This window comes from Phocoena sinus, chromosome 7 (genome assembly GCF_008692025.1).
Source record: "Phocoena sinus isolate mPhoSin1 chromosome 7, mPhoSin1.pri, whole genome shotgun sequence".
NCBI classification, from domain to species: Eukaryota; Metazoa; Chordata; class Mammalia; order Artiodactyla; family Phocoenidae; genus Phocoena; species Phocoena sinus.
In genome coordinates this window covers 33,268,473-33,388,484 of record NC_045769.1, presented here as the reverse complement: position 1 = coordinate 33,388,484, position 120,012 = coordinate 33,268,473, and the positions used below count along the sequence as shown (strand labels likewise).

General features: G+C 38.4%; 1 protein-coding gene across 1 annotated transcript; it reads left to right on the top strand.

Moving 5' to 3' along the window:
* Positions 1 to 22,881: 22,881 nt before the first annotated feature.
* Positions 22,882 to 119,803, top strand: FAM117B (family with sequence similarity 117 member B). The gene is made up of 8 exons (XM_032638023.1): positions 22,882 to 23,613; positions 72,478 to 72,629; positions 81,644 to 81,736; positions 82,853 to 82,966; positions 97,237 to 97,380; positions 98,971 to 99,196; positions 101,808 to 101,928; positions 115,856 to 119,803. Exons 1-8 carry the CDS (start codon positions 23,016 to 23,018, stop codon positions 116,172 to 116,174), a joined length of 1,767 nt encoding a protein of 588 aa, XP_032493914.1. The 5' UTR covers positions 22,882 to 23,015; the 3' UTR covers positions 116,175 to 119,803.
* The last annotated feature ends 209 nt before the right edge of the window (positions 119,804 to 120,012 follow it).

Here is a 120,012-nt window from a genome sequence, read left to right as displayed (position 1 = left end):
GCAATATTTTAAAAGAACTCCCCTCCTGCCATCCCCCCACATGTCATAACACAAACACTCCAAAAAAAGAAAAAAAAAAAAGAAAGAACAGGAGGAAATCTACCATGTATATAAAGCAGGTTTCAGAGAACAGTTCTCTACTTAGGTAGTTTTCCTTTAGCCATTTCTTCTCTCCTGCTGCTAAGGTGAGTTTCAGTGAGTTATGAAAGCTTACTCCATGCTCTTGACTGGTTCTCTTCACCTCTATAGTGTAATGGCCTACTCATTTAAAGTGCAATGAAGTGCTCAGTGTATTCTTATTCTTTTTGGGAGGCTGTTTGGAAAGGTTTTTGTTTAATCATAAGACATTGCTGAGGCCAGTGACATTATGACTGAATGATTCATCTTGGCTTAGGGCTTATGATCAGACAGGCTCTGAAATCTATTTTCAAACTTGTAGAGAAAAAAAATTTTTAATGGGGTGGGTTCCCAAGAAGAGAGCAGCGTGGATGTGTTCAGAGTCCTGATCATATGATTTCTAGCTTAGGAAGCAGTAGGTGCCTATTCATATCTCATTTATGGGAGAATTGACTACAGGCATTTTTCTTCTAAAGTCTGTTATTTCTTAGAGGCTGGGCCTACCACTCTAATCATTTTCTTCTAGGCCTGTCTCTCTTCCCCTTTCCCCCACTTCTGTAGCTTGGATAATTTATGCACAACATAGATATTATTTGAATAAAAGGACAACACCTAAGTTAAGACATCATAGAGTGATTCGAGGTTACTGGTGCACACAACCCACCATGTTAAGCTTTCACTTTGTATAATATACCTCCATGGCCATTGAAATGCAGCTACTCCCCGGTTGTTACATGGAGTAGTGACGGATTTAGCATCACTATACCTGTATAAGTAGGCCATGTACGACACTGGCAGAACTTAAAAATTTAGTCTTGCAATAAAGAGGGCATCTTGTACTAAGCACCTTGCTTACACTTCTGACAAATCTTGAGACTACCTCTAGAATTAAGAATCCTCTGCAGAGGCACATATTTCATAGACCCTTTCTTGACCTTGATTTCTCAAACAGGTGCTTATACGAATTTGTTCATTTTCAGAGCAAAGTAATGGGCATGCCCTCCAGGTTCCTAGCATTTTTCTTTGACCCATGGTAAAATTTGAGTTAATGGCTATTTACATCTATTATGTACAGTACTCTCAGTGAACAGCTTTGATATTATAGCGTCTGACCTACCATGCTCCTGGCCAGTAAGTGTGAGTTAGGAATGCTCATCAGGTGTGTTCTTGCAGTGATCAGGCAGCCCCTTCTGCTTGCAGTACTTGGAAATCAGTGGAGACGTAAGGAGAGAAAAGAAACCTGGAAGTTGCCTACCAAGGTGGCTCTGGAAAAACCTTCCTGAACAGACTGGGTCTTGTTTGATCTTTCGTCAGACCTAGCTAGTATTTAGACAAAAGATTATCTGTGAATACAGAGTCTTATAGGTATTTCCTCTAGGCTGACAACTCCTCAAAAGCAGTAGGCCACATCTTCTTTGTCCTGAGAGTGCAGGCCTGGCACAGAGCAAGCAGATAAGAGATTAAAGAGATAATAATTATCTCATTGGTTGAAGTCACAATCAACTACCACCTTCATTACATATATATTTTTCTGTTACTAATCTGGGATATGATAAAATTCTATTAGTGTCATGAGGCTTGAATACTGTCCTAATATTATTTTAAAGTATTAGAGATGAAATAGACCTTAGAAATAATTTACTGTAGAGTACCTTCATTTTGCAGATGGGAAACTGACACCCAGAGAAGTTAAATGACTTTTCAAAGCTACTTAGTGACAGACATAGAAGCAGGAGAATCCAGGTCCTCCTGGCTCCCAGTTTGCTACTAAACACCCCAAAGTGACTAAGAAGACTGCTTCCACTTTAGGTTATATTTTGTTTTGGTTTTTTTCTTTTTCTTCTTTCTCTCTCTCTTCACATGCTTTTATCTCCCTACTTGGACATGAGATCAACAAGCAAATCAGAGAACTTAGAACTTTTTAGAAAAGCCAGGGCTGTTGTGTTGTGACCCAGTATGGTGGGGGTGGAACTTTATCTTTCTGGAAAGGTTTTACGTTTACTCATGTTCTCTGGGCCATAGTTGAATGTGAGAGCCTTGCCCAGGTGTAGGCATCTTTACTGCTGATTGGATGTGCCTTGCTCTGGAATGTCAGGAGACCTGAGCTCTCATCTTGGCTCTGTCACACTCCTGTGACCTTGGGAAAGTTAATTTTCCTCTCTAGGCCTCAGTTCCTCCTTTATAAAACATGAAACTTGGACTACATAAGCTCAAAAATCCTATGAGTCTACCTGTTTCCACTTCTGAATTATGAGGAATTAAAACTTTTTTCTATCTTTAAAGTAAAAACCACACCTAATCCTCAAGCAATTTGATCACCCTTACATTTTTCTGTGAGTGTTAACAGGCCTTCTCTGCTCTACTTGGTAATAACTGGAATGATTTAGTTTTCATTTCAATGGTTTCAACTATTAGCTTCCATTTGTCATTCTACCAAAGAAGTAATTGGCACAATGGTTAAAGGTGATATATGACTCAGTTCTTTTGGGTCCTGTTTCAAGTGTTACTTTGAAAGTCTCTAGACTTCCTCCCCTCTATCTGTCACTCATCCGGAGTTGGATGGTATCCATGGATCCTATCTTTTTTTGCCTCTTGTGGAATTGGTAGAGAGGGCATAGGGTCTCCTCAAGATCAGGGACCCAGGGAGGTGCCTGGAAGGGGGAACATTTTCTCTAAGTAGAGGGAGGGAAAGCTGCCAGGTTGCTGACTCTTGCTGTAGCAGGTGATAAGGAGTTAGTTGCAACCTGACTCCTCTCCCCACTGTGGGGTTACTGGCTTTGTGTTGTCTCGGCAAAGTCCCCTAGACATGTCATGGCAGCCTATCCCTTGCCTTCCTCCGCTTACATGCCTACACGCCCAGGAATGGAGAATCAAGAGATCAGCTTTCTGGCTGCTCTTGAAAGGATGCCCTGTTTGTTAGAGGCAAGTGGCCTGCCTTACACTGAAAATCACCCTGATGTGCAGAGCTGCAGAATGCATAGTTATGTTACCTGCACTTAAAGGAACATAAGACCCAGTGTCGCATTACTTTGTTTGCCTCTAACAGACCCTTCTCTTTTGCATCGACTGTTTCACACCATTAATCACTCAACAGCATTTATGAAACACTTGCCTTAAGCCTGAAGGAAAGGTTGAAAAGGAAGAAAAACCATGATCTCTGGCCTTGAGGGCTAAAAAGTTGCTGAGAGGAGACTTGAAAATGCATAAAAACACAAAGTACTACACAAACAAGTCCAAATTAACATAATGCAGAGTATTTCCAGACATGTTTAGGAGTTAATTGGCAAGATCAAGCTTGGGTGGAGTTAATCAGAGAAGGCTTCTTAGAAGAATTGTCACTGCTAATTTGACTATATTAACATTCTTACCTAGAGAACCCAGGGACAAGTATACAAAAGGTTTAAATGATTAAAGAAAGTGCCACTGAGTCATATTCCAGAAAACACAAAAGATGCAAACTAAAAAATGATATGGGAAGCTGAGTGAAAAGGCTTGAGTAGAGAGAGAATGAGGAAACTAAGCAGGGAATTTGTAGAAATTTGCGTGAAGGCTCAGTTGAAGAATTTGGATCTGATAAAATTTGTGATAGGGAGCCTCTGGAGATTCTTGAGCATGGGAATGGTATGTGAAATTGTCTGAGAACGATTACTCTTCCTGCTATGTATAAGCTAATATGGAAAAGTTAGTGGCGGGGCTCAGGTTAGAGCTGCAGCTGTAGAAATGAAGTGGAGGTACACTGGAGGGATAAGATGGAACCAGTGAGCAGAGCTTGACCAATGCTTAGACAATCATCATGACCACCCTTCACTGAGTGCTTTCTATGTGCCAGTCACAGAGCTAAGAGCTTGTCACATGAATTAATGCATTCAAACCTCAACAGAACTGTATGAGAGGAAATTAAATAACTTGCTCCAGATCATGCAACTCTAAGTGAGGAATTAGAATTTGTACCCAGGCACTCTGGCTCCGAAGCCACTTAACTACTACTATCCAAGACTACATCTCTGAAGTCTAAAAGTAAGGAAGAAAATTACCTTACTGCTGTGGTTGAGAGTATGACCTCTAGATTCAGACTCTCTGGGATGTCTGCCTATGGCACTGACTAACTATACACTCCTAAACAAACCACTTAAAATTCTACCCCTCCTTTTCCTTATCCATAAAAATAGGGATAACTCTACCTGTGTATAGGGTTGCTATAAAGTATAAATGTGTTATATTGTGTACTGTACTCAGCCCAGCACCTGACACACAGTAACTGTTCAATAAATGTTAACTATCAATGAAATTGTTATTATCATCCCATGTTTTAGAACCTGGCAGGATAGCACTGTAATTGCCAGAATAAGAAAAGGGGGACATTTCGTTTAAGGTTATTTACCACTCACAAGTCCTTTGCTCTTGAGTTACAGAATATTTAGGGATCAGTAGAAATTGTACTGAGGGAAGTGAAGAGAAATTGGGGGATGTTCCAAAGAGAAGAGTTAACTGAAAATGCCAGTTATTCAGAGCACTGGAGAAAAATCATGTTAGAAGTGGAGGAAAGGGAGGGAGGCTAAGAATTTGGTTAGTGTTGGACCTGCTTTGTGGGTAGGGAGGACTGGGATTGCCACTTTATTAACTTATATATTGAGCATGAATTTAACTTCCCTTTTGGTTTCTGCTTTTTCATCCTCACTATTAATAGACTATGCACATATTAAGAAGTAATCTATGCTGCAACTTTTCCTCAGAACTGTGTCTACTTAAAGAGGAGTTAGGAGAGAGTTTTAAAGGACATTGTTTTAAAAAATGTATACAAAAACAACGAGGAGAACATGATAGGTGATTGTCATTGTTCATAGGTCAGAGCGGCTGGTTCTCTGAAGTCCTTTTCTCCCTAGAGAGATCTCCAAGGAGAGATCTTTGTGCCCCATGGAATGACTACTTAGGAGCTGAGTCAAACAAGCAGTCTTATTTTAGTTTTCTAAAGACCAAGTCTGGGCAGGCCTATGCTTTCACTACATGGGAGGGGTAAGTGGTTAAGTTTATTCACATGTGACCTGCCTAAGTCATCTCACAGGTTACCATGGCTCAGTTAGCTCTCCCAACTGACAGAAGACACATACATGGGGGAATAAGCTACTCCCCACTGAATGTAACAGGAAGCAGTGATTTGGCACTCTGCCATTTGAATTCACTCTGTATTCTGGCATGGCTAAATGACACTGAGAAAAGATAGCAGTAATCATTGGTGAAATTATTAGTGCCCTTAAAATTACTCATCCACAGGTATTTATTGACAATGGTGAATATCTGTATAGAACACAGTACTGGTACCTAGTAAAAGCTCACATTTTGTTGATTCTGGCTTGGACTGTACATTTGCCAATATACAGCATTTAACTGCATTTCTTTCAGGAAAATTCAACTATATCTATAGAGTAAAAGAATAAGTAAGAATTGCCAGGGTCCCGTGATCCAGAAACAACTTCCCTGGGAGAACACACGGCGCTCCTCAGGCTGTTGCAGCATCATGCCGGCCTCTGCCGCTGCAGGCTCGCCCCGCATTCCATACCCCTCCCTCCGTCCCCCCGACCTGAGTGAGCCAGAGCCCCTAATCAGCTGCTACTTTAACCCCGTACTGTCTGAGTGAAGAACAGACACCTCAGGCGACCTACACACAGAGGTGGGGCCAAATCCAAAGCTGAACCCCGGGAGCTGTGCAAACAAAGAGAAAGGGAAGCTTCTCCCAGCAGCCTCAGGAGCAGGGGATTAAATCTCCACAATCACCTTGATGTACCTGCATCTCTGGAATACCTGAAGAGACAATGAATCATCCCAAATTGAGGCGGTGCACTTTGGGACCAACTGAAGACTTGGAGTTTGCTGTCTGCATCTAATTTGTTTCTGGTTTTATCTTAGTTTAGTATTTAGACTTTATTATCATTGGTAGATTTGTTTATTGATTTGGTTGCTCTCTTCCTTTTTTTTTTAATATAGATTTTTTTCTTCCTTTTCTCTTTTTGTGAGTGTGTATGTGTATGCTTCCTTGTGTGATTTTGTCTGTATAGCTTTGCTTTTACCATTTGTCCTAGGGTCCTGTCTGTCTGTTTTTGTTTTTTTTCTTTTCGGATAGTTTTTAGGCTTGCTATCATTGGTGGTTTGGTTGCTCTCTTCTTTCTTTCTTACTTTTTTTATGACTTTTAAATTTTTTTATTTTTAATAATTTTTAAAATTTTAATAACGATATTTTATTTTATTTTATTTTATTTCTTTTTTTCCTCCCTTTTCTTCTGAGCCGAGTGGCTGACAGGGTCTTGGTGCTCTGGCCGGGTGTCAGGCCTGTGCCTCTGAGGTGGGAGAGCTGAGTTCAGGACATTGGTCCACCAGAGACCTGGCTCCACATAATATCAAATGGTGAAAGCTCTCCCAGAGGTCTTCATCTCAACACTAAGACCCAGCTCGACTCAATGACCAGAAAGATACAGTGCTGGACACGCTATGCCAAACAACTAGCAAGACAGGAACACAACCCTACCCAGTAGCAGAGAGGCTGCCTAAAATCATAACAAGGTCACAGACACCCCAAAACACACCACCAGACACGGTCCTGCCCATCAGAAAGACAATTCCAGCCTCATCCACCAGAACACAGGCACCAGTCCCCTCCACCAGGAAGCCTAGACAACCCACTGAGCCTTATCCACTGGGGGCAGACAGCAAAAACAAACGGAACTATGAACCTGCAGCCTGCGAAAAGGAGACCCCAAACACAATAAGTTAAGCAAAATGAGAAGACGGAGAAATACACAGCAGATGAAGGAGCAAGGTAAAAACCCACCAGACCAAACAAATGAAGAGGAAATAGGCAATCTACCTGAAAAAGTATTCAGAGTAATGATAGTAAAGATGATCCAAAATCTTGGAAAAAGAATGGAGAAAATACAAGAAACATTTAACAAGGACCTAGAAGTACTAAAGAGCAAACAAACAGTGATAAGCAACAAAATAAATGAAATTAACAATTCTCTAGAAGGAATCAATAGCAGAATAACTGAGGCAGAAGAACGGATAAGTGACCTGAAAGATAAAGTAGTGGAAATAACTACCAGAGAGCAAAAGAAAGAAAAAAAAAAAAAAAAAGAATTGAGGACAATCTCAGAGACCTCTTGGACAACATTAAACTCATCAACATCCAAATTATAGGGTTCCCAGAAGAAGAAGAGAAAAAGAAAAGGACTGAGAAAATATTTGAAGAGATTATAGTTGAAAATTTCCCCGATACGGGAAAGAAAATAGTCAATCAAGTCCAGGAAGCACAGAGGGTCCTATACAGGATAAATCCAAGGAGAAATACGCCAAGACACACAATAATCAAACTATCAAAAATGAAATACAAAGAAAAAATATTAAAAGCAGAAAAGGAAAAACAAATAACATAGAAGGGAATCCCCATAAGGTTAACAGCTGATCTTTCAGCAGAAACTCTGCAAGCCAGAAGGGACTGGCAGGACATATTTAAAGTGATGAAGGAGAAAAACCTACAACCAAGATTACTCTACCAGGAAGGATCTCATTCAGATTCGACAGAGAAATTAAAACCTTTACAGACAAGCAAAATCTAAGAGAATTCAGCACCACCAAACCAGCTTTACAACAAATGCTAAGGAGCTTCTCTAGCAGGACTCACAAGAGAAGGAAAAGACCTACATAACAAACCCAAAACAATTAAGAAAATGGTAATAGGAACATACATATCAATAACTACCTTAAATATAAATGGATTAATGCTCCAACCAAAAGACATAGACTGGCTGAATGGATACAAAATCAAGACCCATATATATGCTGTCTACAAGAGACCCACTTCAGACCTAGGGACACATACAGACTGAAAGTGAGGGGATGGAAAAAGATATTCCATGCAAATGGAAATCAAAAGAAAGCTGGAATAACAATTCTCATATCAGAAAAAATAGACTTTAAAATAAAGACTACTACAAGAGACAAAGAAGTACACTACATAATGATCAAGGGATCAATCCAAGAAGAAGATATAACAATTGTAAATATTTATGCACCCAACATGGGAGCACCTCAATACATAAGGCAAATGCTAACAGCCATAAAAGGGGAGATCGACAGTCACACAAACATAGTAGGGGACTTTAACACCCCACTTTCACCAATGGACACATCATCCAAAATGAAAATAAATAAGAAAACACAAGCTTTAAATGATACATTAAACAAGATGGACTTAATTGATATTTATACGACATTCCATCCAAAAACAACAGAATACACTTTCTTCTCAAGTGCTCTTGGAACACTCTCCAGGATCAAGCATATCTTGGGTCACAAATCAAGCCTTGGTAAATTTAAGAAAATTGAAATCTTATCACGTACCTTTTCCAACCACAACGCTATGAGACTAGAAATCAATTACAGGAAAAAAATCGGTAAAAATTACAAACACATGGAGGTTAAACAATACACTACTAAATAGCCAAGAGATCACTGAAGAAATCAAAGAGGAGATCAAAAAATACCTAGAAACAAATTGCAATGAAAACATGACAACCCAAAACCTGTGGGATGTAGCAAAAGCAGTTCTAAGTGGGAAGTTCATAGCAATACAATCCTACCTTAAGAAACAAGAAACATCTCAAAAAAACAACCTAACCTTACACCTAAAGCAATTAGAGAAAGAAGAACAAAAAACACCAAAGTTAGCAGAAGGAAAGAAATCATAAAGATCAGATCAGAAATAAATGAAAAAGAAATGAAGGAAACAATAGCAAAGACCAATAAAACTAAAAGCTGGTTCTTCGAGAAGACAAATAAAATTGATAAAACATAAGCCAGACTAATCAAGAAAAAAAGAGAGAAGACTCAAGTCAATAGAATTAGGAATGAAAAAGGAGAAGTAACAACTGACACTGCCAAAATACAAAGGATCATGAGAGATTACTACAAGCAACTGTATGCCAATAAAATGGATAACCTGGAAGAAATGGACACATTCTTAGAAAAGCACAACCTTCCGAGACTGAACCAGGAAGATACAGAAAATGTAAACAGACCAATCTCAACCACTGAAATTGAGACTGTGATTAAAAATCTTCCAACAAACAAAAGCCCAGGACCAGATGGCTTCACAGGCAAATTCTATGAAACATTTAGAGAAGAGCTAACACCTACGCTTCTCAAAATCTTCTAAAATATAGCAGAGGGAGGAACTCTACCAAACTAATTCTACAAGGCCACCATCACCCTGATACCAAAATCAGACAAACATGTCACAAAGAAAAAAACCTACAGGTCAATATCACTGATGAACATAGATGCAAAAATCCTCAACAAAATACTAGCAAACAGAATCCAACAGCACGTTAAAAGGATCATATATCCTGATCAAGTGTGGTTTATCCCAAGAATGCAAGAATTCTTCAATATATGCAAATCAATCAATGTGATACACCATATTAACAAATTGATGGAGAAAAACCATATGATCATCTAAACAGATGCAGGGAAAGTTTTCAACAAAATTCAACACCCATTTATGATAAAAATCCCTGCAGAAAGTAGGCATAGAGGGAACTTTCCTCAACATAATAAAGGCCATATACGATAAACCCACAGCCAACATTGTTCTCAATTGTGAAAAACTGAAACCATTTCCTCTAAGATCAAGAACAAGACAGGGTTGTCCACTCTCACCACTATTATTCAAGATAGTTTTGGAAGTTTTAGCCACAGCAATCAAAGAAGAAAAAGAAATAAAAGGAATCCAAATTGGAAAACAAGAAGTAAAGCTGAAAAAAAAAAAAAAAAGAAGTAAAGCTGTCACTGTTTGCAGATGACATAGTACTATACACAGAGAATCGTAAATATGCTACCAGAAAACTAGAGCTAATCAATGAATTTGGTAAAGTAGCAGGATACAAAATTAATGCACAGAAATCTCTTGCATTCCCATACACTAATGATGAAAAATCTGAAAGAGAAATTAAGGAAACACTCCCAGTTACCACTGCAACAAAAAGAATAAAATACCTAGGGATAAACCCACCTAAGTAGACAAAAGACCTGTATGCAGAAAACTATAAGACACTGATGAAAGAAATTAAAGATGATACAAACAGATGGAGAGATATACCGTGTTCTTGGATTGGAAGAATTAACATTGTGAAGATGACTATACTACCCAAAGCAATCTACACATTGAATGCAATCCCTATCAAACTACCAATGGCATTTTTCACAGAACTAGAGCAAAAAATTTCACAATTTGTATGGAAACACAAAAGACCCCGAATAGCCAAAGCAATCTTGAGAAAGAAAAATGGAGCTGGAGGAATCAGACTCCCTCCCTTCAGACTATACTACAAAGCTACAGTAATCAAGGTAGTATGGTACTGGCACAAAAACAGAAATAGAGATCAGTGGAACAGGATAGAAAGCCCAGAGATAAACCCACACACATATGGTCACCTTATTTTTGATAAAGGAGGCAAGGATACACAATGGAGAAAAGACACCCTCTTCAATAAGTGGTTCTGGGAAAACTGGACACCTAGATGTAAAAGAATGAAATTAGAACACTCCCTAACACCATACACAAAAATAAACTGAAAATGGATTAAAGTCCTAAGTGTAAGGGCAGACACTTTAAAACTCTTAGTGGAAAACATAGGCAGAACACTTTATGACATAAATCACAGCAAGATCCTTTTTGACCCACCTCCTAGAGAAGTGGAAATAAAATCAAAAATAAACAAATGGGACCTAATGAAACTTCAAAGCTTTTGCACAGCAAAGGAAACCATAAACAAGACAAAAAGACAACCCTCAGAGTGGGAGAAAATATTTGCAAATGAAGCAACTGACAAAGGATCAATCTCCAAAATTTACAAGCAGCTCATGCAGCTCAATAACAAAAATCAAACAACCCAATCCAAAAAAGGGCAGAAGACCTAAATAGACATTTCTCCAAAGAAGATATACAGATTGCCAAGAAACACATTAAAGGATGCTCAACATCACTAATCATTAGAGAAATGCAAATCAAAACTACAATGAGATATCATCTCATACCGATCAGAATGGCCATCATCAAAAAATCTAGAAACAATAAATGCTGGAGAGGGTGTGGAGAAAAGGGAACACTCTTGCACTGTTGGTGGGAATGTAAATTGATACAGCCACTATGGAGAACAGTATGGAGGTTCCTTAAAAATCTAAAAATAGGACTACCATACGACCCAGCAATCCCACTATTGGCCATCTACCCTGAGAAAACCATAATTCAAAAAGAGTCATGTACCACAATGTTCATTGAAGCTCTATTTACAATAGCCAGGACATGGAAGCAACCTAAGTGTCTGTCGACAGATGAACGGATAAAGAAGAGGTGGCACATATATACAATGGAATATTACTCAGCCATAAAAAGAAACAAAATTGAATTATTTGTAGTGAGGTGGATGGACCTAGAGTCTGTCATACAGAGTGAAGTAAGTCAGAAAGAGAAAAACAAATACTGTATGCTAACACATATATGTGTAATCTAAAAAAAAAAAAAAGGGTTGTGAAGAACCTAGGGGCAGGACAGAAATAAAGACGCAGATGTAGAGAATGGACTTGAGGACACGGGGAGTGGGAAGGGGAAGCTGGGATGAAGTGAGAGAGTGACATGGACATATATACACTATCAAATGTAAAATAGATAGCTAGTGGGAAGCAGCTGCATGGCATCGGGAGATCAGCTCAGTGCTTTGTGACCACCTAGAGGGGTGGGATAGGGAGGGTGGGAGGAGATGCAAGAGGCAGGAGATATGGGGATATATGTACATGTATAGCTGATTCACTTTGTTATACAGCAGAAACTAACACACCATTGTAAAACAATTATACTCCAATAAAGATGTTAAAATATAGTAATAATAAGTAAGAAGAATTGATTAAGTACAATGTAGAATGAGTGTATTTTTTCTCTTCTGTTTCCCTCTGTTAAGAAATCCAGTTCATCAATGGTACAGTGACTGCTATTACACAGCAATAATTGGTGTCTGTGAGCTCATGTTGAGTGCTTGTTACGGAATTTGAAAGGGCAAGGCATATTTCGTGTACCAGTCCTCAACTATCTCCATCAGTCTGTTATCATAGAGACAGAAATCTTAAGACTTCCTACAATCCATTTGAGAAGAGAAATGTCTATTTCTGGCTGAGACTTGGCCTCTCCGGCGTAGAGTTTAACGAGGAATTTCTTTCTGCTTACTATGTAGTGTGGAATTTAGGACAAAATATGGAGCAACTTTATGGGGTAAGAGGATCAGCAATATTAAAAAAGGAAAAACCTACTTTTATTATCATAGAGCTAGATCCTACAAGTCAGTTATGACCTGGATATAATTTAGCTACTTTAGAAGTAACTTATCTTCGTGTTCTGTGGCCTGACTCTCTCTGGAGTGTGGTTGAATAGTTTCTTGCCATAATTATTCCCATAACTTACAGAGCAATCACCACCCTGAGATCAGGTCTCCCACAAACAATTAAGTCATAAACTCAAATATCAGTTACCAAAGATCATCTGGCTTAAAGAATTTTCTTAGCTGCTACTTCCTTAGGTCTTTTTTTTTTTTTTTTTTTTTTTTTTTTTTTTTTAAATTTATTTATTTTTGGCTGTGTTGGGTCTCTGTTGCTGCTTGTGGGCTTTCTCTAGTTGTGGCAAGCAGGAGCTACTCTTTTTATTTATTTATTTTTTTTTTTGCGGTATACGGGCCTCTCACTGTTGTGGCCTCTCCCGTTACAGAGCACAGGCTCCGGACGCTCAGGCTCAGCGGCCATGGCTCACGGGCCCAGCCGCTCCGCGGCATGTGGGATCTTCCCGGACCGGGGCACGAACCCGCGTCCCCTGCATCGGCAGGCGGACTCTCAACCACTGCGCCACCAGGGAAGCCCTCCTTAGGTCTTTATAGATAAATAAGACCAAGTACCTCTTTGTAAGTTTCCGTTTTTGCCTCTACTGCAATACCAATCAAATGGCCTTTTTGGAGAATCTAATTTTGTTTTCTAGAAAGATGAGAAATTCTAATCTTTCAAATAGCCTGTGTTAGCACTAATTCTGAAGCCAAGTAGGACCCATGGAAAAGAAGAATTTATTTCAGTGTATTTTACCTTTTGGAATATTAATTCCATGAGAAAACACTTTATTAAATTCTGCTGACATTTAAAGCTTATAAAATACATTTGCCTGATTCTTTTAAACCACATTAAACTTTTTTCTTTGGATACTTCCAAAATTGCATTGGAATATATCAAATTTTAAAACAGTTACCCTTGGATACCCCAATTTCACCTCAAGGAATTTCTTCCAGAAAAATATTGCCATTAAATGAAAGTCTATTCTGAACTTGAAGCTATTCAGCCTAATTCCTGCACTTGGCCCCAGGAATGCCAGAAAAGAGATTGGTGGATTCTCTTTTGAAAAAAATGTAACATCTCAAGAGAAATTATATTTGGGGCCCTACAGTGAAGCAGGTGGATTCCTGCTTGATGACCCCAAAGTAAATCCCACCAACAGACAAGCCCCATTTGAGTACTCAGAACTAACAATCAGCTATTATGTGAAAGTCACTTGACGTTTGAGGAATGTCTCCATCGTGAAAGGCAGATGCCAAGCAAAGGGATTTGGGGAAAAAAAGAGACAATGCAGGAAGATAAATTATATCCATGAAACATGAATAAACAACAATGGCATGCTATAAAAAAAGGGAATGATCAGAAAATAAAGGGAGCTTTTGGAAATGAAAAATATGGTTTCCTATGAAATAGGAAATTTGTAGAAGTGTTGGGAGATGAAGACAAGGAAATTTCCCAGGAGGTAGATCCAAGAGATGATACAGAAAGAGAAAACTGAAGAGAATGTTAGAGAGTTAGTCCAGGAAGTTCAATATTTCTTGGAAAATGGAGAGAGAGAGAGAGATTGAGAGCAGACTATATCAGTCAGAGTCCTAACAGCAAACCCAATTCACCCTACATGGTTCTGATAAAGTGATTTTTATGAAGGGACTCCTTATGGAAGTGTGAGCAGTAAGGATTAAGGGAACAAACAAGGGTGGTATAGTATCCAGAGACTAGCAACAATGAGAAGCTGTTACACTCCCAGGGCTGAAGGGGCAAGGTTGGAGGAGGTGGTATAAATGGAGCCCAGCGAGAACTGCAGCCAAGGAGGTAGAGACTCCCAGCAGGAGACATAGCTACTGCCCAAGAGATGTGGCTTTACATCAGGAATACAGCAGGGAAGAAACACTCTGACTTCTCTCTCTTCTTGTGATCTGATCTCACATTGGCCAAACCTAACCAGAAACAAGCTGATATAGTCTACTGGGGTCATTCTCTCAGAGCAGGTCAGGGCTAGTATGTGAAGGGAAATAAATTATTGTAGAATAATACAATAGCATTTTCCCATCTGAAAACCATCTATGACCATCCCAGAGAATTAAAAAAAAAAAAAAAGCCCTACATAAGCACAATATAATGAAATTTCACAACACTATTAACAAAGAAAAGATCTTAAAAGCTTCCAGAGAGGAAATAACACCATATATAATGGATCAGAAATCACAAAGGCATTGGCTTGATCAACAACACTGAATGCTATATGACAGTGGAGCAATGTTTTCAAATTTCTGAGGAAACATTCTTTCCAAGCCAAATCACTAGTTAATTGTAAGGATGGAATAAAGACATTTGCAAACATGCAATGTCGCAAAAAATTTACCCTCTAGACACCGTTTCTTAGGAAGCTATTACAAAACAAAGGAGTAAACAAGCAAACAAAAACAGAAGTCCCTGGGTTGTGAGAACATGATATATGCATAGCCAAGAAGTGAAGAGAAATCCCTGGCTGACAGCTATGCAGAAGACCTAGAATATTTCTAGTTTAAACAGAGCAGGAAAGAAGAAGTCTCCGTTAAGACGTCTTTAAGGAAAAAGACAAACCACTAATCATTTTCAGAGAGATTTAACAACTCTTTGGAGGGTTTGAGACAGGCAATGAAAGCAAATGATTATTTAAGAAAATCAGCCTTCTAAAGCTATTTGATTTCTTAATTTGTGTATACATATTGCTTTTATACATTAAATTTAAAATACTCTTACAAGAATGTAAAGTATAAGTGCAAAGATATCATTACAACATTGTGTGTTATATCAGAAAGTTGAAAATAACCTAAATGTCCATTAGTGAATGGTTAAATTATGGTGCTGCCCAATGATAGAATACTATGTATCCTTGAAAAGGAATGAAAAAGAGTCTAGATGTATACTGAGTGAAAAGATGTCCTAGATATATGTTTAAGGGAAAAAAAATAGGTTTCAAAACTTGTATCCATTATGTGACCGTTTTTAAAAGTAAAAAAAAAAATCTTCTAAATATGTATTAATTTATACATAGGAAAAACAAAAGCTTGGAGAACCGTGGATTTTTATTTTCTAATTAAACTTTTTTGGTATTGAGTTGTTGTTTATAATGAGGATGGACTTCATGTACTCAGAAAAATCAACACAGATGAATTTTTAATTTAATTAATTTATTTTTATTGAAGTATAGCTGATTTACAATGTGCCAATCTCTGCTGTACAGCAAAGTGACTCAGTTATACACATATAGACATTCTATTTTTTTGTATTCTTTTCCATTATGGTTTATCAAAGGATACTGAATACAGTTCCCTGTGCTATACAATAGGACCTTGTTGTTTATTCATCCTATATATAATAGTTTCAGATGAATTTTTAATAAGATTACTTTGGGGCCTAGAAATCAATTTTTCCATACCTTCAGTTAACAATATTCATTCATCAAACTATTGTGTTTGGTACTGGAGAGACAGAGATGAATAAAATATATTTCGTGCCTTCAATTTTTTGTTTTTTGGATTAAGCTATGGTTTTTATTTTATTTAACATCTTTATTGGGGTATAATTGCTTTACAATGTTGTGTTAGTTTCTGCTATATAACAAAGTGAATCAGCTATACGTATACATATATCCCCATATCCCCTCCCTCTTGCATCTCCCTCCCACCCTCCCTATCCCACCCCTCTAGGTGGTCACGAAGCACGGAGCTGATCTCCCTGTGCTATGCTCCTGCCTTCAATTTTATGACAGTCTAGTGGAATGTTTTTTAAACTGCCTGGTGCTTCAGGGGTGGAATAAATGTTTGATCTGAATTTCGTTTCAAAATACATTTAAAATATTAAAACACCTGTAATAAAATTAATTTAATATAATAAATTTTAATATATTGGGACCACCACTGGTTAATTTCTACTGTCAGGTAAACTAGTATTTTGTGTGTGTATCTATCAGCATTAAATTTTTCCTGTTATTTCTGAGCATATGTTTGAATTTATTGTAAACATGTCATTACTTAGAAAGTTGTAGCTTTATATTGGTCTTTAAAAAATCTAATCTGTGTAAGGTGTTTATAGAATAATGTGCATGTGACTATGCAACCACTGCATATATGTGCTAAACATGATTAAATACACAACAAAGCTCAAGTTCATCTGCTTGATGTACATTCTTATGTGCAATAACAGATAAATATATAACAGGTAGAGAGGATTTTGCAGATCCTTAAATTTAAAGCTTTATAAGATTTCATTGTTTGTCTGACTTGTATAATAAAGTGTGTGAGCAGTTTTTGGCTATTTTTGTGAACCAGTTTTTAAAACATTTTATTATTAACACTTTGAAACAGATACAAAGTAAACAATAGAATAATGAACAACTCTATACTTATCACCCAGCTTCAACAGTTGTCAATATTCTGCCATTCTTGTGTCATCCAAGAATGACACAAGGGATCTTGATTCCCTACTTGATTATTATTTTTTCCAATAAACATTTTCCATTACTTCTGTTTCAAGTTTCTGAATCTGTCCAGTTGAAGAGCAATCAAAACAACGTCGTTACCATTTGTAATTACTTATCTTTGTTGATCAGGATTTCCTCAGTGTTACTCAATCTAAACAAACTACAGAAATGTTTTGGATACGGAAGCTTATATAAGACTGCAATTATCATTTATAAATCCTAATTTCAAACTTTAGTCCTCACCAAGATAATCTGGTTTCTGATATTTTTTATGTTAAAGTTTTTTTGCTAAAACTATTACATAAACATGCTTTAAAAACTTCAAAAATAGTACAAAGAGTATGCATAAAAAAGAACATCTTCTTCCTACCCCTACCCCTCCCAGTTCCTCTTTTCAGAGGCCAGTTTCTTCAGGAGAATTTCCAGAAATACTCTCTGCATGCACATACAAGCATGTGCATAACTATAACCCTTAAAGAGAAAAGAAAAGAAAAGCCTTATTGGCAGCGTACACCGTTCTATACCATGCCTTTGTTCATTAATGTTTCTTTTAATACACAGATCAAAGAGTTTCTGAAAAGATACAAAACTGCTGGTATAGTGGGAACCACATCTCTGACAGCACAACATCAGTGAACAAAGAGAGGAGGGAGCAGCGAATACCTTGCTTTTGGGAAATGGAAAAGGCCATATGAAGTTTCAGCTGAATCTTGATGGAAAAGCTCGCATGGCAGAAAAGTATTACACTAGAAGATTGTTTTAAGTGGTAATACGCACCAATCCCAAACCTAATTTCTTGGTTTTTCTTTTTTCTCTCTTCAGCTGTGAAGAAATGTTAATTGTTAATTGGTGGGTACAATATATCTAGAGCAGCTGCTAGTCTGTTGAAAGTCATCCCTACTATGTTGAAATCATGCTGGAATTTGAGTCAAAAGACCTGGGTTCTAGTTTTAGGCAAGCCATATAACCGCTTTAGTTTCCTTATTTCTATAATGGGGATACCACGTACTTCTCTTTCTTACCAGGTTTTGAGACCATATACTGAACTAGAGTACCATCCTAATGTGAAAGCAAATTGTCTTTGGAGTCTAAGAAACATAGGTCTGAAATTACTGTTTTGAAGCTATGAATGGTATAGTTGCTAAGTACCTGCTGTTTGCCAGACACTATCCTAAGTGAGAGGATATAAGGGTGAACAGGACAGACAGGCACTTAAATTGTTTTTGAGCATTTAGTGTGTGCCAGGCTCTGTGCTAAAGCTGAGAAGTAGTGGTTAGTTCTTTGGTGGTCTTATTTGCTCACATAGCTACAAATAACAACTGTATGTGAAAACTCAAATTTATACTCCTGGACTGATATTTCTGAACTTGATTATTAAATATACAATACCTGGGCTTCCCTGGTGGCGCAGTGGTTGAGAGTCCGCCTGCCGATGCAGGGGACGCAGGTTCGTGCCCCGGTCCGGGAAGATCCCACATGCCGTGGAGCGGCTGGGCCTGTGAGCCATGGCCGCTGAGCCTGCGCGTCCGGAGCCTGTGCTCCGCAACGGGAGAGGCCACAGCAGTGAGAGGCCCACGTACCGCAAAAAAAAAAAAAAAAAAAAAAAAAGAGTGACCAAGGAGTAGTCAGAGGGGTAAAATTAACAGTGGAATGTGTGGTGCTATGGAAGGCCTTGAGGAAATGGTCTAAGACAAATGTCTCAGTGAGTTAGCAGTCCGATTTTAAGCAGAGAACATCACTCAGCAATTTAAGTTCTGATCATCCTCCCCCTTTATTAGGAAATTGTATATCAACATATCTTAGGGAAAAAACACCTCCCCAACTCACACCTTAAAATGACTATTTTATTTTCGTATCAGTATTTTAGCTTCCAGTATGTATTTATAATGCATAAACATTTTTGCATTGTTGTAGCTACAATGGATGCATAATTTTTATTTTTTCCATTTTGAAGTGAAAAGAACTTAATGACTTCATAATTATCATTTTAGTGGCTGTTTAATATTCCATTCAATGACATTTTAGAGATCTGTAAAAAGATATGGCTAAAAAAAAAAAAAAAAAGATATGGCTGATTCTACTAAAACTATAGGAAGAAGAAAAAAACTACAGGAAGATAAACTTTTTCTCACAACCCATTCTCCTTTACCATTAACAAGATCATTTAAAATAGTTAAAGAAGCACAGAAGCTAATGAGCCTATCAATCAATAATTTTGTCTTCTGGAGTTTAAATACATATAAACCAATGCCAATATGTTGCTTCTTCAACTTCATATGGTCACATTTCAACTCTGGAGAGATAACGGAAAATTTTTATTTCGTTGATCCTTGAAATACATGGACTTTCTTCTTTTTTTTTTATAGTGTTTATTTATTTTTACTTGTTGACAGTTTGCTTTATTTATTTATTTATGGCTGTGTTGGGTCTTCGTTTCTGTGCGAGGGCTTTCTCTAGTTGTGGCAAGCAGGGGCCACTCTTCATCGCGGTGTGCGGGCCTCTCACTATCACGGCCTCTCGTTGTGGAGCACAGGCTCCAGATGTGCAGGCTCAGTAATTGTGGCTCACGGGCCCAGTCGCTCCGCGGCATGTGGGATCTTCCCAGACCAGGGCTCGAACCCGTGTCCCCTGCATTGGCAGGCAGACTCTCAACCACTGCGCCACCAGGGAAGCCCGGACTTTCTTTTTAAACTAGCAAACTGAAGATCAATATATCACCTTGATGCACATTGTTCTGAATCTTCACGAACAGATAATGAAATCAAGGGCAAGAATAAATGATGCTTTTATGTATTGCCATTAAGACTTAAAAATGGACTGAAGAGTTCTAAGGTATCCAAGTGAGTTTTTTTTTTTAAGTATTCTTTGATGACTTCATACCTTCAGAGTTTCATTTATGTCATCATAAAAATCCTATAGTACAAAGGGGGCAGAAATGGCTAAGACCTGATTTAGTTGAAGTGGTCTCATTTGTTTGTTTAAAGATTAGCCCTAAACTAATGATTAAGCTATCAAACAAGACGAAAAAGAGGGATTTTCTGGAGCTGTGGCATTTGAGTTTCTGTAGGAAATATGACAGAAGCAAAACGTGAACTTGTGATTGAGCCAAGGACATTTTATTTCTTTGATCTAATGAACTTCTGTGCTGAAATCAGTACTTTAGCTCAGAAAAGCTAAACGTCTTTTGTCACCAACAAACAGGTCTCTAGTTTGGTGACATCAAAAGTAATTGATCAGCAGCACTATTTACAATAACCAAGACATGGAAACAACTTAAATGTCCATCAACAGATGAATGGATAAAGAAGATGTAGTGTATATATGTATATAGATATAGATATAGATACACACACACACACACACACATAATGGAATATTACTCAGCCATTAAAAAGAATGAAATAATGCCATTTGCAGCAACATGTATGGATCTAGAGATTATCATACTAAGTGAAGTAAGTCAGAAAGAGAAAGACAAATACCATATGATATCACGTATATGTGGAATCTAAAATACAACACAAATCAACATATCTACAAAACAGAAACAGTCACACACATAGAGAACAGACTTGTGGTTGCCAAGGGGGCATGGGTGAAAAGTATTGGGAGTTTGGGATTAGCAGATGCAAACTATTATATGTAGTATGAATAAACAACAAGGTCCTACTGTATAGCACAGGAAACTATATTCAATATCCTGTGATAGGGCTTCCCTGGTGGCGCAGTGGTTGAGAGTCCGCCTGCCGATGCAGGGGACATGGGTTCGTGCCCCGGTCCGGGAAGATCCCACATGCCGCGGAGCGGCTGGGCCCATGAGCCATGGCCGCTGAGCCTGCGCGTCCAGAGCCTGTGCTCCGCAACAGGAGAGGCCACAACAGTGAGAGGCCCGCATACCGCAAAAAAAAAAAAAAAAAAAAAAAAAAATCCCGTGATAAACCATAATGGAAGTGAATATGAACAAGAATATATATATATATTATACATATATATATATAAAACTGAGTCACTTTGCTGTACAGCAGAAATTAACACAACATTGCAAATCAACTATACTTCAACAAAATTTTTTGAAAAAGTAATCGATCAGGAAGCCTAAGACATTAGGGCTGCTGAACTCCCTCAGTTTAACTCAATAAATCTGTGTTGAGTTCCTACTTTGTGCAGGACAAAGCGGTAGACACAGCTTCTAGGACATCCTTATTTAAAGGCTTATCTTCTCTCTTACCCCTTTGTTTAAGACTAGCTTTAGCTCTCTGCATGGATCTTGTTGGCAGTTTCCTTCTTCCTGTCTGGGGAGAAGCTGCTTTTGTCTTCATTCCAGGTTGTGTGGATGGGTAATGATGTCAGGTCTATCCAGAGCACCAGCCAGCTTAAGGAAGGTCCTGGGATAAGGGCTTGCAGACTCTCTTTGTGGTAGAGGAGAGAGGAGGAATTCGTGATAAGCAGAGATGCGGGCCTCTGAATCACATGGAGCCTCAAAGTATTGAGTACTTTCTACGCACCACATTCTCATTTAACCCTTGGATGATAAACGGTTGTGTGAAGGAGGTGGTATTGTTTAACTGCATTTTACAGATAAGGAAACTGCCTAGTGACTTATCCAAGGCCACAGAATATGTGGTGGATCTGAGATAGGAATCTGTTTTCTACGTCCTCAAAGGCTCTCCACCACAGTGCATGGGGCCCACTAGAATTTCAGGTCCAGAGCAAATTATACTGGGCCCGCCACTCCCATGTTTTTACAAGACAAAATCTGTCTAGAATGTATATCTAATAAAGTAGTAAAGGGAAAACAGGTCATGGACAGGCAGTTTATAGCCTGAGAAGTGAGTATGTGGGCTATGGGCCCACCTTAAAAAAATTTTTTTTGTCTTGATAAGGAGCTTCTAAGGTTATTTTAGAACTAGTGTTACTGAGTTCTTGCCCATAGTACAAGGACCTGTTTTCTCCACTAGATAAAAATACGAATGGCTGGTCCAGTTTTGTCTCAATGATCGTGAGGATAAATTAAGGCCCTTTGAAAACTATGGCACTTAAACTTTTAGGCAGCAGCATCTTTCCAAGGTATCAGGGAACTGTGAAGTAGCTGATTAAAATAAATTCTTGATTACTTGAGATACAGGAGATACAGCAGTAGCATTTGGTAACTGGACTTCATAGATACGATCTAAAACCGCATTCAAACCAGCAATTTTAATCTTTCTGAGATTTGGCTCTTTGTAGAGCTTAAAAAACAAAAAAAAGACGAGGCGTAAAATGCCAGTAAGATTAATTAAATTTCTTTTCCTTTGAGCCCTGTCCAAACGTTGACGGAATTAGGACAGAACACAAAGATCAAGAAAAAAAAGCCAGAAAGAGACGCACGTACACGGACTGTGCCAGTCAATACTGAGGTAAGGAAGTGAGTTTTGGGGGAAAGACCTCAGACTTCCCTGGGGACCGCTTTGCTTCGGGACAATTCCCTTTGGCAATATTCCAGAATCTGAGTCCCCAAGGCTCCCCCCAGTGGGAAGGGGAAGATGCGCATGGCCAGGCGCGCGCGTACGCGTGTACACTCACGTGTACACGCACACACGCGCGCGCGCACCCTACACATACACTCAGCCTGTCTCCTCCGCTCCTCCTCCCCCCGGGGGGCGGGTCTCTTTCTCTTTAAAGAGCAGAAGGTCTCCTCGCAAACCCAAGCTCTCTAAGGCCCCGGGGGCCCGGGGCCCGAGCTGCTTGCAGCCAATGGGCGCGGTGGAGCGGCTCGAGCGCGGCTGACGCTGCACCAATGGGCGTTCGCGGGGGGCGGGGGCAGTGGAGGAGACACTATTGTTGATGAGGAGGAGCGGCAGCGGCGGCGGCGGCTGCACCACCTCGTTGCTGCCGGTCGCGGCCCGGGCGCCACCCGCACCCCGGACTCCGGCTTCGTCACCCGGTCGCGGGGACCTTCCATCCGGTCTCGAGAATCCTCCCCTTGCAACCCAACAACAACAAAACCCCACGTCTCGCCCAGTCACCGGGGAGGGGGGGGACCATGTCCCAGCGGGTGAGGCGCAATGGGTCCCCCACGCCGGCCGGCTCCCTCGGGGGCGGTGCGGTCGCCACGGCCGGGGTATCCGGGAGCCGCCTGCAGCCCATGAGGGCGACGGTTCCGTTCCAGCTGAAGCAGCAGCAGCAGCAACATGGCAGCCCCACGCGGAGCAACGGCGGCGGCGGCGGCAACAACGGCGGCTGCTGTGGTGGCGCCTCAGGCCCCTCGGGCGGCGGCGGCAGCAGCGGGGCCCCGCGCACTGCCTCGCGCAGCACAAGCCCCACGCGGGGCGGCGGGAGTGCGGCCGCGCGCACCAGCCCCACGGTGGCCACGCAGACGAGCACGTCCTCGACGTCCACGCGAGGCACCAGCCCCACGCGCGGCGCCGCGCCCGGGGCCCGCGGGAGCCCCCCACGGCCGCAGCCCCCGCCGGCGCTGCTGGGCACCGTGTCGTCGCCTTCCTCGTCGCCCACCCACCTGTGGACAGGCGAGGTGAGCGCGGCCCCACCCGCAGCCCGCGTCCGGCACCGGAGGAGGTCCCCGGAGCAGAGCCGAAGCTCCCCGGAGAGGAGAAGCCCGAGCGCCCCTCTTTGCAAAGCAGGTACGTGCTGGGGGCCGCGCGAAGAGGGGAAGGCGACGGCGGGAAGGGGTCCCGGGCGCGCGCCGCTACCGCGCAGGGACTGCGGCGCTGCCGCGGAGCCGGGGTGGCCGGGGGGCGGGGCCGGGGCGGGGCCCGGGAGGTGCGGCCCAGCCTTGTCCGGGCCATCCCCGCGCCCCCTGCGCCGCTCCCTCCCCGGCCGTCTCATTCATGTCTCAGTCGGCTGTACGTTGGTGCCCGTCCCTGGAGGTGCAGCCGCTAACATTGTGCTTGGCCTGATGTGTTAATGATAAACCTGGGTTTCTGGCCGCCCGCTGGTTACTGCTTACCCTCCCTTGGGGGTGAGGCTGAGTGGTTTGTCACTTCAGTGACATGGTTAATGTCAGTATAGCACATATCTGCTGCTAAGTATTTCTCTTTCACAGAACAGTTTCAGATTTGGGGGATTTGAGTGCACTAGCATAGCAGGTTTGGTTGGGGTCCCTGAACAGACATGGGGCTCGGAGCATGTTAGCATTTACTAAGATTTGCTAAGTGGGTAGCAAGAAGTGAGAAGTAAGTTAAGCAAGATTCCTTTGGGGGTTTTATGGGCTTTGTATGAGGCTCTGGTGTATGTCTGTTACACTGATTTTGTGTTTAGGATGAAAACCATTTTTTTTTAAAAAACAAGATCCAAGATTTGTCTCCTTGTTATTACTTTAGGGACCTAAAAATTGTTTTTCTCTAGACTTGGGAGCTTTTTTGGGGGAAAGTCCTGAATGGAGCTCTTGGGTTCCTTGGGAGTCATTCATAAAGAGGAACTCAAAAGAGGACTTCATATTGTGCAAATGGAAAGAGAAAAAATTTATCATCTGATTGTCTTCGTGTTAGAATCCACTGAAAAGAGAAATGGGTGGTTTTTAGCTTACATATTAATACTGCCAACGTATACCTTTGTCTTTCACTGTCTCGGGAATTTCTGTTAGAATCTTTAGGCAGAATGACTGGATGTTTCAGGAAACGTAGTACAGTACTTCCTAACGAAATAGAACAGATGAAGTGGCTTCAAGGGTTCATTCAAAAAATGCAGGGAGTGCGATGAGTCTTTTCTACTGTTTAGTTTATCAAAGATTTTAGACAATGGATATTTTCTGGGGAGAGAATTGCCCTGAAGAATGATCAATAGTGTTTTCTGACTAGAAAAAGAATGCTGTTTTAAACCTTCTGAAAATGCAAAATGCTTTTTTTAAACTTTGTTAAAAGAACCCCCTCCTCCTCAAATAATAGCTATTGCTTACTGAGCTCCTCCTTATGGTGGATGATTTACCTACAGGATCTCATTTTAACTCTCACAGGAGGTTTTGAGAGGTGAAGTAACAAGTGGTGGAGTGGATGTTAGGTACTCCAAAACCATGTCTTTTACATTATATCAAGGCAGTAGCTTGATGTGTAAGATAGAACCTGGGAAATACATAACATACCAAAGTGACATATGTGTTTAGGTTTTGAAGCAACTCTTAGAGGTATCTGGTGGACATAATTGCTTCAGTTTGCCTTCAACCTTCTGGAGCTGACATTGTGTGGCAGGTGGAAGGGAAGGAGAGCTACTTAAGTGGGCAGTTAAGATGGAGGAAGGAGGTGGTGACCCCAGTCTGATAACAGAATCTGGCTACCCTCTCAAGTATTTGACCTTTAAAGAAGCAGCAACCTGATGAAAGCTGGGTTAAGTATTAGCAGTGTGTGGAGGAAGGTGCTCTTTTCTTCTCAATGCTAGAAGGGCTTTATTTGCTGGGATCTCGGGCTCCTCCTGTGCCCACTCTTCATGTTTTCCAAAGCGTCTTTCCCTCCGATCTGTCATTCCATAGAGTATTCATGCTGTAAAGTTGATCCTTCTCATTAGCCCTCTCACTCCCCCCACCAAAAAAACCCCAGAAAAATAAAACCTCTTTTTTCTCCAGTGCAGCACTCTCACCTAGGTGTGAAAAGGGATACTGCCTGTTACTAAGTTATATTGAAGTGAATGTCTGATCGCTTCCTTCCCAGGAATGTGTTTTTGTTTCACTCTAGTGAACTTCCATGCAGAGTGGGACAAATGTTTTCTGATTTTGTCTTCATAGCACAAGCTAGACCATTTGCTGTTTTTCTCAGACTCAATCTGGAAGAAAAGGAGAATCTTTTAAATTATGAGACTCCCTTTTAAACATTAAAAAACATTTTTTTCCCATATTAACAAATTGAAGGAGAAAAACCATATGATCATCTCAATAGATGCAGAGAAAGCTTTCGACAAAATTCAACACCCATTTATGATAAAAACCCTCCAGAAAGTAGGCATAGAGGGAACTTTCCTAAACATAATAAAAGCCATATATGACAAGCCCACAGCAAACATCATCCTCAATGGTGAAAAACTGAAAGCATTTCCACTAAGATCAGGAACAAGACAAGGTTGCCCACTCTCACCACTCTTATTCAACATAGTTTTGGAAGTTTTAGCCACAGCAATCAGAGAAGAAAAGGAAATAAAAGGAATCCAAATCGGAAAAGAAGAAGTAAAGCTGTCACTGTTTGCCGATGACATGATACTATACATAGAGAATCCTAAAGATGCTACCAGAAAACTACTAGAGCTAATCAATGAATTTGGTAAAGTAGCAGGATACAAAATTAATGCACAGAAATCTCTGGCATTCCTATATACTAATGATGAAAAATCTGAAAGTGAAATCAAGAAAACACTCCCATTTACCATTGCAACAAAAAGAATAAAATATCTAGGAATAAACCTACCTAAGGATACGAAAGACCTGTATGCAGAAAATTATAAGACACTGATGAAAGAAATTAAAGATGATACAAATAGATGGAGAGATATACCATGTTCTTGGATGGGAAGAATCAACATTGTGAAAATGACTCTACTACCCAAAGCAATCTACAGATTCAATGCAATCCCTATCAAACTACCACTGGCATTTTTCACAGAACTAGAACAAAAAATTTCGCAATTTGTATGGAAACACAAAAGACCCCGAATAGCCAAAGCAATCTTGAGAACGAAAAAAGGAGCTGGAGGAATAAGGCTCCCTGACTTTAGACTATATTACAAAGCAACAGTAATCAAGACAGTATGGTACTGGCACAAAAACAGAAAGATAGATCAGTGGAACAGGATAGAAAGCCCAGAGATAAACCCACGCACATATGGACACCTTATCTTTGATAAAGGAGGCAGGAATGTACAGTGGAGAAAGGACAGCCTCTTCAATAAATGGTGCTGGGAAAACTGGACAGGTACATGTAAAAGTATGAGATTAGATCACTCCCTAACACCATACACAAAAATAAGCTCAAAATGGATTAAAGACCTAAATGTAAGGCCAGAAACTATCAAACTCTTAGAGGAAAACATAGGAAGAACACTCTATGACATAAATCACAGCAAGATCCTTTCTGACCCACCTCCTAGAGTAATGGAAATAAAAACAAAAATAAACAAATGGGACCTAATGAAACTTCAAAGCTTTTGCACAGCAAAGGAAACCATAACCAAGACCAAAAGACAACCCTTAGAATGGGAGAAATCATTTGCAAATGAAGCAACTGACAAAGGATTAATCTCCAAAATTTACAAGCAGCTCATGCAGCTCAATAACAAAAAAACAAACAACCCCATCCAAAAATGGGCAGAAGACCTAAATAGACATTTCTCCAAAGAAGATATACAGAATGCCAACAAACACATGAAAGAATGCTCAACATCATTAATCATTAGAGAAATGCAAATCAAAACTACAATGAGATATCATCTCACACCAGTCAGAATGGCCATCATCAAAAAATCTAGAAACAATAAATGCTGGAGAGGGTGTGGAGAAAAGGGGACACTCTTGCACTGCTGGTGGGAATGTGAATTGGTTCAGCCACTGTGGAGAACAGTATGGAGGTTCCTTAAAAAACTACAAATAGAATTACCATATGACCCAGCAATCCCACTACTTGGCATATACCCTGAGAAAACCAAAATTCAAAAAGAGTCATGTACCAAAATGTTCATTGCAGCTCTATTTACAATAGCCAGGACATGGAAACAACCTAAGCGCCCATCATCGGATGAATGGATAAAGAAGATGTGGCACATATACACAATGGAATATTACTCAGCCTTAAAAAGAAATGACATTGAGCTATTTGTAATGAGATGGATAGACCTAGAGTCTGTCATACAGAGTGAAGTAAGTCAGAAAGAAAAAGACAAATACCGTATGCTAACACATATATATGGAATTTAAGGGAAAAAAATGTCATGAAGAACCTAGGGGTAAGATAGGAATAAAGACGCAGACCTACTGGAGAACGGACTTGAGGATATGGGGAGGGGGAAGGGTGAGTTTTGACAGGGCGAGAGAGAGTCATGGACATATACACACTAACAAACGTAGTAAGGTAGATAGCTGGGGGGAAGCAGCCGCAAGGCACAGGGATATTAGCTCGGTGCTTTGTGACAGCCTGGAAGTGTGGGATGGGGAGAGTGGGAGGGAGGGAGACGCAAGAGGGAAGACATATGGGAACATATGTATATGTATAGCTGATTCACTTTGTTATAAAGCAGAAACTAACACACCATTGTAAAGCAATTATACCCCAATAAAGATGTTTAAAAAAAAAAAACAAAACATTTTTTTCTTATTTTTTAATTGAAGTACAGTTGATTTACAAAGTTTCAGGTGTACAGCAGAGACTCCCTTTTTAAAATTTAAAACATTTTTTAAAATATTTATATTAAGTATTTATTTTTGGCTGCGTTGGGTCTTCATTGCTGCACTCAGGCTTTCTCTAGTTGCAGCGAGCGGGGGCTACTCTTTGTTGCCGTGCGCGGGCTTCTTATTGTGGTGGATTCTCTTGTTTTGGAGCATGGGCTCTAGGCATGCGGGCTTCCGTAGTTGTGGCTCGCGGGCTCAGTAGTTGTGGCTCGCGGGCTCAGTAGTTGTGGCTCGCAGGCTCTAGAGCGCAGGCTCAGTAGTTGTGGTGCATGGGCTGAGTTGCTCTGTGGCATGTGGGACCTTCCCGGACCAGGGCTTGAACCTGTGTCCCCTGTATTGGCAGAAGGATTCTTAATCACTGCGCCACCAGGGAAGCTCTGAGACTCCCTTTTTGATTGAAGGAGATTACTGCCAGTTTGCAGCCTCAATGAAATGTAGACATGCTTATTGGTAGAGAGCAAGGGCCTACCTTATGAAGTAAACCTCATGTAACTCAGATTCCAGGGTCCATCTGGATCAGGTTGTCAGCTTCTAGGTGTCTATAGGATGAATTGGATGCCCTAATCTTTATTAGGAATCCAGTCTGAAAGTCCCCTATTTGAAGATCTCAGGATCTTTGGGGGGGTGTCCCTATTCAGTCAGCTCCCTACCCAGTTGCTTTATTTCCCCAGGGTTACAGCTAGTCATTAGCTAATAGAGAACTTCCTTCACTTGATTTATTACTTTTTGGAAGTAGTTTCAAGCCCAGTGAAAATAAGTGGTGTTTAGAAATGTTAGTAAATAGAATAAAAGGTGGAGGAGGGCAATACATTTTATCTTCTATGTCCTGGGTGCTTTACGTATGTTATATATTAAAATAGGATTATCGTCCCATTTTGTAAAAGAGCACAGGGAGCCTGCCTAAGATTACATAGGTGGTAAACGACAGAGGGAGACGCAAGAGGGAAGAGATATGGGAACATTTGTATATGTATAACTGATTCACTTTGTTATAAAGCAGAAACTAACACACCATTGTAAAGCAATTATACTCCAATAAAGATGTTAAAAAAAAAAACCCAGAGTATTCAATATAAGTTAATCCAAGCACCCATTCCTGACACGTATCTTAAACTTCCCACCTTCAGTGCCTGCCATCTACACGGAAAGTGGTTTGTCGTAAGGAACTGAGATATGCTTAGAAAAGGTAACTAGGCAACGGTGTTAACTGTAGATAAAATGGTGAAGAAGACAAAGTTTTTATGCCTTCCCTTCTTTTACCTGACTTTGTCTTACTCTATACAGTGTCAAATAGATATATTACAAATAGGTGGCATAAAGAGGATAGGAGTATAGGCTTTGGGTAGACATTCTGGGTTTTAATACCGTGTTCCACCACTTAGAAGCCATGTGATGTGGGGAAGCGATTAACTTTCTAACCCTTAACTTTCTCATTTGTAAGGTGATAATGATATTTACTTCATATGGTGCTGAGGATAAAATGAAAGAAAATTGAGAAATACTCAGCACAGTACCTCAGTATAAAAGTTAGCTATTGTGTATCATACTAGTTTTGCTTCTAGTTTTAGTGGATGTAACATAAATTGCCAGTGTAGGCTTAGTTTTCATGGTCATATGAAATTTCGAGTTGCAAAGAACATCCAGAACTGTTTCTCAGCGTGTGGTCTGTGCCTTATCTGTACCAGATTCACTCAGGGTCTTTGTTAAAAATCCAAGTTCCCAGACCCTACTCCAGACCTTGAAAGTACCCCCTCCACACACACCCCGTTGATTTTGCTGAACTCTAAATTTGAAAAACAGTCACTAGAAGCACTGAAGGGAAATAGTTTGAAAACTCCTCATTAGAGAAAAGGGCATTAGTACAGTGTGTATAAAAGTTATTTTTGCAGTGTGGCTGGCTGATAGGTAGATAGCAAGTTGTGTTTTTGCTAATTTCCCCCTTACTTTGATGTATTATGTTGTGTATGAATTTGGTTGTTTATTGAGGTGGGGGTGTGGCAAGAGCAGCAACAAGAGATGGATTTCTCTGGACTAATAATCAGGAAGTAGTATAACAGACCTTCAAATTTGCAGCATCTTAGACTTCTGCTTTCTAGTACTTTGTGAAGTACACAACTTTAAGAATAAGGTGTTTCTCTAACATTTGAAGGATTGCTGGTAACTTCACACATTCAGGGGAATCCTTTTGGTTTATAGTATTTGTATTTTACAAACACTGAAGTTGAGGCAAGTAGAAACTTACTATTAATTCAGCATCTTGGCTAGTAGAGTTTGTATTGAATTAAGTTCAATTCTGTAAGCTTTGATTGAAGAATGTAAAAGAGAGAACTCCAGAGACTCACAAACCAGTCATGTAAGATAGGTTCATAAGTATATAATATGAGTACTTTGGGCTCATAGAGAAGTGAGTAATTCTGTGGGGAGTGGGTATAGAAGTTCTGTCAGAGGAGATGGCTTTTGCTTTGGGTTGGAAAGAGAGGAACAGAACTTTACAGCTGGATCATAGAAGTGTGAAAATATACATATCATATTCAGTCCTGTGTCTTAAAATGTAGAGTATAGGATGTTGGGGAGAAAAGAGAGCAAGCAGTCAAGAAAGAGAGTAGAAAGGTAAGTTTTCAGAATGGCCTTGAATAGAATATATGAATGTATCCCATGGATAATACCTCTGGAGCCAGATTGTCGGAGTTCAAATCTTGGCATTACTGCTTACTTAGTAGTAGCTATTTAACTTTAGGCAAATTCACTTCACCTGTAAAATGGGGATGCTGACTAATAGTACAGCTGACCCTTGAACAAAGCAGGTTTGAATTGCCCTGGTCCACTTATATGTGGATTTTTAAAAAATAAATAGTACTACAATACATATGATCCAAAGTTGGTTGAATCTACACATGCGGAACTGTGGGACCAGATGGCTGAATCTAAAGTTATATGCGGATTTTCTACTATGCAGAGAGTCAGTGGCCTTAAACCCTTGTTGTTCAAGGGTCAACTATTAATATTTTACAATAGAGGATTGTTAGAAAGATAAAATCTTTGTAATCCCTCTGTGGGTGTAGGAAGGAATCTCTTGATATTAGCTATTTTCACATCATTTTTATCATCCTCATCGTGCAAGGGTTGAGATATTAAAAGTTAATTTGTTATATTAGTGGTATTTATATTTTTTGAATGCATAGTGTTGATAAATATTTAGAATGAATAGGCTATGAATTTGACATGGAGAAGACTGTAGGATAGTAACTCACAATGGCATCGAGCACATGAATTTAAGAGCTATGGCAGTGGGAATGGCAAGGATAAAAGAGATTGAGGAGACTTGGATTCAGTACAGTAACCTGTTGGATGTAGGGACTGAGAAAGGAGGAGTTGAGGATAATAGTTGCTTATCTTAATTGAGATAAGCGACACAGTGAGGAATGCTGGTTTGGGAAGAGAACAGTGAGTCCAGTTCTGGACATACTTAGTTTGTGCTCTCAAGACATCCAGATAATTTTCTAAATTGTGGCAAATATAGTTTTAGAACTTGGGGATACAGATTGGAGGCAGAAAATTGGCACTCATTTATTTCGGCTCAGTAAACATTCGTTTAACCCATACTTTATGCTAAGCATTTGCACGTGGGCAGTACTTGAAATGACTAATCACTAGGATGGATAAGATGATAGGAGAATGCTGAGGATACAACTCTGGGAGAAAACAAGCATTTTAAGGGTAGAAAGAAAAGTCAATGAATAAGCCTGAGAATGTGGTGGTAGAATAGTGTTGGGAAAGCCAAAAGAAAGATTTGGATTTCAAGGAGGAGATGATAAAGATTTTCAGATTCTCTGAAGATAACAAGTATGCTGAGCCTGGAGAATAGACTTTGGAATTTGGCATTTCGGGTCCCGTTGCTGACCTTTGAGTAGCATGTTGGATGCACAAATCAGATTAAAGTGGTGGGTGAGGAAGTAGAGGTAATGATTATAAATTACTTTTTTGTTTTTAAGATTTTTTTTTTGATGTGGATCATTTTTAAAGTCTTTATTGAATTTGTTACAATACTGCTTCTGTTTTATGTTTTGGTTTTTTGGCACGAGGCATGTGGGATCTTAGCTCCCCGACCAGGGATTGAACCCACACCCCCTGCACTGGAAGGCGAAGTCTTAACCACTGGACCGCCAGGGAGGTCCCTAAATTACTCTTATGGAGTATAAATTACCCATATGTCACTGTAAGGAAGGAATGTGACAAAACAGGATGAAGAATTGAGCTAAGTTCGTTTGTTTATAGGATGGGGAGAACTTCAGCATGTTTTATAGGTTTGGGGAAAGGATTCACAGGAGAATGAACGATTGCAGATTCAAGAGAAGGAAATAATAGATGGAGCAAGGTCATGGAAAATGTGAGAGGCAGTGGAATCCAGCACATGGTGTAGTCAGGAAATCTCAGAAACGACTAAGGTCACTTCTTTCTCTGAGGATGGAGAGGAGGTAAGGGTGGGTTAAGATAACTCAGCAATAGACAAGAGGGGAATTGAGAAAGTAAGCTACTTCCATCTCCAAACTACTTAAAGAAATAGCATGTTTGTCAAATACTGTATTTTAAAATTTAAATTCTATTTTTATCAAAGTACATGTATATAATTTAAAATGTCATATGGCACTAAACTTATAATCAAATAAAGTGTTTCCCTGCCACATCTCTCTCCACTCCCACTTTTTGCCTCCTAGAGACAGCCACTTTCACCTCTTAGTGGTTTCCTCTGGTGTTTACCTACATATTTCTAAATAACATACTGATACTGATTCAGGATTTCCTTTTTTAAAATTAATTAATTAATTAATTTTTGGCTGTGTTGAGTCTTCGTAGCTGTGTGTGGGCTTTCTCTAGTTGCAGTGAGCAGGGGCTACTCTTTGTTGCGGTGCACGGGTATAAATACCCTCAAAGTTTTCTTTTGCTTTCTGCATCGTCCTCAGAGCCCTTTTGGTCTTGAACTTTGTCTTTCATGTTAGAACCTTTCCTTAGTTTTCTGTTAATATTTAAATAAGACACAAAATTGCTGATTAGGTTTTCAGTCTGTCTGGGTCAGGCTGGTAGACTGGAGGATCTTAAAGTAGAACAAGGATGCTGGGTCTCTCAAATGTAGTTTTTTTCCCTTCTCTTGGGCCAGTTTCCCCTGGGTAGAGTCCTACAACATCAGGCCTGAGGGTATGTCTTGTGCCCTTAAATACAGAGCCTGTCTAGTTAATCTCTCTCACGCAGTTTCTCCCAATCTTTTTGCTCTGGAGAAACCCTTGGAATAATTTCCGTTTCTCAGGGAACCCCTGCATTAGTGATCAGTAAGTTGAGAGATGATAAAGTAATAGTGCTGTTCTGAGTACAGACTGATTTCTCTGTGGATCTTTTTATTTGGCCAATTTATACGCTTATTCATTTTGTATAGTTTTCACCTCTACCCTTCTTGGACAAAAACATAGTTAAGCTTAGCTTACCTTTCTTGAAATTAATTCCTTTTTGTAGATTTTCTTTTATAACTCATAAGGCAACCACAGTATGTTGTGATTAAATAATTGGCTTAAGCCAAACGGGATTTAAGTTTTCTAAAGGTAGGCTCAGTAGATTTAATTTAAATAAAGTTAGTAAAGTTATTTTGTTACAGTGTGAAAATTTATTGGCAAGGTTGTACAGTAAAGCTACTAAAGCCATAAGCCATTGTTTAAGAGTTTGAAAAATTTCCTTGAGTAAATTGCCATGTCTCAAATATAGGTTTAGCAGAATTATTGTGCACATATGTTGATTTCTTGACCTCATTTGTACTCTGTACATAAAAATTGATATTTAAGAAATTTATCTCTTTAAGGTAAAACGTGTTCTTGGGTTGTGTGTGTGTGTTTTCTGTACATATAGTCAGTTCTGAGTTGAACTTGAAATAAGCACACCCACATTTCGTTTTCAAATGAAATGAAACCTTTCTTTCCTAGCTCTTGATGTTTGTTAAACAAAAAGTTTGTTTATTCATATAAGAAGTTGAAAATGCAGCAAGTTATTCATTGCTTTCCTGTGAATGACAGGATACTTTTCTTTCCACAGAAGTCTGGGACTTGTATCAGGGCAGATCAGGAAATCTTAATTTGAGTTTATAATCGGACTGCATTTAGACTGGTACCGCTTAGACATCTGCTTTCAAAACTTTGTTGAAACCTCTTTTCTGCTGTTGCCTCCTTTCCTGTCTGTTGTCCTTGTGAGTTACACGTTTTTATTCCTTCAGTATTATTTTAAATTTATTTATTTTATTTATTTTTGGCTGTGTTGGGTCTTCGTTGCTGTGGGCGGGCTTTGTCTAGTTGTGGTGAGTGAGGGCTACTCTTCATGTGGTACACAGGCTTCTCATCGCGGTGGCTTCTCTTGTTACGGAGCACGGGCTCTAGGCGCGTGGGCTTCAGTAAATGTGGCATGTGGGCTCAGTAGCTGTGGCTCGCGGGCTCTAGAGCACAGGCTCAGAGCTGTGGAGCATGGGCTTAGTTGCTCCACAGCATGTGGGATCTTCCCGGACCAGGGCTCGAACCCATGTCCCCTGCATTGGCAGGTGGATTCTTAACCACTGTGCCACCAGGGAAGCCCCAGTATTATTTTAATAGGAAGTCTTTGCTACTGTTTCTTATAAAGCTAGCATGCAGTCAAGGTGAAATTATCTATAGTTTATTCCAAAATAAAAATCTATATAGCATTTTTAACTGACCTATGCCTCTTTATGAGCTAGTGTAAAGTTCTTTCGGAAGTAAATTTAAATTTTGGGGAGAGTTCTTGCCCCCAAGGAGCTGATTCTGGAATTGTATGCTTTACAGTTTACCTACCAGCATGTATTCCTCTTTCCTTCCTTCCCCTCTTTTCCTCCCCTTCCCCTGCCTCCCTTTCTTCCTGCTCTCCTTCCCTCTCTCCCTCTTTCTTTCTTTCTTTTCCTTCCTTCCTTCCTTCCTTTTTTTTCTTTCTTCCCTTCCTCCCTTCCTCCTTTCTTTCCTTCTTTCTTTCTTTCTATGCAGGTAATATATGCACATGATAAAAATTATAAGTGGTAAAAGAAAATACAATATGCACTCTCCCTCTACTTGCCTTAAATTCGTTCTTCTCAGAGAAATCCAGTTAGCTGTTTCTTTTGCATTATTCCACATTTATTCTATGTGCATACAAATGTATGCACATGTGACTTTACATATAGGTATATTATGGACCATATGTTATTTCATCAGGCTTCTGTTTTGTTATTTAGATCATTTCCAGTCTTTTGCTGTTAAATGGTCCTGTGTTGAACATTCTTATTTATACCTCTTTGTGCATTTATAAATAAGCTTATCTGTAGGATAAATTCTTAGAAATGAATTTCTTGGTCAAAGATGTACATTTTTCTTTCTATTGTAAAATATATTTCAGGAGTTGATATCAGTTCAGACTTTAATTCCAAGATCCTGTTTCTTTTTCCCTGTCTTCTTTTGGATTATTTTTTATATTTCATTTTATCTCTACTATTAGTTGTCAGTTACACCTTTTTTCATTATACTCTTGGTGTTTGTGCTACAGCAGCACTTTCCAAAAGAACTTCCTGCAGTGATGGAAATGTTCTGTATCTGTGTTATCTAATAGTTCATGTTAGAACCTTATATTAATATACTTCCATTTCCCACCTCCCATCTTTTGTGCTGTTGTCCACTATTTTGCTTTTCTGTTATAAATTCCACAGTGCATTGTTATTCTTTTTGCTTTAGATGGTTAATTATGTTTTAAAGCAATTAAGAATAAGAAAAACATCTTTTATCTTTATTCTCATTTTCACCACACTTAATTTCTTTGTGTGAAATAGGGTGGTTGTAGTGTGAATGAAGAAAGGATTATTTGAGAAGCAAAGAATTAATAGGACTTGTTAACTGATTAGATTTGAGGGGTGAGGAAGATGAGAGAGCATAATTATGGCTGAGATTTTTTTTGTGTGTGTGTGTGGTACGCAGGCCTCTCACTGCTGTGGCCCCTCCTGCTGCGGAGCACAGTCTCCAGACGTGCAGGCCCAGCGGCCATGGCTCACGGGCCCAGCCGCTCCGCGGCATGTGGGATCTTCCTGGACCAGGGCACGAACCCGTGTCCCCTGCATCGGCAGGCGGACTCTCAACCACTGCGCCACCAGGGAAGCCCATGGCTGAGATTTTGAACCTACCTGGGTGGTTGAGTTAATAATGTTATTGTTATTACCTGGTTTCATAAATGCTGTTATATTCCATATGCATACATAGTAGGCCATGGACTCTTGGGGCATAATGCACTAAAATTTTTCACACTTCAAAAGTAACAAATAATAATAATATGGAAAACTTGGAAGATAAAAAAAGTCTTTTTTTTTCCTCCCTGTATATACCCTTCCAATTTACTATACTTAATTAAAATTTTGTGATTATTGGGGACTTCCCTGGCAGTCCAGTGGTTAAGACTTTGCCTTCCAACGCAGGGGGTGCGGGTTGGATATCTGGTCAGGGAGCTAAGATCCCACATACCTTGAGGCCAGAAAACCAAAACAAAACAGAAGCAATATTGTAACAAATTCAATAAAAACTTTAAAAATGGTCCACATCAAAAAAATCTTTAAAAAAATTTTTGTAATTGTTATTTTACTTGCTGTTCTACTGGGATTTACTGAGATCTATCTGGTATTTTCTAGAAAACCATTTCGCATTAATTATGTTTTTCCATTGTGCATGTATACTGATATTTTTAAAGGTAAGGACAAGTGATGTCTGTTTACATTATTTTAGAACCCATGCTCACTCTGTGCAGAGCAACTCAAAAGGCAGTGAGAAGGCGTCCTGACCTTATGGACTTCAGAATTAGAGAGACAATATGGATTTTTGTAATAGTCAAGGGTTAATAATAAAAATAAGAAAATATATAGTATTACTAAGAAGAGTAGTACTTAAGTGCAAAAGCCTGATATGGCCCTGTGGGACTCTGTCGAGATTCTGAGTGCTTTGTGTGCAGTCAGGAATTGCTAGGTGACTTGCAGGATAGACATCTTCACTTCTCTAGAAAGCAGTTGCCATTAATGCTATCCCTAGGAATTCCTGGAAAGTCTACTGGAAATAGATTTAGTGTCACAGGAATGCTTTTATCTGACTTCAGAGGTGTCTCCATTGTATAAGGAAGAATTAGGACCCACACCTTTGGACAATCTCCCTACCAATTAAACTCCCCCCCCATATGTATTGCCTACCCAGTACCTCCCTTGTAATTAAATCTGTCACTGCCTCCCCTCAGTTGGGGTAAAATGGAAGATTTAAATGAGACCCAATAAAAACATTGTTCAAATGAATGAATGGATGGCTGTGAAGCCTTGTCACAATTAGACTTCATACCTTTTCTTTAGTTTTATCAATTCAGTGTGTATGACAGAGTACATCATTGTTTTCATTTGTATTTCCTTACATATTTCCTGGGGTCATAGAGAGTATTTAAGATAATATATTTAATTACCTCATATAGTAGCCATGTAATACAATTTAATAAGAAATAATAGCTCTTATTAATAACAGGGTTGAATATTCTTTTTATTTATTTATTTATTTATTTTTGGCCACGCTGTGTGGCTTGTGGGATCTTAGTTCCCTGACCAGGGTTGAACCTGGGCCACGGCAGTGAAAACACCTAGTCTTAACCACTGGACTGCCAGGTTATTCCTGAATATTCTTTTTAAATGCTTGTTCACTCTTTATGTGACGTATGTTAATTCTGTTTGTATCTGTTGACTCACCATTTTGCTCACTGAGGATGTAATTAACTTTTTTAGCTCTTACTGTTTTTAAAAGGTTTGCCTTATTTGGGCAGGTGTGTGGGGTGTCAGGTTTATTGAGGTATAATTTACATACACTAAAATTTATCCTTTTCAATATACTGTTTTTAAAAAATTTTTATTTTATTTTTAATTGAAGTATAGTTGATTTACACTGCTGTGCCAATCTCTGCTGTACAGCAAAGTGACTCAGTTCTACATATATAGACATTCTTACGATATACTGTTGTATGAATTTTGACAAAGAGCACAGTTGTATAATCACAACCACCATCAAGGTATAGAACATTTCTATCACCCATAAAGTTTTCTCATGCTTTTTTTTTTTTTTTTTTTGTGGTACGCGGGCCTCTCACTGTTGTGGCCTCTCCCGTTGCTGAGCACAGGCTCCGGACGCGCAGGCTCAGCGGCCATGGCTGACGGGGCCCAGCTGCTCCGCGTCACGTGGGATCTTCCCGGACCGGGGCACAAACCCGTGACCCCTGCATCGGCAGGCGGACTCTCAACCACTGCGCCACCAGGGAAGCCCCTCGTGCTTTTTAAAGTCATTCCCCTCAGGGGTTGCTAGGCCATAGCCACCACTGATTTGTTTATGGTTCCTTTAAGTTTTACTTTTTTCAGAATATCATGTAAGTGAGATGTACAGGACTTAGCCTCTTTAGTCTGGCTCCAGTTGCTTAGCATAATGCATTTGAGATTCATTCATGTTATTGAATGTATCAGTAGTTCACTACTTTTATTTCTGAGTAGTATTCCATAATATAGCGGTACTCCAGTTTGTTTATTCATTCACCAGTTGAAGAATATTTGGGGATTTGCATTCCTGATATTGGAAATCTGTATCTTCACTATTTTCCTTAGACAGTCTGACTAGAGGTTTATGATTTTTATACATCTTTTCCCAGAATCAGCTTTTGGTTTAATTTACATTGTTGTATTTCTGTTTCATTGATTGCTGTTCCTGTCTTTATTATTTTCTTTGTTCCACTTGCTTTGAGTTTAGTTTGCTCTTTTTCTGGTTTCTTGGACAGAATTTTAAATTATTGATTTGACCTTTTCTAATAGAAGCATTTAATGCTGTATATCTTTCTCTAAGCAGTTGTTTAGCTTCATCCCACAAAATTTAATGTGTTTTATTTTCATTTTAATTCATTCAAGATATTTTCTAGTTTCCCGGAGGCTGCTTCTTTGACTTGTGGGTTATTTAGAAGGATTTTGTTCAATATCTAAGTATTTGAGTGTTTCCAAATAGCTTTCTTTTATTGATTTTTAGTTTGATTCCATGTCAGAGAACATACTTTCTTTGAGTTCATTTCTTTTAAATTTGTTAAGGTTAATCCCTGGATGTGGTCTACCCTGACAAATGTTTCATGTGCCGGGTGGAGAGTTCCATAAATGTCAGTTAGATAAATTTGATTGATAGTGGTTTTTAGGTCTTCTATATTCTTGTTCATTCTCTATTTGTTTTATCAATTACTGAGAGAGGAGTGTTGCATTCTCCAAATATAAGAGTGGGTTTTTCTTTCATTCCTGTTAGCTTTTGCTTTGTGTATTTTGAAGTTTTTGTTTGTTTTTTATAAATTTATTTATCTTTTTTTTTTGGCTGCTTTGGGTTTTCGTTGCTGTGCATGGGCTTTCTCTAGTTGCTGTGAGCGGGGGGCTGCTCTTCGTTGCAGTGCCTTCTCTTGTTGAGGAGCACAGGCTCTAGGCATGTGGGCTTCAGTAGTCGTGGCTTGCAGGCTCTAGAGCTCAGGCTCAGTAGTTGTGGTGCCCGGGTTTATTTGCTCTGTGGCATGTGGGATCATCCCGGACCAGGGCTCGAACCTGTGTCCCCTGCATTGGCAGGCAGATTCTTAACCACTGCACTACCAGAGAAGTCCCTGTTTTTGTTTTTAATGTGCAGGACCACTTAAGAATTATGTCTTTTTGGAATTGGCCCTTTCATCATTATGCATTTTCTTTTGGCTTAGGTAATTTTCTTTGTTCTGAAGTCCACTTTGATTAGTGTTTGGAATAGTGGCTGGTGAGGAGATAACGGATATGTAGTGAAGTGGACATCTGGCATGGCTCAACCACAGGATAGTAGATAAGGTTATAGAATAATAGTAAGGAAGATAGTAGTAATGTTAGAAATAAAACCACTTTCAAAGCAGCATACGTATGCCTGGTCAAAACAACTGGGTTCTAAAACTTTTCTTGAGAAGTACCTGTCACATCAGTGGGCAGAACTACCCTACACGCATAAACTTTGGTTTATCTAGAATGTAAACATTTAGGAAGCACAATTTAAAAAAAAATCTGTTTTATCTTTCTAAAGAGAGATGAGTAATAGTAATTCTCTTCTGACATAAGGATTTATTTAAAAGAATGTTATAATGTGTAGTATAGAGCAGTGAATTTTGGATCTGATTTTCATTATTTTTCTGTATCAGCAAAGAGAAAGGAAAGGAAGTAATACTTGAATTCATGCACCATACATTGGATGCATGCCTCAAAATTAGGCTGTATTTGTTCCCACTTCATAAATGAGGATACTCAGGCCCAGGAAGTTAAGTAATGTAGTGTTTTAAAGAGTTACTAAGTGTGGGATTTCGACTAATGGATATTTAGTTTTGAGGCCTCTGTTTTTTAAATCTTGTCACAGTATTATGTAATATTACTTACATATTTGGCCAACACGGAGTACCTATTATGAATAGGTATCATACAAACCTGGATGGTTTGAAAGAACACAAAAATAAAGCACAATATATACTAGATATTCCTCCCTTCTTGCTTCTAGTTGGAGGAGTATCTAGTAGAGCCTTTAAGACTGCCTAGTATAGGATTGCCTTTAGTCTTAAGGGAAGGATAGAGAATAAATGCACTGATAAATCAGTGGATGGAGTGATCTGGGAAAATTGGTTAGAACAGGTTGGCAAAAAGGGCATTTTAAGTAGAAATATTTTTCAGCCTTTTAAACTCACATCTTGATTTGGTAAACACAAATATTATGCTGTGATGTTGTTAGAAATTTCAAAGCAAACATAGTTTAAAAAGTAGAGCAGTGGTGATTCTAGGAGAAAAAAATTTTAATTCCTAAAAAACACATACTTTTCTATATCAATCATGTAATATCAGTGTACATGGGTCTGCTTACTTGCCAGTAGGCTTGCCAGTCCCACATAGTGTGGAATCTGAGTTTTTTTTTATTTATGGAAACCTGATTTTATTGCCAGAAGTACAATAAAAGATATGAGATTTGTAAAATAACTTATCAAGAGAGGATAAAGTTTGCTTTTTTTTTTTTTTTTTTTTTTTGTACGCGGGCCTCTCACTGTCGTGGTCTCTCCTGTTGCGGAGCACAGGCCCCGGATAAGCAGGCTCAGCGGCCATGGCTCACGGGCCCAGCCACTCCGCGGCATGTGGGATATTCCTGGACTGGGGCACAAACCCATGTACCCTGCATCGGCAGGTGGACTCCCAACCACTGCGCCACCAGGGAAGCCCTGGCAGGAGGATTCTTAACCACTGGACCACCAGGGAAGCCCAAAGTTTGCTTATTTTTTGGGCAGCAAACTAGAAGACATTTCCCCCTGAAATTCTCCAGATTGTTGTTTTTTTTTTATAGCTTATTCAAAGTTATGCAGCCGTAACCATTATATAATTGCAGGACATTTTCATCACCCCAAGAGGAACATCTTTTTTTTTTTTTAATTTAATTTTGGCTGCGTTGGGTCTTCATTGCTGCACACGGACTTTCTCTAGTTGTGGTGAGCAGGGGCTACTCTTCGATGAAGTGCCTTCTCTTGTTGCTACTCTTTGTTGCTGAGTGTGGGCTTCTCATTGCAGTGGCTTCTCTTGTTGCAGAGCACAGGCTCTAGGCGTGCAGGCTTCAGTACTTGTGGCGTGTGGGCTCAGTAGTTGCGGCGCACGAGCTCTAGGACACGTGGGCTCGATAGTTGTGGCTCGTGGGCTCTAGAGCTCAGGCTCAGGCTCAGTAGTTGTGGCGCATAGGCTTAGTTGCTGCACAGCATGTGGGATCTTCCCATACCAGGGCTCAAACCCTTGTCCCCTGCATTGGCAGGTGGATTCTTAACCACTGCGCCACCAGGGAAGTCCCCTCCAGATTGTTTTTTCAAAATTACTTTGTTAACTGAATCAAGCTTAAATTATGCTCGGAGATATTTTGGCCAAGAGGGAACGTAACTAAAGAAATGTTCCTCACATTGTTTCAAATGGAATTTTCAGACATGTCATTGTAAAAGTATTTCCTTAAATCATCCTTCAGAAAAAATACCAGGTGAGTATTGCTTTTTTTCTTTGAAATCCTTATTTTTGAGTGTTTTATTGGGTCAAAAATGAAGAAATATTAAAGCACCAATTTGATTTATCCAGTTTTTGGATTTTTCCTTTGTTTGCTTGAGGTAGGGTTTTTCTAGACTCTTGGGTTGTAAATGACAACCCAGCTTAAACTAAGTAGAATGACATTTGAATTGGTGAAATTCTGAATAACCAAGAGCTTGGATAGGTCTGTCCAAGGATGAAATGCTTTCAGGATAGATTCTCAAAATCCTTTAATTTTTCATTTGTGTCTATCTGTTAGTGTCATTCTGTCCTTCTGTCTCAAATCAGTAGGCCTTTATTGAATACCTATTATGTGCTAGACATGATTTTAGTTGCTGGAGAAACAAGTGATGAAATAAGACAAACTTAAGTCTGTGTCCTCAAGGAGCATTCTTTCTAGTCAGGGACTTGTTCTACATAGCAGAGAACAAGGCTGGAGACCATTACAGACTTTATTTTCATCTGCAAGATCCATGAGGCAAGAGGGCTTTTTCCTCCACCAACTCCAGCTAGAAAAATTCCAGGGAAGGACTGTGTTAGGTTGTGTGCCCATTCCAGAATCAGTTACTGCACCCAGAAGGATGAGATATTGTTATTAACTAAGCCTGGGTCATTTACACACAGTATTCAGGAACCAGTCTGTTACCGAAAGAAGGGAAGGGATGTATAAAGACAGGTAAAGATGGTAGCTCTTCCTTGGTGTTTGTATTTTGAAGTTAGATTTCTTGTATTCAGTGCTTCAAGTAAACTTAGCACATATGCCAAAGCTTTACTAATTTTGAAAACTTAAAAATGTTGGTCTTTCTCCTCGTTTCTAAATCTAAGGTAATTGCGATCTTCAGTTTGATATGTGAAGAGCCAGACAAATAATTTAATGTATTGCTTCCCACATAATTTGCCATATTGATAGGAAAGTTGTAGTCTTCTAGATTATAAAGACATAGTTTTTAAAGTTAATGTTGCATGGTGTTTTAGTTTGGGTTTCTCCATAAGAAGATCCAGCAACAAGGATTTGTTTGGTTGAATCTAGGAAGGGGTGTTGAGGAAGTAGTGAAGAGACAGGGAAGGGACAAGAGCCAATAAGAATGCATTAATAAGGAGAATACCACAGTGGGCAACTGGAACTCAGTCCTGCTAATGACTTCTGATAGATCATGTAGAACATACCTCAGGATTGTCTCATTGAGGGGATAAGGAAATTGGGGTATTTATCCACCACCTCTTGTCCCTCAGTGGTTGAAGGTTTTAGGGATGTTAACTTCTAGCCACTTCCTGCTTGGCCTGCTGCCTAGTTGAGTGTGCTCCTTCAGTTAGAGAAAGCTCTTAGGCAGAGAGGGACAGATACTTGAGAACTGTCCGGAGAGCTGTCCATAGAAACTGCAAGTGCTCTCCATAGTGGCTGTGAATGGATATAGGTAGTGCATTGATAGATTCAGCTATAAATGGTGAGAGATATTGTATACCTTTAAAATAGGTGAGTTTTTCCTTTGATTTCTCACCAAAATTCCCATGTAGTGCTAGAACAACATAACTACCTACACTTACCTTCCACCCCAGTTCAGTTCATTTGCTCTACATTATGATAGTTAACAGTGTCTGCTGAAATACAGCCCAGAAATTTTAGTGACGTAACAAAGGTTTATCATGGCCAGTGTAGCTTTGGTGGCTTTCTGGCAGAGCTTTCCTCCAATGACTCAGAGACCGAAGCTGAAATTCCACTGTCTCAGAGTACTTTCTGTCCACTATGTGGATAGGAGAAAGCTTCTTATTGTCAGCTTTGAACATGTCACTTCAATCATAGCGCATGGCCGGAACCAGTTACCTGGCTGCAGCTTAACTAGAAGGAAGGCACTGTCTCTGACCCATCTGGCAATGAAGAATTTTCACTCAGCTGTCAAGATTTCATTTATTTTAATGGTGGTCTCTGAGACCCATAAATCACATTTCTTCTTCTTTAATTGTATATTGAGCATATGCAGTTAACCTGTTTCCTTTATTGATGGATATATCACAAACAGTAAAAATAAAGAGCAGTTATTTAGTTATTCACAAAATTGAAGATTCTTACCTTAACATTAATTTGGTATCAAGCAAAGAATTGCAGCAGAATTTCTTAATTTCCTCTTTAACTAAAGTTTTGGCACTACTTGGTATATGTTTTCAAAAGGGTTGTCCCAGTGGCTAATTTACTCTATATGAACAAATGGTAGCAGAGTGTAGGATGGGATGGTGGGAGGGAGAAGCTGAAGGCAGACTAGATTGATGCAGTTGTCAAAGCAAGAAGTGATGAAACCTGAAATTAGGATGGTAGTAATGGGTATGGAAAGGAAGGAGTGATGAGAAAGGTATTGTCCTGGTGAATCTTACAGTTTTTGTTTGAGAGGGTTTACAGGAGAGGAAAAGGTTAAGTGATTTTGGGAGGCCAATAGGGCTTCTACCTCAGGGCTTTTTCAGAAGTTGCTCTTTTCTCCAGCTGGGTCACTCCTCAGATACTCTTTCCTGTCTCCTGTGTCTGTTCAAGGTCCAAAGTCAAATGTCACCCAGCCAGAAAGGCCTTCCCTAACTTCTGTATAAAGTGGCAACCTCATACAGCTCACTCCCCAGCTCCTTTGCCCTACTTTTTCCCCATTATTAGCACCTAACATACGTTGGTTTTATGGTCTCACTTCCCCATTAGAATATAAATTTTCCAGTAGCAGGGGCCTTTCTCTGTAATAGACATTCAATAAATGTTTATTTACTTTTTTTTACATCTTTATTGGGGTAAAATTGCTTTACAGTGGTGTCTTAGTTTCTGCTTTATAACAAAGTGAATCAGTTATAAATATACATATGTTCCCATATCTCTTCCCTCTTGCGTCTCCCTCCCTCCCACCCTCCCTATCCCACCCCTCCAGGTGGTCACAAAGCACCGAGCTGATCTCCCTGTGCTATGCGGCTGCTTCCCACTAGCTATCTACCTTACGTTTGGTACTGTATATATATGTCCATGCCTCTCTCGCTTTGTCACAGCTTACCCTTCCCCCTCTCCATATCCTCAAGTCCATTCTCTAGTAGGTCTGTGTCTTTATTCCTGTCTTACCCCTAGGTTCTTCATGACATTTTTTTTTCTTAAATTCCAAATATATGTGTTAGCATATGGTATTTGTCTTTCGCTTTCTGACTTCACTCTGTATGACAGACTCTAGGTCTATCCACCTCATTACAAATAGCTCAATTTCCTTTCTTTTTATGGCTGAGTAATATTCCATTGTATATATGTGCCACATCTTCTTTATCCATTCATCCGATGATGGACACTTAGGTTGTTTCCATCTCCGGGCTATTGTAAATAGAGCTGTAATGAACATCTTGGTACATGACCCTTTTTCAATTATGGTTTTCTCAGGGTATATGCCCAGTAGTGGGATTGCTGGGTCATATGGTAGTTCTATTTGTAGCTTTTTAAGGAACCTCCATACTGTTCTCCATAGTGGCTGTATCAATTTACATTCCCACCAACAGTGCAAGAGTGTTCCCTTTTCTCCACACCCTCTCCAGCATTTATTGTTTCTAGATTTTTTGATGATGGCCATTCTGATCGGTATGAGATGATATCTCATTGTAGTTTTGATTTGCATTTCTCTAATGATTAGTGATGTTGAGCATCCTTTAATGTGTTTCTTGGCAATCTGTATATCCTCTTTGGAGAAATGTCTATTTAGGTCTTCTGCCCTTTTTTGGATTGGGTTGTTTGATTTTTGTTATTGAGCTGCATGAACTGCTTGTAAATTTTGGAGATTGATCCTTTGTCAGTTGCTTCATTTGCAAATATTTTCTCCCACTCTGAGGGTTGTCTTTTTGTCTTGTTTATGGTTTCCTTTGCTGTGCAAAAGCTTTGAAGTTTCATTAGGTCCCATTTGTTTATTTTTGATTTTATTTCCACTTCTCTAGGAGGTGGGTCAAAAAGGATCTTGCTGTGATTTATGTCATAAAGTGTTCTGCCTATGTTTTCCACTAAGAGGTTTAAAGTGTCTGCCCTTACACTTAGGACTTTAATCCATTTTCAGTTTATTTTTGTGTATGGTGTTAGGGAGTGCTCTAATTTCATTCTTTTACATCTAGGTGTCCAGTTTTCCCAGAACCACTTATTGAAGAGGGTGTCTTTTCTCCATTGTGTATCCTTGCCTCCTTTATCAAAAATAAGGTGACCATATGTGTGTGGGTTTATCTCTGGGCTTTCTATCCTGTTCCACTGATCTCTATTTCTGTTTTTGTGCCAGTACCATACTACCTTGATTACTGTAGCTTTGTAGTATAGTCTGAAGGGAGGGAGTCTGATTCCTCCAGCTCCATTTTTCTTTCTCAAGATTGCTTTGGCTATTCGGGGTCTTTTGTGTTTCCATACAAATTGTGAAATTTTTTGCTCTAGTTCTGTGAAAAATGCCATTGGTAGTTTGATAGGGATTGCATTGAATCTGTAGATTGCTTTGGGTAGTAGAGTCATTTTCACAATATTGATTCTTCCAATCCAAGAACATGGTATATCTCTCCATCTATTTGTATCATCTTTAATTTCTTTCATCAGTGTCTTATAATTTTCTGCATACAGGTCTTTTGTCTCCTTAGGTAGGTTTATTTCTAGATATTTTATTCTTTTTGTTGCAGTGGTAAATGGGAGTGTTTTCTTGATTTCCCTTTCAGATTTTTCATCATTAGTGTATAGAAGTGCCAGAGATTTCTGTGCATTAATTTTTTATCCTGCTACTTTACCAAATTCACTGATTAGCTCTAGTAGTTTTCTGGTAGCATCTTTAGGATTCTCTATGTATAGTATCATGTCATCTGCAAACAGTGACAGCTTTACTTCTTCTTTTCCTATTTGGATTCCTTTTATTTCCTTTTCTTCTCTGATTGCTGTGGCTAAAACTTCCAAAACTATGTTGAATAAGAGTGGTGAGAGTGGGCAACCTTGTCTTGTTCCTGATCTTAGTGGAAGTGCTTTCAGTTTTCACCACTGAGGACAATGTTGGCTGTGGCTTTGTCATATATGGCCTTTATTATGTTGAGGAAAGTTCCCTTTATGCCTACTTTCTGCAGGGTTTTTATCATAAATGGGCGTTGAATTTTGTTGAAAGCTTTCCTTGCATCTGTTGAGATGATCATATGGATTTTAGCCTTCTATTTGTTAATATGGTGTGTCACGTTGATTGATTTTTATATATTGAAGAATCCTTGCATTCCTGGAATAAACCCCACTTGATCATGGTGTATGATCCTTTTAATGTGCTGTTGGATTCTATTTGCTAGTATTTTGTTGAGGATTTTTGCGTCTATGTTCATTAGTGATATTGGCCTGTAGTTTTCTTTCTTTGTGACGTCCTTGTCTGGTTTTGGTATCAAGGTGATGGTGGCCTCTTAGAATGAGTTTGGGAGTGTTCCTCCCTCTGCTATATTTTGGAAGAGTTTGAGAAGGATAGGTGTTAGCTCTTCTCTAAATGTTTGATAGAATTCGCTTGTGAAGCCATTTAGTCCTGGGCTTTTGTTTGTTGGATGATTTTTAATCACAGTTTCAATTTCAGTGCTTGTGATTGGTCTGTTCCTATTTTCTATTTCTTCCTGATTCAGTCTTGGCAGGTTGTGCATTTCTAAGAATTTGTCCATTTCTTCCACGTTGTCCATTTTATTGGCATAGAGTTGCTTGTAGTAATCTCTCATGATCTTTTGTATTTCTGCAGTGTCAGTTGTTACTTCTTCTTTTTCATTTCTAATTTTATTGATTTGATTTCTATTCTATTCTATTATATAGAATAGAAGAATTCTATTCTTCTCCCTTTTTTTCTTGATGAGTCTGGCTAATGGTTTATCAATTTTGTTTATCTTCTCAAAGAACCAGCTTTTAGTTTTATTGATCTTTGCTATTGTTTCCTTCATTTCTTTTTCACTTACTTCTGATCTGATCTTTATGATTTCTTTCATTCTGCTAAATTCAGGGTTTTTTTGTTCTTCTTTCTCTAACTGCTTTAGGTGCAAGGTTAGATTGTTTATTCGAGATGTATCCTGTTTCTTAAGGTAGGATTGTATTGCTATAAACTTCCCTCTTAGAACTGCTTTTGCTGCATCCCATAGGTTTTGGGTCGTCATGTCTCCATTGTCATTTCTTTCTATGTATTTTTTGATTTCCTCTTTGATTTCTTCAGTGATCACTTCGTTATTAAGTAGGGTATTGTTTAGCCTCCATGTGTTTGTATTTTTTTGTTTGTTTGTTTGTATTTTTTATAGATCTTTACCTGTAATTGAAATCTAGTCTTACAGTGTTGTGGTCGGAAAAGATACTTGACACAATTTCAGTTTTCTTAAATTTACCAAGGCTTGATTTGTGACCCAAGATATGATCTATCCTGGAGAATGTTCCATGAGCACTTGACAAAAATGTGTATTCTGTTGTTTTTGGATGGAATGTCATATAAATATCAATTAAGTCCGTCTTGTTTAATGTATCACTTAAAGCTTGTGTTTCCTTGTTTATTTTCATTTTGGATGATCTGCCCATTGGTAAAAGTGGGGTGTTAAAGTCCCCTACTATGAATGTGTTACTGTCGATTTCCCCTTTTATGGCTGTTAGTATTTGCCTTATGTATTGAGGTGCTCCTATGTTGGGTGCATAAATATTTACAATTGTTATATCTTCTTCTTGGATCGATCCCTTGATCATTATGTAGTGTCCTTCTTTGTCTCTTCTAATAGTCTTTATTTTAAAGTCTATTTTGTCTGATATGAGAATTGCTACTCCAGCTTTCTTTTGGTTTCCATTTGCATGGAATATCTTTTTCCATTCCCTTACTTTCAATCTGTATGTGTCCCTAGGTCTGAAGTGGGTCTCTTGTAGACAGCATATATACGGGTCTTGATTTTGTATCCATTCAGGCAGTCTATGTCTTTTGTTGGAGCATTTAATCCATTTACATTTAAGGTAATTATCGATATGTATGTTCCTATTACCATTTTCTTAATTGTTTTGGGTTCCTTATTATAGGTCTTTTCCTTCTCTTGTGTTTCTTGCCTAGAGAAGTTCCTTTAGCATTTGTTGTAAAGCTGGTTTGGTGGTGCTGAACTCTCAGCTTTTGCTTGTCTGTAAAGTTTTAATTTCTCCATCAAATCTGTATGAGATCCTTGCTGGGTAGAGTAATCTTGGTTGTAGGTTTTCTCCTTCATCACTTTAAATATGTCCTGCCAGTCCCTTCTGGCTTGAAGAGTTTCTGCTGAAAGATCAGCTGTTAACCTTATGGGGATTCCCTTGTGTGTTATTTGTTGTTTTTCCCTTGCTGCTTTTTTTTGTTTTGTTTAACGGTACACGGGCTTCTCACTGTTGTGTCCTCTCCCGTTGCGGAGCAAAGGCTCCGGACGCGCAGGCCCAGCGGCCATGGCTCACAGGCTTAATCGCTCTGCCGCATATGGGATCTTCCCAGACCGGGGCACGAACCCATGTCCCTTGCATCGGCAGGCGGACTCTCAACCACTGCGCCACCAGTGAAGCCCTCCCTTGCTGCTTTTAATATGTTTTCTTTGTATTTAATTTTTGACAGTTTGATTAATATGTGTCTTATGTAACCATAAGTTTATTTCCTACATCTGTGACTCTACTTCTGTTTTGTAAATAAGTTCATTTGTACCCTTTTTTTAGATTGCACATATAAATGATATCATATGATGCTTGTCTTCCTGTTTCTGACTTGCTTCATTCAGTATGACAATTTCTGGGTCCATCCATGTTGCTGCAAATGTCATTATTTTGTTCTTTTTTATGGCTGAGTAAGACATAAGTTCTGTTTGCTTTTTGTGTTTTAGTTCTTTATTGTCGCTCTTTGAAGACTGATATTGACATGTGTTTATTGGTTACAAAAGGATCTGTTTATTTTAGTTTTTTATAAAAATTGTTTGCAAGAAAAGTATAAGACTGCAGTGGAATCCCAGAAAGGAGCCTTGGCATGCTTCTGAACTAAGGTAGCATGAACTTTGGTAACAGCTGGCTGATGTCGTGAATGCTAGAGGGCTAAGTCCTTGCTTCATTACAAAGCATTTCCTCTTACTGTTTATTTTGGACTTGAATTTAGTGTAAAAATTTGCTAGTGCCTGCTTTAGGGTGATGAATTAAAGGCCAATTATACCTTCTGCTCCATTTCTTAAAGTTTTTATTTTCTATTCCTTCATGAGGAACCTTCTTTAAAGAGTCATGTCTAACTTCTCACTTCCTGTTCATGCTTCAGACTATATGGCGTGACTTCTGCCTGTTGACTTTACTGACATGGCTCTTGAAAGGGAGTACAGTGTCCTCTACATGCTAGGTGTTTTATGTATTTTTTTTCTATTTGCTCCTCATAGCAATCCAGAGGCAGCCTTTTCCCCAAATTTCTCTTTGCAAGACCCTGAAATGTTCTTGTTTCCTAAGATTCCATTCAGTACCCACTTCTCTTAGGTTTCATCAGTTGTTTATGCATCAATGGCTTTAACCTGTTTATACACAGATCACTTCTAAATTTCTGCTTCTGGCACAGAACTCTAGATACATTCTTATGCACACACTAGAGTGTAAAACTGTCTATTAAGTCTCAATTTAATATCCTACAGCTGTATCAAACTCAGTGAGTTCAAAACTGAATTATATCCTGGTTGCCTAAGCCTGAAACTTGGGGAAGTCATCATAATGCTAGATGATATTTACTATGTCTGGGCTGTGTACATGAACATTCTCACTTAGTCCTAACAACAAACCTGTTTATTTTACAGGTGCACTAAGAGAGGTTTAGAACAGTTAAGGAACTTAACCAGTTGGCAGTACAACGGATGGAGTTGGATTTGAACAGAGTATGTATAGTTGCAAACTCTGAACTCTATCCATTCTGCTGCACTTTTGGTCCCCTTCCCTTCAACATGAACACAACACACACAGACACCCCTAAGAGGACCCAGTACTGCTGACCTCTTGAGTAGCTCTGAAATATTTCATGTTTGTTGATTCTGGTTGCCTTGCTTACTTGGATTATTGCAATAGTCACTTGATAGGCCTTCTTCTTTTACATCCATACTGCTGTCAAAAAATTTCTTCTAAAATGCAAATCTGATTATGTCATTTCCCTTATTGCCTTCAGGATAAAATACTTGGCAGAGCATTCAAGACCTTCTCTGGTCAATTCATGGTCATGTTGCATGGTCCTTTTGTTTCAGCCATTATAATGTGCATTTAGGTCCTTGAGCTGTATTTCACCAGTCTTTTTAGTTCTTTTGGCATGTCCTTTCCTTGTTCCATCACTATCACATTCCCATTTTTAAGAGTTGGATCAAATGCCACCTTTTTCACAAAACCTCTGATCTTCTAGATATTTCCTCTCCCCTTGGGTGTCCTAATTTGTGATCACTAGTACCATGGTCAGATCTCTTATAGGTAAGACCTCTTGTAGGTAGGCAGCCTCTGAGATGGCTCCCAGTTGGTCCCACTTCTTGGTTTTCCTGCCCTTGTATAATATCCTCACCTTGAGTGTGAGCTGGACCTAGTAACTCAATTCTAACAAAAGAATACAGCAAAAGTGATGGGATGTCACTTCTGAGATTAGGTTAACAAAAGATTTTCATTTGCACCTTGCTCTTCCTCACTCACGTGCTCTGTTTGTTGGGGTAGCAACTTGCTATATTTTAGTAGTCCTATAGGGAGGCTCAAGTGGCAAGAAACTTGATGTCTCTTGCTAACAGTATCCAGCAAGGACCTGAGGTCTGCTCTTAGCTGTATGAATGAGCTTGGAAGCACATCCTCCTCGACTTGAGCCTTGGTAACTGCAGCCCCAGCTGATGCCTTGATTGCATCCTTGTGAGAGACCCTGAGTCAGAGACACCCAGTTAAATCACAGCTGGATTTCTGACCCACAGAACCTGTCAGATGTTTGTTGTGTTAAGCCATTAAGTTTTAAAGTAATTTGTTATGTAGCAGACCTTGGTACCTCCAGGTGGGTGCTGCCATAACAAATATATAAAAATGTGGGAGTGACTTTGGAACCAGGCAGTGGGTGGAGGTTGGAAAATTTTGTGAATGATGGAGAAATTGCCTTGAACAGACTATAAATTCGGACTTGGAGGAAGCTGTAGGTGAGGGCTCAAAAGGAAATGAGAAAGGTATTGTTGAAACTGGAGGAAGGGGGGGATCCTTGTTATGTTGAGACAGAAATTTAGCAACACTCTTGACATTAGTAGTGTGGAAAGTAGGAACTGCCTAATGAACTGGGTGATCTAGCTAAGGAGATTTCTAAGCAAAGAGTTGAAGGTGCCAACAGGTTTCTTTTTGCTGCTTACAGCAAAATGTGTGAGGTGCCCTGTGACCTCTTAACACTGTGGACCTACCACTCTTCTCGTATTTTTTTTTTAATTGAAGTAATAGTTGATTTACAATGTTGTGTTAGTTTCTGGTGTACAGCAAAGTGATTCAGTTACACGTGTATCTATATATATGTATATATATATTCTTTTCATATTCTTTTCCATTATGGTTTATTACAGGATATTGAATATAGTTTCCTGTGCTATACAGTAGGACTTTGTTGCTTATCTATTTTATATATAGTAGTTTGTATCTACTAATTCCAAACTCCTAATTTATCCCTCCCCCACCTCCTCTCCCCTTTGGTAAGTTTGTTTTCTGTGTCTGTGGGTCTGTTTCTGTTTTGTGAATAAGTTCATTTGTGTGATATTTTAGATTTCACATATAAGTGATACCATATGGTATTTGTCTCTCTCTTTCTGACTTCACTTAGTATGATAATCTCTAGGTCCATCCATGTTGCTGCAAATGACATTTATTTCCTGGCTGAGTAGTAGTAGTATTATGTATATATACCACATCTTCTTTACCCATTCATCTGTCGATGGACATTTAAGTTGCTTCCATGTCTTGGCTATTGTAAGTAGTGCTGCTATGAACATTGGGGTGCGTGTATCTTTCAAATCATAGTTTTCTCTGGATATGTGCCCGGGAGTGGGATTGCTGGATCAACTCTATTTTAGTTTTTTAATGAATCTCCATACTGTTTTCCATAGTGACTGCACCAATTTTCATTCTCACCAACGCTGTAGGAGAGTTCCCTTTTCTCCACACCCTCTCCAGTGTTTGTTATTTGTAGACTTTTTAATGATGGTCATTCTGGCCGGTGTGAGGTGATACCTCATTGTACTTTGATTTGCATTTCTCTAATAATTAGCACTGTTGAGCATCTTTTCATGTACCTTTTGGCCATCTGTATGTCTTCTTTGAAGAAATATCTATTTAGGCCTTCTGCCCATTTTTTGATTAAGGTTTTTTTTTTGTTATTGAGTTTATATGAGCTGTTTGTATATTTTGGAAATTAATCCCTTGTCAGTCACATTGTTTGCAAATATTTTCTCCCAGTCCATAGGTTATCTTTTTGTTTTGCTTATGGTTTCCTCTGCTGTGCAAATGCTTATAAGTTTGATTAGGTCCTATCTTCTAGTATTTATCTACTATGTTGTATGTACTTAATTATCTTTATTTCTCACTAGGCTGTGAGTTCTGTGAGATGCCTTTCAGTGTGAGAGTTTAGATCTTGCTCACAGTCTAGTTTTTTTTTTTTGGTATATGGCCTTTATTCTGTTGAGGTAGGTTCCCTCTATGCCCACTTTCTGGACAGTTTTTATCATAAATGGGTGTTGAATTTTGTCAAAAGCTTTTTCTGCATCTATTGAGATGATCATATGGTCTTTATTCTTCAATTTATTAATATGGTTTATTACATTGATTGGTTTACATATATTGAGGAATCCTTGCATCCCTGGGATAAATCCCACTTGATCATGCTGTATGGTCCTTTTAATGTGTTGTTGGATTCTGTTTGCTAGTATTTTGTTGAGGATTTTTGCATCTATATTCCTCAGTGATATTGGTCTGTAATTTTCTTTTTTTGTAGTATCTTTGTCTGGTTTTGGTATCAGGGTGATGGTGGCCTCATAGAATGAGTTTGGGTGTGTTCCTTCCTCTGCAGTTTCTTGGAAGAGTTTGAGAAGGATGGGTATTAGCTCTTCTTTAAATGTTTGATAGAATTCACCTGTGAAGCCATCTGGTCCTGGACTTTTGTTTGTTGGAAGATTTTAAATCACAGTTTCAATTTCATTACTTGTGATTAGTCTGTTCATATTTTCTATTTCTTCCTGGTTCAGTGTTGGAAGGTTATGCCTTTCTAAGAATTCGTCCACTTCTTCCAGGTTGTCCATTTTATTGGCATAGAGTTGCTTGTAGTAGTCTCTTGGGATGCTTTGTATTTCTGTGGTGTCTGTTGTAACTTCTCCTTTTTCATTTCTAATTTTATTGATTTGAGTCCTCTCCCTCTTTTTCTTGATGCGTCTGGCTAATTATATATCAATTTTGTTTTTCTTCTCAAAGGAACAGCTTTGAGTTTTATTGATCTTTGCTATTGTTTTGTTTGTTTCTATTTCATTTATTTCTGCTCTGATCTTTATGATTTCTTTCCTTCTGCTAACTTTGAGTTTTGTATGTTCTTCTTTCTCTAGTTCCTTTAGGTGTAAGGTTAGATTGTTTATTTGAGATTTTTCTTGTTTCTTGAGGTAGGCTTGTATAGCTACAAACTTCCCTCTTAGAACTGCTTTTGCTGCATCCCATAGGTTTTAGATCATCATGTTTTCGTTGTCATTTGTCTCTAGGTATTTTTTTGTTTCCTCTTTGATTTTTTCAGTGATCTCTTAGTTATTTAGTAACGTATTGTTTAGCCTCCATGTGTTTGTGTTTTTTACATTTTTTCCCCTGTAATTCATTTCTAATCTCATAGCGTTGTGGTCAGAAAAGATGCTTGATATGATTTCAATTTTCTTAAACTTACTGAGGCTTGATTTGTGACCCAAGATGTGATCTATCCTGGAGAATGTTCCGTGCACACTTGAGAAGAAAGTGTAATCTGCTGTTTTTGGATGGAGTATCCTATAAATATCAATTAAATCTATCTGGTCTGTTGTGTCATTTAAAGCTTCTGTTTCCTTATTTATTTTCATTTTGGATGATCTGTCCAATGGCGTAAGTGAGGTGTTAAAATTGTGTTACTGTCGATTTCCTCTTTTATAGTTGTTAGCAGTTGCTTTATGTATTAGGTGCTCCTATGTTGGGTGCATATATATTTATATTTGTTATATCTTCTCCTTGGGTTAATTCCTTGATCATTATGTAGTGTCCTTCCATGTCTCTTATAACATTATTTATTTTAAAGTCTGTTTTATCTGATATGAGTATTGCTATTACAGCTTTCTTTTGATTTCCATTTGCATGGAATATCTTTTGCCATCCCCTCACTTTCAGTCTGTATGTGTCCCTAGGTCTGAAGTCGGTCTCTTTTAGACAGCATATAGATGGGTCTTGTTTTTGTATCCATACAGCAAGCCTGTGTCTTTTGGTTGGAGCATTTAATCCATTTACATTTAAGGTAATTATTGATACGTATGTTCCTATGACCATTTTCTTAATTGTTCTGGGTTTGTTTTTGTAGGTCCTTTTCTTCTCTTGTGTTTCCCACTTAAAGAAGTTCCTTTAGCATTTGTTGTAGAGCTGGTTTGGTGGTGCTGATTTCTCTTAGCTTTTGCTTGTCTGTAAAGCTTTTGATTTCTCCATCAAATCTGAACGAGATCCTTGCTGGGTAGAGTAATCTTGGTTGTAGTTTCTCCCCTTTCATCACTTTAAGTATATCATGCCACTCCCTTCTGGCTTGTAGAGTTTCTGCTGAGAAATCAGCTGTTAACCTTATGGGAGCTCCCTTGTATGTTATTTGTTGTTTTTCCCTTGCTGCTTTCAATTATTTTTCTTTGTCTTTAATTTTTGCCAGTTTGATTACTGTGTGTCTCGGCGTGTTTCTCCTTGGGTTTATCCTGTATGGGACTCTCTGCACTTCCTGGACTTGGGTGGCTATTTCCTTTCCCATGTTAGGGAAGTTTTTGACTATAATCTCTTCAGACATTTTCTCTGGTCCTTTCTCTCTCTCTTCTCCATCTGGTACCCCTATAATGCGACTGTTGTTGCCTTTAATGTTGTCCCAGAGGTCTCTTAGGCTGTCTTCATTTCTTTTCATTCTTTTTTCTTTATTTCTGTTCCACAGCAGTGAATTCCACCATTCTGTCTTCCAGGTCACTTATCCTTTCTACTACCTCAGTTATTCTGCTATTGATTCCTTGGAGTGTAGTTTTTATTTCAGTTATTGTATTGTTCATCTCTGTTTGTTTGTTCTTTAATTCTTCTAGGTCTTTGTTAAACATTACTTGCATTCTTTTTCCGAGGTCCTGGATCATCTTCACTATCATTATTCTGAATTGTTTTTCTGGAAGGTTGCCTATCTGCACTTTATGTAGTTGTTTATTTGGAGTTTTATCTTGTTCCTTCATCTGGTACATAGCCCTCTGCCATTTCATCTTGTCTATCTTTCTGTGAATGTGGTTTTTGTTCCACAGGCTGTAGGATTGTAGTTCTTCTTGCTTCTACTGTCTGCTCTCTGTGGCTGAAACTATCTAAGCAGCTTGTGCAAGTTTCCTGATTGGAGAGACTGCCAGTCTAGTTTTAAAGAGATCTACACTCAGGTCTTGGCTCTGGTTCTTATTGTGTAATGGTAGTAATTTACTTAACTTTTCTAAACCTCAGTTTCCTCATCTAGAGGATGGGATTAATAATAAACTCCTAAAGATTGTGCATTTTGACTTTTGTGTTCACTACTGTATCACCAGTACCTAGAAGAGTCTGGGCTCATAATAGATGCTTAATAAAGATTTATTGAATCTATGAATTGAGTATCTCTATCTCAGAGCGTTTTTTGAGTTTAAATGAGGTAATACATGGTAGCAATTAGCACAGTGCCTGATGTATATTAATTGCTCAGCAAATGCTAATTTTATTTAGGTTTTTCATTTTTCCTTTATTTTTCATTTTCATTTTTTCCTCATTATGTAATTCTATATGCATTAAAAGCTGTTCCATGCATAAGACAACTTGCTAAGCAAAAGATTTGTTTAGGGGCTTCCCTGGTGGCTCAGTAGTTCAGAATCTGCCTGCCAGTGCAGGGGACACGGGTTCGAGCCCTGGTCTGGGAAGATCCCACATGCCGCGGAGCAACTAGCCCCGTGAGCCACAATTACTGAGCCTGCGCGTCTGGAGCTTGTGCTCTGCAACAAGAGAGGCCATGATAGTGAGAGGCCCACACACTGTGATGAGGAGTGGCCTCCACTTGCTGCAACTAGAGAAAGCCCTCGCACAGAAACAAAGACCCAACACAGCCATAAATAAATAAATAAATAAATAAAATTTTAAAAAATAAAAGATTTGTTTATAGTCCTGGATGATACATCAGGAATCACTTGAGTTTAAAGTATAATTACTTGGACATGAAATGACTTCTACTTCTTGCCATGAGGGGAAACAGTTTCTGAACTTAACCTCTTATGGTAAACAATTAGAAAATTGGACACAGGATATCAAATATCTATTTTTAGATATTGGACAACAGGCAGTGTGGGAATGTGATTCCTAAGAAAAAGGAAACAGGTAAGGTGAGTGCTATAATTGCCCTGGATTTCTGCTAAAAGACACATTTCAGATCATGGTGCAGGCAGTGGGTATCTCAGGGCATGGTGTCTTGTTTAATTGGAGAGATAGAGACTGTAGTTCAGAGAGGTTGAAGTGGCTGAAAATTGCTGCACAGAGTTGCAGAGGAGAGGAAGCTCAGTAGAAAAAAGTTCTAGAAATCTGCATAGGGATTTCCTTTAGCCTTTGCTAAACAAGTGTGTAGGATGTGTGTATATAGAATGGAACTCTCTGAAGCTGGGCAGGGATTGCCTGAGGAGCCACAAGTTGAGTAATTTCTAGAGCTGGGGAGTTGCTCAAGCACTGACCAGAGTGGTGAGACCTTTTTTGACCATCCAGTATGTTCAGTAGAGACCCCCAAATGTCCATGCCTTAGTAGTAGGAGTAAACTAGTCTGAAGTAATGTCTACCCCCAATCTTTCCTAAAACTTATAGCAGACTTCAAAGATCAAGCTGATCCACAAATTACTTAAGTGACTTTCAAAACAAAGCTCAACAATCTTCAAAAGAAAATAACAGGGGCTTCCCTGGTGGCCTAGTGGTTGGGGGTCTGTCTGCTAATGCAGGGGACGCAGGTTCATGCCCCGGTCCGGGAGGATCCCACATGCTGTGGAGCGGCTGGGCCCGTGGGCCATGGCTGCTGAGCCTGCGCGTCCAGAACCTGTGCTCCACAGCCGGAGAGGCCACAGCAGTGAGAAGCCCGCATAACACAAAAAAAAAAAGAAAAAAATAACAAAATCCAGACACTTAAATGTATAACACTGTGTACATCTTGCAATAAAAAATTACTAGAATCAGGAAAATGTGAACACCAGGAGAACTTAAGGCAGCCAAAACAGGCTAAGAATAACAAAGATGATAGACTTAGCAGACAAAAACTTTTAAATGGGCATTATAAATATGCTCAGAATGCTCAGAGATTTAAAAGAAAATATGAATGTAATGAGAAGAAAATGAAAATATTAAAAACTGAATGTAATTTGCAGAGATGAGAAACACAATAAATGAAAAACTCACTGATTGTGATTAACAGGAGATAACAGCAGTTTCTTATCTGATGAGGAAAAGATCAATGAACTTGAAGATATAGCAAGAAACTACCCAAAAATTAAACACAGAGAAAAGAACAACTTAAAAAAAAATCTGTACAGAACTTTTGTGATCTAGGAGACAGTGTGGGTCTAATTCTACTCCCAGAAGAAGGGGGAGGGCAAAAAAAAAAAAGTTTAAAGTGATAGTGACTGAAAAATTTCCTAACTTTATAAATACTGTAAACCTACCAATCCAAGAGGTTCAATAATTTCAAGCAGAATAAACACAAAGATGACCATACTAAGACACATCATAGTTAAATGGCTGAAAACCAGTGTTAGAGAAAAAAAATTTAAAGCAGCTAGAAAAAAGTATTTTATTACAGAGGAACAAAAAATGATAGGGCTTCCCTGGTGGCATAGTGGTTGAGAGTCCGCCTGCCGATGCAGGGGACACGGGTTCGTGCCCCGGCGCGGGAAGATCCCACATGCCGCGGAGCGGCTGAGCCCGTGAGCCATGGCCACTGAGCCTGCACGTCTGGAGCCTGTGCTCTGCAACGGGAGAGGCCACAGCAGTGAGAGGCCCGCGTACCGCAAAAAAAAAAAAGAGATAACAAATTTCTTGCTTGAAATATCAATAATATATTACAGAACATAATGGAATGATATCGTTAAAGTACTAAAAGATAAAACTATAAACCCAGATAGAATTTTATACCCAGCATAAGTATCCCTCAAAATGAAGGCCAAATACTTTTTCACACATCAAAATCTGAGAGAATTCTTTGTCAGCAAATTTGAACTACAAGAAATATTAAAGCCAGTTCTTCATGTGGAAAGAAGATGATAACAGATCAAAACTTGGATTTACACAAGGGAATAAAGAACACCAGAAATAGTAAATGAGTAAATAAAAGACTTTTTTGTCATCATTTGATTTATTTAGAAGATAACTGGTTAAAGCTAAATAGTAACAACATATATTAATATTAAATGTATACATGAAATATACGACAGCAGTAGCTCAAAGGACAGGAGGCAGCAATGAAAGCATCGCCTTCCTTAGAGTCTTATGTTATATGTAAAGTGATGTAATTTTATTTGAAGGTAGACTGTGATAAGGCACTTTGTGAAACCCTAGAGCAACCAAGCAAAAAGTAAAAGTATAGCTAATGTATCAATAGAGTATATGAGTCACTAAAAATGCTCAAGCCAAAATTACTTAGGAAAAGAGGGAAAAAGAAAATAAAACAGGTGGGACAAATAGAAAATAGCAGGATGGTAGATTGCTATGACTATATCAATATTAAGTCGTCTAAGCACTTTAATTAAAGTGCAGATTGTCAGACTGGATTTAGGAAAGAGCAAGATCCGGATATGTGGGCTAAAGACTTTATAAAGAAACAGGTAGGTTAAAAGTAAAATGATGAAAAAACATGTACTGTACAAAACTGAACATAAGAAAGCTGGAGTACTGATTACTATTTAAAGTAGACTTAAAAATAAGGGAAAAAGGGACATTTCATAATGGCAAGGGGGTCAGTTCATCAAGAAGGTATATTCTAAGTGTACGCTTTCATTAGTAAGCTTCAAAATTCATGAAATGGAGGCCAACATTCCTTTCCCAGAACTAATAGTACAGGTAGACAGAAAATTAGTAAGCTGTTAGAAGACTTAAGCAACATTATCAACAAATATAACCTAATTTGCATGTTTAGAGCACTCAGCAACAGCATAGTACACATTCTTTTCCACTGCACGTGGAACATTCACTAAGATAAACCATGTGCTGAGACATAAAATAAGTCTTATTAACTTTAATAGGAGTGAAATCATATAGAATATGTTCTCTTATCAAAAGAGAGTGAAATTAGAAATCAATAACAGAAAGATAAATGGAAACTCTCCAAAACATTTGGAAATTGAAAAAACATTTCTAAATAATCCAAGGGGCAAAGAATCACAAGAGAAATTAAAAAATATTTTGAGCTGAGTGGTAATGAAAACATACCATAAATTTTGGGGGATATAGCTAAGGGAAATGTATAGCTTTGAAAGATGCTTTATATTAGAAAGGAAGAAAAGTCTAAAGTCAATAATTTTCTAAGCTTCTACCTTAAAAAGATAGAATAAGATGAGCAAATTAAACCCAAGGTAAGTAGAAGGAAGGAAGTAAAGATAAGAGCAGAAATCAGTGAATTTAGAAAACTGCTAAATAGAGAAAATCAGTGAAATCAAAATCTGGTTCTTTGAAAAGATAAATAAAAATGATAAGCCTTTAGTTTGATTGATTAAGGGAAAAAAAGGTACAAATTGCCAATGCCAGGAATGAAAGAGGGGATATTACTACAGATACTATATAAATTAAAAGCATAGTAAAGGATCATTGTGGACTTTATGCCAGTAAATTCAACAACTTAGAGGAAGTAGACAAATTCCTTAAAAGAGACCATCAAAGCTGACACAAGATAAAATCGAAAATCTGAATGTCCCTTTATCCCTGTATTTACTAAAGAAATTGAATTCATAATTTAAAACCTTCTCATAAAGAAAATTCTAGGCCAGGTGGCTTCAACGGTGAATTCCATCAAACTTTTAAGAAATAAATAATACTAACTGCCCTTAAACATTTCCAGAAAATAGAAGATAACATTTCCCAACTCATTTCATGAGGTATTATTACCCCAATACCAAAGCCATACAAAGACATTGTAAGAAAAGTACATGACAATATCCTTCATGAATACAAATACAAAGCTCTTTAACAAAATACAGCACGTTGATCCAGCAATATAAATGTAAATATGACGACGATAGATCATGACTAAGTGGAATTTCTGCCAAATGTACAAGTTTGGTTTAGCAGTAAAAAAAAAACCCCAAAACCTAGCTATATACGGTCAATCCTTATTATTTGCAAATCCATATTTGAAAATTTTCCCACTAGTGAAAATTTATTTGTAATTCCAAAATCAAAACTCACGATATTTGTGCAATCATTCACAGACATTCATGAGAAGTTTGAGTGGCCCAATGTGTACATTCTCAAATGGGGTCGAACAAAGCACTCTGCCTTCTTTCAGCTCTCATACTGTAAACAAGTATCCTCTTCACAGTCTATTTAGTGCCATATATTTCTCATTTTTTCCTTTTGTTGATTTTTTTCTTTAAAATGGCTTTCAACTGTAGTGCTGAAGTGCTGTCTAGTGTTCCTAAACACAAGATGATGATTATGTGTCTTACGGAGAAAATATACATTAGATAAATTTTGTTCAGGCCTGAATTATAGTGCTGTTGGCCATGATTTCAATGTTAATGAATCAGTCATATATATTAAATAAGGCGTCTTTAAACAGAACACACATAAAACAAGTTTATGTATTGATTGGTTGATGAAAACGTGATCAGAAGCTTGCAGGGGTCTAACCCTGTATTTCTCCCAGGAGCAGTTGTTTCAGAGTTCTCGACAACTTTATAGAACATAACTACCATGAGTAATGAGAATCAACTGTATTTCAGCCTGTTATCTAAGAGCAAAGAAGGAAAACCGTGATTATCTCAGTTTATGCAGAACATGTATTTGACAAAATTCATCATCTTTTCCTGTTAAAAACTCTCAGGAAACTAGGACTAGAAGAGAACTTTGGAACAAAAGACAGCTTTATTATATTACATATAAATGTATAATGTAAGCCTACAGCTAATATCTTACACTCGTAAGATCAGAACAAACCAAGGATTCAGCTCTCATAACTGCCATTCTGGTCCTAAAATTTATACGAAAAAATAAGTATACATATATTTTTTACTATTAAACCTAAAATTTACATGAAAATGCAAAGACCTAAAATTTATGTTGAAACACAAATAGTCAAAACAATAGTGAAAAATAATAATTACAGTTGACAAGCTTATACTCTACTGCCTGTGAGCAGAGAGATCAGTAGAACAGAACATCTAGAAATAGCCCACACATTTCAGTAAAGTTTCAACAGATGGTTCTGAAACAGATGGTAGAGGGGGTAATCTTTGGCCCTTTCCTCAAACTATACACAAAAATGAAATCTAAATGGATCAAAGATCTAAATTTGAAAGCTAAAATTGGTAAATGTCTGGAAGAAAACATAGGAGCAAATCTTCTTGATCTTGGGGTAGGCAAAGATTTCTTAAGACACAAAGAACTATTAACACACAAACTACTAATAGAAGTAGTTGATAAATTGTATAATATTGAAATTAAAAATTGCTTTTCAGAAAACATTATTAAAATTAAAACACACCTCAGACTAGGCACAAATGCTCACATACATATATTTGACAAAGGACTTGCATCCAGAATACATGAGTCCAGTTTGAGACAAATCACCAAATTAAAAAAGGGACAATGGATTTGATCAGACACCTCACCAAAGAAGACATATGAACGGCCAAAAAGCACTTAAAAGTGCTCAATCTCATTAGTCATTGGGGAAATGTAATTTAAAGCCACAGTGAGATACCTTTACACATTTACTAGAATAACTAAAATGGAAAAAAACCTCACAATACTAAATGTTGATGAGGGTGTGAGTAACTGCAACTCTTATGTACTCTTGGTTGGAATGTAAAATGGTACAACCAGTTTGGAAAACGTTTTGGCAGTGAAATAAAAAGTGAGACCCTACTATCCTTTGACCCAGCATTTCCACTATTTCTCCAAGAAAAATGGAAACATATATCAACAAAAAGACTTGTCCAGGAATGCTTTATTTTTAGTAGTGAAACACAGGAAGCAAACCAAATGTCCATCAACAGGCAATTGGATAACCAAATTGTAGTATATTGCATTTGTCTGGGTTCTCCAGAGAAACATAACTGATAGGATATACAGTGTATATTGTATGTATCATATATATATCAATATATATTTACATCCTATTGACACATTAGAGAGATAGGTAGGTAGATAGATAGTTAGGGATTTATTATAAGGAATTGGCTCACGTGGTTATGGAGGTTGAGAAGTGCCACCATCCACAGTCTGCAAGCTGGAAACCCAGAAGTGTCAGTGATATAGTTCCAGTCTGAGTCCAAAGGCCTGAGAACCAGGAGAACTGGTGCTGAGTCCGAGTCTGAAGGCAGAAGACCAGTGTCCTGGCTTGAAGGCAGTCATGCAGGGAGAGAGCAGATTTTCCCTTACCCAACCTTTTTCTATTCAGGTCTCCTGTGAATTGGATGAGGCTTATACATGTTGGGGAGGGCAATCTGCTTTACTTAGTCCAGCAATTCAAATATTAGTCTCATCCAGAAACACCCTCCCAGACACACCAAGAATAATGTTTAACCACCTATCTGGGCACCCCATGGCCCGGTCAAGTTGACATAAAAGTAACCATCATGGGGCTTCCCTGGTGGCACAGTGGTTGAGAGTCCGCCTGCCGATGCAGGGGACACGGGTTCGTGCCCCGGTCCGGGAAGATCCCACATGTCGCGGAGTGGCTGGGCCCGTGGGCCATGGCCGCTGAGCCTGCGCGTCCGGAGCCTGTGCTCTGCAACGGGAGAGGCCACAACAGTGAGAGGCCCATGTACCACAAAAAAAAAAAAAGTAACCATCATGTATTTCCATTCAATGAAGTACTCTTCAGCAATAGTAGAAAGGAATGAACTGCTAATACACAAAAGGATGAATCTCACAGGCATTGTACTGAGTGAAAGAAGTCAGACACAAAAGAGTATATACTATATGATTACATTTATATGACATTTTAAAAAAGGCAAAACTTACCTCTGACGAGAGCAGGTCAGAGTTTACCTCAGCCCAAGGGTGGAGAGGTTGACATCAAAGGAGCATGAGGAATCATTTTAGGATAATGGCAATATTCTAGATCTTGATTGTGATGGTGATTAAATGGGTATATTTATTTTTCAAAACTCTTCAAAATTGTACACTAAAAAGGGTTAATTTTACGTAAATTAAACCTTATGTTTAACAAAAGAATAATTACTAAATAGATTTTAAAAAAAATTTTGTTGGCATGTAGTTGATTTTTAATGTTGTGTTAGTTTCTGCTGTACAGCAAAGTGACTCAGTTATACATATACATATATCCACTCTTTTTTTTTTTTTTTTAAACATCTTTATTGGGGTATAATTGCTTTACAATGGTGTGTTAGTTTCTGCTTTATAACAAAGTGAATCAGCTATACATACACACATGTTCCCATATGTCTTCCCTCTTGCGTCTCCCTCCCTCCCACTCTCCCCATCCCACCCTTCCAGGCTGTCACAAAGCACCGAGCTAATATCCCTGTGCCTTGCGGCTGCTTCCCCCCAGCTATCTACCTTACTACGTTTGTTAGTGTGTATATGTCCATGACTCTCTCTCGCCCTGTCAAAACTCACCCCTCCCCCTCCCCATACCCTCAAGTCCGTTCTCCAGTAGGTCTGCGTCTTTATTCCTATCTTACCCCTAGGTTCTTCATGACATTTTTTTCCCTTAAATTCCATATATATGTGTTAGCATACGGTATTTGTCTTTTTCTTTCTGACTTACTTCACTCTGTATGACAGACTCTAGGTCTATCCATCTCATTACAAATAGCTCAATTTCATTTCTTTTTATGGCTGAGTAATATTCCATTGTGTATATGTGCCTATATCCACTCTTTTAGATTCTTTTTCCCATATAGGCCATTACAGAGTATTGAGTAGAGTTCCCTGTGTTATACAGTAGGTCCTTATTAGTTATCTATTTTTTATATAGTAATGTGTATATGTCAATCCCAATCTTCCAATTTATCCCTCTCCCCCACTTACTCCCAGTAACCATAAGTTTGTTTTCTACATCTGTAACTCTGTTTCTGTTTTGTAGATAAGTTCATTTGTACCCTTTTTTTAAGATTCCACATACAAGCAATATCATATGGTATTTGTCTTTTCTGTGTCTGCCTTACTTCACTCAGTATGACAATCTCTAGGTCCATCCATGTTGCTAAAAATGGCATTATTTCATTCTTTTTTATGGCTGAGTAATATTCCGTTGTATATATGTGCCACATCTTCTTTATCCATTCCTCTGTCGATGAACATGTAGGTTGCTTCCATGTCCTGGTTATTGTAAATTAGATTTTTAAATTTAATTAGATTTTTAAATGCCTAGACCTTTTTTGATACCATGTCTATAGGAAATCAGTTTGATTAAATTAATCATTTAGTTCTTACTAGGGTTAATTTATTAATTTGGTACTGCTATGCCTGCAACAGTTATTCATTATGCTATCTGTTAATGTTTCATTGAAAACTTAATTGAAAAGTTAACTGAAGAAGAAACATGGAAATAACCGAAGAAGATACGAAGTTAGAAATAAATTATGGAAACACATACTTTTTTCCTACATTTCTCTTAATAGATTATAAATAAGTTGTCATGTAAGTTTATCATTTCAAAACATAGTTTTTAATATCTTTAATATTCCATTATATGTTTTCCATCCATTTCCTTAACCTCCAATTTTGGACGTATTATTTATGGTATTTACTATTGCAAATGTTATGAATGTCTTTAAATTTAAAGCCCTTTTCCACATTTAATTATTCTGTTTACATGCCTAGATAGAGAGTTGTTGAATCAAAGAATATGAGTTTTTAAAATATAGGTAATAAGTTCACATGTAAAATTTAAAAGGTATAATTAGAAAGACAGTGAAATATCTCCCTTGTACCTCTTTGTCTGCCAGCCATCCAGTTCCCCTTTCTGGAAGTAGCCGTTGTCATTGGTTTTTTATATTTCTTTCCAGAGACATTTTAAGTGTGTGTGTAGGAGGAGGAAGTTTAGACAGTGGATGAATAGGCATATACTTTTATAAGAATTTAATCATACTGTGTGTGCTAATTAAGATAAAAATCAGCTACATTGAATTTTACTAGAATTTAATAAAAGAAAAGGAAGCTAAAATGAAATCAAAGTAATCTCCCACAATTTAAATGATCCTTGGGAATTTCCTGGTGGTCCAGTGGTTGGGACTCTGTGCTTTCACTGCTGCTTTCACCGCGGAGAACCTGAGTTCAATCCCTGGTCGGGGAACTAAGATCCCTCCTACAAGTCACACAGCACAGCCAAAAAAATTTTCTTCATCAGAAGGAAAGATCTCTTTAAGATTAAGAAAAGAGGTTATGATTAATATTTTAAAAATACTAGTAATGTAAAAAATATAAATTGCCAGTAAAATTAATATTATAGAAGTCAATAATTGAAATGCAAATAAAATGATATTTTTAATCTTTGGGAAGATTGGAAAAAATTGACAAAATATACTTCAGAGGGGGCTTCCCTGGTGGCGCAGTGGTTACAAATCTGCCTGCCAATGCAGGGGACATGGACCAGGGAAGCCCTTGGCTCTTCTTTTTACCCACTTATTTTATTCCTGAAATGTTTTTGCCAGAATGTGAATAAACTACATCCTTTTGGGGGAAAAAAAAATTGAGATAATTAAGTAAACATAAAAGGATATATATCTGCCATTGAAAATGTCCATCAATACGGGATTAAGTTATGATGTATCCATTCAATAGGATACTATTCAGCTATTAAAAATGGTGATGTGGGGACTTACCTGGTGGCACAGTGGTTGGGAATCCGCCTGCCAATGCAGGGGACACGGGTTCGAGCCCTGGTACGGGAAGATCCCACATGCCGCGGAGCAACTAAGCCCATGCGCCACAGGTATTGAGCCTGCGCTCTAGAGCCTGTGAGCTACAACTACTGAGCCCACGTGCCGCAGCTACTGATGCCCGTGCGCCTAGAGCCTGTGCTCCACAACAAGAGAAGCCACCGCCAATGAAAAGCCCACGCAACGCAACAAAGAGTAGATCCCGCTTGCCGCAACTAGAGAAAGCCGGTGCGCAGCAACGAAGACCCAACACAGCCAAAATTAATTAATTAATTAATTTTAAAAAATGGTGATGTATTGTAGATTCATATTTATTACAGTGGCAATAGGTCCTCGACCTGCCCTTTTTCTTTCTGAACAATAAGTAATAGCATGCCTAATGGGACCTCATTTATATAAAATTGTACGTCTGTGTAAGTGTAGACAGATTTCTGGAAAATAAATACTCATTAAAACGGTTATCTCTTGAGTGGTGGCCTATTGGGATTTTTTGTGTGTTTTTTTTTAAATACTGTTAGTTTTCTTTATACTAAGTATTTATCATTTTTATACATGAAGAAGGAAAGATTTTTTTTCCCCTTTCCGAGCAAATGCATATGTCTAGTTTATCCCTTCTGCTTGTTAAATGACTTTGTGGATAGCAAGAAATATAGCTTTTAAGCCAGTACCTGATCAATTTCTGCAAATACCTAAATCTAACAAGGTCTGTAGAACCTTTGTAATGTAATACCTAAGGGCCATGGTTTGGGATGCTCTACTACTGCCCCTGAAGTTACCCAGGAACTAGCTGAACTGGTGCAGATGGTTGGGGAGTTCTGAACTCCAGAGCCCAGGGCATTGACTGAAATTTTTAATGCCACACCCAGCTGTAGCTAACTTCTTTTAAGACTTGATTTTTAAAGAACAAAGTCAAGTTTGAACTTCTGTTTTTTTGTTTGTTTGTTTGTTTTTGCAGTACGCGGGCCTCTCACTGTTGTGGCCTCTCCTGTTGCGGAGCACAGGCTCCAGACGCGCAGGCTCAGCGGCCATGGCTCACGGGCCCAGCCGCTCTGCAGCATGTGGGATCTTCCCGGACCGGGGCACAAACCTGCGTCCCCTGCATCGGCAGGCGGACTCTCAACCACTGCGCCACCAGGGAAGCCCAACTTCTGTTGTTTTGATTTACTTTTTCTCAGCTTTGTTTAGGTATAATTGATAAATAAAATTGTAAGATATATAAAGCGTACCTCATAAGAATTTAAATATGTAAGCACTGTGAAAAGATTTCTCCCATCTAGTTCATTAACACATCCATCACCGCACATATCTATCTTTGTTTGTGTGAGAGAACATTTAAGTTCTGCTCTCTTAGCAGATTTCACTTACACAATATAGTGTTATCAACTGTAGTCACCATGTTATACATTTACACCTCAGACCTTATTTATTCATCTTATAGCTGAAACTTTATACCCTTTCATCAGCCTTTCCCTGTTTTTCCCATACCCCTGGCAATCACTTTTCCTACTCTCTGTTTCTATGAGTTTGATTTTTGAAAAAAGATTCTACATATAAGTGATACCATGCAGTATTAGTTTTTGTTGATTTACTTTGGGTTAACAAAAGAGTATCTGAATTTATTGCATGCACCTGCCCTTGCTGATAGAAACATTAGAAGTCATTCTCTTCATATATGTCAGGTATTATTTTAATCATTCGATTGGGGGTGGAAGTAAAATTCCTGCCCTTCAAAATCTCACTGTCTCCTAGAGCACTGGGACAGTCAAGAGACCATTTCAGTGAACCATGCTATGGCAGCACACAGGAGGGCTTTTGACCCAGGTGTTGTGTTTCTTGGGGGTTTGAGTGGCCGTTCAAGTAAGATTTTCCAGAGGAAACATTTGTACTGAATTTTCAATTTCAGTTCAGACATCCAGACTGCAGTTTGAAAGATTAAACATGAATTAGCCAAACCCAGGAAAGGGATATGAGGATTATGTAGGCAGAGGCAAAAGCCTGTAGGCATGCAGGGTCTGGCACATGTTGGGAACTGCAAGTTGTTCAGCGTGATCGGGATTTGAGGCAGTGTAGGCAAGAAAGGAAGGCTGAAGAAGTCAGATCATGAAGGATCTTGTTAGCTGTCAAAGAGTTTCTTCCTCTGGACTTCCTTGTAAATACAGCCTTTGTTCATGTAGGTTGGGATTCTTTGAGTCATCTTTGACTCTTTAAGGCTCCCTCCCTTCCCTTAAACTCCCTCATAATTAGGCACCAAATCTTGTCAATTTTGGGAACTTGGATTGAAATGGAATGATGACAAGCTAGATGTACACTCTGTGTTCTTTATGGCAGGCTGTAACTTAGTATTTTTAATTTCTAGGGCTTAGCGCTGGCTCACAGACCCTTAAAAATGTCTAAATGAAGGGAGTTCAAAAGAGAAAATGTTTAGTATTTTTACATGTGACCATGTACAACTTTTCTGTTCTCCATTTTGTTATAGAAAATCTAATGGTCTTAAGAGGCCTGGTTGAAAAGTCGGCACTTGGATAATTTAAAATCTTGAAAATGGAATCAGACCTGTTAGTAAGATCTATTTGATCAGTGCACTGGTGGGTGGCTGAAGCAATGTTATAGTCAGGGAAGAAAAGTGTCAGACAGCTTTTAACAATTTGATTTTAATGAATATACACCAGTTTACATACTGTGTGTGCCTTTTTTGTGTGTGTGTGTGTGTGTGTGTGCCCAAGAACAATCTTCTTGTGACTGTCCCAGCAGAGATTAATTTTTTAGTTAGAGGAAAAATAGTGAACATATATATTTATTGCTTTTCACTTGTCACAGTTAATAATGTGGGTACATGCTTCCTTGAACTTATGGGTATGTACTGTATTTATTTTGCGTTTAACTATAAGAGGAAGACTGTATGCAGAGATGGTTAACATTTGAAACAATTAGGCATTGTTGTAGTGAAATAGTTGTGCCATTTTGAAAGCAAATTATGTATCTGAGGAACATCTTGTGAACAACTTTTATGATTATCAGCGACACAGCTGCTAAAAGTATTATCTTGGTGGAATTGAATCTTTTGTTATTTGGGTCACATAACCAGCAACTGAACTTTTATACTTGTAACTATATAAGACCCTTATTAAGAAATAAGTAGAAGAGAGGTGTCATAAAGTGTTTTCATATATGGCCTTAAGAAGAACAAGGTATTTGTTACCATATAAAGCTAGAGTGATAATATTATAATATAATCCTACTCATGCATATATTTGATATTTTTAAACCTCTTAATTTTTTATTTTAATTTATTATTATTATAATATTATTATTATTATGGCTGTGCCGCACGGCATGTGGGATCTTAGTTCCCCAACCAGGGATTGAACCCGTGCCCCTTGCAGTGGAAGCACGGAGTCTTAACCACTGGACCGCCAGGGAAGTCCCTTAATTTAAAAAATTTTAAAGCATAAATTACGTAAGCCTATTGCCTTCTCCCTTCCAAAAAAAAAAAAATAGAGATATGAGACTCTTTTTTTATACATCACCTCTAACTTCCCATTACTTCTAGTTCTTTTTAGTTTGTTTTGTTTTTAGTTTTGGCTTATATCTAAATACATATCCTGTAACTTGAAATGGAAAATATATTTGCATATGTGGCTTTAAGTATAGCTCCTATAGGCTGGTTAGTATGGTTTATTACAGTCTATTTATTATAACAAAGATTAAGATATGTGCCTTACAGAGCTAATTAAAATGGAATTTCACCTATAACTTTATCTTAGCTGCCTTATATCCTTTTGAGTATAGGTGGTATAATGATAAATGAGTATTTTACATATTATACCTACTTAATCTTAAAACCAAGATGAACATTTTTTAAATGGATAGATATACATTTGTATTATTTTCTTTTTTTTTTTTGTAGAGATGATTGTAGTTGTAAGAAATAATGTGGAGATCTTTTGTACACTTTGCCCTTTTTTCTCCAGTGATAACATTTTGTAAACTCTATAGTATTTTGACATTGTACAATCCACTGCTCTTATTCAGATTTCTTCAGTTGTACTTATTTCTGTGTGTGTGTGTTGAACTCTATACTGCTTAATCTCCTTTGTATGTTTGTATATTCACCACCACAGTCAAGATATTGAATAGTTCCCTATCACCAGGGTCCTGCATGTTGCCCTTTCATAACACCTACTTCTCTCCTGCCACTTCACCTTCCCTCCCCTATCTATTAGTGGACCCCTGGCAACCACTGATCTTTCTTCCATTTCTAAAAGTTCCTCATTTCAAAAATGTTGTACAAATGAAGTCATACAGCAGGTAACCATTTGAGATTGACTATTTTTACTCAGTATAATTCTCTGGAGATTCATCAAAGTTTGTGTGAATCAAGAGCTTATTCTTTTTATTACTCACTTTTTGTATTTAAGTTAGAGAACCTCTACTTAGTTTCTACTTTGTTTCCTTCCTAATCTATTTTTATCTCTATTTTTTCTTTTTTCGTACGTGGGCCTCTCCCGTTGTGGAGCACAGGCTCGGGACGCGCAGGCTCAGAGGCCATGGCTCACGGGCCCAGCTGCTCCGCGGCATGTGGGATCTTCCCGGACCGGGGCACGAACCTACGTCCCCTGCATCGGCAGGCAGACTCTCAACCACTGCGCCACCAGGGAAGCCCCTAATCTATTTTTAAAATAAATGTATTTGTGTTAATTCTAGGTGACAAAGCAAGACCGCCTTCCTCCAGCCCCTCTAGCATCATCCGCCGTACCTCTTCCCTGGATACACTTGCTGCGCCGTACCTTGCAGGGCACTGGCCTCGTGATGGTCATGGGCAAGCTGCTCCTTGCATGCGGGACAAGGCCACACAGGTAGGGTTATTACAGTTCTTATCTTGAAGTGTTTCACTCTGAAACCATTTCTCATAATATTATTTGTTCTATTCTGTGCTCAAATATGTAAAATATTAGTGTGTATTAGCATTATCTGAGAAGCTTATCAAGAGTCCAATCCCCAGGCTTGACCTTCAGATATTCTCTAGTAGGTTTTGGTTGAGGCTTGGGAATGTGCATTTTAAACAGTACCCAAAGTAATTCCGATACATACAGATAATATATGCACATACTTTTCTCCCACTTACTTTTTTTTTTTTTTTTTTTTGCCTGTGGCTTAGTTCCCCAACTGGGGATCGAACCTGGGCCCCGAGAGTGAAAGTGCAGAGTCCTAACCACTGGACTGGCAGGGGATTCCCCTCCCACTTACTCTTTATAGTCAGTTCAGAACATCACAAGATATTTAATATACGGAATTTGGACTTAAAAATCTGTTACAGTAAAGATTACTTTAGTTTCCATCCAACCTTATATTTTTGTGCTCAAAAATCTTCGTGTGTTGCAAGATGGGGATTATATGCTATTGCTGGTAGAGTCTGTAAATGTAAATATCTGACAAAGGGACTCTGGAAGCAAAGTTTTGTACTTTTAAATTTATAAAAATTTTAATTAAAAAAGTCTTAAGAGATCATTTGATGTACCCCCTAGTCTTACAGATGAGGAAACTGAAGTCCAAAATCATAGAGCCAGTTGATGATGCGTCTCAGTTAAATATTAAATATTTGTCTAGTCATTTATTTAATGTTTCTCATATTCATTAGATGGTGCTCCCATGAAGGCAGAAACTGTGTCCGGCTTGTTCATTTCTGTATTTTCATCCTCAGGACTTAGTACTGTACCTGATGGAATAAGCACTCCAGGAATATTTGCAAAGGACTGAATGAGCAGGACAGTTAAAGTTTTATGGCTAGTGAAGAAAGAAAATCATTTAAAGAGTTAAAAGATTCTTTATACTGATTGTTGAAAATCAGCTAAGGTACATCTTGATTTAGACTTCAAATTTACATCACTGATGGTTGCTTGATCTCAGCACTTTGTGAGAGAATATCCTTTTACAAGACCAAGTAAATACACTTTGCAGTGTTTTTTGGATTTACATACTGGTTTCTAGAATTCCAGATGTTCCTGGTGGACTTAGTTTGTTTTCTGTTCTGATACTCTTGAAACTGAGCCCCATTGTTAGGGTAGATGCTTGGGATTCGAAATTACCTTGAGGGTTATACTCCAGTTGCAACTACAGAAATGAAAATGCAGAGTCTGTACTCATTAAAAGTAATGAATCTTTTCTGAAATTGTGACTTTTTAAACCGAAGAGTTCTGTAGAACTCTGCATTTATTCAAAATCTGTAACTTTGCTGAGATTAGGGCACGTTGTATAGAAAATGAATACAAATTCTTTTCCCACTTTGGTTATTACAGAATATTGAGCAGCATTCCCTGTGCTATACAGTAGAATTTGAAAAAGACTAGATACATGTATATGTATAACTGAATCACTTTGCTGTACACAATATTGTTAATCAGCTACGCTCCAATATAAAATTAAAAGCTAACACAACATTGTTAATTAGCTATGCTCCAATATAAAATTTTTTTAAAAAAGGAAATGAATACAGTCTCTGCTTACTTTCTGCTTAATCCACAGGTCGTGTTTAAATTAGTATGGGTGCATTTCCTTGAACATTTCTGCAACCCTCTTTCTTTGCTCTGTAGTTTCAGGTTCAGTGTGTTGAGATATTTTGTCTTACCGGTAAGAATATACATTCTCATAAGCCGTTGGGAGCCCCTTGATCTGTAGAAGCAGTTCAGTAAGTCTTTTGAGTTACTGTGACCTAGCTGTGGCTGTGACCACAGCTGTGGACAAGTTGCTGTGACCTAGCTCTGGCTACCACTTGACTGGTGTTCCTGTTTTTTCTTTTGTTTGGAACACTTTCCCACCATTTGCCTGGACAGCTTACACTCTGATGCTTATAGCAGCCTCCCCCGATCCTATAGAACCTTGCCTACCTACTTTCCCTGTCCTTCCAGGTCTAGATTAGGTGCCTTTCTTAGGGAACCTCAGTCATCACATATCATAATTGGCTATTTATTCCTTCTGTCCTAGAAAAAACTCTTTCAGAATAAAAACTCTCTAACTTCACTACCTAGTCTAGTGCCTGATACATGAAAAGATGCATAATAGCTTTCCAGTATACAATGTAAAATTGAACAAAATTGAAACATGTTTAATTAAAACTCAATTTTACTTTTTATTAATACCTGAGTGTCTTATAATAAAGGCACAGCTTCTTAGTTGAACAAAGAAAACAATTATCTTTTGAAGTAGCAGTTTAAGTAAAATTAATGATTTTGCGGAGTATTTTTTCCTGCCTGAACATCTATCACTGAAATTAACAAAGCTGTCTTTTGCTCTTTATGCTTATTTTTACCTTACCAACTAATATTCTTGTTCTCATCTTTAATTTGTTCTTAAATCTATAGGAGACTTTTATATTCCTTTGCTTTTCCTTGTATTTTTATACTTAAAATTAATATCTTTAGTAATTTCTCTAATTTTTAAAAACTTTATTTGGGGAAAAAGTCCCAAGTTTATAGAAGAGTCCCAAGAGTAGTAGATTGAACACCCTATACTCCTCACCTATGTTTACCAATAAACATTTTTGCATATTTTGTTTTCTTTGTGTATATATAATTGTTATTATTACTGTTGTTGTTATTTGCTAATTGTTAATAATTAAATTCTGACTCTTCTCAAATACTTCAGGATGTATATGAACAAAGACTTAAAAACTATTACCAAAGTAATTATCAAATTCAGGAGATTTAACATTGATACAATGCTACTATTTAATATGTGATACATAGACACATTTTTTTTTTCAGTTTCCCCAATGATGTTATCTGTAGCAGTTTCTCCCGTAAGCTAGGACCCAGTGAAGGAGCACAGGTGGCATTTAGATATCATGTTTCTTTAGAATCCTTTAATCTGGAACAGTTTCTCAGCTTTTCTTTGTCTTTCATGACATTGATATTTTTAAGAATGCAAGCTAGTATTTTTGTTGAATCTTCTTAGCCTGGGTTTACCTGTTTTTTAAACTGTTAGATTCAGTAATAACATTTTTGGCAGGAGTACTATACGTGTTGTGTGTTCCTTTCTGTGCATGTGCATCAAGAGGTGCCCGATGTCAGTAATGTTAAGTTTGACCCACCAGATTCTCTTTGTAACTGTATGTACATAGTCTGTGGGGAAATATTTGAGACTGTAAATATCCTGTTCCCCAACAAGCTTTCATGCATTGGTTTTGGCATTCGTTGATGATTCTTGCTTGAATCAACAATTACTGTAGTAGTTCCAAATGATGATTTTTCTAACTCTATTGTCATACTTCCTGCATTTATTTGTTGGTCTAATACTTTTTTCTTTAACCATTTTTATTTTTTTAAATTAATTTTTATTGGAGTATAGTTGATTTTTAATGTTGTGTTTCTGCTGTACAGCAATGTGACTCAGTTATACATATACATATATCCACTCTTTTTTAGATTCTCTTCCCATATAGGTCATTACAGAGTACTGAGTAGAGTTCCCTGTGCTATAGAGTGGGTTCTTATTAGTTATGTTTTGTATATAGTAGTGTGCATATGTCAATCCCAATCTCCCAATTTTCCCTCCCCCCCATGCCCCTTGGTAACCATAAGTTTGTTTTCTACATCGGTGACTCTGTTTCTGTTTTGTAAGTAGGTTCATTTGCACCACTTTTTTAGATTCCACATATAAGCGATATCATATGATATTCGTCTTTCTCTGTCTGACTTACTTTGCTCAGTATGACAATCTCTAGGTCCATCTGTGTCGGTGCACATGGCATTATTTCATTCTTTTTTTATGGCTGAGTAGTATTCCATTGCATATATGTATCACATCTTCTTTGTCCATTCCTCCATTGATGGACATTTAGGTTGCTTCCATATCCTGGCTATTGTAAATAGTGCTTGTATGCTGCAATGAACACTGGGGGTACATGTATCTTTTTGAATTATGGTTTTCTCCAGATATATGCCCAGGATTGGTTTTGCTGGATCATATGGTAGCTCTATTTTTAGTTTCTTAAGGAACCTCCGTACTGTTCTCCATAGTGGCTGTACCAATTTACATTCCCACCAACAATGTAGGAGGGTTCCCTTTTCTCCACACCCTCTCCAGCATTTACTGTTTGTAGATTTCTTGATGATGGCCATTCTGACTGGTGTGAAGTGATACCTTATTATAGTTTTGGTTTGCATTTCTCTGATAATTAGTGACATTGAGCATCTTTTCATGTGCCTCTTGGCCATCTGTATGTCTTCCTTGGAGAAATGTCTGTTTAGGTCTTCTGCCCATTTTTAGATGGGGTTTCCTTTTTTTTTTTTTTTGGATATTGAGCTGCTGTTTGTATGTTTTGGAGATTAATCCCTTGTCAGTCACTTCATTTGCAAATATTTTCTCCCATTCTGTGGGTTGTCTTTTTGTTTTGTTTATGGTTTCCTTTGCTGTGCAAAAGCTTTGAAGTTTCATTAGGTCCCGTTTTTGTTTTTATTTTCACATTAGGAGGTGGATCAAAAAAGATCTTGCTGTGATTTATGTCAGAGAGTGTTCTGCCTTTGTTTTCCTCTAAGAGTTTTATAGTATCTGGTCTTACATCTATGAATTTGATAAAGTTGCAGGATACAAAATTAATACACAGAAATCTCTTGCATTCCTATATACTAACAATGAAAGATCAGAAAGAGAAATTAAGGAAACAATCCCGTTTACCATCACATCAAAAAGAATAAAATACCTAGGAATAAACCTACCTAAGGAGGCAAAAGACCTGTACTCAGAAAACTATAAGATATGGATGAAAGAAATCAAAGATGACACAAGCAGGTGGAGAGATGTACCATGTTCTTGGATTGGAAGAATCAATATTGTCAAAATGACTGTACTACCCAAAGTAATCTACAGATATAATGCATTCCATATCAAATTACCAATAGCATTTTTTCACAGAATTAGAACAAAAAATTTTGCAATTTGTATAGAAGCACAAAAGATGCCAAATAGCCAAAGCAATATTGAGAAAGAAAAATGGAGCTGGAAGAATCAGGCTCCCTGACTGCAGACTATATTACAAAGCTACAGTCATCAAGACAGTATGGTGCTGGCACAAAAACAGAAATATAGGTCAATGGAACAGGATAGAAAGTCCAGCGATAAACCCACGCAGCTATGGTCAACTAATCTATGACAAAGGAGGCAAGAATATACAGTGGAGGGAAGACAGTCTCTTCAATAAGTGGTGCTGGGAAAACTGGACAGCTACATGTAAAATAATGAAATTGTAATGTTCTCTAACTCCATACACAAAAATAAACTCAAAATGGATTAAAGGTCTAATACTTTTTGATAGAATTATTTCTTTATGGAATTGTCCTAAGTGGATTTTATAAAACGTGAGTTGATATGGCTTAAGATTCTGGGGTTTTTTCCCCGTTTTAACTTTTTACTAATTAAATGTTCAACATACCAAAAAATTGGAAGGATATGACAGCTGTCATTAGATTCAACAGTTTTAAACATAGCCATATTTGCTTTACCAATCTTTGTATTTTTATGTGTGTTTCTCTGCTTTCTGAAAGTGTGTTGCAGATGCCATGACACTTTATCCCTAAATCTTTCAGCATATATCTTCTAAGAATAAGCGTATTTCCTATATAATCACAGTAGCATTAGCTTACCTAGGAAAATTAATAATTACATAACATCATGTAACACCCAAGTCCAGTTCATGTTAAAGTTTACCCAAGATCCCTTCCTTCCTTCCTTCCTTTCACCAGGATCCAGTCTGAGATTCATGCATTGTACTTGCTTTCTCTTAGTTCCTTTTAATTAATTAATTATATTTATTTTTAGCTGCATTGGGTCTTCATTGCTGTGCACGGGCTTTCTCTAGTTGTAGTGAGTGGGGGCTACTCTTTGTTGTGGTGAGTGGGCTTCTCATTGTGGTGGCTTCTCTTGTTGCGGAGCACGGGCTCTAGGCGTGTGGGCTTCAGTAGTTGTGGCATGCGGGCTCAGTAGTTGTGGCTCACAGGCTCTAGAGTGCAGGCTCAGTAGTTGTGGAGCACGGGCTTAGTGAGGGATCTTCCCAGACCAGGGCTGGAACCCATGTCCCCTGCATTGGCAGGTGGATTCTTAACCACCATGCAACCAGGAAGCCCACTTCCTTTTAATTTAGCACAGTTCATCTCATACTTTCTTTTGGTCTTAAAAACATTGTTATTTTATGAATTATACTACATATTTGTAAAGGAGATACTTTATTCTTTTTGAATTAGCAAGTAACTGTAGAATACTTTTTTGCATTTCGTGAATATCCTGTTCCCTAGTACCTTTCACTTAATGGTTTTAGTGTTCATTGATGATCCTTGCCTAAATCAGTTATTTCCCTGGAGGTTGCCCCCCAGAAAGGTGATTTTTTTTCCTTAAACACAAGATAGCATATTGTATACATTCTTCTGCAACTTTGTTTTCACTTAAGGACACCATTCTATCCATACAGAAAAATTTCCCCTTAAAAATTTTTTTCCATCTTATATATAAAGAGGTATTGTTTTGAATAGGCTATACATTCATTCATAAAAGTACAAAATTTGAGAGATATCTTCTTCCCATGAGGCAGCCACTGATAACAGATTCTTTTGTTACCATGTATATTCTTCCAGATGTACTTTACACATGTGTATATTCTTTCTAGCACTCCTATATATAAAGGTAGTTGCTATACATACTGTACCGAGCCTTGAGTTTTTCTTTCTTTTTTTTTAATAGTATTTTAAAATTTTATTTATTTACATTTACACATACTTTTGGCTGTGTTGGGTCTTCGTTGCTGTGCGCAGGCTTTCTCTAGTTGCGGCTAGCAGGGGCTACTCTTGGTTGGGGTGCACAGGCTTCTCATTGTGGTAGCATCTCCTGTTGCAGAGCACTGGCTCTAGGTGCGTGGGCTTCAGTAGTTGTGGCATGCGGGCTCAGTAGTTGTGGCTCGTGGTCTCTAGAGCGCAGGCTCAGTAGTTGTGGCACACGGGCTTAGTTGCTCCGCGACATGTGGGATCTTTCCAGACCAGGGCTCAAACCCGTGTACCCTGCATTGGCAGGCGGATTCTTAACCACTGTGCTACCAGGGAAGTCCGAGCCTTTAGTTTTTCATTTAACAGTATCTCATGGAGATTATTTTGTATTAGTACAGTGTAGATTTCCTTATCCATTTTTATAGCTGTGTATTATTCTGTTGTAAAGATAAGCCATAATTTATTTGACCAATCCTCTATTTACATTTTTCTAATCTTGTATAAAAACAGTGCTATAGCGAATAATATGTCATTTTGTACATAATGGTGTAAATTTGTACATCTGCAGTATAAATTACCAAAATATAGGTGGTTGTGTCAAACAGTATGTGCATTTGTAACTTTGACAGCAGTTACAAAATCACCTTCCATAAAGGCTGTACTAATTTTACATTCCACCAACAATGGAGGAGGGTGTATGTGATCAAATTACCCAGTCTCAGTGAAGTTTTAACTTGCATTTCTCTTATTATGGGGTGAGGTTGAGCATATTTTCATATGCCAAGAATAATATATTTTTTTCTGATACAATGTTTTTAAGTTCTGGATTTTGTGTAACCACTAAGAATTTAACATTTTTGAGGCTGTACTCTGCAGATATTTAAAGCAAGAAAAGACGAAATTTAGAGGTTAAGATTAGAAACTCTGGAGTCTTAGGTTTATATCTTTGGCTTTGCTACTTCCCAGCTGTGAGACCTTAGGCAACTTATCTAACCTCTCATTGTCACAACTTCCTTATCTGCAGAACTTGTAGAACTTTTTGCATGTGTTAAATCAGATAATACAGTGAAGACCTTTCACTGTACTTTCATAAAGCACAGTGCCTAGCACATAGTAAGATCACAGGAATGTTAGCTATTATTAGTATGCATTTGTTCAAAAAATGCTATGCTTATAATTATTTGGGCTCCCCTGGTGGCGCAGTGGTTGAGAGTCCGCCTGCCGATGCAGGGGACACGCGTTCGTGCCCCGGTCCGGGAAGATCCCACATGCCGCGGAGTGGCTGGGCCCGTGAGCCATGTCCGCTGAACCTGCGCGTCCGGAGCCTGTGCGCTGCAACGGGAGAGGCCACAGCAGTGAGAGGCCTGCGTACCGCAAAAAAAAAAAAAAACCAACAACAACTAATTTTTATTAGAGAATTGAAAGAAATAGGCTAAAATATTGCAATTAAGTAACTGATACTAAAAATTATGGGTAATTTGTGTTATTTAAAATACTTTCTAATATCTAATTTTTCTGTAATAGGAATGTAATAGAAAAATATGGTATACCTTTTTTTTTAGAAAGGGAAAATGTTCTCAGGTTTATTGAGATATAACTGATATATAGCACTATATAAGTTTAAGGTATGCAGCATAATGACTTGACATACATATATTGCAAAATGATCACCACAGTAAGCTTAGTTAACATCCATCACCTCATAGAGTTACCAAAAAACTTTTCTTTTTTCTTGTGATGAGAACTTTTAGGATCTACTCTCTTAGCTACTTTCAGATGTATGATACAGCAAGTGTTAACTATAGCCATTGGGTTGTACATTACATCCCCAGCACTTATTTATCTTTCAGTGGAAGTTTGTACCTTTTGACCACCTTCATCCTATTCCCCCTCTGCTGACCCCCAGCTCTGGTAACCACAAATCTGATTTCTTTTTCTATGAGTTTGTTTGTTTGTCTTTTTAGATTCCACATGTGAGATCATATGGTATTTGTCTTTCTCTGTCTGACTTCATTTAGCATAATACCCTCAAGGTCCGTCTGTGTTGTCGCAAATGTGGCATTCATTATTGTTAAATGATTAATTATTTTATTAAAACCTGTTCCTTCTTTTTCCCATTATAGACAGAGAGTGCATGGGCTGAAGAGTACTCTGAAAAGAAGAAAGGGTCTCACAAGCGTTCAGCGTCGTGGGGCAGCACAGATCAACTTAAGGAGGTCAGAGAAATGGTTCCAAGGAAGTGGGTGTGGAAATTTGATCCCTTCGTTGACTAGTTCCTTGAAGTTGTGAGCAGCAAAGATTTGTCAGTTTCCATTGTTTTTTAATTTTTTTGTTGTTTTCTTTTTGGTGGTTTTGTTTACTTGAGAAATAACAGAAAAACAGTTATTATGTTGAATAAAGATTTGAATGGGGAAATGTATGCATAAGTTACTTGATTATGTGTTTTTCTTTATTTCTAATGAGAGTCCATAGCTGTTAATATATCAAATGTATAAGATTGTAGTGATACAACAAATTCACACTTACTATTTCTATATACAGTGGTAGTATTTCTGAATTTCAGTAACCCAGTATAACCAAGTTGATTATGGCCCTATGCTATGATTAACATTTTTGTGCCTATAATTAGGACATTTGCATTTTATACATAATGTAGCAATAAAACAGAAAAATTCAGTCAAAGAATAATATAGGATATTGATTGAAATTGTATTTGTTATTTACAGATTGTATCTGAATGCATTTCATGGCTTGAGTTGATTTTTTTTTAACAGAGCTGATGTTTATTATGTTTATTCATAATTTGATTATGCTCAGTGGACAGCACATCTCCAGGAACCTCCCAGAGCCTGGGGAGCTTGAGTTGGTTTTTAAATAATACTGTTTACTTTTTGGAGCTGTTGAAGGTTAGGTGTTTGTTAAAGAAATCTAATTTTAAATAAAATGTGACTCGTAAGTAAAATGAGAGAATACTTATCATTATTTTTGAATTCTTTGTGAAAGCTATAATGTATAATATAATTTATTCTAAATGCTAAAAATTTCATTTGTTTAGTACTTGGGAAGCTTAAAGTCTCAGAATAGTGTTGGAACATAATTTTTTCTTTGAAAGAAAGATATACATTTATGCATATACAGATGTGTGTGTGTATATCTATATGTGTATATAGATATATATATAAATTTTTTACAATAAACCAGATTTTTGTGGGATGGTTTAAAAGCTCAAGAGATTTATTAAGGCTGAATTTTACTGGTTCTTATTAAGCATGGGTATGTTTTATGTAATGTGGAAAACACTCTGACATACTTGTTATTTTTCCCTTTTTCAGATTGCAAAATTACGCCAGCAGTTGCAGAGAAGTAAACACAGTAGTCGGCATCATCGAGATAAAGAAAGACAGTCTCCATTCCATGGCAACCATACAGCTATTAACCAGTGTCAGGTAGGAGCACAGATACCATAAAATCCAGACAAGGGATTTGTTGTTTTCCTGGTGATATGTTATTTCATAGGTAACTGTTCAGGATAAAAATGTCTAAAACTATATCTGAAACAGTGATTAAATACTGAATCACAGCCTTCATTTAAAAAAAAAAACCAGAATATTAAGTTGACAAAATGATATTTTCCTTTAGTGATCTGTGATATGACTTCTAGGAATTATAGCTAGTTACGTATTTTGGTTTACTATATTTTCGTCTTTATCAGTTTAGTATATTGGAGGCAGAATAATAGACATAATCATTGGCTGTGGAACCAGACCCTGGATAAGTAACCTGTTCTAAGTCTCAGTTTCCTCATGTGAAGATAGAGGATAATAATGATACATGGAGCATAAAGTCTTTTAGTGGGGAAAATCTTTAACTGCTTTGATTCTTTAATTGAACTCTATGAACTGCTCCTGATGGCTCACTCACAGAGCATTTCTCTTAAACTGAATTGAAATTAGATGAGGTCCCTTAGCAAGGAGAGAGCAAGAAATAGTTTGCCAGCTCCACTTACAGGTTGATAGTTTCTGATGATTGTCAAGTGTATGTAGATTGTTTTCAAGAGAAGGTATGGGTAGAGGTACATATTTTTTTTAATTAATTGTGTCTTAAAATATTGATGCATGGGTCAATTTTTTTTTTTTTTTTTTTTTGGTACACAGGCCTCTCACTGTTGTGGCCTCTCCCATTGCAGAGCACAGGCTCCGGACGCACAGGCTCAGCGTCCATGGCTCATGGGCCCAGCCGCTCTGCGGCATGTGGGATCTTCCCAGACTGGGACACGAACCCGTGTCCCCTGCATCGGCAGGCGGACTGTCAACCACTGTGCCACCAGGGAAGCCCCATGGGTCAAATTTGATTCCACAAATTTATAGTTTGATTGTAGTTTCCAATAGCTTTTTTCCATATATAAGGCATTTTTAGTTATAACATACGAATATACATTAACGCATTTAAAAACCTAAACAAACTGTATTTATATTTGGAGAAATAGAAAATGCAAAACTGACAAAACAAGAAATGAAAAGTTTGAATAGATTAATAATTGTCAAAGTTGGAATACTAATTATTCCGCTCACTCTCAAAGGCTACAGACCCACATGGTTTTACAGGTGAATTTGCCAACCTTCCACTTTCTCTTTAATTCATCCATAAATAATTTAGATGTGTTTCTAAGAGATAAGTCCAATGCTTATTTCCAATCCATATTTTTACTCCAAGTAGAATAGAGGTTAAGATTGAGTTTTATTGAATTAAGTGATGGGTTTTAGCAGTTTATAACTTTCTGAAGTGATTTTTTTTAAAGTTGCCTTAAAATTAGCAATTAAAGCAATAAAATTATCCAAAATTTTCTTCGTTTTTTCCCTTGCAAGTTGAATTTGCTTCATAAAGATTATTGAAGTTTGCATGAACTTCATTTTTGTCTAATTCTAAAATGTCTCTGTGGAGAAGGTGAGGACTAGAAAATATAGTAACTTGAAAAATAAATTCATGTAGCTTGACTTTTGTACACTTGACACAACAAACACTTTGACTACTTGGCTTGCTTTAGTGTTAATAGCCAATCAGAGATCAGGCACATGTGCATCATGATAGCTATGGTAGTAGTATTCATATTTAATTGAAACTTTGAGACTGTGAACATGAAAATATCATTCAGTAGTAAGTCATGGGTGTGGCTTTGTTTAGTGGGTTCTCTCTCGTGGAGAAAGTACCAATTTGAGATACGTATGCTTTGAGGCTATTCCTCCATCCACGTAACATTTATTAAATGTTGCCATATAACTCGTACTGTAGTACTCATAAGGGGATGCAGTGATAAATGAAATATTGGGGCTTTCTCCCCACCAAATCTCAAATAGATGTAAGTAAACAGTTAATTTTTACACAGTGTATTGAGTGTGTTGATCAGGGAGTGTTCAGAGTGCTATAGAAGGGATATTTATCCTTGGACTGGCCATGAGCCATCTAGAAAGACTTCTAGAGAAAATGGTGTCTAAGTGGTCCCTGAAGGATAAGTAGAATTTAGCCAATTTTCAGGTAGGGGTGGTAGTAAGAGATTAGGCTAGAGAGGTAAATAGTAGCCAGATCGGAAAGTCTTCATGTCTCAGTTGTTAAGAAATTTGGACTTTGTCCTTGAGGCACCAGAGAACTATTTTCTACAATTCAGGGGGTTGATAGGTGATCAGATACACATTTTGTCATGATCATTATGGGTTCAGAGTAGAGAATGAATTTGCAAGAGCACAAGATTAGAGGCAGGAGACCATTTGAGAATAGATTTATAATCCACGTAAGAAATGATGGTGAACTAAAGTAAGGTAGAAATTGTGGAGCTGGAGAGAGTGGACAAACCTGAGTGATATTTAGAAACTAATAATTAATAATTGAAGTCTATTAAGTGCTTACAATATGGGAAGCAGTCTACTCTACTTTTGTATATATTATTAGCATTTAATCCTCATCTTTGAGGTGGAGATTGTTATTATCCCCAATTTACAGGCAAGGAATTAAGGCCCAGAGAGATCAAGTATCTTGTTCAAGGTCATATGAGACAGAACTGGGATTCTAATCTAGGCATTTTGACTTCAGAGTCTGAGTTTTTAAATTTTGTTAGCTGATGGTTGATGAGATGGGAATGATGGAGACATAGGAGTAAAAGATAAGGCCAATTCTAGCCTTTAAAATATGATTTAAAAAATATATCTACCTTCCTTACATCCTGTACAAAAGTAACTCAAAATGGTCAAAGGCCTAAATATAAGAGCTAAAACTAAAAGCTCTTAGATGAAAACATAGGCATAAATGTGACATAGGATTAGGCAATGGTTTGTTAGATATGACACCAAAAGCACGAGCAACAATAGAAAAAGTACATAAATTGCACTTTATCAAAATTGAAAACTTTTGTGCTTCAAAGGACACCATCAAAACAGTGAAAAGACATTCCACAAAATAGGCAAAAAATACATAAATCATATATCTGATAAAGCACTTGTATCTAAAATATATAAAGAACTCTTGCAACTCAATAATGAAAAGACAAACAGCCCAATTTAAAAATGGGCAAAGGATCTAAACAGAGAGTTCTCCAAGGAAGATATACAGATAGCCAGTAAGTATGTGAAAAAGATACTTAGCATTATTTGTCAATAAGGAAATGCATACACATTCCAGTGAGATACTATTTCATACCCACTAGGATAGCTAAAACTAAAAAGATAACAAGTGTTAGTAAGGATGTGGAGAAATTGGAACCCTTATTGCTGATAGGAATGTAAAACGGTGCAGCCATTTTGGAAAACATCCTGGCAGTTCCTCAAAAGGCTAAATAAACATAGAGTTACTTTATAACCCAGCACTTGCTCTCCAAGGTATGTACCCAAGAGAATTGAAAACATACGTTTACATAAAAACTTGGACACAAATGTTCGTAGCAGCGTGGCTCACAGTAGCCAAAATTTGGAAACAACCCAAATGTCCATCAACCAATGAATGGATAAATAAAATGCAGTAGGGCTTCCCTGGTGGCGCAGTGGTTGAGAGTCCACCTGCCGATGCAGGGGACACGGGTTCGTGCCCCAGTCCGGGAAGATCCCACATGCGGCAGAGCGGCTAGGCCCGTAAGCCATGGCCGCTGAGCCTGCGCGTCTGGAGCCTGTGCTCCGCAACGGGAGAGGCCACAACAGTGAGAGGCCCGCGTACCACAAAAAAAAAATAATAAATAAAATAAAATAAAATGCAGTATATCCATACAATGGAATATTATTCAGTCATGAAAAGAAATGGAGTACTGGTACATGCTACCATATGGGTGAACTTTGAAAGCATTATGCTAAGTGAAAGAAGCCAGACACAAAAGAACACATATTATATGATTTCACTTACATGAAATGTCCAGAATAAGCAAACCCACAGGTTGTAGATTGGTGGTTGCCTAGAGCTGGGAAAGTTGGGGGGAAATAGAGTGACTGCTAATGGGTGAGGGACTTATTTTTGGTGTGATTCTAAGATCAATTGTGGTAATGGTTGTACAACTCTGTTCAATAACCATTCAGAAGCAAAAGTTGTACACTTTAAACGAGTAAGTTGTATTGTGAATTATTTTTCAATAAGCTGCTGCAAAAAAAATCTACCAACCAACATAAAAAATAAGTAGATAAAATACAAATATAATTGTCTGGAAATAATAGATTAGATGCTAACACAGAACCCAAAAGTAACCTGGGAGATCATGTAGCTAGAGGATGAGCACAGGTGCCCTGAGATCAGACTGTTTAGTTTAAATCTGGGTCCTGCTTCTTGTTGGCTGTATGAAGTTCCTCGGGTTCTCTCTGCGTTATAGTATTACCTGTTAGTGTGTTATACTGAGGATTAAATGCGATAGAATGTTATAAAACAGTTAATGCAATTCTTGACCCATAATAACTGCTCAGTAGATCTTAGGTCACTTCCAGTTGGATTTTTCACTAGGCTTCTCTGCCAATTTCATATTGGAAGTTATTTTCTAAAGCTTTTATTATCATAAAAATATTTACATGCTTATTACAAACATTTTAGAAACTAAAAAAGTCAAATAAAAAGATTGTCTCAATCAAGCTGTTATTATTTTTAAATCAAATAGGAAAAAAATCATCCAGAGTCTCACTCTTTAAAGACAGCTATTCCTTACATTTTTTCTTCTTTTTCCTTTCTCATTCCTTGTTGAGATTCTACCATATGTTAGACTTTATATATTTTAAAAATTTTACTTAATGTGGAAAAATGTTTGTTATTACAGATGCTTCAGGAACATTTTTAATGTTTCAGGTTATGTAGAGCATTTCCCTAATTTTGGCTATTTAGTTGGGTCCAGTTCCTGTGTGCTTAAAACTTTTTATATATTTATACTTTCCTAGGGGTACATTTTCCATTATTTGGTTAAGAAGTTTGAATATTTGGGGGGGCTCTTTAACTTTTCTCTTCATAGCCTTTCCAAGTTATTACAGATTTTTGGTTTGGAGGGTTTTTTTTGTTTGGAGAAGATTATTGGGAAATTCCTTTAGTATCCCTTAATGATCAAGAACAGTATTGCTCTGCTGATAGCTCATAGTCTATAACCACTGGTTAACAAAAGATCTTTTTCTTGGGCTTACAATGGATTTTTGCAGTTACAAAAGAATTCTCACATACCTTTTTGAGTGGTTCTTTCCCTGGAAATTTGGGGGGTGGGGAACTATTTGTTATGAAGAATAAATGCTGCCAAGTTTTTTAGGAGAGAGAATCTTTTCACATGTCAGTGGTTTCCAAAATTGACAGAGCCCTCGGATACTTAGGGTATCATACTTTTAAGGAGTATTTCAAGAAATATTCTCATTAGAAGGTGTAACTAATACATTTCAGGATTGTTTGATCGATGATTAGAGTCAGATATTAGTAACAGAGGAGCGGGAGATGCAGCATCTTCACAGTTGCTTAAACTAATTTAGGAGTGAGAATTTAAAAATCATGCAGGTGTTTCTGGTTGTTATAGCCTCAAGCAAGAATGCCCTCCCATAGGATTTTCTTATTTCTTTATCTGGGCTGGGACGCTGTAGTTTTGTAGTAGCTTAGGAGGGTTTGAGAGCAAAGGGATAGTGAGGTAGAAAGGGATAAAAACCTATTTTCATCTGAGAAGTGAGAGGGGCGTTGCACTTTAAAGAGAAAATTGCTGCTCTGCAGTAAAATCTTTGTATGCCAGTCCAGGACATGATTGCTGTTCTTGAAAGTTTTAAGATTTTGCTACTTAGTAATCAAGAGTAGGTGCTTCAGCTGTGACCTTTATTATAGAGTATAGTTGTAGCTTAGAAGAGCTAAGAGGGGGATATCAGATGAAAAGATAGTGATTGCTGGAGGACAGAAATAAAGTAATGCTGACAGGACAGGAGGAATCAAGGCCACATGGAGACCCTCTACAAAAGCCCTTAAGATTGGAAAGCTTTTTTTCCAGTGCTTTCTTATTTTTTTAAAACCATTCTAAACATCAGTTTTGACCTCCCTGTTGTTATATTAGGGTTTCTGGCTCATATTTCTCTCATAGATCTCTGTTGAATTGCTGAACAGACCTTTTTCCATCCTACTTGCCTATCAAGGCACAGTTTTCTTCCTTTGAAAATTTAACTGTATATTTCTTTTTCCTGCTCAGCTACTGCTTCAGTAGGTGTTCTTCCCATCTTTCCTCACTCTCTGTGTCATACCACAGTCTTATCCCCACACTTTGAAACAGATACTTAAGTTATAATGTAGATTGACCTCGAATGAAGATTCAGGATTAGCCAACCCTCCTCTTGGGGTTCTTTCTTTGTTGGTTACTTCTCAGCTTTGATGCAGAATTTGATCTTTAAGCTGTAATGTATATAGATATATGGAGAATGTAAATAGAAAAAAAACGTTAAAACAGTGATTCACCTAATTGAAATCTTAATTGAATGGAAAACATTCTGATTTGAGGAGAAAGAATCAAAAATTGAGAAAATAGGAGATCCTTGTTGTTTCCAAAGGATAGATCTTAGAAGAGGTAGATTTTGCCTTAGTACATTGAAAGATTTTTAACCTTTCAGAGCTATCTAAGGATGACCTCTCAGTTAATATGATAGCCCACTTATATTTGCATATACTGATTTATATTTAGAAATGTAGATTTTATTACAGAAAGCTGTGTGGATATGGGAAAAATAAATTATATACACACACATAAAATTCCTTAAGAGCCCTTGAAATGAAGCATAAAAGTTAAAGTATAGTCATTTTTGTTATTTTTAGATATTTTAGAAAATAGTTTATGTAAGGAGTAAAATCAAAGGCTTATTATTATCTTTTATTTCTAGAACAATAACAGTATGCTTAATGAAGAAAATCTTTCCCTGGCAGCTGGGGTAGATTTTTCTTCTAATCATATAGCTATTTGCTAGTTAAATGAATTACAGTTGAACCTTTGCTTCATTTATCTAAAATGGTGTGTTGACCTTAGGGAAGTGGCCATTTTCTTTCTTTCTTTCTTTTCCTTCCTTCCTTTCTTTTGCCTTAAATAGATTAAACTGTTGATAAATACTTGCTGCTATTTAGATTACATCTGAGAAAAATTTCTTACCAATTGAGTAGGTTATGACTTCTGTAGCTGCCTGGAAAGGCAGTAACAAGATGTACAGTTAGTTACTATACTGGTGGGTTCCTCTTATGTGCATTTCTCAACATGACACCCAGGAAACTGAAGCTTTCTGTTCTTAGCAAGCTTACTAACAGATCTTTATGATTCTAAAATCTAGGATGGTCAACATTTTGCAGAAACCTTGACAGGTCCTCTTCCCCTTCTAGTCTTCTCCTTCCTCATTTCTATAACTTTAGCAGTTATAAACCAAGTGCAGCCTGAAAATGGCATACAGAGCAAGCCATTATTTATGTTTTGTGACATTTAGGAGAGAAAATTAAGTTTAGAATTTAGTACCTTTCGCTCAGTATAAAAAATAAAGTAAAAGTTCTATTTCTAGTATATATACTAATAACTCCTGAGATCTTTCTTAGTCTGTACCAGTTCCCTGTCTCCTCATTGTTTCCTGACACAGGAAGAGTCCAGGCACAAGAAGGATGACTGCCTGACAGAAATGTTCTAATGTGCCCTCCACTGCAGATTAGTGAGCTGTGGGTTTCTTTTAACCCCTAGGTGCTTTAGTCCAAATCAGTTTCCTGTTACCTCACTATTTTCTATTGCCACTACCTTAAGAAAGGTTTCTTTCCTTCCTTGACCCATCATGAACCAAAACATATTCTTAGCTTTACTGTCCCACTCTTATCCCTGCAGCAAGTACATATCTAATTGGACAGGGTTTTTTTTTTTTAAGCCTTTTGTTAGATTATACTTTGGGATTTTACTTCTGTTGCTAAGGAAACGAGGGTGAGAATAGGTTTTTTAAAATTTTCTTTTTCCTTCAAGGTGTTAGTGATAGGTCTTAGTGATATAAAAGACCGATGAGAAATAACCAGTTTCAGTGACTCTCTTAGGCATTATTTCCTGAAGTTAAAAGTAGGAAAGTGAAGACCTTGGAATGAGAGTAGGGCAGAGGGTGGAGAATACAAGTTATTACAAGAATGGAACGGAGTAGTGGCCTTTGCTGTTTGCCTTCCTCTTCCTGTCCTGTCCTTATCACAGTTCTGTCACAGGGTGAACCAGTGCTGGATTGCTGATGAGGCTTTCGGGAAGCAAGGGAAGTTACTGGCTTTGTAGCACTAAGATGGAAGGATTGAAGAGTAGGGTGTGTGAAAGGCAGCTGACAGGGCTGGTCAATACTCAGTTGACCTCACCTAAAAGAGACATACCTAACTTTTGAGGGGTCCCTAAGTCATTTGTGGACTGCTTTTTAAAAGATATTCTTCCCACCTTTCATCCATTTCAGCATATAGCTCTCTCTAGGCAAAGACCTAAGGAGACAATATTAGACAGAAAGAACATGATTCAGAATGATTCTGTTAGCTAGTAACTTTTCTTTTTGTTTGTCAATTATCATATAGTAAAATTGACTTTTTGGGGGGGTTGTCATACAGCTACATGAATTTTAATACATGTATAGATTCATGTAACCATCCACCACAGTCAGGATACTGTGACACAGGATATTGTGTGAGAATAATTCCATCACCACCACTCACCCCAAATTTCCTCATGCTATCCCTTTATACACACACACCCCTCCTTAACCTCTGTAATCACTGATTTGTTCTCCATCGCTCTAGTGTTAAATCTTTTTGAGAATGTCCTGTGAATGGAATCGTACAGTATGTAATCTTTTGAGACTGTTTTCTTTTTTTTTTTTTTTTTTTTTCGGTACGCGGGCCTCTCACTGCTGTGGCCTCTCTCATTGCGGAGCACAGGCTCCGGACGCGCAGGCTCAGCGGCCACGGTTCACGGGCCCAGCCGCTCCGCAGCATGTGGGATCTTCCCAGACCGGGGCACGAACCCGCGTCCCCTGCATCGGCAGGCGGACTCCCAACCGCTGCGCCACCAGGGAAGCCCGAGACTGTCTTCTTTTACTCAGCAGTAGTGCCTTTGTGATTTATCCAAGTTGTGTATATCAATAGTTTATTCTCTTTTATTGCTGAGGAGTTTTTGGAGATTATGAAGAAAATTGCTGTAATCATTTCCTTGTAGAATTTTGCATAAACATTAATTTTCATTTTTCTAGGGAAAATGCTCAGGAATAGGATTGCTTGTTCATATAGTAATTGTATCTTGAACTTAATAGAAACTGTAAAACTTTTCCAGAATGGTTGTACCATTGTGCATTCCCAACAGCAGTGTTTGAGTATCTCCTTTGCTCTGCTTTCTCATCAGCACTTGGTATTGTCAGTATTTTTTATTTTAGCCATTCAAATAGGTGTGTAGTGACATTGCATCTTGATATTAATTTGCATTACCCTAGTGAACATCTTTTCATATGGTTATTTGCCATCTGTATATCATGTTTGGTAAAGTGTACGTTCAAATATTTTGCCCATTTTAAAATCAGGCTGTTCGTTTTTTTATTACCGAGTTTTGAGATATCTTAATATATTCTGGATACAAGTCCTTTGTTGACTATGTGAGTTACAAATATTTTTTCCCAGTCTGAATTAGTATTTCATTCTTTTGACAGTGTTGTTCATAGGGCAAAAGTTTTTTAAAAAGCAATTTTGAAGAAATCGTATATCATTCTTTTCCTTTTTCCCCAGCTTTATAGAAATATAATTGACACATAACATTGTGTATTTAAGATATACAGTGTGATGACTTGGTATATGTATATATTGTGAAATTATTACCACAGTAAGATTAGTTAAGACACCCATCACCTCATGTAGTTACCTGTTTTTTCTTTTCTGGTGAGAACTTTTAAGATCTACTCTCTTAGCAACTTCCAAGTATATAATACTATGTTGTTAACTATAGTTACCATGCTGTACATTAGATCCCCAGAACATATTCATCTTGTAATTGGAAGTTTGTATTCTTAATTGTCTTTACGCATTTCCTCCACCCATCTGCCCCTGGCAACCACCAATCTACTTCTGTTTCTGTGAGTTTGGTTTACTTTTATTTTAATTTTAAAATTTTTTTAATTTATTTTTTGAGTTTGTGTTTTTTTTTAGATTCCTCATATAAGTGAGAACATACAGTATACAGTATTTGTCTGTCTGACTTATTTCACTTAGCATAATGCTCTCAAGGTCCATCCATGTTGTCGCAAATGGCAGGATTTCTTTCATGGCTGAATAATATTTCATCGTTTATGTGTGTTCCACATTTTCTTTATCCATTCATTCATCAACAGACACATAGGTTGTTTCCATGTCATAGTTATTGTGAATATTATGAATGCGGTAATGAACACGGAGGTGCAGATATTGTAAGGAGTAAAAATATTTTGCTGTTCAGTTTGGCAATACGAATCAAAATCCTGAAAATCTTTCTTGCATTTTGAGCCATTAGTCCTTCCAGGATTGTATCCTAAGGAAGTATTTACATATGTGTGCAAATACTCATCTAAGGGGATGTTTATGGCTGCATTTTTTTTGTTTTCTTTTTTTATTTTTGGCTGGGCTGCGTGGCTTGTGAAATCTTAGTTCCCTGACCAGGGATTGAACCCAAGCCGTCGGCAGTGAAAGTGCAGAGTCCTAACCACTGGACCACCAGGGAATTGCCAGTATTTTTTTTGAATAGTGAAAAATTGGAAACTATTTGGCCAATAACAGGACACTGACTTCTTCATACACTTATACAATGAAAGACTATGCAGCTATAAAAATGATTTGGTAAATAAGTGTTTTAAAGCATAGAAAGAAATAGGAATTAGGGAATTGGGAAGTAAAATTAGGGAAATAGGAAGTAAAAAAATAAGTTACAAAGCACAAGTTACAATCTATTTCTGGTTAAAAGTGTCTATGCACAGAAGAAAAGGGCTAGATAGAAGGATATTTATCAAATTAGTAACAATCCCATTTATTTTTCTTCAGTGAATACTTATTACTTTTGCAATAAAGAAAACAATGCCATTTAAAAATAGTGTCTCAGAGTAAAGTTTTTATGGCCATATTCAAGTTCTCTCAAGCTACTGTATCTCAGGATCATGTTTAAGTAGTCTCTTTAGAGTATTGAAAACTAAAAATGAAGAATAAAACTAAGGGTGAGTGTATCAGTCAGCATGGGCTACCATAGTGAAATACCATAAGCTCGAGTGGCTAAAACAACAGAAATTAATTTACTCATGGCTCTGGAGACTGGAAGTCCAAGATCAAGGTGCCAGCAAGGTTAGTGTCTGGTGTGAGATGTCCCCTTGGGCTGCAGATGGCTGCCCTCTCATGTACTCAGATGGCCTTTCCTTGGTGCGTGTGTGTGGAGGGGGAGAGGAAGAAGAGCACAAGTGAGTGAGCTCTCCCGTGTCTTTTCTTACAAGGACACCAATTCTGTTGGATCAGGGCCCCATTCTTAGGACCTCATTTAACCTTAATTACTTCCTTACAGCCCCCATCTCCAAATATAGCCACATTGGGGGTTAGGGCTTCAATATGTGAATTTTAGGGGGATACAGATACTCAATTCATAACAGCAGCCTTGTCAAATAAGCATCACGTCTGTTCTAGATTCTGTTAGGCAGTGGCAATAAGGAGATGAGTAAGACATAGTTTCTCCTCTCAGGTTGGTTGCAGAAAAATAATCTAAAAGAAAAATATATCACCTGAGATTCCTCTACCCAAGTATAGCTTTTTACTCTAGACATTTTGGAAGAATAGTCTTTTTGTGTGTGTGAAATATAAATGTGTGTGTGTTGCATATGTATATATTGGCTTTTGGTCCGATAAACTTTCAGAGATAAAGGAAGAGTGTTCTTTAACTCCACTTTTGTGAAATATTTGGGATAGATGAGACTTTGTTCCAATAGGTAGAACAGAAAATGCTGAGAAATTAGTTGCCTTTTTTCCCCTGAACATAGTATTTGTGTTTTGGTTTTTTTAAAATTTTTATTGGAGTATAGTTGATTTATACTATTGTGTTAGTTTCAGGTGTACAGCAAGTGAATCAGTTATACGTATACATATATCCACTCTTTTTTTTTTCAGATTCTTTCCCATATAGGCAGTATTTATGTTTTTATTTGAAGAAAGAGGGAATCAAAAGAAATATGAGAGCTAAACCTTTGAAGACCTATACGAATAGTTTTAATCAAGTTTTACTCCCATGATTTTCTGTTTGTAAATTTGCAAAATAATTCTCTCATTCACCTTTTAAAAATCTCATTGTTCTTATAGGCCACTCTTTGTTACTTGGAATTTATAGTTTAGCTGACGTGAGGTGATGTGAAATTTAAATTTTGTTAAGTATTAGAGTGTCATTGAGTTCAGGTTTTATTTTCCAACCAGTACTTGATCTGTGATGCTGTTGTGCTTTAGCCACCTGCCAAGTTGGGTGGAGAGTTGTTACCACTCATGGAATCTGAAGGCGTCTAACCAGGACAAGTTTTCAGAGAAAAGGAAGTAGACCAAGAGAATAGACATATGGCCTTGATTTCATGGCAAAGACATGGCAAAGATTTCCTCAACAAACAATTTTGGAAATGGTATATCAGTGCCCCAAAGATCTACCATGTAGAGAATGACTCAAAGATGTGGACTTGAAAAAAATTTAATTATATAAATTTTCTCTATAAAACACTATAGAATATCTAAACTTAAGATTTGTCATATTCCTTCCTTTGATAGTGGATATTGAGACTAGAAGATGGGACAGAAAGAAGAGAGATGGAAGTGAAAAGGAAATAAGTAATATGAGAAGCTTGAGGGTATAGGAAGAAGACTGGGGAACAGAAGGATTGAAAAGCGGGAAAGTTAGAAGATTCCATATGTAGAAGAAAATAAATGGTAATTGAAAAAATTTATGGAAAGAGAAGAATAAAATAGGGAAAACACAAATACATAATAGGGAAAACACAAAATAAAAATTGTAGCTGTTGTTTACTGAGGATCCATCCGTTCTGGGCCAGGCACTGCACCCCTGTCCTCTCGTTTCATTCTCAGAACCACTCTCTGAGGTGGAGTGCCGTGTTCTCACATTACATGTGAGGAAGGTGAGACTTGGGGCCCAACATAACTAAGCAATGAAGAAGTGCTGCCTCAGCACTCCAGATTGAAGCTTTCCCTTTGATTTCCCTTTGACTTTTTTTTCTAACAAATGTCTTGCTTTGGTTTCCCAGGATTTTTGTGTTGTGCTTTTTTTCTCTCTCTCTCTTTTTTTTAATTACAAAGGTGTGCAGGAATAAAAAAGGAGAAATACAGGTTTAACAGTAAGTTCTGTGTCAGACAACAAGGTTATCAAATGAAACTAGTGGTAACTGATTAGAGGCCCTGTTACTACCTTTGTTTCCTTGCTTCCACTTTTCTCTGAGAGGGAGGTTTTCCAAAGAAACCTCCCTAAATGAAGGATGGATTAATCACATTTCTTTACCAGACAGCAGGACAATACAAGATGATCTTCTGGCACACTGTTGCTATGAACTTTGGCAGATACCTCGCAATTCTTGTTTCATATTTTATTTTGAGTATTTGTCAGGAAACCAAGTGACATCCTGTAATATAATCAGATATTTCTTTTCAAAAGTAATACTGTGCCAGTGGGAAATTTTTTTTAAAAAAATTAGAGATAGGCTTTGGAGCAAAACATATTAATATCATTACAATGACAGTACAAATAAATTTCACAGGGAAGTTATTCTGTAATCTTGCTACTGTGTATGGACTTTGGAAGTGATTTTATTTTTCCACCAAAATATTTTTTCTTTTTTTTTTTGATAAATTACTGTTTGTTGTTTATTTCCTGGAATATATATAATTATGGCACTAGAGGACTTTAAAGTTATGTTCTGAAACCTGAACTCTGTTATAAAGGAATATCTGAGGTTAACATTCTTTTAGTATTTTCCTTTATCTCTATACCCTTTATAGTCCCTCATAGATGTGAATAAACTTCTGAAATTCTCCCTTGATTGTCTGGGGTTTTGGCTTTAAATTATATTTCATGTATACCAAGGAGCAGGTTTGGGTTTTCACAGTTTTTGTGAGGCCTATAAATTTTATTTTGATTTATTTTAGAGTTAACCATGTCAAATGGAAGTATGCTTCCATCTAGAGAACTTAAAGGTAGTATTAAGTGTATCTTCTCCCGCCTCCACCACTTTTTCTTAAGGCGCCTGTTCCAAAGAGTGCACTTATTCCAGTAATTCCCATCACCAAATCAACAGGCTCCCGGTTCCGGAATAGTGTGGAAGGATTGAATCAGGAGATTGAAATAATAATTAAAGAGACTGGGGAAAAGGAAGAACAACTTATAGTAAGTACTCTTGTATCTTAAAATCATTCATACATTAACTTTTCTAATTATTAAGAAAATTCACAGTTTTTGTTTCTGTATTTACATGGGTTTCTTCCTTGTTGAGAATGAAAATTTTCTCTTTTGAAAAACTTTGACCTTTGGAAGTGAATGAAAAGTTCTCATTTCTTTGCATCTCATAGAAGCAACTGATGTGACTTAAATTTGGATCCTTGAACAGAAACTATTTTTTGTTTTTCTGTATTTAAAAACCCCTAGACAGGTGATATGCTTCTTATTGGCTATAACTCTATTTAACAGAAGTTTAGCTTATGAGTTTGTTGGGGAGGGAGGGATATGACATGGAATACTTTCTAAAGTATGAATCTACCTCTTGCTTATGTTAGTCACTGTTTGGTTGACTGTATCATCGAAGCACAGTTCTGCTTACCTGTAATACACATAAGAATGTGTATTCTATTAACTATGACACGCACAAGAGTGGTTCATATATAAGACAGTGATAAAATTTCCTGTTTATATTTAAAACCATGTCACAGTATATTTAAGCTTTCATTCTTCAGTGAAAGAGAAATTGGGGAGTTTAAAGTAGTGTTTTATTGACGCCTAAGATTCTCTCCCTTAAGATTACAGGTTGGTTTAGCTTAGAGAAAACGCAACTGCCTACACCCTCTCCTCCTTCCCTCCTCCACTGAATGACGGGGAAACTTTCTTTGATGTAATAAAGGTAAATGTACCAAAGGTATACAGGGAGCTGGTTTCCCTGCTGAGTGAGTCACACAAGCTTCCCTCTGAGTGTTCTCCTTGATTTCCCTGTATAATTAGCACTGCTGTGATTAAGCTTTCTCTCACTTAGGAAGGTTTCTTTGAAAACCCTGTTCTTGAAGGAAGTGGGCAGGGGTAGAAAGTAGCAGGGCCTGTCATCAACTATGACTAGTTCACACAGTGGATAACCTTTTCTTCTAACGTGGAACCTAGAGTTACACCTAGATTTCTCCTCTTTTATAATGGCCTGTTTTTTTATAATTTTAAAAATAATAGCACATGATAAGTAATTCAGTGCAGTTCATTCTTCAGCAAGCACTGACCACTCATGTGCCAGACCCTGAGAATACAGAGGCTCTGTCTGCCGCTCAGTGTCCAGCAGGGAACAGATGAGACAGGGGTATCCCCACAGAGCAACACAGAGGCTTCTTTCTCGCGAGGCCTGATGAGAGGGTTTCTGACTTTTGAGTCTTCTGGAACAACAGGGGAAGGATGACGTTAGATGCATTTCAAAATCAATGACAGGGACTTCCCTGGCGGTCTAGTGGTTAAGACTTTGTGCTTCTACTGCAGGGGGCGCAGGTTCAATCCCTGGTCGGGGAAGTAAGATCCCACGGGCCATGCGGCATGGCCAAAAAATTAAAAAAAAAAAATTCCAAAAAGTTCCAAAATCCAAAACTTGAATTTGCCACACACCAGCAACTATTTACATAGCATTTGCATTGTATTAGGGTAGATAAGAAACCTAGAGATGATTTAAAGTATACAGGAGGATGTGCATAGGTTATATGCAAAATCAATGACGAAAATACTTACGTTTTATAGCCACAAGATATTCCAGACGGCCATCGTGCACCTCCGCCCCTCGTGCAGAGAAGCAGCAGCACGCGCAGCATCGACACGCAGACCCCCGGCGGGGCAGAGCGGGGCAGCAACAGCAGTAGCCGCTCCCAGTCTGTGTCCCCCACGTCCTTCCTCACTATCTCCAACGAGGGGAGCGAGGAGAGCCCTTGTTCGGCTGATGACCTGCTTGTTGATCCCAGGGATAAAGGTACAGTGCAGGAGGAGTTTGCTACCAGATGATAAGTGAATACCACCTGTTGTATCATGCATTCTGTTCATTTCCTAGCAGAGCACACACACTTAGGGCTACTAAGATAATTACTTTGAGATGTGTTCAAAACATAGATTTAAAAAAATTGGAGTACAAAACAGTAGGTTTTACTGTGGTGCTCAGGTGATGGTCTAGTTGGGTAGGTTATGGGCTTTTGTTTGTACCTTTTTTTTTTTCCTTTTTTGCACTTACTAATACAAGTTCCTTATTAGTGAGAGACATTCTTTTTGGTATAAATGAGATAAACATTTGTCCTGATAAACATTTGTTCTCTATCACCTTAGTTGTCATGTTTTTACAATCTTACTACTTTTTAATTGAATGTGAAACCTTCAAGTTACAGTAGTGTGTTTTAGGATCTGTATTTGTGATATTTCTTTTCTTTTTTTTTTTTTTTGCGGTACACGGACCTCTCACTGTTGTGGCCTCTCCCGTTGTGGAGCACAGTCTCTGGACGCGCAGGCCCAGCGGCCATGGCTCACGGGCCCAGCCGCTCCGCGGCATGTGGGATCTTCCCAGACCGGGGCACAAACCCGTGTCCCCTGCATCGGCAGGTGGACTCTCAACCACTGCGCCACCAGGGAAGCCCTGTGATATTTCTAACAAGAATTAAGCTGATTTATATCAATGCAAGATGAGTATTCCAGGCAAGCCTGGAGTAAAAGGGGGTGGTGGTGGGCTAATTACAGTATTAAACCACTTGCCCGACTCAGAAAGTAATTGGAGACATAACACTTTGCATATTAGTTACTAATAATATTCTTACCTTTTAAAACAAATAGGGTCTTTCATCTCTCTGTATCAGGGCAGTGTTTTTTTAGCCTAATCATAGTTATTATTACATGAACTTGAGAGCAATAATAAGATATTTATTATTAAATACATTCTACAGCTCAGTTTAGTAGTCATTCATTTAGAACTTTCTACTTGCAATGTGTTGAATGTCCTGAAATGTTCCATGTCCAATGACAACTGTTCATTACTGCCAATCACCTAAAGTACTTAGACTGTAGCAAGTACAGAGGACATAAGATTTTCTGAAGAAGTCACTTCAGACAGTGGGCAGTTGTAAAATTTTATTATTTGGACCCTTTTTTGTCATCTTCTAGGTTAAATAAAACATGGCTGTTCCAGACCAACACCCCAGACCAATTAAATCACAACCCCTGGGGACAGGACGCAGGCACTAGGCGTTTTTGGTACCCCCAGGTGATTCACCTGCACAGAAGTTTGACACCCACTGAACTAAATCCTTTGATTGGGCCATGTGTTTCTTGTCAGGAGTCGCCATAATTACTTCTGATACTTATTGTGAAGATTATAAGGGATAGTGAGGGCTCCCCTGGTGGCGCAGTGGTTGAGAGTCCGCCTGCCGATGCAGGGGACACGGGTTTGTGTCCCGGTTCGGGAAGGTCCCACATGCCGCGGAGCGGCTGGGCCAGTGAGCCATGGCCGCTGAGCCTGCGTGTCCGGAGCCTGTGCTCCGCAACGGGAGAGGCCACAACAGTGAGAGGCCCGCGTACCGCAAAAAAAAAAAAAAAAAACGGGGATAGTGAATGCAGCCCCTGGTACTTAGCACTCAATCAGATGTACCCCTCTCCTCACAAACTAAACCATGGCTATTGTAATCTGTCCCTTGATTTCCTATACTTTCTACTTTTACTTCAATAACATATAGGAACTCCATAAGTTTTATGTCCTGCTGTATTTGACTTTAGGAGACTAGCGACTGGTTAGCTCCTCTGATTTCTTTTATGAGAAAGGGCTACAGTGCTATATTGCCAGCAAGGAATTGTAGTTTAGTTGGCACAGTCAGACTCTACATTTAGGACACTTAGGGAACATGTCTAGAATTTCAAGTTAATATAATAGAAACTGAGGACATCAGCACTGGACGGGAATACCAGAGTCAAGAAGTGTTCCCTTTGGTAGGGTTAATTTAGAAAGATTTCAAAAACTTTGAGCCAGACTTTGAAGGAGGTTTGGGAAAATGTATGGAGAAGGACCTCTTAGGTATAGAGAAGTTTGTAGGCAAAAGAAAGTCTTCGGCATATAGTGTGCATATGGATCTGACCACCTGCAGCAGAGACTGTGGCCAGAGGGACAGAGGAATCAAATAGAGCGATTCTGAGGGGCAGACCAAGAGTGAATGATACACAACCAGTGAAGAACCATTTCAATTACTTGTCCTGGGAAGAATGGAAGTGGCATTTGAGCCCAATATGCTGTGTACAGAATAGAAATATGGCAGTGTTCAGTGCTGAGGAGTAAGTGATGGTAGGTTAAATAATAACCTACCTAGGCTGTGGTGATGGTAAGTAGAAGAAAAATAAAAATCTCTTACTTGTTTATGCATTTATTTAACAAACATTATCTCCTCTTTACCAGCAATTGTGTTAGGTAGTGGGGTGATGTGGGTGAATGAAGCACTATTCCTTACCCTCAAGTTGTTCATGGTGTAGGGGGAGGCCAAGAACGATCCAATACAGTATGACTCCGCACGTATGTGCTAGTGTTTCTCAGTAATCCAGCATGTCGTTTCTTGCAGATAATGGGAACAACTCTCCTTTGCCCAAATATGCAACCTCACCAAAACCTAACAACAGTTACATGTTCAAAAGGGAACCTCCTGAGGGCTGTGAGAGGGTCAAAGTCTTTGAGGAATGCTCGTAAGTATCCCCCATCATCCCTCCCCCCCAAAAAACTTTTATTATGAGAATTTTCAAATAGGCTGAAGAACAGTACAGTGATCACCCATAGATCCACCACTAGATCCTATAGTTAACATTTTGCTTAGTTTTTGCTGAACTGTTTGAAAGTACGTTGCAGACATGACATTTAACCTCAAATGCAGTTTAATATTCATTTCCTAAAAGTAACCATGGTAAAAGTAACCACTCCTACATAACCACAATACCATTGTCATACCAAAGAAAATTACAGTTATGCTTAATATGAACTAATATCCGGTTGTTATTCACGTTTCCTCAGTTGTCCCCAACGTATCACCCATGGTTAGTTTTGAACCTGTAAACAATCAGCTCCACACATTGAATTTAGCATTGTATTTATTCAAGGTAAACCATGGATCTCAACGCAGGGTGGGTTTCCTTCTTTCAAGGATCAAATTCCCTCTAGTTTTTAACTACTTATAGTCTCCAGTTCTCTAAACAGTTAAAAAAAATATTTTCCTGCCAACGTGGGGAAGAGAATCCTATTACTTTGCAGAAACATGTTCCTGTGATGAAGATCACGGAAGAAGCAGAATTTTAAACGGTGTCTGGTACCCTTGGTATGCGATCTTCTGTGCTCATATATTTCTGTTGGCTAGTACTCTAGTCAGGTACTCATAGTTTTAGACTCAGAGTCTGCTCAGCAAGTATTGCAACTTTGTGTTTTCAGTAGCTATGGCCCCTTGCTTTGGAAGTGGTGGCTACAGGGTTGCAGGTATGTATGAAACTGAGCAAATTAGCTGATGAACATTATTTGAGGAGAGGATGATGGTACTTATATAAACCTCACCTTCCAGTCTCACTATCGCTGCAAGTCTGAAAGCCATCCTCTGGCTTTTTCTCACTATGAAACCAAAACTACAATGTGGAGATTGTCCAGCCTTGTCTGAATCACATAATGTATCTTTTTCTTCCATCATGAACATCTTAGAATCATTTTGAAATATGGCATCCTTTTGTTCCTCTCTGTTCCCCCTCTGTCAGTGCTTCCTTTAATCTAAATTCTGAGTAATTTTGCCACACAAAGAGCATTGTTTTTTAATCCCTTCACCTCCTCTACTAGGAGATCCCAGCTGTCAGTCTCCTATCTGCTTTTGTGACAGTAATTGAAAACTCCATTTTAGCAACTGCTTATTTTTTTCACCATGTAAGTCTAAAAACTTGACTGGTGCCAGAGAGTTTAAGCAGTATTTCTCCACGTGCATAGACTCCCTGCATCATAATCATCTGGGTTATTAGTTAAAACTCTAGATTCTGAGGTCCCATCCCAGGCCTAATGAGTAAAAATATGGATGTAGGTAGGACCTAGATTATGCATCTTTAACAAACCTCATAGGATTTTTATGCTTGACTTGAAAATGCTGGCTTAGACCTTTTCATGAGAGTTCTTAAGAAATGGAGTCATTCTTTTAAGTAAAAATCAATGGTTCACATGGAACCTTATGGAGTTGAAATCTTTGATTGACGTATTGGTAATTCAGATGTGCCTAAGTGCAGAGAAATGGCTGATGGACTTAAAAAGCAGTTTGAATTTCTGTGTAAATGACTTTGAGTGAATATTGGTTGTGTGGGTTGGTGTCCTGTGGTATCTGCCTTAGACTGTTACATTTGGAAAATTTCTCAATAACTGAACTATATACATACAACTATGTTATTTGTTTCTAAAGGGAAGGAAGAAAGGATGTGGTGTGTGTGTGGAGGGATAGATAGATCAAAGAAACATAAGGTAAACCCTGACATATAAAATGTTTTATGGCACATCCATCTGTTATTAGAAGGTAAACCTAGTCTTTTTTAAATGCACATAGTTTATTATAAATTTTACTGATATAAAGGATGTGTAGCACATGGAGATCTATTCATTTTTAAATATCTTAATTATATTCCAAAAAGAAATTAACAGCGGTAACCCAATAGTGGATTTCTTAGAGGTAATTTTAACCTATCAGTAAAACAAGTTACTCAAAGTCTAAAAAATTGGTTTCTTTTTGCCCCAGTTATGTCATAATTAGAGCAAAACTGGATGCACTAGCATTAAAGCAAAGGTAGATTATTGGTCCTAATTTTTTTTTTTTTTTTGCTGTACGCAGGCCTCTCACTGTTGTGGCCTCTCCCATTGCAGAGCGCAGGCTCAGCGGCCATGGCTTACGGGCCCAGCTGCTCCGCGGCATGTGGGATCTTCCCGGACCGGGGCACGAACTCGTGTCCCCTGCATCAGCAAGCAGATTCTCAACCACTGCGCCACCAGGGAAGCCCCTGGTCCTAATTTTTAAATTTTATCTTAATCATTCTTTAAAGTATACTTTTCTCTCCAAGTCTTAATTTTGGTTTAAAGATAATAACTCTGAACCAGGGGTTGGAGTCAGTGAGAGGTTGATCTCTGGTTTTTAGAAATGTATGTTTATTTACCTGAAAGAAAACAGGTAGTTGGATTTGGGCCCAGAAAGGGCAAGACCAGATTTTGCATTTCTTTTTTTTTTTTTTTTTTTTTTTTTTTTATACAGCACAGACCATAGCCATGCCAGTTGCACTTAGCAAGTCCTTTTTTTTTTTTATAGCTAATATGGCACCAGAGGCATAGTCTTTTATTTAATTTAATTTATTTTTGGCTGCGTTGGGTCTTAGTTGTAGCATGTGGGATCTTCATTGTGGCATGTGGGATCTTTCATTGTGGCACAAGGGCTTGTTTCTAGTTGTGGAGTGGGGGCTCCAGAGCACGCAGGCTCAGTAGTTTGAGGCACATGGGCTTAGTTGCCCCACGGCATGTGGGATCTTAGTTCCCTGATCAGGGATTGAACCCGCGTCCCCTGCATTGGAAGGCGGATTCTTTACCACTGGACCACCAGGGAAGTCCCAGCAAGTCCTTTTTAATGAAGTCACATATGCTGTTTCCTGATCCCAATTAATGAACTCCTTGACCTTAGTTACCTTAGATTCCTAGATATTTTGGCTTCTTTTCAGTGTAGAGATTTTTTTAAAAATATGACATAACCCCTTCTTTTCTTCCTTTCTTTCCATCCCTCCCATTTTAAGTAATTTGGAATCACCATTTCTTAGCTACTAATTTATTCCTGAATTTAAAAAGAAAATACATAAGCCTTTAAAAAAATACCAAAGAATTCCTCACATCAGTATGAAAATACCTATAATAATTATCCATCCTGACCATCTGTTTCTCAGAAAGTCAGCTAGCAAGCAGTTATGTTTATTTTGAGATACAATCCTTTCGGAATAACTTCTTAAGGAAAAAGTAAAATATTTAAACTAGTTCTGAGGGTTTCTGTGTACACGTGTGTGTATGTGTGTTTTGGTTTTTTGATATGTATGGTTCTTAAATTGAAGAAAACTTTGAAGTAGTATTAGTACCTGCAGTTTCTAGTAGCATAAGTATAATACTGGTCATACACCCCAGGGGTGGGTAACGAGTTTCTTGGGGAATCTGCTCCTCGAAGTTAAATGGAGTGAAAAATGATTCCTTTTGGTGGGTTGGGGTCATGACTGGAGGAGGGGTGGTGATGCTTCTTTTTTTTTCTTTTTTACTGTTAGGGTTCTGTTTCTTGATCTGGGTGCCAGTTAGACAAGTTGTTATTGTTTACGTTATTTTGTGTGAGATCTGTCATAAGTCTGTTTTTGTAAAAGCAGAAAGGAAGTTAAACTGATTTTAGATTCTGTCATTAAAAAATGTCCAAGTCAGAAGTTTGTATCTCAGAAATGTGTGGTTTCATCTTCAAGATCCATTAGCAGCCATGTGTCTTAAGTGATTTTTAAGACAGTTTTATCTTTTTAATAAGATAACCTCAAACAATAAATAAATTAGTTAAAAATCTAGGCCTCATTTGGAGGAGGGTATAAAAATTGATTAGCCCTTTTTTTCCTAATATAAGAATGAAGAATATAATTGAATATAATTGAAGAATATAATTCTTCAAAAGAAAATACAAGCATTATTTAATTATAGAAACATAATCTCGGACTTCCCTGGTGGCACAGTGGTTAAGAATCCCCCTGCCAGTGCAGGGGACACGGGTTCAAGCCCTGGTCCAGGAAGATCCCATGTGCCGCAGAGCAGCTAAGCCTGTGCGCCACAACTACTGAGCCAGCGCTCTAGAGCCCACGAGCCACAACTACTGAGCCCATGTGCCACAACTACTGAAGCCTGCGCGCCTAGAGCCTGTGCTCTGCAACAGAAGCCACCGCAGTGAGAAGCCCGTGCTCAGCAACAGACCCAACACAGCCAAAAATAAATAAATGAATAAATAAATTTATTTAAAAGAAAAAGAAACATGGGGCTTCCCTGGTGGAGCAGTGGTTGGGAGTCCGCCTGCTGATTCAGGGGACACGGGTTCGTGCCCTGGTCTGGGAAGCTCCCACATGCCGCGGAGGGGCTGGGCCTGTGAGCCATGGCCGCTGAGCCTGTGCATCCAGAGCCTGCGCTCCGCAATGGGAGAGGCCACAACAGTGAGAGGCCTGCGTACCGCAAAAAAAAAAAAACAAAACAAAAAACCAAGAAACATAATCTCAACTTCCTATCTTCCTTAAGGAATTGAAATCCATGCTGTCAGTAAAAACAGAGGAGTGTGTGCTCTTCTTATCATAATATATCCAAATACACGTGTGGCCCTAGATGTACTCAAGTATTAAGTTTCCATTGTATCCAAGAAAGAACAATACACAAGAAAAACAAATTTAAACAATGTAATTTTTTTCTTTTTAAATTATTATACTTGCCAAAGCTATCCATGGGTAGTATTCACTATTAATCAATAAAATATACCCACCCAAAGCAAAATATGCCCACCCAAAAACGTTGTACTTGGAACTTTTTTTTTTTTTTGCACCTACTCCCCAGGTCTGTTGTTTATTCATTCTTTCAAACCCAGTTCAGATGTTACTTCCTCTAGAAGCTACCTTCCTACCAAACTCCCTCTCTTTCTCTGTGCCACAGGTTATCCACTCCCTTTTTCTACCCCTAAACCTTTTACAAACCATTTTTATCACATCTGTCAGTCCCGCTAGCGGGAGTTCTCAAGCTTTTTTGTGCTATGGACACCTCTGGCAGTCCAGTAAAGCTTATGGATCCTTTGAAGTAATTCGTAGCTTCTCTGAATAATGTTTTAAAAACAAATTAACGATTAGAAAGGAGACTAATGATATTGAAATACAGTCTGTCTCCAGTACCTCCCTCTTCCCAAGAACTACATGTTTATCTCCTTGTAGTTCATTTTGTCTTTGGGTCTCCAGAATCTAGTACAGACTTGGCACATTTGGATTTTTTTTTTTTTTTTTCATTTCATTAGGAGAGATGAGAACAATACTTTGTCATATCGTATTACCTTTTCCCACCTGAATCTTGATTTATTTAGGTTCTTCCACTTGAATTTCTTTTTAATTTTGTGTCACTTCCATGTTACGTTAATTTTTTATATTTTCAGGGAATACCATTAACACTCGTATCCTTTTGCAACTCTTTGGGTTAATTTGCAGGAGCAACTAGGGACAGGGAAGGATTTGGCTTCAATAAAAACTTTCAGAACAGAGGACTGTCATTAGTTTTATTTTGATTTTACATTTATGTTACGTTATTCAGAAAACCATCATGGCTATTAACTTAGAGAATTGTTTCAAAGAGATTTTTTTTTTTTTTTTTTTTTTTTTTTTTAAACATCTTTATTGGGGTATAATTGCTTTACAATGGTGTGTTAGTTTCTGCTTTACAACAAAGTGAATCAGCTATACATATACATATGTTCCCATATGTCTTCCCTCTTGCGTCTCCCTCCCTCCCACTCTCCCCATCCCACCCTTCCAGGCTGTCACAAAGCACCGAGCTAATATCCCTGTGCCTTGCGGCTGCTTCCCCCCAGCTATCTACCTTACTACGTTTGTTAGTGTGTATATGTCCATGACTCTCTCTCGCCCTGTCAAAACTCACCCTTCCCCCTCCCCATATGCTTAAGTCCGTTCTCCAGTAGGTCTGCCTCTTTATTCCTATCTTACCCCTAGGTTCTTCATGACATTTTTTTCCCTTAAATTCCATATATATGTGTTAGCATACGGTATTTGTCTTTTTCTTTCTGACTTACTTCACTCTGTATGACAGATTCTAGGTCTATCCATCTCATTACAAATAGCTCAATTTCATTTCTTTTTAAGGCTGAGTAATATTCCATTGTGTATATGTGCCACATCTTCTTTATCCATTCATCCGATGATGGGCGCTTAGGTTGTTTCCATGTCCTGGCTATTGTAAATAGAGCTGCAATGAACATTTTGGTACATGACTCTCTTTGAATTTTGGTTTTCTCAGGGTATATGCCAAGTAGTGGGATTGCTGGGTCATATGGTAATTCTATTTGTAGTTTTTTAAGGAACCTCCATACTGTTCTCCACAGTGGCTGAACCAATTCACATTCCCACCAGCAGTGCAAGAGTGTCCCCTTTTCTCCACACCCTCTCCAGCATTTATTGTTTCTTGATTTTTTGATGATGGCCATTCTGACTGGTGTGAGATGATATCTCATTGTAGTTTTGATTTGCATTTCTCTAATGATTAATGATGTTGAGCATTCTTTCATGTGTTTGTTGGCATTCTGTATATCTTCTTTGGAGAAATGTCTATTTAGGTCTTCTGCCCATTTTTGGATGGGGTTGTTTGTTTTTTTGTTATTGAGCTGCATGAGCTGCTTGTAAATTTTGGAGATTAATCCTTTGTCAGTTGCTTCATTTGCAAATGTTTTCTCCCATTCTGAGGGTTGTCTTTTGGTCTTGGTTATGGTTTCCTTTGCTGTGCAAAAGCTTTGAAGTTTCATTAGGTCCCATTTGTTTATTTTTGTTTTTATTTCCATTACTCTAGGAGGTGGGTCAGAAAGGATCTTGCTGTGATTTATGTCATAGAGTGTTCTTCCTATGTTTTCTTCTAAGAGTTTGATAGTTTCTGGCCTTACATTTAGGTCTTTAATCCATTTTGAGCTTATTTTTGTGTATGGTGTTAGGGAGTGATCTAATCTCATACTTTTACATGTACCTGTCCAGTTTTCCCAGCACCATTTATTGAAGAGGCTGTCCTTTCTCCACTGTACATTCCTGCCTCCTTTATCAAAGATAAGGTGTCCATATGTGCGTGGGTTTATCTCTGGGCTTTCTATCCTGTTCCACTGATCTGTCTTTCTGTTTTTGTGCCAGTACCATACTGTCTTGATTACTGTTGCTTTGTAATATAGTCTGAAGTCAGGGAGCCTTATTCCTCCAGCTCCTTTTTTCGTTCTAAAGATTGCTTTGGCTATTCGGGGTCTTTTGTGTTTCCATACAAATTGCGAAATTTTTTGTTCTAGTTCTGTGAAAAATGCCAGTGGTAGTTTGCTAGGGATTGCATTGAATCTGTAGATTGCTTTGGGTAGTAGAGTCATTTTCACAATGTTGATTCTTCCCATCCAAGAACATGGTATATCTCTCCATCTATTTGTATCATCTTTAATTTCTTTCATCAGTGTCTTATAATTTTCTGCATACAGGTCTTTCGTATCCTTAGGTAGGTTTATTCCTAGATATTTTATTCTTTTTGTTGCAATGGTAAATGGGAGTGTTTTCTTGATTTCACTTTCAGATTTTTCATCATTAGTATATAGGAATGCCAGAGATTTCTGTGCATTAATTTTGTATCCTGCTACTTTACCAAATTCATTGATTAGCTCTAGTAGTTTTCTGGTAGCATCTTTAGGATTCTCTATGTATAGTATCATGTCATCTGCAAACAGTGACAGCTTTACTTCTTCTTTTCCGATTTGCATTCCTTTTATTTCCTTTTCTTCTCTGATTGCTGTGGCTAAAACTTCCAAAACTATGTTGAATAAGAGTGGTGAGAGTGGGCAACCTTGTCTTGTTCCTGATCTTAGTGGAAATGCTTTCAGTTTTTCACCATTGAGGATGATGTTTGCTGTGGGCTTGTCATATATGGCTTTTATTATGTTTAGGAAAGTTCCCTCTATGCCTACTTTCTGGAGGGTTTTTATCATAAATGGGTGTTGAATTTTGTCGAAAGCTTTCTCTGCATCTATTGAGATGATCATATGGTTTTTCTCCTTCAATTTGTTAATATAGTTTATCACATTGATAGATTTGCGTATATTGAAGAATCCTTGCATTCCTGGAATAAACCCCACTTGATCATGGTGTATGATCCTTTTAATGTGCTGTTGGATTCTGTTTGCTAGTATTTTGTTGAGGATTTTTGCATCTATGTTCATCAGTGATATTGGCCTGTAGTTTTCTTTCTTTGTGACATCCTTGTCTGGTTTTGGTATCAAGGTGATGGTGGCTTCGTAGAAGGAATTTGGGAGTGTTCCTCCCTCTGCTATATTTTGGAAGAGTTTGAGAAGGATAGGTGTTAGCTCTTCTCTAAACGTTTGATAGAATTCACCTGTGAAGCCATCTGGTCCTGGGCTTTTGTTTGTTGGAAGGTTTTTAATCACAGTTTCAATTTCAGTGCTTGTGATTGGTCTGTTCATATTTTCTATTTCTTCCTGATTCAGTCTTGGCAGGTTGTGCATTTCTAAGAATTTGTCCATTTCTTCCAGATTGTCCATTTTATTGGCATAGAGTTGCTTGTAGTAATCTCTCATGATTTTTTTTATTTCTGCAGTGTCAGTTGTTACTTCTCCTTTTTCATTTCTAATTCTATTGATTTGAGTCTTCTCCCTTTTTTTCTTGATGAGTCTGGCTAGTGGTTTATCTATTTTGTTTATCTTCTCAAAGAACCAGCTTTTAGTTTTATTGATCTTTGCTCTTGTTTCCTTCATTTCTTTTTCATTTATTTCTGATCTGATTTTTATGATTTCTTTCCTTCTGCTAGCTTTGGGGTTTTTTTGTTCTTCTTTCTCTAATTGCTTGAGGTGCAAGGTTAGGTTGTTTATTCGAGATGTTTCCTGCTTCTTAAGGTGGGCTTGTATTGCTATAAACTTCCCCCTTAGAACTGCTTTTGCTGCATCCCATAGGTTTTGGGTCGTTGTGTCTCCATTGTCATTTGTTTCTAGGTATTTTTTTATTTCCTCTTTGATTTCTTCAGTGATCACTTCATTATTAAGTAGTGTATTGTTTAGCCTCCATGTGTTTGTATTTTTTACAGATCTTTTCCTGTAATTGATATCTAGTCTCATGGCGTTGTGGTCGGAAAAGATACTTGATACAATTTCAGTTTTCTTAAATTTACCAAGGCTTGATTTGTGACCCAAGATATGATCTATCCTGGAGAATGTTCCATGAGCACTTGAGAAAAATGTGTATTCTGTTGTTTTTGGATGGAGTGTCCTATAAACATCAACTAAGTCCATCTTGTTTAATGTATCATTTAAAGCTTGTGTTTCCTTATTTATTTTCATTTTGGATGATCTCTCCATGGGTGAAAGTGGGGTGTTAAAGTCCCCTACTATGAATGTGTTACTGTTGATCTCCCCTTTTATGGTTGTTAGTATTTGCCTTATGTATTGAGGTGCTCCTATGTTGGGTGCATAAATATTTACAATTGTTATATCTTCTTCTTGGATCGATCCCTTGATCATTATGTAGTGTCCTTCTTTGTCCCTTTTAATAGTCCTTATTTTAAAGTCTATTTTGTCTGATATGAGAATTGCTACTCCAGCTTTCTTTTGGTTTCCATTTGCATGGAATATCTTTTTCCATCCCCTTACTTTCAGTCTGTATGTGTCTCTAGTTCTGAAGTGGGTCTCTTGTAGACAGCATATATAAGGGTCTTGTTTTTGTATCCATTCAGCCAATCTGTGTCTTTTGGTGGGAGCATTTAGTCCATTTACATTTAAGGTAATTATTGATATGTATGTTCCTATTTCCATTTTATATATTGTTTTGGGTTCGCTACTATAGGTCATTTCCTTCTCTTGTGTTTCGTGTCTAGAGAAGTTCCTTTAGCATTTGTTGTAAAGCTGGTTTGGTGGTGCTGAACTCTCTCAGCTTTTGCTTGTCTGTAAAGGTTTTAATTTCTCCATCGAATGTGAATGAGATCCTTGCTGGGTAGAGTAGTCTTGGTTTCAGGCTATTCTCCTTCATCACTTTCAGTATGTCCTGCCACTCCCTTCTGGCTTGTAGGGTTTCTGCTGAGAGATCAGCTGTTAACCTTATGGGGATTCCCTTGTGTGTTATTTGTTGTTTTTCCCTTGCTGCTTTTAATATGCTTTCTTTGTATTTAATTTTTGACAGTTTGATTAATATGTGTCTTGGCGTGTTTCTCCTTGTATTTATCCTGTATGGGACCCTCTGTGCTTCCTGGACTTGATTAACTATTTCCTTTCCCATATTAGGGAAGTTTTCAACTATAATCTCTTCAAATATTTTCTCAGTCCCTTTCTTTCTTTCTTCTTCTTCTGGAACCCCTATAATTCGAATGTTGGTGCGTTTCATGTTGTCCCAGAGGTCTCTGAGACTGTCCTCAGTTCTTTTCATTCTTTTTTCTTTATTCTGCTCTGCAGTAGTTATTTCCACTACTTTATCTTCCAGGTCACTTATCCGTTCTTCTGCCTCAGTTATTCTGCTATTGATCCTATCTAGAGTGATTTTAATTTCATTTATTGCATTGTTCATCGTTGCTTGTTTCATCTTTAGTTCTTGTAGGTCCTTGTTAACTGTTTCTTGCATTTTGTCCATTCTACTTCCAAGATTTCGGATCATCCTTACTATCATTATTCTGAATTCTTTTTCAGGTAGATTGCCTATTTCCTCTTCATTTGTTAGGTCTGGTGGGTTTTTATCTTGCTCCTTCATCTGCTGTGTGTTTTTCTGTCTTCTCATTTTGCTTATCTTACTGTGTTTGGGGTCTCCTTTTTGCAGGCTGCAGGTTCGTAGTTCCCGTTGTTTTTGATGTCTGTCTCCAGTGGCTAAGGTTGTTTCAGTGGGTTGTGTAGGCTTCCTGGTGGAGGGGACTAGTGCCTGTGTTGTGCTGGATGAGGCTGGATCTTGTCTCTCTAGTGGGCAGGTTCACGTCTGGTGGTGTGTTTTGGGGTGTCTGTGGCCTTATTATGATTTTAGGCAGCCTCTCTGCTAATGGGTGGGGTTGTGTTCCTGTTTTGCTAGTTGTTTGGCATAGGTTGTCCAGCACTGTGGCTTGCTGGTCGTTGAGTGAAGCTGGGTGCTGGTGTTAAGATGGAGGTCTCTGGGAGATTTCCGCTGTTTAATATTATGTGGAGCTGGGAGGTCTCTTGTTGACCAGTGACCTGAAGTTGGCTCTCCTACCTCAGAGGCAGAGCCCTGACTCCTGGCTGGAGCACCAAGAGCCTTTCATCCACACGGCTCAGAATAAAAGGGAGAAAAAGTAGAGAGAATTAGTAGAAGTATGAGGAAAGAAAGAAGGAAAGGAGGAAAGGAAGGAAGGAAGAAAGAAGCAAAGAAGGAAAGAAAGGAGGGAGGGAGGGAGGGAGGGAGGAAGGAAGGAAGGAAGGAGGGAAAGAAGGAAAAAAAGACAGAAAGAAAGATGATACAGTAAAAATAAAATAAAGTATAATATAGTTATTGAATTAAAAAATATTTAGAAAAAAAAAAAGGGACGGATAGAACCTTAGGACAAATGTTGGAAGCAAAGCTATACAGAGAAAATCTTACACAGAAGCATACACATACACCTTCACAAAAAGAGGTAAAGGGGGGAAAATCATAAATCCTGCTCCCTGAGACCATCTCCTCAATTTGGGGTGATTCGTTGTCTAAAGGAGGGAGGGAAGGAAGGAAAGAAAGAACGAAGGTAAAGTATAATAAAGTTATTACAATTAAACTTAATTATTAAGAAAAAGAATTTTTTAAAAAAAAGTCATGGACGGATAGAGCCCTAGGACAAATGGTGGAAGCTAGAGTATACAGACTAGATGTCACACAGGAGCATACACGTACACCTTCACAAAAAGAGAAAAAGGGAAAAAAATCATAGATTTCGCTCCTAAATTCCACCTCTTCAATTTGGGATCATTCCTTGTCTATTCAGGTATTCCACAGATGCAGGGTATATCAAGTTGATTGTGGAGCTTTAATCCGCTGCTTCTGTGGCTGCTGGGAGAGATTTCCCTTTCTCTTCTTTGTTTTCACAGCTCACAGGAGCTCAGCTTTGGATTTGGCCCTGCCTCTGCGTGTAGGTCGCTGGAGGGCGTCTGTTTTTTCGCTCAGACAGGACGGGGTTAAAGGAGCCGCTGATTCGGGGCCTCCGGCTCACTCAGGCCGGGGGTTGGGGGATGGGGGAAGGAGGGGCACTGCGTGCGGGGCCGGCCTGCGGCGGCAGAGGCAGCGTGACGTTGCGGCAGAGGCCGGCGTGACGTTGCACCAGCCTGAGGCCCGCCGTGCGCTGTCCCGGGGAAGTTGTCCCTGGATCCCGGGAACCTGGCAGTGGCGGGCTGCACAGGCTCCGCGGAAGAGGGGTGTGGAGAGTGACCTGTGCTCGCACACAGGCCCCTTGGTGGCGGCAGCAGCAGCCTTAGCGTCTCCCGCCCGTCTCTGGGGTCCGCGGTTTTAGCCGCGGCTCGCGCCCGTCTCTGGGGTTTGCGCTTTCAGCCGCGGCTCGCGCCCGTCTCGGGGGCTCGCGCCCTCAGCCGCGGCTCGCGCCCGTCTCTGGGGTTTGCGCTTTCAGCCGCGGCTCGCGCCCGTCTCGGGGGCTCGCGCCCTCAGCCGCGGCTCGCGCCCGTCTCTGGGGTTCGCGCTTTTAGCCGCGGCTCGCGCCCGTCTCTGGAGTTCCTTTAAGCAGCGCTCTTAGACCCCTCTCCTCGCGCACCAGGAGACAAAGAGGGAAGAAAAAGTCTCTTGCCTCTTCGGCCGGTGCAGGCTTTTCCCCGAACTCCCTCCCGGCTAGTCGTGGTGCACTAACCCCTTCAGGCTATGTTCAAGCCGCCAACCCCAGTCCTCTCCCTGAGCTCCGTCCAAAACCAAAACCTTAGCCTCAGCTCGCAGCCCTGCCCGCCCCGGCGGGTGAGCAGACAAGCCACTCGGGCTGGTGAGTGCCGGTCGGCACCGATCGTCTGTGCAGGAATCTCCCCGCTTTGCCCTCCGCACCCGTCGCTGTGCACTACTCCGCGGTCCCGAAACTCCCCCCTCTGCCTCCCGCAGTCTCCGCCCGCGGAGGGGCTTCCTAGTGTGTGGAAACTTTTCCTCCTTCACAGCTCCCTCCCACTGGTGCAGGTGCCGTCCTTATTCTTTTGTCTCTGTTTTTTCTTTTGCCCTACCCAGTTACGTGGGGAGTTTCTTGCCTTTTGGGAGGTCTGAGGTCTTCTGCCAGCCTTCAGTAGGAGTTCTGTAGGAGTTGTTCCACGTGTGGATGTATTTCTGGTGTATCCGTGGGGAGGAAGGCGATCTCCGCGTCTTACTCTTCCGCCATCTTCAAGGTCCCCCCCTCAAAGAGATTTTTAAGTGCACTTGGAGAACTCATGCCCACCGAAGTTTAGTCATGCAGTGGTGGAACTCAGTAAAAGATAGACAATGTACGTCATTAATTTCCTTGCCTTTTCCCTTCAAAATAGTGCAGACTTTGGAAAAATCATAGTGGAACATATTTTTGTCTTTAAACAGATAGAATATCTTTTGCTTTAGGAAATTCTTTATTCAAATTGGCTATCTTAGATCTTCACTTAGATGTCTGAGCATCCTAGGTGCCCAGGGCTCGCCAGGGAACTGAAAGCAGCAACAAAATCTGGTGTCCTTACAGCATTCTGAGATAAATAATTTGAATCATGTGTCCTTGGTCAATAGCATTTGAAGCTTTGGACATAGCTTGAGTTTTGTTTTCCTTTTTTGTGTCTGTAAGTTATTACTTTAAAAAAAAAAAAAAAAAGAACTTCTGATGTTCTGTGACTTAAAAGTATTGGGTTGTTTATTCTATGTCTAGGCCAAAACAACTTCACGAAATCCCGGCCTTTTACTGCCCTGACAAAAACAAGGTGAATTTCATTCCTAAAAGCGGCTCTGCTTTCTGCCTCGTCAGCATCCTTAAACCACTCCTCCCCACACCAGATCTTACCCTCAAGGGCTCTGGCCACAGTCTGACAGTCACCACTGGCATGACAACCACTCTTCTGCAGCCTATTGCTGTGGCCTCCCTGTCTACAAACACAGAGCAAGACCGAGTCTCTCGAGGAACGAGTACAGTCCCGCCACCAGCCTCTCTCCTCCCACCACCAGAACCCATTGAGGAAGCTGAAGGATAGGCCCCAGCGCTGTGAGGCCACTGTTCTGGTCAACTGAGAATCTCCTCGATCCCTTGGCAGCGATGGCATCGTGCGCTCCCAGTTGGCTGTGTCGTGCTCCAGCATTTCCACGCTGACGTGTCACAGCGCGGCTTCTGGAAGAAAGCAGCCCCTCTGATGGCTCTGCTCACTCCTGAAGGCCAGCCCTCAGTGCTTAGCCTGCTTTTTCTTAAAGCACCGGTTGAAAGAAGAAAAAGGTTTCATTCTTTCCTTCTGGAGGGCTGATATCACATTGTTTTTTGCTTTCAAATTAGACTTCTTTGAAAAAAACAAATAAAAAACTGATCCCTGCAAACATGATTCTTGAAGGGAGACGTGAATGATGCTGCAAGAACCATCTTTTGTATGAAAATGACGATTTTATAACACCAATGTTACGTTTTCTGAAGACATAGCAAACAGGATGTTCAGACGATTCTTTGGCCTCTGTTTCTTGCTTCCCTTTCTAGATGTGTGCTTTTCTCAGCTGTTTTCAGCTTTGGGACCAAAGGGATTGTTGACATTTTCCTAGCAATCTTAATCTCATGACTGTGTTCTTCTCCCAAACAAGAATTGATAGGTAAATGCATTGAACAAGTATATATAAAAGAGATAAAAAAGCAATATTAGTACATTATGTGATTTATGTTTTTTGATGTCAGATGTTTGTGCTTTGGGTGAAATACTTGTAAAACTGCTCTTTTCCTCACTACTCCTGTACACATTTCACCATGTGGTCAGAAAAATTATAATCTGGAGACAAGTGCTTTCATATGTTCTCACCCATCATTGGAACTTGGTTTAAAAGTCAGTGAGCCAAAAGGAAACTAACTACCCAGTGTCGACTGCTAGCTAGGAGTAAGGAGCCCCTTGGGTTTTCTGCTCAATATTTATCACATGATCTCCTTTCTTTCCCACAGGTGTCGTTCTACCTTTAACCGTCACTGTATCATAGCCCCACGAGATCCTAAAATGGCTGTGCATGGATTTCCTCCTTTGCTTTTGTGATGTTGTTGTCTTGTGGATTTGGTCAGGGTTAGTAGTTTGCCAGGAGTGTAATCCGTTGAATAGCAATCCTTAGTCACAGTCTTGCGACTGACGTTTCCTTTATGGTGGTTGGCACTGAGATATGTTGCCTATAGGTTTTGCTAGTTTTCCCTCCAGCATTCCACACGGTGGGGAAAACAGGCAAGGAGAGCTTTGGAGCATAAAGAACAGGAACCTTTGAAGAATCCACATGGTTTTGGATTTAGGCTCATCCTAATACAATCACTGCCAGTATTACATGACAGCAGTATTTCATGTCTGGGTATGTGGTAGTGAAATTGAGGAGCAGCTCTTTTTAAAAAGTTATAGTAAACTGTTGATAGAAAGCATCCTTCTAAGATCTTCACAAACTACCTTATGATGCAATAATTTAATGTTCCTATACATATTATAGGGAGAAAACAAATACTTGTAAAAGGGATATAGTTTAGAAGGTTAATATGTCAGTATGTCCAGATATATCCCATCAAAGAACAGCTAGTGGTAGCAATAAATCTTCTGAAAGGACTTCTTATACTCATGTACCTTTAAAACATCGAAGTAATTAAAAATTTTGCCCTGTTAAGTTGAAAACAGAGATGTATTTAGGCAAATTAGATAAACTCAAACATTTGAATAAGTCTGTCAGGTTTCAGTTGGTGGCATCGATGAATTTTGGTACCCTTTCTGTCCAAAACTAATTTTCCTGAAATTAGTACATTGTGGCTTCTAAATCAGGAAAAGCTAAGTTATTCAAAGTCTAAATGTTCTGGTCACTAGGTTCTTTGAGAACCTACTGATTCTTTGCCTCTATTTACCATTTCACCACTGAGAACTGCTCTGTCAGAAGTACAAAAGAAAGGTAAAGCTGACATCGGGTGAGTTGGTATCGATGGCAGGAAGTTAAAAAATAAGGTTTCAAAAAAATCCAAAATCAGTTTTTGGATTACCTGAATTCTGTTAAATCTGTGTTCTTTTCCTTGCCTTACATTTACTTCCCTCTCCATCTGTACATGTCACAAGGGTGTTTCACAAGTAGAATGCCACTTTGTAAACAGTTTTTCTTCTTACTCTGTTGTGCATGTTTATCTAACTCACATCTTTCTGTAGAGTTTCATATATCCTTAAACTAATTTACAATCAGAATGGGAGAACAAGTTTAAGATAGTATTATTTACGGTCTTAGAGGTGGAACTTTTAATGTTTGGTTGTAAGGAGAATGTGAATTTGCAGGTAAATGAATTATATGGCAACTAAACATAGTCCTCATGTTTGGGAGAAATAGAGCCTGAGATTTGAGGAGGGGGGGAAGGTACAAGGTATAAAAAACTCTTAACTGCCAGTGCCAAAGGGCTAATTTTTAAGTATCTGAGCTTTATGCAGTCTTGCAAAAATATTGGTCACAGTCTACTCGGCTTTTATGTAACCTTGGTTCACAGGTGGTTGACTTTTTTAAAAAAATGGGTCTACTCTCAATAGAATGCATAATATTGTTTTCTAAAATTACATTCCATAACTATCTTGTTATTCTGTAGAAAACTGTACAGAAGGTAAATAAATTAGAATAGCTTCAATGGGAATATAATTTAAATTTTTAAAAACGAAATAAATTTACTTCCATTGCGGTAAAAGAAAGAAATAGGTGGCTTGTATATTTCAGCAAAAGAAAGCTATTCTCTGGTTATAAACTTTGTCAGTGTTATTTTTACCCTTAAACGGTTTTTTCATTGCGGTGATAACATGAATTTACGGTTTCTGATCATTACCAAGTCTATATTACTTGTCATGGCTTTTGTGAGCAGTTATGTTTTAAAAATACCTGTTTTGCTTCTTTGATTAATATGGTGAGCATGGATGCCAAAATTATTTTTTAACTAGAGTCTTCATATTGTTTTAAATATTTCTTATATTTGTGACAAGCCAAATCAGAGTTTTAGAAGGTGCTATTGTTAACTGTGGAATAACTGGCAACAAGGAAGCCTTTTTTTTTTTCTTTCTTTCTTTCTTTTTAATGGTTGGCTTTTACTGGAAGAAGGTATTTAAAAAATAGCAGAATTTATAGCTTTCTGTATGTCCAAGATTAAGAGTGGGTTGTCAGAGTTTTCTTTTGTTAAAGGAAATAAGAGAAAAATTGCCACTACTGAATTTACTATTCTAAAGATTCATTCCTTAATGCTTAGAATTTCAGTGTCTCAAGACCAGACCAGTGGACGTGCTGAATTTGCATTAAGAAAGCTAAAACACTTAACTTCGCACTTTAAGGTTTATGTTTTACTCTGCCTACATTAATGATAAGCAGAGCAGCCCTGAACAATATTTTGTCTATACAATCCTGTTGAAGAATATAATTTATGTTTTTTAAAAGTCTTTATTTTTCATCTCTGTTGAAGCTGTGTAAATCTTTTTAAAATGCAATTTTTAAAGTTTCGTTTTTCTAACAAAATTCTCCCAAAAAACAGCATTTCCAATGGTGATAAATATTGTTACTGTGTACTTATGTATTCCCTATACCTGAACACTTGTTGCTGCCTCACAAGAAAATAGAAGTTTTATGTTAAAAATAAAGTCTGTTCTTCTTGAATCTTTTTCTGTGTACTTTTATGAATATTGCCTCAAATTCAAATTTCTTTCTTTTCAGACATTTCTAGCTTGAAATAACTTTAGTATGTTCTTTTTCACAGATAGAAAAATGAATTTGTGTTTGTGTTAGGTAGCAGGATATAAAATATTGTCAGTTGTTACTTCCTTGCTACCTCCTTAACTTGCTCTTGAACTGAAAGCACCTGATCTTTGT

Coding starts and splice junctions, on each gene's coding strand:
- FAM117B (XM_032638023.1), top strand. CDS start 23,016: ATGTCCCAGCGGGTGAGGCGCAATGGGTCCCCCACGCCGGCCGGCTCC. Junction 23,614..72,477: donor CGCCCCTCTTTGCAAAGCAG/GTACGTGCTGGG, acceptor TGTTAATTCTAG/GTGACAAAGCAAGACCGCCT. Junction 97,381..98,970: donor AAAAGGAAGAACAACTTATA/GTAAGTACTCTT, acceptor TACGTTTTATAG/CCACAAGATATTCCAGACGG.